Source organism: Peromyscus leucopus, chromosome 2 (genome assembly GCF_004664715.2).
Source record: "Peromyscus leucopus breed LL Stock chromosome 2, UCI_PerLeu_2.1, whole genome shotgun sequence".
In the NCBI taxonomy this organism is placed as follows: domain Eukaryota; kingdom Metazoa; phylum Chordata; class Mammalia; order Rodentia; family Cricetidae; genus Peromyscus; species Peromyscus leucopus.
In genome coordinates this window covers 133990009-134099804 of record NC_051064.1, presented here as the reverse complement: position 1 = coordinate 134099804, position 109796 = coordinate 133990009, and the positions used below count along the sequence as shown (strand labels likewise).

At 49.2% G+C, this 109796-nt stretch overlaps 3 protein-coding genes across 10 annotated transcripts in view; all 3 read left to right on the top strand.

Annotated features, from left to right (window-relative positions):
• The first annotated feature begins 13603 nt into the window (after nt 1-13603).
• Wdtc1 (WD and tetratricopeptide repeats 1) lies at nt 13604-69941 on the top strand. 3 transcript variants are annotated; one of them, XM_028888110.2, is made up of 17 exons: nt 14009-14177; nt 14950-14977; nt 34227-34373; nt 36150-36233; nt 44696-44742; nt 45434-45545; nt 52219-52406; nt 54834-55016; nt 56675-56769; nt 57443-57558; nt 59666-59738; nt 60275-60386; nt 61390-61563; nt 64493-64728; nt 65502-65673; nt 66719-66911; nt 68069-69941. In XM_028888110.2, exons 3-17 carry the CDS (start codon nt 34326-34328, stop codon nt 68264-68266), a joined length of 2031 nt encoding a protein of 676 aa, XP_028743943.1. In that variant the 5' UTR covers nt 14009-14177; nt 14950-14977; nt 34227-34325; the 3' UTR covers nt 68267-69941. The 3 variants fall into 3 exon arrangements, with proteins under 3 accessions (XP_028743944.1, XP_028743942.1, XP_028743943.1); XM_028888111.2 differs by lacking the exons at nt 14009-14177; nt 14950-14977 and adding an exon at nt 13604-13686; XM_028888109.2 differs by lacking the exon at nt 14950-14977 and having other exon boundaries at nt 13849-14177.
• A 15282-nt stretch (nt 69942-85223) lies between these two features.
• Nucleotides 85224-98498, top strand: Tmem222 (transmembrane protein 222). Of its 4 annotated transcripts, XR_005090923.1 has the most exons (8): nt 85224-85650; nt 86006-86077; nt 92314-92398; nt 92537-92684; nt 93893-93924; nt 96418-96514; nt 96620-96750; nt 97611-97702. XR_005090923.1 is itself a non-coding variant. In XM_037203035.1 (7 exons), the coding sequence occupies exons 1-7, from the start codon at nt 85457-85459 to the stop codon at nt 97696-97698; spliced, it is 699 nt and encodes a 232-aa protein (XP_037058930.1). In that variant the 5' UTR covers nt 85234-85456; the 3' UTR covers nt 97699-98498. The 4 variants fall into 4 exon arrangements, 3 of the variants coding, with proteins under 3 accessions (XP_037058930.1, XP_028744033.1, XP_037058931.1); XM_037203035.1 differs by lacking the exon at nt 92537-92684 and having other exon boundaries at nt 85234-85650; nt 97611-98498; XM_028888200.2 differs by lacking the exons at nt 86006-86077; nt 92537-92684 and having other exon boundaries at nt 85236-85650; nt 97611-98498.
• A 2395-nt stretch (nt 98499-100893) lies between these two features.
• Sytl1 (synaptotagmin like 1) overlaps nt 100894-109796 on the top strand; it is a 268723-nt gene continuing 259820 nt past the window's right edge. The window contains exons 1-14 of one of the 3 annotated variants that reach the window (XM_037203025.1): nt 101195-101281; nt 103039-103112; nt 103198-103426; nt 104773-104921; nt 105153-105228; nt 105307-105352; nt 106018-106090; nt 106337-106431; nt 106579-106692; nt 106793-106959; nt 107245-107341; nt 107657-107815; nt 108107-108185; nt 108288-108387. In XM_037203025.1, coding sequence (XP_037058920.1) covers nt 103236-103426; nt 104773-104921; nt 105153-105228; nt 105307-105352; nt 106018-106090; nt 106337-106431; nt 106579-106692; nt 106793-106959; nt 107245-107341; nt 107657-107815; nt 108107-108185; nt 108288-108387 — 1346 coding nt within the window. In that variant the 5' untranslated portion in view covers nt 101195-101281; nt 103039-103112; nt 103198-103235. Of the gene's footprint in view, nt 101282-102480; nt 103113-103197; nt 103427-104772; nt 104922-105152; nt 105229-105306; nt 105353-106017; nt 106091-106336; nt 106432-106578; nt 106693-106792; nt 106960-107244; nt 107342-107656; nt 107816-108106; nt 108186-108287; nt 108388-109796 lie in introns of those variants that run through there. The other 2 variants (XM_028888131.2, XM_037203024.1) reach the window with 2 other exon arrangements.

The following is a 109796-nucleotide window of genomic DNA, read 5'->3' as shown; positions in this document are numbered from 1 at the left end:
TTTTTCTTTTGTTGTTGTCCCGAGATTTGAACCCGCGGTTTCCAGCATGCAAGCAATTCATTTTGCCATTGAGCTTACTCTCTACCTGAGAGACACCCCAGCCCTGGCTGTGTACTTTTTATATAAATCCTTCAATGAGGTTGCACTGCTAGAAGTCTGGGGGACTAGAGCAGTCTGCCTGACTCACATCGAAGGTTGGGTCTCCGGACTTTATCTTGAGGAACCACAGAAGTCTCTGCAGCAAGGGTGTGGACGGAATGCTCAGTGACTCATCCAGTGTCACACAATCCTACTTCCTGATGTCTTCAGCCAGCTCCTCCCCCACCCAATTCCCTTTCTGCTCTGACAGAAATTACATCACAAGCCCCGGTTGGGTGTGGTCCAACCCTCCTGTAAATCTTTGTATCCAGCGGGCCTTAGGGGAGGATCTTAGATTGGAGGTCAGCCTTGGCTACATGGAGAGTTGGAGGCCAGCCTGAGCTACATCCAGACTCTGTCTTGAGAAAGCACATCAACCCAACGTGGTGGTGAACGCCTGACTCATGATCCCAGCACTAAGGAGGCTGAGGCAGGAAGAATCAACGCAAGTTCGAGGCCAGCCTGGGCTACATAGTGAGTTCGAGGCCAGTCTGGGCTACAGAAGTGTAGACTACTCAAAAAACAAAAACTAGAACCACTTCCCCCCCCGCCGCAAAACAAACAAACAAACAAACAAACAAAAACACCAAAAAACAAAACAAAACAAAACAAAACCCTCACCAAACCAAACAAGCAATTGACTTGACTAGAGATGGTCACCTCCAAGGCCGATCCTCCCACCTCTACCTCTCAGCCTGTTAAGCCTTCTTTAGAGGCTCTTAGCCACACCCACTAAAGGGGGGTGGAGCCACCTCTCAACCCTTCCTGGATGGGGCGGAGATAGCTGGAGTGGAGCCTTTTGTAAAACCTTGCGAAGCCTTGCTCTCTCTCCCTTTGCTCACTAGCCCCTCCCACCCCAGTGAGAAGAATCCAATCCATTGGTGGGGAAAAGGGACTCTGGGGCAGAAAAAGAGGGGTCATCAAGACCGAGCCAAGTTTTCGTGACATCAAGAGAATTGTCAGCCTCTCATCGACGGGGCCTTCACGGAGCCACAAATATGTCCAGGTCAGAAGCCCGGTTTGGGGTGGGGGGTGGGGAGTGGTAAGAAAAATGGAGCGGGTTTGTTGTGGGAGATGTGAGAAGAGGTATTATTGGTTTATACTTTCCCTACTAGTAATAGTAGCAGAGTTCATTTCCCGCTGAAAGCAGTTATCTGTATCTGTAACTTTTATCCCTTTGTGGAAAAGTAAATGGTTAGCATTATTGAACAACGCATGCCGGAACCTGCCACCACAGCATCTCTGTATTAGTATTCTTGTTTTGTTTATTCATTTACTTAGGTTGGTTTTGGTTTGGTTTTGGTTTTTCAAGAGACAAAGTTTCTTTTTGTAACGCTGGCTGTCCTGGAACTTACTCTGTAGACCAGGCTGGCTTCGAACTCACCGAGATCTGCTTGCCTCTGCCTCTCAAGTGCTGGGATTAAAGGTGTGTACCACCACTGCCCAGCTGACTGTTGTTTTGAGACCTCGTGTCATGTATCCTGGACCTCTTCTTATGATCCCGGATAACCTTGAACTCCAGATCCTCCTGGCTGCTCCCAAATTCTGGAATTACTGGCATCTGCATAGAGGTCCCTTCCCCTCACCACCCCACACAGGGTTTCTCTGTGTAGTTTTGGTGCCTGTCTTGGAGCTCACTCTGTAGACCAGGCTGGCCTTGAACTCACAGAGATCTGCCTGCCTCTGCCTCCTGAGTGCTGGGATTAAAGGCGTGCACCACCACCACCCTGCAACTCTGGTTCTCTTAACTGATCAAGTTTAAAGCATAAGTGTTCCCTCTCATCATCACCCAGTGAGGTCCCTATTTCTGTGTGTGTGTGTGTGTGTGTGTGTGTGTGTGTGTGTGTGTGTGTGTGTATGAGTGATGCTAGGGATTCAACTCTGGGTTTGTGTTGTAGGAAAGCCATCCATCAACTGAGGACCATCTTTTGCTCTTGGATTTTGTTTTTGTTTGTTTTTTGGTGTGTGTGTTTTGTCTTTGAGACAGAGTGTTCTCTCTCTCTAGTTTTGGTTAGCCTGGAACTCATGGATTCTCCTCTTGCCTCTGCCTCTATCTCCTGATTGCTGGGATTAAAATCGTGCACCACCACATCTGGCCTGTTTTGTTGAGACTGTGTATCACTAAGTAGCCTTAAACACACAGGTTCTACCTGCCTCTACCTCCTGAGTGGGGGGATTAAAGGCATGTGCTACCACTCCTGGCTCCTTAAGATCCTTAATACTCTTGAGTATTTGGATTTTTAAACTGGATATATAGCTGCATGCCTGTAATCCCAGCATTCCAGAGTGGAGTCAGGAAGAAATCAAATTCAAGGTCATCTCTCTCTCAAAACATTTTATACCTGTGGTGGTGGTGCACGCCTTTAATCCCAGTACCTGGGAGGCAAAGCCAGGCAGATCTCTGTGAGTTCGAGGCCAGCCTGGTCTACAAAGCAAGTTCCAGGACAGGCTCCAAAGCTACACAAAGAAACCCTGTCTCGGAGAAGAAAAAAAAAAAGGTTGTCTTAAATCCTAGCAATCCTCCTGCCTCAGCTTTTATAGTGTAGGATTACAGGCATGCGCTAGCATGCCTGGTTTTTTGGACACCTCACTTTCCATGTATGGATCCTGCTTGTTCATTGGGGCCCCGGATGACCAGGCACGGTGATGTCACTTACACTATGCAAAACTCACGTCTCTCCCCACCTTCCCGCGTACAACAGGAAGCGCTCCGAGCTGGCCAAGATTGGCAGCTGCAGTGTAACTGGGACGACTTAGTTCTTTTTTTAGTTCTCCTGGACTGTAACAGGAGTGCCCCTTACTAGGTAGCAAGCGGACACAGGGTGGGCCAAAAGCCATCTGTCACAGTCACTATGAACAACTTTGTGAGACCTTGCCTCACACTAAAATAGAAAAGAGGACCTGGAGAGATGGTTCCCAGCACTTCCATTGGGTAGCTCATAACTCCAGCTCCCAGAGATCTGGTGCCATCTGACCTGGACATCTACACACTCGGTATACATTCACATAGACACATATATGCATGTAATAAAATAAACTTCCAGGGGGGTGGTGGTGGTGGTGGTGGTGGTGGTGGCGGCGGCGGCGGCGGCAGCGGCGGCAGCGGCAGCAGCACACATCTTTAATCCCAGCACTCAGGAGGCAGAGGCAGGCGGATCTCTGTGAGTTTGAGACCAGCCTGGTCTACAGAGTGAGATCCAGGACAGACTCCAAAGCTGTCCAAGACAGACAGGGCTATACAGAGAAACCCTGTCTCAAAGGAAAAGGTAAATAAATAAAATAAATCTTTAAAAAAAAGTAATAATGGGGCCCGATAGATGGCTCAGTGGTTAAGAGCATACACAGGCTGCTTCCAGAGCAATCCGTTTCAATACCCAGCATCCACACGGTGGTTCACAAGCATTTGTAACAACAGTTCTAGGGAATCTGACACCTGCTTCTGGTTTCCTTGGGCACCAGCCACATATGGGGTACCCAGACATACATGCAGGCAAAACACCCAAATGCATAAAATGAAAATAAAATAGGAGAGAAAAGGTTGAGGGTGCAGCTCAGTGGTAGAGCACTTGCCTTGTATGTGCTAAGGTGGGAATTCAATGCACTGGCCCCCCAAAAGACCACTGCTTCCTGAGGAAACTTTGTGGGTACCACCACTAATTTGGACACACAGAGCCCGTTCAGTTGTATTTTTTTTGTTTGTTTTGCTCTTTGTTTTTTGAGACAGGTTTTGTATGTGTAGCCCTGGCTGTCCTGGAACTCACTCTGTAGACCAGGCTGACCTCAAGCTCAGAGATCCACCTGCCTCTGCCTCCTGAGAGCTGGGATTAAAGGTGTGCACCACCACTGCCCCGCCCCCTTTCAATTCTTAAGCCAGAGCTCCAGCAGCGCTTTCGCTTGTCATCCAACCTCATGAATTTCCGGCCGCCAGCAGCCAGGAAAGAGATACTGCTTCATCTTGGTACAACGGATCGCCTCTGAGGCGCCGTGAAAAACACCCTTCCTGTGTCTGTTCCATCAGTCTGCTCTCAGTGTTCAGTCACTCATTCCTCCAGTCTAGCCTGCCTTGTAATTCTCCCAGATCTGCCCACGTCTACCGGTCCTCTGTCCCCTTTACCAGGCGACCTTCCTCTTTCGCCTGGGTCACTGCATTAGTTTCCCTGTCAGCTTTCCTGCCTCCAGTTTGGTCCATGCTGTTTGTTCAGTGTCTCCATTGGGTAATCCAAGTGATTGGTCTGTGGCTCAAATGGCCTGAGACTCAGTCCACAATATGGCTTTATAAGGCCCTTCCTGTCTGGCCACAGCCTCGTTTTCAACCACACTCTGCCCTGCCGGGTTGAACCAGTTCCCCAAATCCGATCATGCTATCTATTTCTTTGCCTGGAAACCTTGCTTCTGCCAATCATTCTGGTTTCAGCCTGGATACCACTTTCTCCAGGAAGCCCTTAGCTCTTCTGCTTGCCCGGCCTGACTGAAGAAGCCTTAGTAAGAGGCTGGAGAGCTGGTTAGACTGGGCACGTTGGTCCACACTTGGAATCCCAGCTTTTGAGATGCTGAAGCAAAGGATCACAGTTACTTCCAGGCCAGCCTGGGACACAGGTCATCACCCGTGTGGTGCTTAGGACCCCAAGGCTGGGGAAGAGAACTCTGACCTTCAAGCCCCGATCACATGTCACTGCTGTTTTACATCTGTATATTAACAATGGAGTGGATGATGATGATGATGATGATGTAATAACCCCCATTTTATTGATGAAACTCCGAGGCTAAGGAGAAAAATGCCATGCTGCAGGTAGTGTCACTCAGAGTGATGGAGGTGGGGCCAGAGCTCCAGACCTCTTGACTCAGAGGCTCGCATGTTTTCACTCCCCAGATTTTCTGGGTGGCTCCAGGTTTGAGATGGGTCTTTAGGAGCAAGAGGCATCCGAGGAAATGACTGTATCAGTGGCACCCACAGGGGAATGGAAGAGATCATTTGAGAGCCTTTCAGGCTGAGGGAACCCTCTGGTTCTATATCTACTAAGGATCTTTTTTTAATTTTAATTTTAATTTTTGTGTTTGGGTATTTTGCCAGCGTGTATGTCTGTGCATCACACGCATGTAGCGCTTACCGAGTCCAGAAGAGGTCATTGGATCCTCCGGTATTGGAATTACAGTCAGTGGTGAGCCGCCATGTGAGTGCTGGAGTTAAACTAGGTCTTCTGGAAGAGCTGGACTCTAACCACTGAGCCACCTCTCCAGCACCAACCCTCTGCTCTGTACTCCCTGTGTTGAAGCTGTCTGGGATCATATCTTTGTCAGCTGTGCTGGCTGGGTTTCTGTTGACTTGACAGGAGCTAGAGTCACTTTGGAAGAGGGAACCTCAACTGAGAAAATGCCCCCACCAGACTGGCCTGTGGGCAAGCCTGGGGCAGGCTTTCTTGATGATGGATATGGGATAGTCCGGCTCACTGTGGGTGCTGCCACCCCTGGGCTGGTGGTCCTGGGTACTATAAAAAAGCAAGTTGAGCAAGCCCGTAAGCAGCACCCTTCAATGGCCTCTGCTTCAGCTCCCGCCTCCAGGTTGCCGCCCTGACTGCCCTCAGTGATGGGAGAGTGACCTGAAAGCTGTAAGGTAAAATCAACCCTTTCCCCTGACAGTTGTTTTTTTTTTTTTTTTTTTTTTTTTTTTGCCTCCCCAAGGAGACAGAGTTTCTTTGTTGTAACAGCCCTGGCTGTTGTGGAACTCTCGCTCTGTAGACCGGGCTGGCCGCCTACCTCTGCCTCCCAAGTGTTGGGATTAAAGGCACTCGCCACCGCCATCCGGCCTAGAGGTGAGTATTTTATCTTCATAGTGCAACCTGAGGCTCATGAAATTAGATAGCTTTCTCCGAACTGTTCGGGACCCTGGAGCCAGGGACTTTGGAGATCTGAGCTGTTCCCAGACTGTTAAGGCAGGGCTCATGACTTTCTACCTTCTGACACTTCCAGAAGGAGATAAATCAAACCAGGAGCCTAGTAGAGGAGGCAGCTGTCAAGCTGCAGGCCAGATTTAAGGACAGGAGACTTTTGAAACAGAAGTTATGGCTCCTCTCAGTGCTACCACAAAGCCCTGGTTTTATGGATGCAGAAGGTGAGAGGTGACTGGTCAGGAAACACAGCATTAAAGTATTGCCCACATCTTGTGTGGGGAAAGTAGAGTAGGGAATCTCATGGCTTTCATCCCCCCTGACCAAAGGTTTGTCTGCAAGGAGAGACAGTGTTCATAGTCAACCACTAGGGGGCATCGTGAAAGAAGGGCGCACCAATTACCCTAGAATCATAAACTGTTTTTTTTTTCTTTTTTCTTTTTTTTGGGGGGGTGGTGGTGGCTTGTTGGTCTTTGTTTATCTGAGATATGGTCTTACTCTGCAGCCTAACCTGGACTTAGATTCACAGCAATCTTTCTGCCTCCATCTCCTAAGTGATAGAATTGCTGACCATCATCCCCAGCTTAAAACTCCTTGTTTTATAGAAGGGATGTGAGGTCCAGAGAAAGTCATCCACATCACTCACTTTTTGTTTTGTTTTGTTTTTTTTTTTCGAGACAGGGTTTCTCTGTGTAGCTTTGCGCCTTTCCTGGAACTCACTTGGTAGCCCAGGCTGGCCTCGAACTCACAGAGATTCGCCTGGCTCTGCCTCCCGAGTGCTGGGATTAAAGGTGTGCGCCACCACCGCCCGGCCACATCACTCACTTTTGTGACTGGACCATTCAGAGAGACCCAGATTGTTCTCATTTGGGTGTATCTACCCATCAGAGCCCATTAAACCACATCTACAATCCCTTCCCATTCACTCTTGGTGCAAGCCTATTGACATCACTGGCATCTTTCAGAGCCTCAGTCTTTTGTTCACAGAATAAAGGATTGGGCTATATATTTGAGTTGTTAAGAAGGCTGACACTGCCGGGCGGTGGTGGCGCACGCCTTTAATCCCAGCACTCGGGAGGCAGAGCCAGGCGGATCTCTGTGAGTTCGAAGCCAGCCTGGGCTACCAAGTGAGTCCCAGGAAAGGCGCAAAGCTACACAGAGAAACCCTGTCTCAACAAACAAACAAACAAACAAAAAAGCTGACACTAGCCACAATTTAAATAAATTAAAACTAATTGAAATTTAAAATTTGGTTCTCAGTCTCAGCACTCCAGAGGCAGAGGCAGGCAGATCTCCGAGTTCAAGGCCAGCCTGGTCTACAGAGTGAGTTCCAGGACAGCCAGAGCTACAGAGACACTCTGTCTTGAAGAAAAAAAAAAAAACACATCAGTTCTCAGCTCTATTCCCATAGCTGGGCAGAAAGCTGTGGGCAGTAACTATTATACTGCACAGCAAAAGTGCAGAACAATTCCAGTATGGAGGGGTTGTATCAGACAGCATTATACTAGTATTTAAGGAGCTTCCAATCTCATCCTGTGTCCTGGGCACCGTTAGAGGGTGAAAGATTAAATGCATAAGGTTTTCCAAGTCTCAACCTAAGTAAGTTCCTTTTTGAGACAGGGTCTCATGTACCAGACTGACCTTGAATACACTATGTAGGCAAGCCTTCCCTAAGCTGCTCGATCCTTAACCTCCCAAGTGGGATTACAGATGTGCACCAGCCTGTCCAGCCTCTCTTTATATGTGCATTCCCACCAGCTTTCTCTACCGGCAAACCTTCCTATCCCTGTATTACTTTACAGCTTAGAGTCTTCACCTGTGACTGTCTGACTTGGTCCTCCTGATAAGTCCCGTGTCCTCACCCCCACCCTCCAGCTGGAGCCCAAGGCTCAGGCTTGTTCAGTACACCACCACTGCACCACGCCGTCCAGGCCACACCCTCTCTGGTTTGTACGGATGTTACAGAGTTGGAGAGATCTGGGTTTGAGGAACATCATAGGAAGCATGGCCTTCGTGTTCAGAGTGGTTCTCAGTGCTGTAGCATCCTTCAATAGTGCCAATCATCAGGCCGTACAGCTGTGTAAGTGGCAGGTTATTGTCCATTAGTGGGTCCCGAAATCAGTTTAGTGAGCCAGTGCCAATACCTCAGAACAGAAGTAGAAAACGTGGTGCCCAGTGAATAGTGAGAACGCGTACTGTCCTGTGAAATGGATTCAGTTACATGCCTGCCTGTATATTCCAATGCCAGGCATGATGTAACATGACTTTCTTCCTCTGTAAGATACTGTCCAAGAAGTAACCTGGGTTGGATCCCCAGAACCCATGTAGAGGTAGGAGGACAGAACTGACTTCACAAAGTTGTTTTATGGTCCCCAAAGGGGTGCACATTGCCATGAGCCCCCATCACCCCCCCCCTCTCTCACACACACACACACACACACACACACACACACACACACACACACACACTTTTTAAAAAGCCCACCAAAGTGAGTCCCGGGAGATGGCTTATTTGTAAAAGCACTTACTGTGTACACCATAACCTAACTTTGATCCCTAGAACCCACATACAAAGCCAGATGTGGTAGTGGTACACACATCTGTCATCCCCACACTCCTACTGTGAGATGGGAGGCAGAGACAGGAGAGTTAGCCCAAAGTTAGTACTCCAGCTTCCCTGGCCCTACCTCACAACAATGTGGAAGGAGAAAACTGACTCTCAAAAGATTGTTCTCGCCGGGCGTTGGTGGCGCACGCCTTTAATCCCAGCACTTGGGAGGCAGAGCCAGGCGGATCTCTGTGAGTTCGAGGCCAGCCTGGGCTACCAAGTGAGCTCCAGGAAAGGCGCAAAGCTACACAGAGAAACCCTGTCTCGAAAAACCAAAAAAAGAAAAAAGAAAAAAAAAAAAAAAAAAAAAAAAAAAAGATTGTTCTCTGACCTCTACATGCTCCCCGCATGAAATAGACACATAATTAATTTTAAAAATTGAGATGGATGGCACTGAAGAATAGCACCTGGGTTTGAGCTCTGACCTCCATGTGTGCACACACATGCATACATATACATATACACACACAAAGGAAAAATAGTTTTTGTAGAGGGAATGGTGGGATACATCTACAATCCCATCACTTGGGAGATCCTGACAGAAGGATCCAGAAATCAAGACCAGACTGGGTCACATGAGACCCTGTCCAGAAAGACAAAGGAAATAGCCAGGCATGGTGGCTGAGGTAGGAAGATTCTCACAAGCTTGAGGGTAGCCTGAGCACCATGTAGTGAGTTCTGGACCAGCCTGGCTTACATGTCTCTCTCTCTCTCTCACCCCACCTCCTAAGAAACAAAACAAAACTCAAATCTGGGGAACAAGATTGGTGAATTCTTTTCACATAGCTAAATAAGGTTTTCAAGAAGGAATGCTGGTCAGTAAGATAATAGAAGACTTCAGTGCAGTCAGTGATTAGGAGTGTGCTTCTGCCCCACACCAGCAGTCTGCGGTTCAGAGTTTGGGCCCCTGGATAACAAAGGGCTTTAAGTGACTCACTTAACTAGACTAGGCCAGTTTTCTGGGTCAAATGAGGGACTAGCATAAAGTGTCTCAAACCTTTACTAATGGTGAGCTAGATTTACTCTTTTTTTTAGACCAGTCTGGCCTCAAACTCACAGAGATCTGGCCTCTGCCTCCCAAGTAGCTGGTATTAAAGGCATGTGCCACCATGCCTGGCTAGATTTACTCTTTTTTGTTTGTTTGTTTGAGACAGGGTTTCTCTGTGTAGCCCTGGCTGTCCTAGATCTCATTCTGTAGACCAGGCTGGCCTGGAACTCACAGAGATCTGCCTGGCTTTGCCTCCCAAGTGCTGGGATTAAAGGCGTGCGCCATTGCTGCCCAACTGATAGTTGGGTTCTTGTGACTTCTTTTTGCTATTATAGTAGAGCTGGAAGGAGCATCCTTGGCTGTTTGTGTCTCCTTGTGCCCATGTAAAACAGTTGTGTGGTGTTAGAATTGCCAGGTTGTTCATGGATGTGGTGGTGCACACCTTTGATCTCAGTGGTCAGGAGGCAGAGGCAGGCAGATCTTGGGAAGTTCAAGGCCAACTGGGTCTACATATTGAATTCCAAGCCAACAGAGCTACACAGACTCAATAGAGAAAGAAAGAAAGGAAGGAAGGAAAGAAAGGGAGACACACACACACACACACACACACACACACACACGAAAGGGAGAGAGAGAAAAAAAGAAAAAGAACTGATGCATTGTAAATAGGAGCATCTTCAAGTTCAGGTTGACTACTGTTGCTTTTGTCCGGGAGTTATCGGATGGGAACGGTGGCACAGTGACTACCTCTGCAGAGGCAGCCATCAGTTGGATCATCCTTTGATCTTCTTGGGAAGAAAAAAAAAAGCAGTTATATATTCATTACCATAAACCGTATTCAAATGCTCTTTGTTCCAAAAAAAAAAAAAAAAAAAAAAAAAAACAAAAACTAAAAAACAAATCAGAGATTATTGGAATTGCTCCTTTAGATATCTCCATAATATAATAATTGGGTCTAGAGTGTCTTGGAGACATAACTGAACTTGAATACTGCCAGTGATGGGAAGCTTAAAGGCCCCCAAAAGTCACCCAGTCTGCTGGCTTAGAAGGCTCTTTCTTCAGCTAATCTACATACACTTATGGCTAGAAGGTATGTATTCTGATTCTGAACTGAACCTTTTTCTCTATGGTGTTGAGGATCAAAGCTCATGTCTTGCACATTGGGCAAGTGCTTTACCACTCAGCTGTGCCCTACCTAGCTGTTCACCTTCTCTGTTTTTTCATATGTAAATGACTTGGGGTTTCTATTGTTGTGCTAAAACACCACACCAAAAGCACTAGGGGAGGAAATTGTACATATCTGGATCACAGAACAGCATGAAGGAAAATCAAGGCAGGAACTCAAGGCAGGAACTGAAGCAGAGACTAGAGGAGTGTTGCTTACTGGCTTGCCCCTCATGGCTTGCTCAGCCTGCATTCCTATACAGCTCAGGACCACCTGCCCAAGGGTATAGGTGGACTTTTCTGTGTCCTGCCAGTCAGCTCTGTCCTGCCAGCCTGCTCCCAAATAACTGCACAAAGGCTTACTATTAATTATAAATGCTCAGCCAATAGCTTAGGCTTGTTATTAATTAGCTTTTACAACTTAAATTGACCCATATTTCTTATCTATGCTCTACCATGTAGTTTTATGCTCTACCATGTAGTGGTACCTTTTTTCAGCACAGCATGTTCATCTCCTGCTTCCTCTGCATCTTTCTGTCGACTCCTTGTGACTTTGCCCTTCTTCCCAGTGTCCTCACACTTTGGCTCGTCCACCTAACCTCTTCCTGACTAGCTATTGGCCAGTCAGCTTTTTATTAAACCAATCAGAAGGCGCCTTGGCAAAGACACATCTTCACAGTGTACAGAATTATTTGTAACACATGGGTGGCACTACCCACCATGAACTGTGTCCTCCTTGGCCCTCTCACATCAATTATTAATCATGAAAATGTCATTTAGGCTTGCCCACAGGCCAGTCTAGTAGGATTATTTTCTCAGTTGAGGTTCCCCTTCCCCAGTGACTCTGGCTTATGTGAAGTTGACAAAATACTAGCCAGCACAGAGTAAGAGTATTATGTATCCTTTCTAACGTAAATTTAATAAACTAGTGTGTGTGACTGTATATGTGTATACATACAAATACATATATGTGAACTATATATGGAGACAGCATGTGACCAAGCATGAGGGCTCCAGTGAATACCAGTCAGAAAATAAGCAGTAGTTACTGTGGTTATTCTTACTTCCAGTCCTCCATTCCTTGTCATCAAACATTCATTCTGACAACAAATATATACTGTCACAGCAATGCCACCCACCCCCTCCCTTGTCATTTCTGCCACCTTGTCACCTAGAACAATCCCCTATTAAAATAATGGGGATTACCAATGGATTAGAATGATTTAGGTTTTGATGCCAAACTCTGCCACTTCTTAGCCTGGTGATTGTGGGAGTGTGGTTTAATCCACTGGAAACACTTAATCTCCCTTGGAAGATGTAGGATAAATATTAGCTACTTTGTAGCTTTCTTAACCCAGTCACCCTAACCAAGGCTGCAGCCTGAAGCTAGAGATGTCAAGGCCTTCTAGTCTCAATGTCTATGGTTTTGTTTTGTTTGAGACAGGTTCTCATTTTGCAGCCCCAGCTGGGCTGGAACTCACTAGCCTCAACTAGTACAGATCTGATTTGCCTCTCTCTCCCAAGTACTGGGATTTAAAGGTAACACCACACCCAACTGAGATCCGATCAATCCATCTATCTATCAATTGAGCTATCGAGCTATGTGGGAAAGATCACAACCTTTTTAGGAGAAAAGCAGTGAAGGCTGAGCTGAATTCACACGGGGTAGGTTCTTCTCCAAATGGAAAGAAATCGTTAGACTAATTCACATGTGATTTGAACAGAAATGGGCAAAAAGACACAGAATGATAAACATGGAACCAACACTCTAAGCGCTAAGTATTTGTATCTAGTCCTTGATGGTAAGCTCTGCCTAGTTTCGTTTTGGGTTTTGTTTTTTTTTTTTTTTTGGTTTTTCGAGACAGGGTTTCTCTGTGTAGCTTTGCGCCTTTCCTGGAACTCACTTGGTAGCCCAGGCTGGCCTCGAACTCACAGAGATCCGCCTGCCTCTGCCTCCCGAGTGCTGGGATTAAAGGCGTGTGCCACCACCGCCCCGGCGCTCTGCCTAGTTTCAATCCCTGTTTTATTATCAGCTATGTGACCTTGGGCTAGAAGCTTTGAAGTTCTTTATGCTTGTTTTCTCTTTTGTAAAACACAGAAACAATTGTACCTATCAAAGGGACCATACTCAATACAATGAAAATGAAAGTGTTATTAATTGGCCGTTGGCCTACCATGTACCACCCTAAGTGATGTTGCCTCTTCTCAGAAGGTAATGACAATGTTTTTGAGTTGAAGTTCCTGGTCTCTCTACCTTAAGTTATCCTTAGTGCCTTCCTTGTCACCTTGGGAGGAACTTCCTTAGAGAGGAGGGTGTCTCCGCTCTGACCTGGGACTCCACAGGCTTCAAAGTCAGAACAGCAGGGACTAGTATTAGGTGGACCCTGTCTGCCATCAATCTGCATTCCTAGAGCATGTGACTGACTACTGCAAGCCACCCAACGCAGGAACGATTTTCTTTTATCCTCTTTCTTCCGGATCCGGAAAATTCCAGCATGGAATGTGCTATTTCAGCAACCCCCTAGAGCGGGAAGGAGTAGGCTGAGGCTCAGGGAGGACTCTGGGTCTTAACCTGAGGTGTTCCCTAATTGACTCGATCAGGGGCAGTTTTGACGAGCCCTTAGAGGGGCTGTGCTGGACTCTGGGCGAGCATATGGCATTGTGTCCCAGGAAAGGTGTGAAGAGAGCATTTTATCCGGCAATGGGATGGGAGGTGCGTCCAGGTAACTAATGGTAACCGGGCGGGGCAAGCTCACGCTGCAGGAGCTCCGCGATGGCGAAAAACTACGACTCCCATGATACTCCAGGGCTGAGTCTGGCTTTCCCGCCCGCCCACAGGCCGCCGTTCCCGCGAGCGGTGCAGCGGATTGGCCCCGGCGGAGCGGGGGCTTCCCCGCTAGCAGGTTAGTGGGCGCCACCGGCAGCAGACGTTGACCGGGCGCGCGATGGGGGGGCAGGGAGGACTGGGGCCCGCGCTCACTATTCTGGAAACTGCCGGGCGCCATCGCCGTAGCGTAGCCGCCGACCGTGTTGCGCGGGGCGGGCGCGGAGACTGCGTGGCGCAGGCGCAGTGCGTGGCTTCTCCTGGGTCCCCAGACAGCTGGAGGAGATAAACAGAGGAGGAGGAGGGAGGGGAGTGCGTGTGTGAGAGCGCGCGAGGGAGTGTGAGTGTGTGTGAGCGCGGGTGTGAGGCGGTGCGCAGGGGCGGGCGGAGGCGCTGTCCGGCCCCGGCCAGGCGCCGGGCGGGGAGCATGGGAAGAGGCTAGAGCTGCCCGGGTCCCCAGCCCCCTTCCCGGGATCCGCGCCCCTGCTCCCGGGAGAGGGGCCGGGCCCCCCGGACCGACATGGGCTCCTGAAGTTGCTCCGCTGCTGGTCCCAGGAAGAGACCTGACAGGTACGGGTCGCCGCCGCCCCGTCCCCGCCGCGGGCGCCGAGTCGGGGACGGGCTCCAGCAGAGCCAGCACCCGGGCCGCCCGCTCTGGGCCGGCTCCCGTGCTGGGGGCCTGAGCTCGACCGTCTCGGGACTTCGGGGTGTCCCGAGAAGGGGGCAGGCCTCGGCGGCGAGGAAGGGCAGAGTGGGCCGGGGCTGGGAGGCTAGCAGAGAGCTGGCTGGGAGCTACAGAGGGCTGTAGGGGTCCCGGAGGCTCCACCGGGGCAGAGGTGGAAGTCGTCCTATCACGGGACTTTTATTATTTATTTTTTTTGCGGAGTTTTTGACATCTGATCTGCCGCTGAAGGCACTCAGGAAGAAAGAGGCAGGTGGAAGTTTCGAGAGGTCAATGACCTGACCTGCTCTTTCCGTGTCTCTGCCTCTCCCTCTAGCTCTCTGTCTCTGTTTCCCCCTTTTCCTCTCCCTCCTTCTCCCTCGTGTGTGTGTGTGTTCAGGCTTCTGGCAGCCGCAGATGCCTTCAGTGGCTCATCCTGGCACCAAACTGAACTTTGCCAAGGTGTTTGCATCATCGACTGTAGCGCCCAGTACAAAAGGTCTCTGTTTGGGAGTGGGCTGTTAGTACCCACTTCAAAGGGTAAATAAGAAGTGTAGAGACAGAGAAACTGCAAATCAGCAGGATCCCTTCCTGAAAAGCTTTAGTGGAGCCCACCCCCTCCCCCAAGTCCTGTGGTTGGATGGAGTTACATGGTGACTTCTGATTTGCTCTCCACTGCAGGTGCATTACCACGACTTCTAGAAAGCAGGTATGAGGGGTTACGGCTTGTCTTAGCAGCTGAATATATTTCTCGGGAAGGTCTCCGATTTTCTTAAATCGCTTGAGGTGTAATGTATTGGTGGTGCAACTTGAAAGTTTTGTTCTCAAGTTTGAGTTTAACAGCCGGGTATGGTGACTGCCGTTTTTTCCATTCCTTCCAAGGATGGGGTGGATGATTGGGATAAGGTGTCAGAAAAGTGTTCTTTTTTGTGTGTGCCTTTTTTAAAACAAGGTCTCATATAGCCCAGGCAGGCCTTGGAATCATCATGTAGTTCATGATAGCTAGCTTTAAACTCTTTTTTCCTGCCTCCCGCCTCCCAAATATTGGGGTTATAATGCTATAATGTCATTACAGTTGGCCCATGTATAACAACATGCCTGGCTGTCCTGGAACTCACTCTGTAGACCAGGGTGGCCTCACAGAGATCCACCTGCCTCTGCCTTCTGAGTGCACCACAAGTGTTCCTTTCTAAACAAAGCCTGCCAGATCTCTGTGAGTTTGAGGCCAGCCAGGGATACATAGACCTAGTCTCAAAAACAAAACAAAACAAAAACCCGAGTATAAATAAACAAACAAATAAAGCCTGAAACCGTTTTGAGAAGAAAATGTTTCTGGAGTATCTTCCGGAGGTAAGGAAAAGCGCAAGGTGTGCTCACTGGGCTCCACTTAAATTGTGAATGACCAGTCTGTACTCGTACAGTGAATGAATGAACCCTTTGGACTATTTCTGGTTTGAGTTCATTTTTTCTTCTGAGTCTTTTATCTTTGAAGAATTGACTTTTTGCTGTTGAGTATAATGCCCAAGTTTATTTTCCTGAAGATTTATTACTTTACCTGTATGAGTCTTTTGCCTCCATGTATGTGTGTGTGTGTGGTGCCCATGGAGTCCAGAAGAGGGTGATAGATTCCCTGGAACTGGAGTTACAGATGGTTGGGAGCTGCCATGTGGATGCTGGGAATTGAACCTCAGTCCTCTGCAAGAGCAGCCAGTGCTTTGAATCATTGAGCCGTCTCTTCTAAAACAGACCAGAGAGTAACTAGCTGGACTGAATCTGAGGCTTAACAGTTGATTTCTTCATTGTTAAATTGTATTTCATTAGCCAGGTGGTGGTGGTGGTGGTGGTGGTGGTGGTGGTGGTGGTGGTGGTGGTGGTGGTGGTGGTGGTGGTGGTGGTGGCGCACACCTTTAATCCCAGAACTCTGGGAGGCAGAGGCAGGCTGATCTCTGAGTTCAAGGCCAGCCTGGACTACTGAGTGAGTTCCAGGACTGGCACCAAAACTACACAGAGAAAGACTGTCTCAGAAACAAACAAACAAAACTCAACATTGTATTTCATTTTTCTCCTCTCTTTTGAGACAGGCTCTTGCTGTGTGTCACAGGCTTGCCTGCTCAAGGCAAATCCTCCTGCCTCCTATCTCCTGAGTGCTGGGACTACAAGTGTGAGGCGTCATGTCTGGGCTGGCTTTCTTCCCTTTTGGTGTTATTAAGGAATGTTTTTAATACAGACTTCAAGCATGAGAGTTAAGAGAAGGAAAGAGGTGCTTGGGAAAGATGCCTCAGAGCATGGATGTAGGCTTCTCTGAGAAAAAGTTGCCTCTTTCCTGTTTGGTTTGGTTTTAGCAGCACCAGGGATTAAAACCAGGGCCTTAAGCGTGCAAGGCAAGCCCTCTGTACCACATGGCTGTATCACCAGTCCTTTTTTTTTTTTTTTTAAACTTTTTAAAAAATTTAGTATTTTTTACAAATTTTAGTTACCCTGAGAGAACGTTGAGTGTGCACACATGCATGTGTCCTGTCATGTTTGAAGTCAAGTGACCAATTCTCTGCTTCACTGTGGGTTCTGGGGTTAAACTCAGCCTGTCAGGCTTGCATAGCAGGTACCTTTGCTCACTCAGCCACATTGCCGGCCCCTGAGAAATGTTTGAGATAGGCTCATGCCCACGATGGATTTAATAGTCCATGCAGGCCTTGAACCTGTCCTGTCCCAGCCTCAGCTTCCCAAGGAACACAGGAGTTACAGGCGTGCTTCATCCTGCCCGGTGAGCTGTATTTCACCGGTGCACTGGAGACAGCAACTGCCTGGAGCTCTGGATCTCTTCCTCTTCTCGTCATGTCGTTGTGTGGACCACTGTGTGGACCGCTGTGTGGACCGCTGTGTAGACCATATAACAACGGCATTTGGGTTAATTTGCAGGATAATTGAGCAACCACCTTTATTTCTGCTTGGGACTCCTTCCCCAGAGAGATTGACACACTGATCACAATGGCGGTGTTTACAGTATTTGGACAGTTTGGGAGCTGTCACAAGTGGCATTTCCCCATTTTAAACAGGAAAGCCTTATTCTGGCTTCTGGTTTCCCGGTGTTCAGTCCATGGCTGCTTGCTCCATGGTGGCACAAGTAAGTGACGAGGTTTTCGCCTCATGGCAAACAGAAAGCAGAGCAAGAGGAGGGAGATGGAGCCGGGCAGTGATGGCGCATGCCTTTAATCCCAGCACTCGGGAGGTAGAGGCAGGCGGATCTCTGTGTGTTCAAGGCCAGCCTGGTCTACAGAGTGAGTTCCAGGAAAGGCGCAAAGCCACACAGAGAAACCCTGTCTTGAAAAACCAAAAAAAAAAAAAAAAAAAAAAGAGGAGGGAGATGGGATGGGGATAGCATTCAGGCTGCCAGCCTCCAGTGACCTCTTCCTCAGTTAACACCCCACCCACTAAAGTTTCATGACCTTCCAAAACAGTGCCACTGGCTGTGGAGAAAGCATTTGACATGTGAACCTGTAGGGGCTTTTTCTTTTTCATAACATTCCACCCCTGACCCCCACAGACTCGTGGTCTTTTTGTAATGCAAAATACATTTAGTCCTAGTCCACCTCGAAGAATTCTCCAAATCTCAACATGGTTCAAAAGTCCAAATTTGTACCAGTGAAGTGGCTTAGCTGGTGAGGGTGCTCATCTGGCAAGCCTGACAGCCTTGAGCTCAGTCACCAGATCTCCAGAAGTGGCCCTCTGGCCTCCACATGTGCTCACACTCACATATCCACACAATAAGAAAAAGAAACTTCTCAAACTTGTTTTGAAGTTCCAAGCGCAGTTCCAAGACACTCGAGTCAGACTCTTAAGTGCGAGCCCTTAATGGGAAGAAGCAAGGCAACTGGCCATTGTTCAGTTGGAAAGAATTCCCTATCGACACATTGAGCATCCTCTGTATGGTGTTTTCATACCCTGGGCTTCAGGACCCAAAGGACATAACTGAAGAGACGTTTTTCAAGACAGAGCCTCACAGAGCCCATGCTGTGCTGGAACTCACTGTAGCTCAGGTACCCTAGAACTCATGGCGAGCTTCCTGCCTTAGTCTCCTTAGTGCCAGAATTATAGGCACACTACCACTCCCAGCAGTGACCCATTTAGTTGTTTTTATTTTTCTCTTTTAAAGTAATTTATTTTTACTTTATGTGCGTTGGTATCTTGCCTACATATGTGAGGGTGTCGGATCCCCTGGAACTGGAGTTACAGACAGTTGTGAGCTGCCATGTGGGTGCTGGGAATTGAACCCGGGTCCTCTGGGAGAACAGTCAGTGCTCTTAACCACTATTTATTTCTTTTTTAAAATAGAAAGCGTGAGCTACATGTACAATTCTGAATTTCAGAGACAGCCCTGGACAGCATGTAATGTGGTGATACTTGGCCTTTTTTTGGGCCAGTGGCTTAATGTCTTACCCTGTTTCTTCTTTCCTTCTTCCCTTTACAGAATCTACGGTACATCTTTGGTCTGCTGTATAGATGGCGAGACCCTTGGTGAACTGGTGAACTGTGCTTTCTTAGCTGACATGTCTTAAGAAACCCAGGTCCTTATGGTCACCACCAGAAACCAGAACCTTGGTGTTAACGTGTAATTCTGATTAGCCTACTTTGACAGATACACACTAACTGGTTATATCTTTAAAAATGACTGACGTATATTGGTGGACTTGGTTCTAGTTAATATTCTTTTTTAGACTAGGCTGGCCTTGAACCTGCCTCTGCCTCCTGAGTGCTGGGATTAAAAGTGTGCACCACCACCCCCAGCAGCTAATTAATATTCTTTTTTATCTATTTTAACCCTCAGGTCTGTCTCCTGAGGGGAGAATTATTTTGTCTTATTATGCACATGAAGTCATAGATTTGGAGACTTAACAAAACTTGGTTTAAGTCGAGTGGTGGTGCCTGCCTTTGAACCCAGCCCTCAAGACAGAGACAGACAAATCTCTGAGTTCAAGGCCAGCCTCGTATACAGAGCGCAGTCCAGGATAGTCAGGGCTACACAGAGAAACCCTGTCTCAAAAAAACAAACAAATAAACAAACAAACAAAATCCAAAACAAAGAAAGAAAGACTTGTTTAATTCACACAGCTAGTTAAGAGGCGAGCCTGGGATGCCTTGTGCTCTGTGGTCCTGGTGTGGGGGGAGAGTTGAGAGTGTGGGAACACGATACTTGTCTTCAGATTGTTACCGGGAGAGGGACTGGACTTCCTCAGCACTCCACAAGGTAGTTTGAAGATTAAAAGACAGATCTCGGGGAGTTGGCTTTGGTTTGATTGGAGAAAATTAGGCTTTTTTTTTTTTTTTTTTTTTGCCAGGAGGGTGAGGGTGAGGGGATGGACAGAGTTCCTATATTCCAGGCTGACCTTGAACTTCTGATCCTCTTACCTCTACCTCTTGAATGCTGGTCTTATAGACAAATGTCACCATAGTTCTATTTGTGCCAGGGATCAAACCTATGGCCTTCTTCAGGATAGGCAAACGCTGTACCGATTAAACGGTGTCTCCAGGCCCCACCCCCCTTCTCTGAGACAGCTGGCCTGGCTAGGTGGACTAGGCTGGCCTTGAACTCATGGACAAGCCTTGCCTCTGCCTCTGCCTCACGGTCCTGGAAGTACAGGCATGTGTTTCCATGCTTGGTAGAAACTTCGCTTTCTAAAACATGCTGCCCTGTAAGCAGGAGTGTTACCACTTTCGCTTTGGTTTTTGAGATGGGTTCAAAGGTGGCTTTCACCATGTAACCCTGGCTGGCCATCAACTCAGGATCTTTTATTTTAGCCTCCAAGTACTCAGAGATCCACCTGCCTCTACTTCCCTAAACTGGGATTAAAGGCAAGGCCCATCACTCCTGGCTTGCCGCTCCAAGTATGTGATAGAGGGTTCAAGCTTAAGTAACTGGACTAAGCAGTCTTTTGGTATTTTAAACTGTTACCCTGCGAAACTGTCCAACTGCTTTCTTTCATTTGGATCTGTAAAAAGCTGACATGTATTGATTTTCTGTTTGATACTGGACACTTGCTAGATACTTTTTCTCAAATACCTCACTTAATCTCATCAGAGCCCTTCCCCCGAAAGGCAGACAGGATCGTTATTCCTACCTGAAGAAACAGGTTCATCGAAGCCAGGATATCCACTAGAGGTTACGCAGCCCGAGCGCTGTTATCTGAACCCACGTTGGCCTCCTATTAGTTATGTGACACAGTCCTCTCTGAGCCACAGATGCATTTCCTGGCCTCCGAAAAGAGCTGAGGAGGTGAAAGTGTTGATGGGGACCAAAAGACAGTGTGTGCTTTGCACTGGACCTCCCTGGTCTGCCTCAGGAGCCAGGCTTGTGCATAAAGGAGTACAACTCTGTTGGCTTCCTCAGGGTGAATGCAGGCCTGTGTGGAGGAACCCTGAAAGCCCTGGGCTAATTCTTTGTAGTCTTAGTAAGAGCTTCAGACTCCAGCTTCATGGCATTAGTGAGCGAGACCTGAAACCTTGAAACCCGAGTAAGGGGAGGATGCAACCAGCAGGTCAGAGGTGAGGGGTGTGTGTGTGTGTGTGGGGGGGCTGGTTTCAAGGAAGTTGTCTGTCAGCCAGGGCTGGTGGTGCAAGCCTCTTGTCCCTGCTGCTGGAGAGGCTCATCTGGGAGGACTGAAAATTTAAGGCCTGCTAGGTTCTAGAGGGAGTTCAAGACCAGCCTGGGCAACCTGGTGCTTTCAAAAGAAAACACTGAAACAGGGCTGGGGATGTAGCCCGGTGGTGGAGCCCCTGAAGTAGGTCCTGGCCAGGCTGTTGCACTGCTAAAGGAAGGAGGGGAAGAATAGAGAATTTCCAGACATTCTTGAGAGTGAGGGTCAAGGGTCACTGTTTGTGTTCTTACATTAAATACCTTCTTTTAGGGTAAACAGGCTCACAACTGCTAGAGCTGTGCCAGAGCTGGATGCCAAGAATAATGACCCTTAATCCTCCCTGTAGCCATCAAGGGAGGGATTAGCCCCATTTTCTTGGAGTGGGGGTAGGGAGCAGGCTAGGACCTTGGCCAGGGAGTTACCCAGTGACTCTTAAGCAGTGTTAGGATCAGAACCTGTAAACTTTTACTTCTATTTACAACCCTACATTCTATTTCCAAGCAGAATAAAACTGCTTGTTGGTGAACCTTTAGGGAATCTTTTTCAGAATGGGAGCCAGGCTGTTTAGGAAGCTTCTTCAGTCCAAGCCTTGGTGCATGGGTGCTGGTGGCTCACCTGGTTCCCTCTTGAGTCCCACATCTGGAAGTAGCACAGCTGTAAAGGGAGTACTTTCCTTAGGCCTTTCTGGAGACTGGAGTTAGAGGGTGGGACCTGAGTAACTTTCCTGCAGGACTAGGAATTGCGGCAGGATTCGGAAAGGCACAGATTAAAGACCAAATCAAGACAAAAACCTTGAGGGAGGGCAGCATCATCAAAACATGACTCCTTTTTCCTCTTTTCTACTGCCTTATGATATGTTGATAGGCCCAACAGAAGGCAGACCGGCTAGTGAAAAGCAAAGTTCTGAAAACTTGGGGAAAATGCCCATTCAGGCAGAGGAAATGTCAAGGTGAGTTTTTGCTAAATGCTTCCCAGACAGGCATTTCTTTGGATGGACCTCTACAGAAAAACCTGCTATCAGTCTCCCATGGGATTCTGTGAGCCAGGAGACTCAGATGTTTCCAGAGATGCTCTTTGCTGATAGGACTAGTCTATAAGCCCCTTTGTACAAAACTGTCCTTGTATTAATTATCCATGACCCTAAAGTGGCATGCTTTCTGATCCTCACCCTTTTGAGACAGGTCCTTCTATATAACCTAATGAGCCCTCAAAACCACAGTCTTCCTGCCTCCACTTCCTAACTGTTGGGTTGGGGCCGTGGGCCTGCACCTCTGTGCCAGCCTTTCCTTTCTGGAGGCAGCATTTCACTGGGTAGCCTAGGATAGCTGCAAACTAATGATCCTCCTGCCTCTGTCCTTCTGAGTGCTGGGCAACAAGCATGTGTTGAAACATCAGGTCTGAAGTAGTACTCTTTAAATTTATGGGGTTTTTTTTGTTTGTTTGTTTGGGGTTTTGTTTGTTTGTTTGTCTGTTTGTTCCTTTGGTTTTTTGAGACAGGGTTTCTCCATGTAGCCCTGACTGTGCTGGAACTCACTTTGAAGCCCGGGGGTAGAGCACCTGAAGTAGGTCCTGGCCTTGAACTCAGAGATCCACTTGCCTCTGCCTCCCAAGTGCTGGGATTAAAGGCACACACCACCACTACCTGGCTAAATTTGTGTTTAAGACTAGCAAAGCCAAAATAATTTTTTTTTTCTGGAAGTGTTGGTACCAGGGATTGAACCAGAGTTCTACGTGTTCTAAACAGGTTCTTTATTGGTAAGCTACACCCCAGCCAAGGTAATTTTGCCTTCTTGGCTAGCTCTAAAGAATGATAAGAGATGAAGTTCATTTTAGGCACCTGTTTGGATGTGGTCTGATTAAAGATCATAGAAATAGTTGTTTTTATGGCCTATGTCTGGTGTGAGGTTAGGTTGATTCCCATTTAATAACTTAGTGACTGGAAAATTAACTTTCCTGTGCTTCAGATCCTGCATCTGGGATAAGAATAACACCTGTCTTGTGGGATTGCTATGAGGGGTCTGAGATAACACTTGTAAGCTGGTTGGAATGCTGAGTGATTATCATTTAGCAGCTCAGTTTCACAACTTTTACATGTGTACTCTCCCATCACTGGTTAACCTGCAGAGGAAACTGAGTCTTAGAAATGTCATACAGGAGCTGGAGAGATGGCTCAGCAGTTAAGGGCACTGGCTGCCCTTCCAGACATCCTGAGTTCAATTCCCAGCAACCACATGATGGCTCACAACCATCAGTAATGAGATCTGGTGCCCTCTTTTGGCCTGCAGGGATACATGCAGACAGAACACTGTATACATAATAAATACATGAATCTTTAAAAAGAAAAAAAAAAAAAGAAAGAAATGCCGTACACATTCCCTCTGTGGGGTTGCTCCAGTAGGGACTCACGGCAAGCAGAAGGAAAGAAGAGTTGCATGTATCTCTTGCACAATTCACAATGTTGAAAGGGGTCAGTTGTCACTTGGGCTGGAGGCACCTCCATATTGTGGAAGAGGGCGTGTCTGGAGGACTGGGAGTACCTGTGGTTGAGGTACCATCTTCCTTCTGCAGCCAGGCTGCAATGCCCCCTGAGAATCAACAGTTGTTGGAAGTGGTTTTGTAGCTCGGTCTCCGAGTCTGCCTCTTACTTATTTTGTGTGTGTGCACACGCATGTGCGTATATACAGCTGTGGAAGTTAGTCCTGTCCTTTCCCCTCGTGGGTACCAGGAATAGAACTCAGGTGGTCATACAAGGTGGCAGGTGCCCTTAACTCATTGACCATCCTGCCTGCCACCCCCTTTTTCTTTACTTCTTTAGAGAGGGTCTTGTTGTGGTTTGAATGAAAATGACCCCCAATAGGCTCATATATATGAATACTTGGTCCCCAGCTGGAATTATTTGGGAAGGATCAGGAGGTCTTGTTAGAAGAAGTGTGTCATGGGGGTGGGCATTAATTAAGCCCATGCCATTTCTAGTTAGTGCTCTCAGCCTTGTACCTGTGGATCAAGATGTAAACTCTTGCTACTGCTCCGGCACTCTGCCTGCCTGCGTGCCTGCCGCCGCTGTGGTGATGATCATGGACTCTAGCCCTGGGGAACCATGACCGCCGGATCACATGCTTTCTTTTATAAGTTGTCTTGGTCATGGTGTCCTGTCATAGCAATAGAAAACTAAGATAAATCTCATGTAGCCCAGGCTAGCTTCCAGCTCACCGTTACTGAGGCTGGCCTGATCTCTGCCTTGGTTTTACAGCTGTGCACCACCTCTCCCAGCTTTACTTCTCATTTAAAGACGGAGGAAGAGTCTGGCAGAGTGCAGTGTCTTCAGTTCTTATCAGTAAGGCCGAGGCTGGCCGAGGGCATAGGACTCCAGACCAGTGGTCCTTCCTCAGCACAGGGTGTGCTTCAGTCTTCCTTAAGTGGGGATGATAATAGCTCTATGGCTTCCTCATGGGATTGTTGTGAAACCAAAGGTGTGTGAAGCTAATTAAAAGCGTGAACAAAGGTACTTTGATAGGCATAACGCATTGTGCACACAGCTAGCACGCTGTTTATTGAGTGGTACTGGCAGCTTCTAAGTTCAGTCCGACTTGGGAACATTACGAGGTGAATCGGTTAAGAGCTGGCCTTGAAGGAAGAGAAGCAGCAAATCCACAGTTCAAGGGAGGAGACAGGAAAAGTTAAGAACCAGCTGTTCTTTTTGAGTTGTGATTTTGAAACAGAAAGAGAGTTTGACAGAGTTTAATAGAGATATTCACATGCCAGAAATGTATTGACAGAAAATTTATAGTTCAACTATTATTATTTTATTAGTTTGTTTTTTGAAGACAGAGTTTCTCTGTAGCCTTGGCAGTCCTGGAACTTCCTCTGTAGACCAAGCTGGCCTCGAACTCACAGAGATCTGCTTGGCTCTGCCTCCCAAGTGCTAGGATTAAAGGCGTGTGCCACCACTACCTGGCTTTAGTTTTTTTTTTTTTTTTTTTTTTTTTTTTTGGTTTTTCGAGACAGGGTTTCTCTGTGTAGCTTTGCGCCTTTCCTAGAACTCACTTGGTAGCCCAGGCTGGCCTCGAACTCACGGAGATCCGCCTGCCTCTGCCTCCCGAGTGCTGGGATTAAAGGCATGCGCCACCACCGCCCGGCTAGTTTTTTGGTTTTTAAAAAATTTTTAATTATATGTACGTGCCTGTGAACATGTGAGGAGCGTAGATGCTCGTTGATTCTCCTAGGACTGGAGTTGTAGGTGGGTGTGAGCCACCCCAGTGTGGGTGCTGGGAACTAAGTCAGGTCCTCTGCAAGAGCAGCCCCTGCGCTTTCCTGCTGTGCTAGCTTTCCAGGCCCACTGTGGTGGTTTATGCCCGCCCTCCAAGACTAGTGTGGCCATGTATGTCTTAGACCTGATTGTTTTAACTGTGGGTTCATACTGGTTTTCCTGTTTCATTAATCATATTCCACGTTTTGAAAATTGCTATAGCTAGAAAGTTTATGTTTTTAATTTTTTTTTTTTTGCTTGTTTGTTCTTTGGGTTTTTGAGACAGGGTTTCTCTGTAGCTTTAGAGCCTTCCCTGGAACTCACTCTGTGGACCAGGCTGGCCTCGAACTCACAGAACTCACAGAGGTCCGCCTGCCTCTGCCTCCCACTGGGATTAAAGGCATGTGCTACCACTGCCCAGCTAGAAAGAGTTTTAAAGGGGCTTTATATGAGGAGCTCCAGCCCTTGTGCATCCCTGGCCAGGGGCTTTTTCACAGATGGTCGGTCACAGCACTGTTCACACCAGCCAATAGATAAATAATGTACTATATCAATGTAGTGGAATACTGTTTATCTGTAAAATGGAAATGAAGTAGTGATAGTACAAAGTGGATCTCAAATAAAATTATGGTAAGTGAAAGAAGCCATATACGAAAGGCCATATATTGCTAATGGAACATCTGGAGTAGGCAGATCCGTCGAGATAGGATGGAGAATGGCATTTGCCAGGTGTTGGGGATGTTGGGGAAATGGGAACTGATTGTTTGCGGGGTATGGAGTAATGCAAGTGTTCTGGAACAAGCCAGGGGTGGTGGTTGCACAACAGTGTCTACTGGGTACCACTGAATTGTGTATTCAGAAATGACGTATCTTATGTTGTGTGAATCTGCTTCACTTGAAAAGCCCACACCCCTTTGCTGTCCTCGGCCCTGCCATCTCTCCTCTCTGTTTTTAGGGTTCTATCCTATGACATCATCTTTCACTGGGATGTTCTCAGAAGTTTATCCTTTTGTTAGGGAGTTGGTGGGTGCACACATGTGTTGTGGGTATGTGTGAACGTGTCTTTTGAGTTATGTGTGGAAGCAAGAGGTCAACCTCAGATGTGGCCCACTTTATTAAAATTTTTGTGAGTATATATGTGATATATGGGAGTAGGGTCACAACCACGCCACCGTGTGAGAGGGTCAGAGGACAACTTCTGAGAGTTGGTTTTCTCCTTCCACTGTGGGTCCCTGGGATATACTCAGGTGGTCAGGCTTGCGTGGCAAGCTCTTCTGCCTGCTGACTCATCTCACCACGTGTGGTGATCCCCAGCCACACACACACATCACTTTTTGAGATGGTCTAGGCTGCTGGCTGGCAAGCTCCAAGAATCTGCCTGTCTCCCATCTCCCAGCATTACAGGAACAGCCGCCACGCCTAGCTTTGTTTACGTGAGTTCTGCGGATGGAACTCACAAGCGCTTTACTTTATTGAGTTATCCCAGCTCCTCTTCCCCTTTTTTTAGAGACAGTCTATGTAGCCCAGGTAACCTAAGCTCATGGTCCTCCTGCCTCAGTACCTCCAGTTTACAGGCATGCACTACCAAGCCTGGAGTTTTTAATTTTTTTTTTTTTTGATTAAATTACTGTCTCTACATTTTACTTTTCTGTTGAAGTATTGAATTGTTTTTCTTTTTTTTAAATAAGATTTATTTATTATGTATACACACACCAGAAGAGGGCACCAGATCCCATTATAGATGGTTGTGAGCCACCATGTGGTTGCTGGGAATTGAACTCAGGACCTCTGGAAGAATACCCAGTGCTCTTAACCTCTGAGCCATCTCTCCAGCCCAGAATTGTTTTTCTTTATGTCCAGCACATCTGTAAACATCTCTGCGTAAGGTTTTTGTGTGAAGTTTCCTCTTTAAATCAAACTTACAATTTTCCTTCTAATCTCCCTACTTAAAGCTATCAGTAAGGACACCATGCTCTGTGATAGGATGCCCAGTGTCAGCTTCCTTCTTATAGAGAATGTGACCTGGGCTACCAGATGTGTATAACAGGACCTGCCGAGTCTGAGTCACATTCGCCTCATTTGTTGAGTGTCTGCTGTGTCCCAGGCACTGTTGAGAACCTTCACACTTATTTCATTATTTGTTCCTCACACTGAGGAAGGTATACCTACCCCGTTCCAATTTTACAGATGTGCAAATTGGACCTCATGTGAAGTATATCCCCCCCCCCCCAGAGCTGAGGACCGAACCCAGGGCCTTGTGCTTGCTAGGAAAGCACTCTACCACTGAACTAAATCCCCAACCCAATGTGAAGTATCTTGTCTTCTTCTTCTTCTTCTTTTTTTTTTTTTACTGTCTGGGCAGTGTGTCACACACCTTTAATCCCTGCTCTCAGGAGGCAGAGGCAGGCGGATCTCTGTGAGTTGAAGCCAACCTGATCTACAGAGCAAGTTTCAGGATGGCCAGGGCTGTTACACAGAGAAACTCTGTCTCAAGAAAAAAAAAAGGAAAGGAAAGGAAAGGAGAGAGAGAGAGAGAGAGAGAGAGAGAGAGAGAGAGAGAGAGAAAGGTATCTTGTCTTCTTGACACATTGAGGGAGTTGGAATTCATGCCCAGGTGCATGATTTATTTATTTTTATTTTATGTGAATTGGTGTTTTTCCAACATATATGTCTCTGTGAGGGTGTTGGATCTCCTGGAGCTGGAGTTACAGACAGTTGTCAGCTGCCATGTGGGTGCTGGGAATTGAACCAGGGTCCTGTGGAAGAACAGCCAGTGCCCTTAACCATTGAGCCATCTCTCCAGCCCCAAGGTGTTACATTGATAAAATCCATTTTGTGTTGTTATTTTTTTCTGCTACATTGTCCAGGCAGACTCTGACCAACATGAAATGGGGTTTTTCTCTTATGTTTGCATGTTAACACTTAGCCTTGGTTCCAGATGGGTAATTTCCGTGGCTTTTCTTTATTCTAAGGCTCGCCAGCCTCACCTCTTACATTGTTGGTACCCTTTGCATTATGAGTAGATTTTTTCCCCCTCTAAAGCCAGCTGTTAATTCTTTTCTTTAGTATTTAGTATGTATATGATTATATGTGTGGGTGTATACATGCCACAGTGTGTATGGAAGTCAGAGAACAACTTTATGAAGTTGGATTTCTTCTTCCATGTTATATGTGGGTTCTAGGAATCGAATTTAAGTTCCAGGTTTGCTTGGCAAGTGCTTTTACCTGCTGAGCCATCTTGCTGTGCTGGTCCTGAATATTAGTTTCTTGTTAGTGCTATCCTCGGCAGGAAGAAAGTTGCAGGCAGGATCGGGTTAAAGGTGCCACGCTAGTGATTTTAGGCCCGTGGGAGAATACCTTCAGAGAGGCGTGACGTCCGTCTGCGCAGCAGCTCAGCTCCTATTTCTGTTAGAACATGAAGTCGTGTTTTCCTCTGCTGGCCTGGGTTAGACAATTCGCTTTCTCCTCCTCTCATGAATGTCTGTTAGGGCTGGCCTATAGCATCCTGATTACAGATCATACCCTGAAAACCTTTGTCCTCTAGCTAGAGAAAGTCTTTCCTGAGCTTTTATTCTCTATAAACAAATTAGTTCTCAATGCTCCTCCAGCTCCAAGTGTGAAAGTCGGGGTGTGGCACTCAGCACCCCGCCTCAGAGTGAGGAGGAGGACATGTTCTCTTTTTCTAGTGGCTCCACGTAGTCATGTTCTTCTGGGCTTTCTTCTAAGATGTATGAATAAATAAGTAAGATTCAGTTCATCTTTCCAAGTCCAGCTCATTAAAATTCTTGTGCTAAAATTCTTGAAATTATTAATTTGGCCATTACATGATTTACATATTGCATCTGAGAGAGAATCCCCGTTGGTGTCATCTCCTCTGTGGTCACGTACGTCGCTGCAGTCTGTCAGTCTCACCCCCATTCCCAAGCTTCTGTATCTGACCTGTTGACTGTCAAGAATGCTCATTGAAGTAGCAGTTAGAAGTTGGCCATGACGTCATCTTCTCATTGTGAAGTAAGTTTTGATTTGTTGATCTAATTCTTTATGGTAGAGAGACTTTGGATGGTAATATGAAACTAGTTGTGCCCCTTGGTAGATTTAAAGGCATTTCTTCCTCTGTAAATCTTTTATCTAGTTAGATACGCCTACAGAACTTTGTGGAAAGGCACTGAGTCTTTGTTTCCTTGAGAAAAGGCAGGCTGGATTCCAGGACAGTTTTCCAGTATGTTACCATTTCTTCTCAGGATGGAGCAGAAATGTTCATTAAAATGCTAAGTAGGTATTAGTTATATTGAATTTAACAGGTTGAAATCTGTATTTTTTAAAAAGATTTATTTATTATGTATACAGTGTTCTGTCTGCACGTATCTCTGCAGGCCAGAAGAGGGCACCAGATCTCATTACAGATGGTTGTGAGCCACCATGTGGTTGCTGGGAATTGAACTCGGGACCTCTGGAAGAGCAAGCAGTACTCTTAACCTCTGAGCCATCTCTCCAGCCCTTAAATCTGTATTTTTATTTTACCTCCTGGCTGACTGGTTTCCTGTGTGTCGGATTTCCTTTCTCCACTTTGATTCTTTCTGTGTTTTGAAGCCAGACGTGAATCTTAACTAAACCACTTGTCTTGGTCCTGGGCTTGGTTATAAGTGCTGTGTCTTTTGTCTCAGCAGTCTCCATGTTAAACACTGGTTAATGCTGCGGAGGAAACTGATGAATAAGTCGTTGTGATTTGGTTGGCTCTTTGGGTTCTCATGGTGGCCATTACACTGGTAAAGACTATGCCATTGTGATTAAGAACATGGGCTTTGAGTCATATAGGCTTGGGCTTGAGTTCCTTCCTAGACTAGCTCTTATTGGCCAGATGACACTGGGAAACTGTTACATGTCCATGAATCTGTTTGCTTATGTTTAAAATGACAACAGGAAGCTGGGTGGTAGAGGTGCACGCCTCTAATCCCAGCACTTGGAAAACAGTAGCAGGCAGATCTCTGTGAGTTCGAGGCCAGCCTGGTCTATAGAGCAAGTTCTGGGACAGCCAGAGCTACACAGAGAAACCCTGTCTTGGAAAAACAAACATACAAACAAAATGACAATAATGTGCTTAGCAGCTTTTTGCCGAGCTGTGGTTGAAGGCAGGGCCTTGGGCATGCTCTAGCACCCCACCCATTTTTCTTTTTTGAAATAGGGTTTCACTAAGTTACTTAGACTGGCCTTGAACTCACTCTGTGGCTTTGGACAGGCATTGACCTCAGAGTCCTTTTCAATATGAGGTTACTCTGAATAGCCCTCACTGTCCTGGAACTCACCCTGTAGACCAGGCTGGCCTCTGCCTGCCTCTGCCTCCTGAGTACTGGGACTTGAGTCTTACAGCAGCCTTCCAGTTAGCTGGAATTCCAGGTCTACATCATCAGTCTGGCTCCTCCTAAGCTGCTGCTGGAACCTTTCTTGCTTTGCTGCCTCAGTAATCTCTCCTCAGAAGGCCCCCCCCCCCAACTCTGGCAGATGACTGAAAAGGTATTAAAGCTGGGCATGGTAGCGTACACCTTTAGAGGCAGAGGCAGAGACAGGCAGATTTCTGTGGATTTGAGGCCAGACTGGTCTACATAGTTCCAGGGCAGCCAGGGCTACATAGTCAAATCATGTCTTGAACTCCCCCCTCCAGAAAAGGCCACTACAAACCATAAACAACTTTTGGGGTTTTATCCCCGCCCCTATTAAAACTAAATGTGCCTTGATGAGTAGAGTCGTGGTTTGGTTGTTAAGTGCTGGCCCATGAAAGCAGAGGGCCGTGAAGTTCATGTCACCAGAACCCCAGGCGTGGTAGTGCCCACCAGGAATCCTAGCACCGGGGAGGGAGAGACCAGAGAGTCACTGGAGTTCTCTGCGCAGCCGGTCTGCCCACGCAGTGAGAGATCCTATGTTCAAAAAGAGAGGTAAAGCGCTAAGAGGAGGCTACTGAATACCGATCTCTGGCCAGCATACGCATGCCTTCCTCCCCTTCTTCCCCTCCCTTCCTTTCCTTCATCCTCCCTCTAGGGCAGTGGTTCTCAACCTTCCTAATGCTGCGACCCTTTAATACAGTTCCTCATGTTGTGGTGACTCCTGACCATCAAATTATTTTGTTGCTACTTCATAACTAATTTTGCTACTGTTATAAATGTAATGCAAATATCTGATATGTAGGATGTCTGATATGCAACCCCCAAGGGGGTCCTGTCCCAGAGGTTGAGAACATTTGAAAAGTAGAGTGAAAAAGTCATAACCTCCAAAGTAGCTGTATTTCATTTTTAATACATAACTGAGGTATAGTGTTTGTTTAGGGCTGTGCATATGTGCATTTTCCTTCACGGTTATTATTTCTTTTTAAAAAACTTTATACTGCCTCCATTTTTATGTGTAGAGTGTATATATGTGTTTGGTTGCACATGTACTGGCTGGAATCATTTCTCGTTCTATCATGTGGCTCCCAGGGATTTAAGGTTGTGAGTCTTGGTGGGAAGTAACCTTTACACATTGAGCTGTTTTGATGACCTGTGATTATCATTTCTGATCTCTCTGTGATGTCATATGGCAATCCAGACTGCCAATACTGAGAACTTGTGTGGGGTTCTTTTCCTGCTACAAAACCTGTGACGAATGTACTTGAGTTTTCTTCTTGCATTTGTGTTCTTTCCTTTTGCCGTATGCTAAAGAATTGCCTTGCTTACCCCTTTAAACAGAGTTAGATGGTATAGGAATAGCTTTCCGAGGTGATGGAGCCAAGGCCAAAGTGTCCAGATACTGAAGAGGAATTTTTCTTTTTTCTTTTAATTTATTTATTCTTATGTTATGTACATTGGTGTTTTGCTTGTATGTATGTCTTTTTTTTTTTTTTTTTTTTCCAAGACAGGGTTTCTCTGTGTAGCTTTGTGTCTTTCCTGGAACTCACTTGGTAGCCCAGGCTGGCCTCGAACTCACAGAGATCCGCCTGCCTCTGCCTCCTGAGTGCTGGGATTAAAGGCGTGCGCCACCACTGCCTGCTTTTTTTGCAGGGGAGTATGTATATCTGTATGAGGGTGTCAGATCTTGGAGTTACAGACAGTTGTGAGCTCCCATGTGGGTGCTGGGATTTGAACCCGGGTCCTCTGGAAGAGCAGTCAGTACTCTTAACTACTGAGCCATCTCTCCAGCCCTGAGGAATTTCTGTTGAATCTTAGGTGGGGTCATCACACATTTACTTACCATTCTTTAAGTGGTGCCAAGGACACCATAAGAAAACCCACAGAATCAACTAACCTGGGCTCACAGGGGCTCACAGAGACTGAACTGCCAACCCGAGAGCTTGCCTGGGACTGGCATATGTGACAGTTGTGTGGCTTGGTCTTCTTGAGGGACTCCTAACAGGGAGCAGGGGCTGTCTCTACTGCCTGCCTGCTCTGGGACCCTGTCCTCATCCAGCCTCAATAGGAGAGGAGGTGCCTAATCTTACTGCAACTTGATATACCGTGGCTGGCTGATATACATGGGATGCCTTCACTTTTCTGAAGAAAAAAAAGGAGTGAATGGAGGGAGGGAAGGAAAACTGTGATCAGGCTGGGGAAAAAATTAATTAAAAAAAATTAGATTTAAAAAAACTAATTAATAAATCTCAAAAAGTGTTTTTACTAGGGGCTGGGGAGATGCTTGTCCAGGGGACCCTGGCTTGATTACCAGCAAGCACCACATGGATGACAACTGTGTGTGACTCCAGCTCCAAGGAGATCTGACTTCTCTGGCCTCTGCTGGCCCCTGCACTTATGTTCACATGCCTACACAGAAACTCTCTCACACATACACACAGAATTTAAATTAGGAAAATGAATTTTTTAAAAAATCACTAGCTAGGCCTGGAGGGATTGCTCAGTGATTAAGAGCTCCTCCAGAGAACCCGGGTTTGATACTGTGCATCCAAATGGCAGCTCACGACCCACTGGAACTCCAGTTTCAGGGGACCCACCATTTTCTGGGCTTCACAGGCATGCACATAATGCACAGACATACATGCAGGCGAAGTACTCCTACACATAACATTTAAAATTTTTTTGTTTGTTTTGTTTTTCGAGACAGGGTTTCCCTGTCTGCATCCTGGAACTTGCTCTGTAGACCAGGCTGGCCTTGAACTCACAGAGATCCACCTGCCTCTACCTCCTGAGTGCTGGGATTAAAGGGATGAGCCATTACCACCGGGCAGATGTTTTTAAATTAAAAATAATTATTGGAGCCGGATGGTGGTGGCAGCACATGTTTTTAATCCCAGCACTCAGGAGGTAGAGGCAGATGGATCTCTCAGTTCGAGGCCAGCCTAGTCTACAGATCTGAGTTCCAGGACAGCCAGGGCCATTCATTACAGAGAAACCCTGTCCCAAAAAACTTAAATAAATAAATACTGGAGCTGGTGAGATGGCTCAAAGGTAAAGCTCCTGCCACCGAAGCCTGACTACCTACCTGTATTGGATCCTTAAACTCAGATAGCTGGAAGGAGAAAGGAGAACCAATCCCACAAAGAGATCTCTGTCTCCACATGCATATGCCCGCTGCTAATAGTAGTAGCTGTAGTAATAAAGCTATTTACTGATTTATTATAAAGGGTTTTACAAAGGATGGAAAGGAGCATGGAGCTTCCTTGTCCACTCCAAGAGCTTCCATGTGTCAGTTCTCTGTCTTTGATTTTGGGAAACTGTCTATGGTACTGATTTGGTTGTGGGAGAGTCCAGCTGAGGGTCTCAGATCTACAGTGTGATAGTTCAGATAGTTGCCACAGGTATCATGGGACAGGTGGACGCTGACATTTGTGCCCTGTTGACTTAGAACATACTTCCATCTTCTACCCTGCGTCCACAGCCATTCCTGGTGAGGCGTTGTGACTCCCCAGGTGCTGGCTCAGTGCTCCCTGTGGTCAAAAGTGGCTCAGTGCTCACCATCTTTACTCACTCGGGCCTTCTTCAGCCCTCCGTGGCACCCATGACTGAGAGGAGGGCTAGTGGGCTGTGTTAGGAGTGGGGTCAGGCTTGTGAAGGTGCCTTACTCCATTTCCCAAGGCTTGATGGTGCTTTTTGTTTGCCTTGCAGGTAATTAAATGCTTGTCTTGTGGACCTGGGCTTGGCTGGAATGTGCAAGGGTCTTGAAGATCCTTCTGTAGCTTCCTTCTGCTGAACCATTAAGAGAAGATGGCAAAAGTCAACATAACTAGAGACCTCATTCGTAGGCAAATCAAGGTGAGCCCAGACCGCTGAACCAGTGCATTAGGCCCTTTGTTCTCCTAGAGCAGTGCTCTCAACCTTCCTAACGCTGTGACTCTTTAACACGGGTCCTCATGCTGTGGTGACCCCAACCATAACATTATTTTCCTTGCTACTTCATGACTGTAATGTTGCTACTGTTGTGAATCGCAATGTAAATATCTGTGTTTTCCCATGGTCTTAAGAAACCCCTGTGAAAGGATCATTCCACCCCCAAAGGGGTTGGGACCCACAGGTTGAGAACCAATGCCCTATAGTCATTTAAAGATACCCTTCCCCCCCAAAAAAAACCACCTCAAAACAGATAAAAATACAGGTCTATAGTGGTGGACTTACCTAAAGTCACATAGCTTGCTAGTAGCAGACTGAGGATAGAATCAAGGTGTCCTGTCTCCTCGAATTGTTTCGAGTAATTCACGGAGGCTCCCTGTCTCCGAGTTTGTGCCACCATTGTTAAGATTCATGTAGGATGGTGAGCCGTCCGTGTAGAGAAGCCGTCAGTGTGGGGTGCACACAAGAGTGAGTAACGGCCTCCTCACTGCTCCAGCTGCTAAGCTGCAGACATGCTAGAAACTAGAGTACAGCGTGAGGGGTTCTCCTTGAGGCTCCCCTGCACTGTAGCCTGTCCTCTGCAGTTCGTATGTAAAAGGCAGCAGCGATGCCTGTGAGATGAGTGAATGACTGGGCACTTGGGTTCAGTTAGTGAGAGCTCCAGGGAGCCTCGGCACGGGAGCCAGAGAAGCTGAGAAGAGTTCAAGCATGGTGTCGTGCCTCTGGTCAGAACCCCAGGCTGGAGCCAGCGGCTTCCTAGTCCATTGCCAGGAGTAGTGGGACCGCCTGAAGACTCGTCCTTGTTTGCCTGTGCTCTACTGTTTCTGTTAAGTGATGGTTCAGTGAAAAGTTCAATGCTAGAACTCTTTTAAACTAAAGAAATTAAATTGCATAGCAGCCAGTGGGAGGTGGTGGTGCATACCTTTAATCTCAGCCCTCAGAGCAGGGGAATCTCAGTGAGTTCAAGGCTAGCTTCAGCTACCTAATGGGTTCCAACTAGGGCTTCATGGTGAGACCCTGTTTTCAAAAATGGTACATAGAATTTCAAATGGATGAACTGGATGAACTGAGTGTAATGGATGCCTTGATAGGAACCAGGTGCTTGGTGTACCTTAGTCTGTGTGTTTGTCTATTTTACCTTGTATCAGTGAATCCTTTTAGGCTTGTTTTTATGAGGTCTTTGGGGATTTTATTGGAGTGGGTGGCCCTTAAAGACAAGGAACTATTTTTTAGAAGCTCAGTATCAAGTAGGTCATTTTTGTATATGTATATGTGTGCCCTTACAATGTATATCCTAAAGGTATGCCCTTCCATCTGAACTATGCAAACATTCCCTGTTTGTTTTCTTTTTCAATTCTTTGTTATCTTTTCTGTTTCTTATTATGCTGGCATAGGGTTGAATATTGAGAAGTTAGATATATTGGAGATTGAGAGGTGGCTCAGTGTGTTTAAGCACTAACTGTTCTTCCAGAGGGCTTGGGCTTGATTCCCAGCATCTGTGTGGTGGTTCACAGCCATCTACATTTCCAGTTCCAGGGGATCTAACACCCTCTTCTGACCTTCAGACACCAGGCATGCACATGGTGCACAGATGTACATGGAGACAAAACATCCATTCACATAAAATAAATTTTAAAAAAGAAAGATAGATATTAAATAATACTGAATCAAAGAAACCACAACTTTGTTTTTGTCCTCCAGGAACGGGGTGCCCTGAGCTTTGAACGGCGATATCATGTCACAGATCCATTTATCCGGCGGCTGGGCCTGGAAGCAGAGCTTCAGGTAAAGATCCAGTTTGCATTGTAGACTCACACAGCCTGTTTCCCATCCTCTGTGTAGTGCTGGGTTAAAGGTGTGCGCCACCACATTTAGCTAGGTTTTTGTTTTTTTAATTAGGTGATGGGTATGTTCATGTGTGTGCAGGTACTCTTGGGTACCAGAGGCATCAGATTCCCCCTAGAGATGGAGTTACAGGCAGTTGTGAACTACCCTATGGGTGCAGGAACTGAACTCGGGTCCTCTGTGTGAGCAGAATGTACTTAAATACTAACTCATCTCTCTAGCCCCTAATTTTTTAAATTTTTTTTTTGTTTGTTTGTTTTTCAAGACAGGGTTTCTTTGTGTTGTTTTGGTGCCTGTCATGGATCTCAATCTGTAGCCCAGTCTGGCCTCAAACTCAGAGAGATCCGCTTGAGTGCTAGGATTAAAAGTGTGCACCACCACCGCCTGGCTATTCTTAAATTACATGCGTTATACAGTCATCCTTGATACACTTGGGGGATTTTTCTGGAACTTCCCACAGGTACAAGTATCTTCAAATGCTCAAGGTTTTTGTATGAAATGATGTGTCATTTGCATATAACCTACAAACATACTCCTGAATACTTCGCAACATCTCTAGATTGTTTTTAATACCTAATACCATGTAAATGCTGTGTAAACAGTTATTATACTGTACTGTTTCAGGATAATGATGAGGAAAAGATGTTTTCCTGTGTTCAGCACAGGTGCGACTGCCTTTAACCTGACTCTTGTTTTCCCTCTGCCTGGCTGAGTCTACCCACAAGGAGCCTGCTGGAGTCAGTTCCATCCATAGCTCCCCTTCTCCGCTCACCTCTGTTGCCCTTCTCTTGTTACTGGTTTTGAAACAGTATTTCTTTGTAGCCTAGATTAGCCTTGAATTTACTTAAAATGTACCCAAGACTGTTCTTGAACTTCTGACCCTTGTGCTTCCAAATCCTGTGTTGGAATTACAGGTATGGTCCACCAGGCCTGGTGTCGATTGCTTTTATTTCCTTTTTATTTCTTAAATTCAAATTAGACTGAGTCAAGGTGGTATGTCAAAGAAGCTCCATAGCCTTTACGTAACTGTAGCATGGAAGTGGCAAAGTGGACCTTAACATTTTAAATATGGGGCTGGGGAGACGGCTCAGAGGTTCAGACCACCAGCAGCTCTTCCGGAGGTCCTGAGTTCAGTTCCCAGCACCCACATGGTGGCTCACAACCATCTGTAATGAGATCTGGTGCCCCCTTCTGGCGGGCAGGAGGAATACATGCAGACAGAACACTGTATACATAATAAATAAATATTTAAAAATATTTATTTAAGTCTGTGCTGCTGTGAACATTCATGCAAACATTTTTGTGTAGAGACAAACTTTTAGATCTCTTTGTGTACCCGAGACTTCCGTGGGAATTCAGTATTATTGTTTTCTTGAGACAGGATTTCATAGTATACCCCACAGCTACCCTTGAATTTCAGACCCTCCTGTCTCAGCCTCCTAGGGCTGGGATTAGACACCACCCCACCCACCCCCGGCACACCAGGGCAGCTGTTTAGTTTCTCTTTGGGGTTTTTACATTTACTTAGATTGTGGGGTGGGTGGGTGGGTGGGGCACACACACCTGTGGGGGTCAGGTGACAACTGAGGGGGTCATTTCTCTGCTTTCCCTATCAGTCCCAGGGGTCAAACTCAGGTCACAGGGTGGGCAGAGGGGCCTCTCTCCACACCCAACTTCTCTCCTGCCTGTTTTTCTCTTTTCTCACTTCTGCTTCCTGTGTTATAGTCAGGTCATCATTGCTGATTCAAGGTCATGAAAATTTAGGGTTGTGCTTTCTTCCAAGAGTTTGATGGTTTTGGAGAGTAGGTGCAGGTCTTTGATCCGTATGTATGTATATGTAAACGAAATTCAGTAAGGAAAGCCATTGAGGTGTACGGATTGCAAGAAGAAGGTCCCTAAGGGGGATCCAGCTTCATTCTTAAGGTTTTGATGGTGAGCCCAGCCTTTACTGCTGAGGCATCTCTCCAGCCTGACACTGTATTCTTTGGTTGTTCATGGCAGTGTCAGGGATTAAACCTAGCACTTGCACTCCTTACGCAGGTGTTGGACCACTGAACTGCATCCCCAGCCCAACTTAGTGATTCCACATGTGGCCATCCAGTTGTCCCAGCACCATTTGTTGCAAAGACAGTTGAATTGTCTTGGCTTTCTTACCAGAAATTGTCCCCATAAGTGTAAAAATTTTTGTTAACTGTTAATCTATATATACCATTGATCAAAATATCTGTCCTTACGCCAATATCACTTTGTAGCAACTTGGGAAATTAGGGCATGTGAATCTTCCAACTTTGTTCTTTTGCAAGACAGTTTAGCTATTCTGAGTCCTTTACATTTCCATATGAGTCTCAAGTGCACTGCCACCTGTTCTTATAAATAAAGTTTTATTGGAGCACAGCCACACTCATTCATTTATGTATTGTCTGTCTGTTTTAGTGATTCAACAGCAGAACTGAATGATTCATACAGAGACCATATGGTATACAAAACCTAAAATATCTATTGTTTGGCCCCTTACAGAAAAAGTTGTTGGTACTTACTTTAGATAATGAAGTAAATTCATGTTGTAATCACCTGAGAAGAAAAGTAGGAAAGCATCTCTAATTCACCTATTCAGGCCAATAGAGTGTGTAGTATATATGCCAGCAGTATATCTAGACCCTGGGCGATAAATACAGCAATGAAGAAGGCCTTTCAGAGGAGAGATGTTTTCTGACCACTAGAGTACATTTGCAGCAATCCCAGCTCCATGTTTTAGAGCCTTCATAGCACTTGGTCACTACCTGACTAACCTGACTGACTTACATAGTGTTTCCCTCTCTGCGGGGGAACTGCCCCCACTTTTCCCAGGGTACTCTTAAGGAGAGAGGGATAAGAGATATTAGGTAGAAGGAGAGACCTTGCTGATGGGAAGAAAGACAGAAACATAGGATAGCTTCGGGAGGGCCTGGGTCAATATCCACCAGCCCAGAACTTTATTCTTATACAAAAGGACTTTGTATAAGAATGCCAAGGGGCAAGGCAAAAGACCTCCTCCCCCTGCTAGATACATCCAAGTGCAGACCCTTCCAAACACCTGGTACCAGTGGTCCAGTCATCCTCTTTTTTTTTTTTTTTTTTTTTGTTTTGTTTTGTTTTTCGAGACAGGGTTTCTCTGTGTAGCTTTGTGCCTTTCCTGGAACTCACTTGGTAGCCCAGGCTGGCCTCGAACTCACAGAGATCCGCCTGGCTCTGCCTCCCGAGTGCTGGGATTAAAGGCGTGAGCCACCAGTCATCCTCTTAAGGAGTCCTGCTGGGTAAAGCAAGCTCAGATCTCACCAGGAAACGTTTGTGGGCTCCACACTTCTCTCACTAGCTTTCCCTGTATTATTTACACAATAGCATTTCCATGTAGAAGAATGCTTATTATATGCTAGGTGCTCAGTAAAAGTAAAATGTAAAAAGAATGCAGGGATATTAGAGGTAGGCCCAGTATAAGGAAAAATTCCTGTTGTGAGTTATGGCTATTGCCTTACCTACTAAATTTGTTTGTTACATCAGAATTGAAGTATGTAGCTATAGATAGATCATTTTTTGTGGTAGTGGTGACTGATTTTTTTTGTTTTGTTTTTTGAGACAAGATTTCTCTTTGTAGCCCTGGCTGTCCTGGAACTCACTCTGTAGACCAGGCTAGCCGGAAACTTAAGAGTCTGCTTGCCTCAGCCTCCTAAGTGCTGGCATTAAAGGTATGTGGTGATTGAACATAGGACCCTGCGTATGCTAGGCAAGTAACTTTTTCCCCCTTTTTATTTAGTCATATACAGCCTTACAAAATAGTCTGCAGTAATATGAACACCTACTTCTACCACAAGGACAGAAGACAAAACATAACAGTAGGCCAGGAAAAGAGAATCTGTAGGGTTATTAAGAAGCTGTTCACCAAGTGTTCTGAGGGTGTTCTCTGCAGGTAGAGCATCAACTCCCTGGGCAGAATTCCCATGGAAGCAAATGTTGCTAAACCCACCCTCCCAGCCATCACCACTACATCCTCCTTCATGTGAAGCCCTCACACAATGTCAGGTGAATTCTAGGAAACACTAAGATCAAGTTGATGAATCTTGGCTAGGCAAGTACTTTACCACAGAAAGGAAGATGGAAATAAAGAGACAGAAAAATAGATACTATTTAGTTGATAAGTATGTACATTTCTTTTTTCTTTTCCACTCCCATCTCTTATAGTGATGCCTATGGGATCATAATAACACAGGAGTTATTTAATGTATCTGAACTTTAGTCTTAAATATAGAAAGGAATAATGAAATCATAACCAAATGGCTATGATTCTACCTAGCATTATCATATTTGGGTGCTAGGAACTGTATTCATGTCCACTTTTTTTTTTTTTTTTGAGAAAGAGTCTCTCTATTAAGTCCAAATTGTTCTAGAACTCATTATGTAGACCAGACTGGCCTCAAACTCACAGAAATCCTCCTGTCTGTGCCTCCCAAATGCTGGGGATTAAAGGCATGTGCCACCAAACCCGGCTTTCCACATGATTTTTTTGAAACAGAGTCTCACTGAACCCGGAGCTCCCTGGTGAAGACTAGACTGTCTGATCAATCAGATCTAGGAATCTGCCTGTCTTTGCCTTTCCCTCTACCCAGGTCTGTAGGTATGTGCCACCATACCTAGCTTTTACATGGACTCTGACTATCTGCCAAGCCTGATCATGTAAGTCCACTTGGTATGAGGAGAAAATCAACTCCCATGAGTTGTCTTCTGACCTGTCCATACCTGTGCTGGGACACACATGTACACACATATCTACATATACAAACACACACAATAAATAAACATATATGTCTGGAGAGATGTCTCAGTGCGTACAGTCTTTTGCTACCAAGTTCAAGGAACTGGTACCCACATGGTGAACAGAAAGAACTGACTTGAGAAAATTGTCCTCTGACCCCTCCATATGCACTGTGGCCCATGTCCCTCCTAAAAAGTAAGTACATAAACATAGTTTTTAAAAAATGAGTAAATTTAAAAAAATGAGTAATTCTACCAATTGGGATAAAGCAGGATTGTGAGTTCAAGGCCAACATGAACTCAATCTCAAAGCCTTGTCTCCAAGCAGGGATGGGCTTGCTGTGGAATAATCCTTCTGTACACTGTGAAAATGTGTTGCTCTCATTGTTAGTAAAAAGCTGATTGGCCCATAGCTAGGCAAGATTTTCAGGGCTGAGAGAATTCTGGGAAGAAGGGCAGAGTCTAAAGAGTTGGGAGCCAGACAAGGAAGAAGCAACATGGGAAGTTCGTAGGTGAGGTAAACAAGCCTCAGGGCAGCACATAGGTTAACAGAAATGGGTTAATTTAAGTTTTAAGAGCTGGCTGGAGACAAGCCTGAGCTATTGGCTGAGCATTTATAACTAATAATAAGTCATTGTGGGAGCAACTGCCAGGTCACAGAGAAACTCCGCCCTCATGGGCTGAATTAGAGGAGGGGACTATTTAGAAGTGCCTACACATGCACATACACACATAGTAAATAAATGAAAAATAAACATACACAAATAGTACTTTAAAAACAAAAACATTTTTTATTTGTTTTTTTGAGACAGAGTTTTCTGTGGTCCTGGCTGTCTTGGAACTCACTCTGTAGACCTGTCTGGCCTTGAACTCAGAGATCCGCCTGCCCCTGCCTCTATAGAGTGCTTGGCTTAAAGGCATGTGCCACCACTGCCTGGCTTTAAAAAGTATTAATTTTATTTTTGTTTATGGGTGTTTTGCTTACTAGCATGTCTGCACCATGTGTGTGCAGTGCCCACTGCAGCCAGAAGAGGGCATTGGATCCCATAGAACAGGAACTACAGACAGTTGTTAGTCAACATGTGGGTGCTGGGAATTGAACCTGAGTCCTAGAAGAACAGCTGGTGCTCTGAACCACTGAGCCACCTCTCCAACCCCCGTCGTTTCTTAGTGTTTTGAAGCAGTGTAGCTCAGGCTGGCCTGATACTCTCATCTAGCTCAGGTTGGCCTCAAATTCTCTCAGAGATCAACCTGCCTCAGCCTTCCGAGTGCTAACATACAGATATTCCAGTGCCGCTGGCTTGTGACAGTTGTGTACATTAGAAGTCTGACACACTTTTCACTAGGCTAGAAGAAGGTATTGTGGCTGTGCTCCTCCAGGAGACTGTAGAACAGAGGAGAATTTTCTTGCTATTCCCAGTTAAGGCAGCTGCAGGTCTTGGCTCCTGGCCCTTTCTTTTGCCTCATAGCCAACAGTAGCTGGTACAGTCCTTTGACACCTCCGTCTGTCTGCTTCTCTGTAGCCAGCGCAGGGCCTCTGAATTTAAGGATTCATGGGATTGATTGAACCCACCTAGACAGTCCAGGATCACCTTCCCATCTTAATCACATTTGCAGAGTCCTTGCAAAGTCCTTTTTGCAGGTTTCAGAATTATGGTAGGACATTGGTAGGAGGCCATTATTCTGCCTACCACAAATACTCAGCTTTGCCCTCATTGAGTGGCAGTCATTCAGATTCAAGGCCCTGGGTGTTCTGGGAGCCTCCATGGTGAAGCTGTGACCTCTCAGGCACAAGGATAGAAATGATTGTGACCCAGATACACGTGTGGGGTTGCAACCAAGTGTATGAGAAGGCGAGAAGCCTTAGGTCAGCAGGTGACCTGGCAGGCTTGAGCAGAGAGTGGTTTTGTGTATTCAAGGGATGAGTTCCTGAATGAGTTCCATGAAAGGAATGAGTTCCGAGCCAGAGAAGAAAGACGGAGAATAGATGTTTCTGACTGGACAGCTGGGGATTAGATGTGTCTGTACCTCTCGGTTCTCTCTAGCCCCACTGGACTCACTTGGTCGTTTAAGCAACAAATACCTGCTAGGTACTGTGGCTGGACTTGGAGATGCAGAGTAACCCACAAAGCCTGCTTTTGTAGAAGAAAACAGTCCCAGAGCTGCAGGGCCGTAATGTAGGGTACAGTAGGAGCCTGCAGGAAAGGTAGTCCTCCCTCCCACGTTTAGGCAGGGCGTCTGGAAGGAAGGCCCTGCTCAGTGATTCCTGAAGAACAGGTTGGAATCACTGGTTTGGATGCTTTGGATCACAGGTAACAGCTCAGATTTAACTGTTTTTAATAAAAATGAACTGAGGGGCAGAGGAAGTAGGTGTCAGGGTTTGTTACTGTAGTAAGTCTGGCTCCAGTTTAGACTATGGGCTAAGCTCGCTTCTGGTGGCAAAATGTGTGCAATAGTTTCAGGAGTCAGTCACATCCACATCCCTGGCCTGCAGGAGAGCAAGACACCTGTGTACTCCAGCTCTCCTGAGAGTGGGAGACTCTTTCTCTAGAAGCACCCATCACCTGTTTCCATCTTGACATCTGATTCTGGGTCCATGTTCATCTCTCAGCTGACCACTGTGGCCAGATAAATGTTACTATTTTCTACATACTGTGTTAAGGTTCAGGCCCATTTCCGGAACCCTTCACTGTGTGGAGAAAGTGGATGTGTGCTTCCCAGGACACGTGGTCTGATTTCACGCAGGAAGCTGATAGTTGAGTGGCAGTCTTGGTGTTCTTAGGGAAGAGGGAGGGTGAAGGGACAGAAAGATGACCTAATCATTTCATCGCCTCTGCTGTAAAACTCTGGGTCTGCCCCTTCGTAGCGTGAGTTGACTGTAGGTTCATAGGCTTTCAAATTCATTATCTGCTGCTCACTGCCTCACTTTCTCTGTTTCTTTAAGATTTATTGTTTTATTTCATGTGTATGAGTCTTTTGCCTTCATGTGCCTGGTACTCACAGAGATCAGAAGAAGGCACCAGATCCCTGGAATGGAGTTAGAGATGGTAGTGAGCCACCATGTGGGTGCTGGGAATTGAACCTGGGTTCTCTGCAAGAACAGTAAGTGCTGTTAGCCACTGATCCATTTCTCCAGCCCCACTTTCTGTTTCTTAACTAAAACCCTCAAGATAAATACTCTAGCCCGTTTACCTTTCTGCACTCATCTCTAGGGTCTAACTAGGGAGTGATCATGGAGGAGTAAAGAATAAAACATGGGCCTGCAGAGACGCTGCAAACGTTCTATCCCTGAACTGGTCTCTAGAAGGAACTGTTCCTATGCCTTCCAGGAGTAGGGGCAGAAATTGGTTTGCTTTGTGTTTCTACTTCCTCATGTATGAGTTTCTTGCAAAGGGGGACGATGCCACCTGCCCGCTGTAGCTCAGCTGCCCGGTGTTAACTGAGGTGGAAGAACTTTACGTGCTGTGCGATGCAGGGCGGTGGAGTTCTGACCTCCACGTGTCCCTCACAAATGCCCAAGAGAGCTGGTGTGCGTGCTTAATCCGGCTTCTTGGCGTTGAGCTTCCCAGGAGACTGTCCAATCAGCTCTCTTCTTAACCCTCTATTTCCTCCTCCAGGGTCACTCAGGATGTGTCAACTGTCTGGAGTGGAATGAAAAAGGAGAGTAAGTATAAGCTAGAGGGGGCCAGAGAATGGGTCAAGGAGGTTGGGAGAAGAAGGTTCCTCATTTTGGTACATCTAAGGAGATAGATTACTGCTCTCTGAGTTTTTGTTCGTTTTGATTTTGGTCTTCCTTCCTTCCTTCCTTCCTTCCTTCCTTCCTTCCTTCCTTCCTTCCTTCCTTCCTTCCTTCCTTCCTTTCTTTCTTTCTTTCTTTCTTTCTCCCTTTCTCTCCTTCCTTCCTTCCTTCTTTCTTTCTTATTTATTTATTATGTATACAGTGTTCTGTCTGCACATATCCCTGCAGGCCAGAAGATGGCACCAGATCTCATTACAAATGGTTGTGAGCCACCATGTAGTTGCTGGGAATTAAATTCAGGGCCTTTGGAAAAGCAAGCAGTGCTCTTAACCTCTGAGCCTTCTCTCCAGCCCCCTGATTTTGGTTTTTCAAGACAGAGTTTCATTGTGTAGCTCTGGTTGTCCTGGAACTCATTTTGTAGACCAGGCTGGCCTCGAACTCAGAGATACCCTCCTGCATCTGCCTCCAGAGTGCTGGGATTAAAGGTGTGCACCACCACCACAAGCTGCTAACCTTAAATTCTACAACATCTACTGTCCTTTGGGTTCTGGGAATGGGGATAGGGAAGAGGCAACCTGGGAACTTGAGAAGTCAGAACTCCTAACTCTGCCCACAGCTTGCTGGCTTCTGGTTCCGATGACCAGCACACCATTGTGTGGGACCCACTGCATCACAAGAAGCTACTCTCCATGCACACGGGACACACAGCAAATATCTTCTCTGTCAAGGTGAGTAAGACAAGCCGTGGGGTGGAACTGTGCTGCGGGCATGGTTGTATGGCATAGTGTGTCCCATGTATCCTAGGCTTGCAGAGATCCCTGTGGTCGAGTGTTAGAGAGTGAGGCTTGAACCCTGTCTCTTTTATGTGCTTCTCAGAACCAACTGGCCAACTCAAGATTTATATTTGTTACATTTTTATTTATTTCTTTGTGTGGGGGTACATGTGTGTTGTGGTGTACATGTGTATCCTGGTACATGGGGAGGTCATAAGAAATCTGGTAGGAGTCAGTTCTTGCCTTTCACCCTGTGAGTCTTGGGGCTCATTCAGATCATCAGGCTTGGTGGCAAGCACCTTTACTCACTGAACCATCTTGCTGTCTCTCAATCCATTTGAATTTATGTGAGCATGCCTCCTGGAAGTTGTATGAGTAGACAAATCCCTTGTCCTTTCTAAGCCTGTTTCCTCTAATAAAAAAGAGAGCAGCTAAGGAGTATCTTCTAAATTCATGAACAGATGACAGACAGATGAGCAGGGAGGGCTGAGAGATGGCACTTGTTGCTCTTTCCGAAGACCTGGGAAAACAGTTCCCAGCACCCTAAATAGAGCAGTTCACAGTCTCTTGTAACTCTAGATCCAGCATCTCTGACACCCTCTTTTGGCTTTTGTAGACACACACACACACACACACACACACACACACACACTGAAATTTTTTGAAGAGATTTTAATTTCTATTTGTATGGGTGTTTTGTCTGCATGTATTTTTGTGCACCACATGTGTGCAGTGCCCAAAGAGGCAGGCAGAGGGCAACAGATCCCACTAGAGATGGTTGTGAACCACCATGTGGGTGCTGGGAATTGAACCTGGGTCCTCTGGAAGAGCAGCCAGTGCACTTAACAGCTGAGCCATCTCTCGAAGCCAATAGTCTTAAAACCTCAAAATGTTTTTTTAAGCTTTGCATGGTGGCACACTCCTTTAATCCAGCACTTGGAAGGCAGAGGCAGGCAGCAGGCAGAGCTCTGAGTTCAAGGCCAGCCTGGTCTACAGAGGGAGTTCCATATTTTTTGTTTTTGTTTTTGTTTTCCAAGACGGTTTCTCTGTGTAGCCCTGGCTGTCGGGGAACTTGCTCTGTAGCCCAGGCTGGCCTCAAACTCACAGAGATCCAACTACCTCTGCCTCTCCAGTGCTGGGATTAAAGGCGTGCGCCACCACTGCCTGGCTAAGATTTTGTTGTTGTTTTTAATATAGAGACTAGAGCCTGGAGAGAGAGCTCAGTGGTTGAGAGTGACTTGCTGCTCATGTGGAAGTAGATTCCTTTCCCAGTACTCTATGGAGGCTAACTATTGGCTGTAACTCCAGATCATTGGATCTGCTCCAAAGGCAGATATGCAGTTTAAAAAAAATGCATATATATAAATTAAAACTGAAACTCCTAGCATAGATTGTAGCTTTTTTACCTTGTCATAGGAAATTAATCTTTGCCCTTGAAAGGGAGTTCAGCTGAGAAGAGGTGGGAAGGAGCCTAGTGAAGGAACCTTTGAAGCCCTGATACATGAAAACATGAGACTGGATGAAATTTGTCTTTTTTTTTCCTTTGAGACTAGTCTCATGTAATTCTACCTGGCCTGGAACTCCAGCTGTGTAGCTGAGGATGACTTTGAACTTTTGATCCTCCACTTCCACCTCCTTGAGTGCTCTATCGTAAATAGTTTGTGTGGTGCTGGGGGTGGAACCCAGCACTTCACAGATGCCAGGCAAGCGCTCTACCACTGGGCTGTGTCATGAGTCTGTGTCCTTTCCATCCCTAAGTACAAAACTGTAGTGTCTTGATCCTAGAGAACAAATCTACAAGTACTCATGAGGCCTTAGAATCCCATGTGACTTCCTGGAGAAGGAAAGAGCTGTCTGCTTGGAACTCTTTGAAGGAAGTTGTTTGTATTTGTTTTTTGAAACAGTCTCACTTTTAGACCAGACTGCCCTCAAACTCAGTGACCCATCTGCCTCTGCCTCCAACATTCTGGCATTAGAGCCATTTGCCACCATGCCTGGCTAAAGGTTGAAGAGCCTTCTGGATGTGTATCAGGGTGAGGGACCTCTGGAGGGGTCAGGCAGGGAAATGAACCACAAAGAGCATAGAACGAGAACTTGGTTTAGATTGACTTCGTCAGCCTGGAGCAAGACTTTGAGAGTCTGAGGCCGGGCGGTGGTGGCGCATGCCGTTAATCCCAGCACTCGGGAGGCAGAGGCAGGCAGATCTCTGTGAGTTCGAGACCAGCCTGGACTACAGAGTGAGTTCCAGGAAAGGCGCAAAGCTACACAGAGAAACCCTGTCTTGAAAAAACATTTAAAAAAAAAAAAAGACTTTGAGAGTCTGATGCCAGGTGATTTATTCCCAACACAGTATTTAAATACAGTATAATTTGGGGGGAAGAAAAATTTCCTGGTGTAAAACAATTCCTGATGCACAAGGAAGCATAATTATATCAAAGCTCAACTCAGGATACATGCTATTTCTTCTAAGAAGAGTTCTAGAGTAGGCTACCTATACTAACTAGCTTAAGGGCCTAAGGAATAGTCCGGCCTGGTCTTAGTCATACAGATAGCATAGAGGTCATTTGTACTATTAGTCACCTCTGGTCCTGGTTGTGGGAGCTTGGGAGGCCCTGGTGTAAGGGTCATTTAGATTACTAGCCACTTCTGGTCTTGGTTGTAGGAACTTGATATGGCCTGGGCCAACAGATAACACAGAACCACTAGGCTATTAATCTTTCCAATTCCCAGCTTTCTAGATGGAAAAACAGATTTACATCTTTCCCATTGGAAGGACAATCCTGCGTGCTTAACATTCCTGATTTCTCTGGCACTGGGGACTGCAAATTGCTCCTGAAAAAATACAAGGAAGAAATTCTATTAATTACTTAGGATATAAGATAGAGCTACAAAAAATTAGACCCCCAAAAGGTACAACTAAGGAGAGATCGATTGAAGACTCTTAATGATTTTGAAAAGTTGTTAGGAAGCATTTCCAACTTGCTGGGTATCATGAGAATACCTAAAGATGGACTACAAAATTTGGCTAATACTCTAGAAGGGGACAAAGAATTAAATAGTCCAAGAGAATTATCAGCCGAAGCTGAGAAGGAATTGGCTCTAGTAGAAAAGACAATTCGAGAAGCACATGTGGATCGTGTGGATCCAGAACTTAAATGCATTCTTGTCATATTCCCCTCCAGACATTCCCCCACAGGTATTTTGATGCAGAGAGAAGATATTATATTGGAATGGATATTCCTACCACGTAAACCATATAAGAAGTTAAAGACTTATATAGAAAAGATCTCTGATTTGATACAAAAAGGTAAATTAAGACTTTGCCAGTTGACAGGAATGGACCCAGCAGAAATTGTAGTGCCTTTAACTAATGAGGAAATTTCATCACTATGGAAAGATAATGAATACTGGCAGAGAGCCTGCAATAACTTTTTGGGAGAGATTAATAACCATTATATCAAAAGTAAGAGAATAGAATTTATAAAGAAGACTGAATGGGTCCTTCCTCACATTGTACAACAAAAGCCAGTTTCTGGAGTCCTCACATTCTATACTGATGCAAATAAATCAGGGAAAGCAGGATACAAATCAGGAGACAAAGTCCATACAACTCTGTACAAAAGGCAGAACTGTATGCCATTCTTATGGTACTGATGGACTTCACAGAACCCCTCAATATAGTCACTGACTCTCAAAATGCAGAGAGTTGTTTTACTTGAAACTGCTGAATTTATTCCTGATAATACAGAATTAACTCGTTATTCGTACAATTGCAGGAAATCATCAGAAAAAGGGAACATTCTATATATATAGCACACATCGGATCCCATACAGGTCTGCCAGGACCTCTAGCACAAGATAATAAGGAGATTGATCAGTTACTAATAGGTAACATCCAGTAGCCTCAGAATTTCATAAGAAACACCATGTAAATAGCAAAGGTTTGAAGAAGGATTTCTCCATCACTTGGCAACAAGCTAAGAATATTGTGAAAAAATGTCCTACTTGTTCCTTCTGTAACCAAACCCCGTTACCTTGTGCAAGCACAAGGACCTTCGTGCTGTGCTCCAACGTCAGTGTCAGCACCGAGGCTGGCAGTCACTAGTCCTTTGGCTGCCAGGTTTAAGGATCTGAAATAACCTAAGAGGAAAGGGTCTTTTCAGCCCTGAAATTCTGTTTGGATATTATTCATGGGCATACACAAGGGTGTGACTGACGGTTGAAAAGCCCCATTGATCTCATTTCCCCAGTTAATATCAGGACCAGTGACAGGCCCCCCAAAGCATAGCTAGAGTAGAGTTCTAAACCCTACTACCCTAAACTTGGCGCTTTCCTGTTTACTCTCCCCTCCTGTGCATGGATCCCTGTGACTTTTCTAGAAGAACAGCTGCAGCTTGGTTTGTGGTTCTGACCAGCACGTACTATATATGTCGACAATAGTCTTGCTGTTCCCCAGCGAGACACTGCTCGTTAGCCTCCTCTTCTGCGGTTTTTGTTGTTTTTGGTCTGATTTGGTTTGGTTTTGGGTATTTTAAAAATAGATTTTCAGAAGTGTATTATTGTTTATTTATTTATGTGATATGGGAGAGGGGTGTGGGTGCTACAGTAGCGTGTGGAAGTCAGAGGACAGCTTTGTGGACTTGGTTCTCTCCTTCCTTCTTGTGGGTCCCTGGGATTAATCCCAAGTCACCAGGATTATTAAAATGCCTTTACCCACTGAGCAATCTTGCCAGCCCTAGGTTTTTGTTTTTTAAGAAAAGCAGAGAAATGGCTCGTTTTTGATTGAGGTAGTCAAAATACTGACCATTCGCATTTACAGTATTTTACCCATGCGCTCCCCCCGGTGGCAACTCTGGTACATTACAGATGTGGCCGCAGTGAGGGCTCTCCTGTTTATTTGTGCTGTGGCTGGGATCTGTGCTATTTCCAGACAGAATTAAAGATTGCTGCTTGTCCCTGAAAATAAGTTTATACATCCATTTTCCTAATGAGCAAGTAGCAAAGCAGAAAAAGTGTAATTATATTTCTCTTTCAAATAAAAACTGAAAAAGAGAGCTGGGATATAGCTCTGTGGTAGAGCACTTGCCCAACATTCTCCATGCCTGTCCCCATTACAGGGAAGGAGGAAGAGGCGACAGACAGACAGACAGACAGACAGAGAAAAACATACTCAACTAACATCAACACCAAACACTTTCTTCCTCGGGGTTTGATGATAAAGCTGTGTCCTGTGTGTCCCCGAGGCTGTGTTTGTAACTGGTTTTTGCATGTCATCTGGAGTGCTGTGTTCTCCACTTCATGGGGGCGATGGTGGTCATCTTCACCGTGGTCAGCCCTTCCCATTGTCCAGCATCTGAACTCTTACTGTTGCTGTTATAAGGGGTGCTGTGCTGAGCATTTTCAACCCTTTGTTTTATTTCTTCGAAGTGAGAGCTTTAGGTCAGAAGACAGATGGTTTTGTTGTTGCTGTTGTTTTGTGTTTTGTTTGTTTCTTTGGGTTTTTGTTTGTTTTTCTGTGCAGCCCTGACTAGATCCTGGAACTCACAGAGATCCGCCTGGCTCTGCCTCCCGAGTGCTGGGATTAAAGGCATGCGCCGCCACTGTCTGGCAAGACAGGAATAGTTTTTAATCTTTGTTGCCTGATTCCCCAATTTTTCCACAGAAAGAGTTGGACATTTTAAACACCTAGTCCCTTGAAAACTCCTGGCTCATTCTTTTCAATTCTTAACTATTTCAGTTTTGTTTCTTAATCCCTGGCTGTGGACTGGGTAGCAGTCATGGGGCTCAGGGTAGATAGCGAATCTATCTTAGCATGCTCCGGTTCAGTCTCCAGCACCAAATCTGGATGGATAGACCTGTGGATGGACAGACATGTGGGTGCAAGAATGGCTGGGCGTGTGGATGGATGGATGTACAGATGTATGGGTGTGTGGATGGATGGATGTACAGATGTATGGGTGTGTGGATGGATGAATGTACAGATGTATGGGTGTGTGGGTGGATGGATGTACAGATGTATGTATATACATACTCAGTGGTTTCTGTTTATTTGCTTGCTTTACTTTTTTTTTTGATGCTGGAATTGAACCCAGGACTTCACACGTTTCACATGTTGTCTGTCAGTAAGCTACACTCTTAGCCCATGACCCTTCAAGGTATTTTTCTTTGTCTGTACTAGGGATTGGACTTAGGTTCTTACGTATACTAGGTGGGTGCTCACCACTGAGATTCACCCCTAGCCTCCAGTTTAGAATGAGACTATTTTCAGTATCAGCGAGATGAAGTGGCTGCCCTGTTGTCTGGTATTTGAAAATTCTTAGTGACAGTGAGGATTATCATCCACTCAGCATCTGCTTGGAGAAGCAGCAGAGGAAAGGGACCCTTAGGTAATACAGCTTGGTGTAAGTCATGACTACCCTGACTACATGAGGTATGTATAATAAAATATCTTTGTGTTAACCTTTAAGGCTGATAGGCTGCTGCTTGCCATTCAAAGTTACTTTGGTGAGCTTTATAGATAAACTTACTTTCTTAAGTGACAGGAGAGGGAATGGTCATGCTGACATCGAGGCCAGTCTCCTTCAGACAGCCACTCTCTCCTGCCAATCATGCAATTTCTTCTGAGCAGTTCCTGCCTCATGCTGGAGACCGAATCTTGATCACGGGGGCAGCTGACTCCAAGGTGCATGTCCATGACCTGACGGTCAAGGAGACGATCCACATGTTTGGAGACCACACAAACCGGGTGAAGCGCATCGCCACAGCACCCATGTGGCCTAACACATTCTGGAGCGCCGCTGAGGATGGCCTTATCCGGTAAGGGTCTCTGTGTGAAGTGGCCTCTCCCTCCAGCGGGGAGGAAGCGGGTCTCCCCTGGTCCAGGGTCCTGTGCGGTTGCATATTTGCCCCGGCTCTTTTCAGACAAAGATGGTGCCATTGTCCTTTTTTTTTCTGTTTAGGGTGCTGGGCGTCAAACCCAGGGCCCCTTGCATACCAGATAAATTTTCTACCACTGAGCTAAAGCACCCCCCACCCCCCTTTTCATGGGGAGAGTTAGGTGTTGAGACAACTAGGTGTTGTAGCCGGGTTACACTTGGGCTGGAGATCTTTCCTCAGACCCTCAGGTATCGACAAGCACGTTCATTCTCAGTCTGCCCCACTGTTGTTTGGAGAGAGGGTCTTTCTGTCTTTCAGGCTGGTTTCAAACTCCTGGGCTCAGTGGCTCCCTCTCTGTGCTTCCTGCGCAGAGAGATTTACAAGCACACACCACCATGCTCTGCTGTCATGGCCTTGCTTGAACTGGCCATCTTTTCCATTCCCTTGTCTTCTCTTTGTGGCTATAGAGAACCTTCTAAGTAATGTGTCAACTCATAACAGTGTAGTTACAAGCAGGCCTTTGAAGCCAGACAGAGCAGGTCAAATCCCAGTTTTCTCGGTGTTAAGTCCGAAAAGGCCACTTTACCTCTGATCTTTAGTTTCTTCATCTATAAAATAGGAATAGTCATAATATCTCCTTTGTTGATCTGAGTATGACAGTTGAGAACATGCATGTAAAACACACAGTACTTGAAAGACAGCCTTGGTCAATGGCATGTTGAGGAAGCACTTGCTGGCCTGCTGTCAGGACCAAGCGGGAGACCACGCAGGAACCTGGGCATAGTCACAGGCAGTGGAGGCATCCTAGCAGTACATGATCGTAAGCTGTGCCTTCAACAACAGGCAAGATTTGGATGAGCAAGAGGAGGCAGAGTGGATTCGCCACACGAGGAGGTTTGTGATAGGCAGGGATGAAAGCCGCGTACAAGATAAAGAATGCTGTACTGTAGACTGGGGACATAACTCAGTAGTAGAGGCTCACTTAACATACTTGAAGCCGTAGCCCAGGGAGAGTGGAGAGGAAGGCTGTAGTTATAATTGGCCCACATAAAAAGCTGAGGAATACGAGATATGTGAAATTGGGTCTTAAAAATCAGACTGTGGAGTTCCATAAACGTAGCACTCAGGCTGCAGGTATCAAGTGGCAGGAGAATGATGTCAGACTATTTTAGGAAGAGCATTCCAGTCAGGATGGCCTAGAGGACAAGTTAACTGTGCGAGGCGTTAGAGATATCCGGCCAGGCAAACCGTGGGTGATGCCATGCCCCACTCTGGAGGTTCCTGTGTAGTGGCAGCCAAAAACTCCCTTTGGAGCAGCAGGGGTGTGTGGCCACTGTTGCCACTGGGGCTTTTCCTGGGCCGTGCAGCTGGGGCTGGTCCTGGCTTTGGCAGCTCTCGGGTGAGCTCATTCTCTCTTCTCTTACTGCCGTGTGAGCCCTTGTTTCCTGGAAGGAAGTAGGAAGACCGTAACAAAGGAGGTCTTTGGGGGCTTGGAGGGGTTTGTTGGTTTAGTTGATTGCTTTTTAAAACAAGATCTTCCTATGCACTCCAGGCTGTCCTTAAACTCAGGACTTGAACGCACGATCCTCCTGCCTCAGCCTCCTGAATGCTAGGATTACAAGCATGTGCCCTGACACCCAGCTAACGGAATAGTTTATGTGCCATAATCTTAGAAGGTTGTTCCTGCTCTGTACTTCATAGTTTATTTCATCTCTGGGAACCTCGGTGTCCTAGTGGTACAGGGCTGGTGGCCTTTGATTAAATAGTGCACATGAAACACTCTGGGACACTATTGGATGAATAGCACAAGACCCACCCCTCAGTATTTTTAGCAATCAGTGGTAGGATAACAGTCGCTGTAATGCTGACATTTATAAGATTTGAACTGTAGTATATACCTAAGGCGTTGATTTAGGATAAATCAAAATGTGTTAAGAAGCCTACTATAAAGCCAGGTGTAGTGATGGACCCTTTAATCCCAGCGTTTTGGGAGTCAGAGGCAGACACATTTCTGAATTGGAGGCCAGCCTGGTCTACACAGTGAGTTCCAGGATAGCCAGAGCTACATAGTGAGACCCTGTCTCAAAAAAGACGAAGCCTACTGTAGGCAAGTGGCTTGCAGTAGACACCATCTCCTCTTGCATTACAAGGACTTTGTTTTTCTCCTGCTTTCTACTTAAGCAGTGGTGGCGCACACCTTTAATCCCAGCACTTGGGAGGCAGAGGCAGGCGGGTCTGTGAGTTCAAGGCCAGCCTGGGCTACAGAGTGAGTTCCCGGACAGCTAAGACTATTACACAGAGAAACTCTGTCTCAAAAAGGGAAAAAAAAAAAAGAACCCTAGCCACTAATTTCGTCCTCTCTCACAGCCAGTATGACCTTCGTGAGAACAGCAAACACTCAGAGGTGCTGATTGACCTGACGGAGTACTGTGGTCCAATGGTGGAGGCCAAGTGCCTCACAGTCAATCCCCAGGACAACAACTGCCTGGCAGTAGGAGCCAGTGGGCCCTTCGTAAGACTCTATGACATTCGGATGATCCATAACCACAGGTAGGACCAGCAGTCAGCGACACTGGGGGCACTCCAGCCTTTCTCTTATAGTAATTTGCCTGTCATCCCTTCCCAGGAATCACTGTGTGTCTCCTGATAGGTATCTCCCGTTAGTATTTGTACAGCATCGTCGTCCTTTTAATTACATTTGCTTCTCTGGGGGTGGGGGAGGAGATAGCTTCACAAGGGCCCCGCCTGGTGCGTGTGGAGAGGTCAGAAGACCTTTAGGGAGTTAATTCTCTGATTCTACTGTGGGTCCTGGTGGTCACGCTTGGGTCATCAGACTTGGCAGGCGGAGCCATTTCTGCAGCCCCAGAATTTGTCTTTTGTTTCCCCTCTTTCTTGTTGTTTGTTTTTTGAGTTAAGATCTTAAACCTTGACTGGCCTTGAACTCACTGTGTAGACCAGACTGACCTTGAACTCATAAAGACGTGCTTGCACTGTGCCTCCCATGTGCTGGGATTAAAGGTGCATGCCACCATACCTGACCACAGAGTTAGTCTTACATGTATGATATTTTGTATGTATAATTTTATTTATTTATTGTGGTACCTGGATTAACATGGGACCTTGCACATGCTAAGCAAGGTCTCTACCACTGAACTACATACTGGTCCATATTTTGTTTTTAAAAAAATTGAAAGATTTGGGCTGGAGCGAGGACTCAGTGGTTAAGAGCTGCTCTTACTAAGAACCAATATTGGTCTCCAGCACCCACAATAGCTCATCACTCTAGCTATAGGAGATCTGACATCCTCTTCTGGCCTTTTGAGATACCTGCACAAACATGCTCTATCCTCCTACAGACATAGTCACATCATTTTTTAAAGATTTATTTATTTATTGTTCTGTCTGCATGCATGCCTGCACACCAGAAGAGGGAGTCAGATCTCATTACAGATGGTTGTGAGCCACCATGTGGTTGCTGGGAATTGAACTCATTGTGGTGCTGGAAGAGCAGCCAGTGCTCCTAACTTCTGAGCCATCTCTCCAGCCCCAATTAAAATTTTTTTTTCTTCTTTTTTTTTCTTTTTTTTTTTCGCCAATTAAAATATTTTTAAACCAGAAAAGCCGGGTGGTGGTAGCACACACCTTTAATTCCAGCACTTGGGAGGCAGAGGCAGGCGGATCTCTGTGAGTTCGAGGCCAGCCTGGTCTACAGAGTGAGCTCCAGGACAGGCGCAAAGCTACGCAGGGAAACCCTGTCTCGAAAAACCAAAAAAAAAAGAAAGAAAGAAAAAGAAAAGAAAAAGTAAAATCAAGAATGGTGGCACACTGCTGTAATCCTAGCACTAGGAGGTAGAGGGAAAAGTATCAGAGGTTCAAGGTCATCTTTTTCTACAGAGCTGAGTCTGAAGCTAGCCTCGGCTAATGTGACCCCGTCTCAGAAAAGACAGAAGAAAGAGAGGGCGGTCTGAGACCTGAGTGGTCTCCACAGCCTTGGCTTTTCCTGATCCTAGGACAGGTCTGGCCTGCTGTGCATTCACTGGTGAAGATGTCCACAGCCATCTAAAGAGCAAACCTTGGAGTTGCTGATGGCAGGAAGAGAGATCCGTTCTGTAGTTCTGGGGACAGAACCCTGGGTGTCCTTTGTGGAGTGTCATCAGCTGACTAGGGCCAAAGCTGGAGTTTTAACCTGTCTGCTTGTCCTCCCTCAGAAAGAGCATGAAGCAGAGCCCTTCTGCGGGAGTGCACACCTTCTGTGACCGGCAGAAGCCCCTGCCCGATGGTGCGGCGCAGTACTACGTGGCAGGTAGGCCATCCTGGCTCTCAGCTATACCTCGGCTCTTTCCAGATGATACCCAGCAGGGGGGGCGGGGCACAAACAAATTCAAAAACCGGCTTTAGACTTAGACAGATCTGGACTTTACTGATGACTTGCCATTGGCCGGCTGTGTGACTGTCAACCAGTCATTTAACCCTGGTCAGTTTCTTCTCTGTAAAATGGGATTATAACCCCAGAATTTGCCAGGCAGTGGTGGCGCACGCCTTTAATCCCAGCACTGGGAGGCAGAGGCAGGCAGATCTCTGAGTTTGAGGCCAGCCTGGTTTACAGAGTGAGTTCTAGGACAGCCAGAGCTACACAGAGAAACCCTGTCTCAAAAAAACAATCATCATCATCAACATCATCAAACTCTAGAGGCTAAGGCAGGAGGTTCAAAGTCACAACACTAATCTGGAATAACTAGTAACTGTGAAGCCAGGCTGGACTACATAGCGAGACCCTGGCACACACAGAATGACTAAGTGAGGGAACGTGGGTAAACTGCCGGCCCATCGCCTGTACCGAGCGCTCAACACTCGTCTCCGCGTCCGTGATGAGGTTGATTGCTAGCATTTTCAGTTTGGCTGTCTTTACCCTGTCCCCTGCCTCTTTAAGCAGGACTGGAAGCCTCGTCCTAGGGTTGTTGTGTTCTTCTTGACAGGTCACCTGCCGGTGAAGCTGCCCGACTATAACAGCCGTCTGAGAGTGCTGGTGGCCACTTACGTGACCTTCAGCCCCAACGGCACAGAGCTGCTAGTCAACATGGGAGGGGAGCAGGTAGGCTCAATGCTTTTTGTTAATGAACCGGGGAGACGTGATACTTTGGTTAAGAATGTAGGCTTTGGTCTGCCATGAGGAAGGTGGCTCCTCAGGTTAAGGTGCTTATTGTTCAGTGCTAGAGAGAGATGACTCAGGTTAAGAGCACTGGCTGCCCTTCCAGAAGACCCACGTTCAACTCCCAGCATCCACATGGCGCTCACTGCTGTCTCTAACTCCAGTTCTTGGGGATCTGGCACCCTCACACCGATGCATATAACGTAAAAATAAAATAAAAAGTTCTTGCTGTGCAAGCCTGACAACCTGCGTTCAGTCCCCAGATCTCAAGGTGGAAGGAGAGAACCAACTCCCAAGTCATCTTCTGGGACCGGAGGTGGTGGGACACAGACCTTTAATCCCAGCAGTTGGGAGACAGAGCAGGCAGATCTCTGAATTTAAGACGAGCCTGATCTACGTCTTGAGTTCCAGGCTAACCAGAACTATAGAAAACAAACAGGGACTAAATAAAACATAATGATAACCAAAAAAAAAAAAAAAAAAAAGCAAACAGGGAAAAAGTTGGCCTCTGACCTCCACACGGGCGCTGCAGCCTGTGCACACCGGCATTCACGTGGACACTGTGCACTCACAGTTTAATAAAAAGAAGATGGAAGAGAACATACACTTTGAAGTTGACAGACCATGGGTGGGTTAGGTGTATTAGCCACTTGATAGAGTGCTTGCCTAGTGTGCTCAAAACCCTGAGTTTGATCCCTAGCACCACATAAACTTGGTAAACTAGGCATGGTGATATATGCCTGCAAATCCTAGTATACAAGAGGTAGACACTGGAGGATCAGAAGTTAACAAGTTCTAGGCCAGCCTAGGATACACGAAACCCTGTCTGACAGAGGGGGTAGAGGGGGTGGGAGGAGAGGAGAGGGGGGAAGGAGAGAGAAAGTGACAGATGACGCTGGGTGAGGTGTGGTGGCAGCCGTGGTCTCAGCACTCACTCAGGAGGCTGATGCAGGAGGTAGAGAATTCAAGGCCAGCTTCAGTTTCCTAGTAAAGACCTGTCTCCTGTTGATGGACCCATTCTCAAATGCTGACCTGCTGCTTGCTAGCTGCATACAGTGACTTCCAGCAGTTGTCTGTTTTTTCCTGAGCCTCAGTTTCCTCTCCTGCTGTTTTCTGGAAGGAAATCCTTGAGGCTCAGAGCTCAGCCAGGCTGTGATCTAGGGCCAGCTTTCCAAAGTGTCACTTGATAAAGCCCGGGTGCGAACCCCTGCTTATGTGCTCTCAACTCAAGATATGTACCGTGCCTTGTAGAAATTCATCTCCAGTCACCAAGCTCGCTCTCACTGTGGCATTAGCATTATCATAAACAGGATGGGGACAAAGGCAAATACAGACCCCCGAGGCTGACAGCAGACATGGAGTGAGGCAGTGGCCCATGGTCACTACAAAGCATGGTGTAAATAGACAAGGGAGAGGGCTGGAGAGTGGGTGAGCCCTGGCCTGAAGGCGCAGGAGGATGACTTGGAGGCCCAGCAGAGGCGTCAGGGACAGCAGATCTGCCCGAGTCCTGGCCCTGCTGCCTCCTGCCTTTTCCACCCTGGTAAAGTATGAAATTCTGAGTCTACATTTCTTCATCTGCAGAAAGGATGATATTAATAGGCTCTTCATGTTAACTTTCTGGAGCAAGTCCATATAGAACATTTAGCAGAATCCTGGAACAAAATAAGCATTGGATAACACTCAGTAAGTATTAGCAACAGATAATGTTTACTTACTGAGAGAAGTGATTGGCAGTGCCACTTTTAGTAGCTTTTTCTGAGGCCTCAGTTTTCCCATCTCTGACCTTTGAGGAGCATCCTAATTTAAATATGTGCTCCCAGTAAATGGCTAGATTCCATCCAGGGCTTTGAGTACATCACCCAGCTATCCCAAGAGTCAAGCTAGAAGTTTCCTGCTTATGGTTCACTGCAGGGAAACCCCTGGCTAGTTCCATGGTTCCATGCTTAGTGCTCTCTGTGAGTTAAGGACCCTGGTCTTGAAGGCTGCCAAGATCTTGCCAGTGCTTCAGCCATGCCCTTACCTCGTGGCTTCCATTTCTCCTCCACTCCAGGTATATTTGTTTGACCTGACTTACAAGCAACGGCCATACACCTTCCTCCTGCCTAGAAAATGCCACCCAGTGGGTAAGCTCTCCCTTGAGCCTATGCTGCGGTGGGTGGGGTCTTGAGTCCTGTCACGTGTGGAGAAGCCTACCCATTGCTCTGGCCTGCGTGCATGCACTCTAAAAGGAGCAGGTCTCCACAGTGACCTTGTCAGAAAGATCACAAGAGGTCAGAGAGATCTGCCCAAGGCTTTGCAGCCCTCCTCTAAGGAAGATGGCTTGGTGCTTAAGAATTTGAAGTAGTTCCCCTTTTCATCCTGGTTCATAGATTTCTTTCTGTTGGGTTACAGCTAATGCACCCCATCCTCACCCCTCATTCCCTTCCCAACCTCAGCTGTGGGAAGTGTCGGATAGAAGCTATGTCCTCTTTAGCCAGCAGAGGGCGCACGGGTTTTTTTTTTTCTACCATTGCCTGTCCTGATTTGTTTTCTGGGGCTGGGTTTGACCTGGGAGAATAGTCTCACAATGGAGCCATCAGATCTTATGATGGAAGCCAAGGGCATGCAGAGAAATGAAGCCTCTTCGAGTTGTCACTGTGCTTTCTTTTCGTCCTGCCAGAAGTCCAGAATGGCAAGATGTCTACTACTAACGGTGTGTCCAATGGCGTGTCCAATGGCCTACACCTTCACAGCAATGGCTTCCGGCTGCCAGAAAGCAAGGGGTGTATCAGGTGAGGCCAGCTGACCTCTGTGGCCTTCTGTGTCTTAGTTACAGCTTATGGATGGGAGGGAGAAACGTGGCCTGTGAACATCTCTTCTAGGGGCTGGAGAGATGGCTGTTCTTCCACAGGACCCAGATTCCGTTCCCAGAGCTACATAGCAGCTTACGACTGTCTGAGCTTCATTTTCAGGAGATCCCATGCCTCTACTGGCCTCCTCAGGCACTGCACACACATGGCACACAGACATTGATGTAGGCTAAATGCCCATAACAAAAAAAATAAATCTCAACAAAAATTTAAAACATGCACATGCACACACGCACACACATGCGCGCACGCATACACACACACACACACACACACACACACCCCTACACACCTATCTTTCTCCTGACTTGAACCCAGATATGAATCCCAGATGGTGGAGATTGGGCCAGAGAGGCTTCTTAGAGAGTGGTTAGTGTTCCTAAGGCAGCTTCTACCTGGGAGGCTACAGATCATCCCCAGACTGAAGCTGTCCTTCTCTGCCAGTCTGGGGTGCGGGTCTGGAGGCTAGCTGCCTCCTCTTAACATTGAGCCTTCTCTCCCACCCAGATGGCCCTCCCTGTCACATAGCATATTCCTGCCTCACCCTTTCCCACCTCTGTTGGGCTTAGATACATAGATGTGGGAATTTTCTCGTCCCTGAGAAGATCTGCACTCTCCATAGAGGGTCACAGGAGGAAATAGGATGGTCTAAGGTTAATTCAGTGTGGAGGCAGATAACATCAGTGGCTGGCCCCTGAGCCAAGCATTTGATTAGGAATTGCCGTATATCTGTCCAGATGGCCTTACTCCTGCCTCCCTTTTACTGGCCCACAGTATTTGGAATTATATACATACTAACCCAAGCTCAAGGTGAAGGTGGCTTCTTCTGGATGCCAGTGAGATCCTAGGCTCCACAAAACCATGCATATGCCCTTGGGTAGCGCTGCTAACCTTGAACTGGTCTGACTGACTCTTCTTTCCTTAGCCCCCAGGTGGAGCTGCCCCCATACCTGGAACGTGTGAAGCAGCAAGCCAATGAGGCCTTTGCCTGCCAGCAGTGGACCCAGGCCATCCAGCTTTACAGCAAGGCCGTGCAGAAGGCTCCTCACAACGCCATGCTCTATGGAAACCGAGCTGCTGCCTACATGAAGCGCAAGTGGTGAGTGGGTGGGCACTGTGGAGGGACCAGGGTGGTCAGGACAAGGCCTGAGGCAGGTGGACCATGGAACCAAATTGCTAAGGCATCCAGAGAAGGTGGCGTCGGCAGCCTGCTACCTCTTGGGGCTTCTTGAACGTAGGCCACTCCTTTCCACCTCTAAGACTGAAGGTAGTTGGGTCCTTCTTTCAAGCACCCAGAGATTTAGAGGTGCGTGTTCACAAGAAATGCACACAGTGCTTTGTTACAAAGTGTGGCTGAGGTGGGGTTTGAGAAATTAATTGTTGATACTAATTACTAGAGAACTGGGCCCCGAAAGAACAATGGAATCTTGGTAGATGCAGCTGAGAAGCTTGGTGAACTCAGTTTGTATCTTCATGAAATGATTCTGCAGCTCAGTGGCCCTGCATTTGTTTTCTGGGTTCTTACACCCCCTCACTGGACCAAGTACAGAGCAGACCTCAGACATCTGAAGTCAAGTGTAGATTGTGTTGGGATGCACTGACGGTGGTGAGAGGACAGGTCCAGATCCCGAGAAACCCCTCCGAGACCACCAGGGTCTCAGTGCTGCCCGTGGTGCCATCAGACAAGCAGGCGGGCGGACCCCCATCCCCCAGCCAGGGCCAAGACTAGAGATGGAGAGAGCTGGGCCCACAGCCATTTCTGCTCCGTCTGGCATCCGTCGGCTCTGCCCAGACAGACAGGCCAGCTGGTGTGCCATCGTCTGGCTGAAACTAGGCAGGCCTGGGGGAAGCTTCAGAAACCCACCCAAGTCAGCAGGGTGGGGGCAGGGAAGACGCCACACACACAGAAGTCAGCTTAAGCATCAGGAGTTTCCCCAGGGATCAGGTAGCACCCAAATTCAGAAGAGGACTGTCTGGGGGCCATCTGAGGTGTGTCACCTCTCTGTTCAGTGGTTGGATAGGATGTGGCAGCTCTCATCTCAACTTGACTGGGAGCTCTGCTTCGTGTCAGTATTTTTGCTGAGAAAAGTTGGTGATGTCCTCATTCACAGCTTGCTTTCTGAGCTCCTACTATGTGCTAGGTACTGGGGAAACAGAGTTCTGTCCCTCTGAGTCCCTGTGCCCCGGAGTGCCCAGCTGCTGGACAAGGATAAAGTCTGAGCCGTAGTTCAGCATGAGGGCTGTGACAGACGCAGGAGGCAGCAGGTCTGGTCTGTGGGCATCAGCAAGAGTTGAGTCACCTCAGCTCAGGACCAGGGAAGGCTCAGAAAGCCGTGGTGTCTGAGTGGCTGGAAGTGTGGGCAGCTCACACGAGGAGATGAGGGGGAGGCAGGCGAGGACTGTGGGGAAGGACATCGCAGGGAGATGAAATGGTGGGAACAAAGGCGTGGGGGCGGGGGACTGACTGAAGAGCCTGCTTCAGAGCAGCAAATCCATTTGGCTGGAGCACAGGGTTCTGGAAAGGACTGGCAGGGGATGAGTCTGTGAGGTAGCCTGGGGCTTGCCTGGAAAGGGCTTGGAATGCAGAGGGTGGCGTTTGGCCTTGATTCAGTGTGTGATGGGCAGCTACTGGCGAGATTGGAGCAGCGATGTGAAGAGGGCTGTCTTTTCAGGGAGACTGATCTGCCAGTGCATTGAGGATGGGTGAGCCCTGGGGCCAGCCTGCTCTTTTTTTTCCATCCCCACATGCCTGCCAGTGACCCCAAGAATGTCACATTCTGTCCCAGGCCAGTCTCCCCAGGGCTACCATCTGCTCCTGGAAACAGACCACCCTCTGGCTCCTGGCTGGTCTCTGGTCTGGCTCTTGCTAGGAGCTCAGAAGGGACACCTTGCAGGCAGTAATTGGGTTTCCAAACAGCGCCTGCCTGCCCTTCGTCATCCCCACTCATTCTGACGCAGCACACACCATCAGAGCAGCTCCATTTCCTGCCTGCCCCACATTGCTTAGCTCTTGGTTCCTAGGCCAGTGGCTGCTCCAAGGGCTGGCTGTTCCTTCTGACGACCTGGCCAGAGGAGGGTCAGGAGGCATCTTCTGTGACAGGCTGACTTTGGCCATACAGGAACATTGTGACCTGTACCCTTCCTTTATTGGAGGCCCCATTGGCTTTATGAAAGGCCCACCCCAGCCTAGCAGGAAGGGGTGGGGAGGTTTCAGTCCCTCACACAGAGCAAACGGACAAATACACGTTTCTAAAGGGGAAAACGGCCCTCGTTGCTGCTTGGCTCTACAGATGAGAGGCAAAGATCTGGCGGCAGGGAAGGCTCCATACAGGAAAATGAGGGCCTCTCCCTTTCCCCTCCAGTAAAGAGCGTCTCCACTTCCTTTCTCCATACTTTCCCACTGGAGAAATGAGTGGAGAGGATTTGGAGCTCCTGGCATGCACAGCCCCTCACCGTCAGCTTCCAGAGAGCTGACTTTGCCAGACAGGCCCCATCCTGCAGCCCCAGGAGGTGGAGGCCACAGCTGCTGCAGATCAGTCAGCCAGGACAGAGGGGGGTCTGGCTGAGGGCACACTGCCTGCTGGTCAGACCCTGAGCCCCCGGCCTAGCACTTCTGGCTTCTCCAGACCACAGAACTGTCCTTGAGGGCCCCCTGCCTTGGACATAGCTTTGAAGGCCAGCAGGGGATTTGAGGAGGTGGATGAAGGAAGAGAAGGAGGGCTCGGGGAGTCTGAGGTGGGCAAGATGCCAGGCCTTCTGCTGCAGAGCTGCGGGTGCCTGAGGTGAGCCACGCACAGTTCCGTCTGTGGCCGACAGAGGGCAGCCGGGCACTGCTTTTTCCTGTCTCAAACCTCAGCGTGCCTGGCTGCTCTTTAGCTTGCTCCATCTCCCAGGGAGGAGGGAGTACTGGGCTAAGCCAAGGCTTCATTCCATGTCTCCTTACCCTGAAGTCTGTTAGAGGAGACTGAGTGGAACCTTGGGTTTGCGCCGTGGCCCCACCTCTAAGCTGTATTCCTCTACCTTCCCAGGGATGGCGACCACTATGATGCTCTCCGCGACTGCCTCAAGGCCATCTCCTTGAACCCTTGCCACCTGAAGGCACACTTCCGTCTGGCCCGATGTCTCTTTGAACTGAAGTATGTGGCTGAGGCTCTGGAGTGCCTGGACGACTTCAAAGGGAAGTTCCCAGAACAGGCCCACAGCAGTGCTTGTGATGCGTTGGGTCGGGACATCACAGCTGCCCTTTTCTCCAAAAATGATGGTGGTGAGTGAGTGCCGAGGGGAGGTTGCTGTGGATTACCTACCTAGGCTACATGGTCTGGGAAGGGCACGGTTCTGTGATGGCAAAGCCCTGGCTTCGGTTGCAGAAACTTCAGTTTCAGATTCAGAAACCCCGGGGCCTAAGACAGTCTGTTGACCCCTGAAACTGAGTTTCCACACCTGAAGAGGGGGGGTGGCCAGCACCTCCCATTGAACACCTCTGTTAGGGTAGTGAGAGCATTCAGGACGCCAGTACAGGAGTCGTCGGAGCCCAGGCAGGCTGAGTGGGCTCCAGCTGGCCCTTCCCACCTGTTCCCGACGGGGCCTGGGCAGCTCTCTGGGCCGAGAGAGAGAGCAGTGCTGTTTGCGCCTTTGTTCCAGTCTGTGCGAGTGGCAGACGTGGCGGCCCGGGCGGTGGAGACGCGCTGTTCCCGCTCAGCTCCACCAGGCCTCCAGACCAGGGGCCTCTGCAGAGGGCACCCAGAGCTGCCCACTTCCTCTTGTTAGAGTTGCGGGGGAGCTGCGTCTTGGTAACGTGGGCTGCGAACATGGAAAATGGGCTCCCTGCGGGCAGATAACCAGCACGGGTTTGTTCGTCCGGGGAACGCTGCTCAGGCTTAAACAGATCCCTGCAGCCTCATGTCCAGAGGGAGAGTGGAGGTGGACAGCCGCGCACTGCTAGTCCTGGGCTGCGGGCGGCGGCGGCGGCACAGCTAGAGGAAACAGCGAGGGCTGGAGGGAAGCCTCTCACCTCTCCTCCTCCGTCTCTGCCCCCAGAGGAGAAGAAGGCGGCTGGCGGGGGTCCAGTTCGCCTTCGAAGCACCAGTCGCAAGGACTCCATCTCCGAAGATGAAATGGTGCTGCGGGAACGGAGCTACGACTACCAGTTCCGCTACTGCGGCCACTGTAACACCACGACAGACATCAAGGAGGCCAACTTCTTCGGCAGGTCTGAGGCCCTGACCAGGAGGAGGGTGCTGTCACGGTGGTCAGGGACAGTTGGTGGGGTGTGGCCACTCTGCCTGGCTCTGCTTCTGTCCCCTTAGGTACCTCTGCTAGTGTTTGTCTAGTCAGTGAAGCCAGCCGTGGCACTCGGAGTCATCATAGACTGGCCTGAGTGCAGCATCCAGCGCTGGGCCGGAAACGGTCTCCTCTGCCCCCTCCCCACTCCGTCTAGTGTCCTAGAGCTTGCTTGCTTTATCTGGACACTGAGAGCTTTTCTCTGCTGCTGAAAGGGGAGGCAAGAACTGTCAGAGAGAGGCTGGTCAGACCATTGTGCTCAGGACCGGGCCCTAGGTAGTCTCAGACACTCCCACCCTAAGCCCCATCCTTTCTGTTTATACCCTTTGGGTAGGTAAGACACATGGACACAAAGCAAGAGAGTCTCCGCCAAGATCTCCTCTAAATGTCAACAGTGTGTGAGGGCTGTGTTGTGGATGTGCTGTAGGATTTGATAGCAGGACCCAAAAAGTCTAGGATTGCTGTGGGAAGACTTAGCTAGATGAGAGTGTTCTTAGAGAACTAAGAGAGATACAAGAGTTGGTCCTTCACCAGGGAGGTAACAGTGTACCTTGGGGATACTGTGGTACTATCTTGGAGGGACCCAGAGAGTCATAGCTGTTGGGTTATTTTTTTGTTTTGGTTTGGTTTTTTGTTTGTTTTTCGAGACAGAGTGTCTCTGTGTAGCCCTGGCTGTCCTAGAACTCTCTTTGTAGACCAGGCTGGCCTCAGACTCACAGAGATCGGCCTCCTGGGCGCTGGGATTAAAGGTGTGCACCACCACTGCCTGACTGATGTTGGGTTTTAACACAGTAATGACTGGTTCCTGCAGTGTGGGAGGAGCAAGCCAGTTCGCATAGTAGAGTTCTGAGTCAAGGGCAGCTCCGTGAGTGTGGGGGACTGAGTGGTCCCTGGCTTGGCCTTTTCCCTCAAGCCTTTACTTGAGACTTTAGGGCATCTCCCCTCTGACCTCCCTGCCCTTTGTCCCCTGCCAGCAATGCTCAGTACATCGTCAGTGGCTCTGACGATGGCTCCTTCTTCGTCTGGGAAAAGGAGACCACCAACCTAGTCCGAGTGCTCCAGGGCGATGAGTCCATCGTCAACTGCTTGCAGCCGCACCCCAGCTACTGCTTCCTGGCCACCAGTGGCATCGACCCAGTTGTGCGACTGTGGAACCCACGGCCAGAGGTGAGGACACAGGCCAGGTAGCCAAAGCCAGACAACAAGGGCCAGGGACTGTGTTCAGGGCCTCAGGCTGAGCTTCAGTGCTGGGCAAGTGAGTAAGCCATACAGGCTAAAAGCTACTGGGAAGCGGGGAGCCCCGGGCACTTCTGGGGTGAGATTGGCATTTGCATTCTTGGAGCGTATCCCTGATAGCTAGCCATGAAGGTGAGATGCCCGTCCACCAAGAGCAGGTGTACAAGGAGAAAGACAGCGCGAGATCAGCCTCTCATGGGAGTGCCTCACGCTCCCCAGAGGCCTTTCCCTTCCTAGGCTTCTGAGATTTATCTGCCCAGAAGCTGTTTTAAGGCTGACTCCTCGAGTCCCAGCAATGTCCACAGACTTTGGAATCTGACTACCTTAAGTCTGAGTCTACCCTTTCGCTCAACCATGGGGGGATACAACTCCAGAGGATGCTGTGAGGTCTGTGCAGTCTTGCCCACAGAACACTTAGGTCAGTGTGGCCACCTCTGCTCTCAGTGCCAGTAGGCAGGTGAGCCTTCCAGAGGCAGCTGGCAGACTGAAGTTCACAAAGTAGATCTGAATCCAGAACTGACTTGTGACTTTTATAGAAGGGACCCCATAGGAGCCTTCCTTGACCAAGAAAAGATAAAGGAAGGACTGTTAGGGGTAGGGGGCTGCATCTGGTCCCCGACCCACCCATGTGCTCTCCATATACACATAATATCCTGATGGGAAGCATCTCCCCCCAACATGTATTCCTGTGTACATATCCCCTCCCAATGTGTTTTACCTTGTGTGCCCCATAGATACACTAGTGCGATCTCTTTTACATATTCTTTTTTAAAAGTACTTATTCTTATTTTATGTATATTGATATTGTGCCTGTGTGAGGGTATCAGATATTGGAGTTACAGACAGTTGTGAGCTGCCATGTGGGTGCTGGGAATTGAACCTGGGTCCTCTGGAAGGGCAGCCAGTGCTCTTAACCGCTGAGCCATCTCTCCAGCTCCTCTTTTACATATTTGGAAGTGGGTATTTCTTCTTATATATCCCAGTGTGTGTGTTTCCCTCCCCAGCCCTGTGCATGCATACGCCGCAGTCCACGCTCCTCCCTCGTGTCCTGCCGGCCCTCCGCCTGAGTCACTGTCTTTCCTTGACAGAGTGAAGACCTCACAGGCCGAGTGGTGGAGGATATGGAGGGTGCCTCTCAGGCCAACCAGCGGCGCATGAATGCCAATCCCTTGGAGGCGATGCTGCTGGACATGGGCTACCGGATCACAGGCCTGAGCAGTGGGGGTGCTGGGGCCTCTGATGACGAGGACAGCTCAGAGGGCCAGGTGCAGTGCCGGCCCAGCTAGATGCTCCTAGGCCAGCCCCAGCCGTGAGGAGAGGAGGGGCCGGCTTCTGTTTGCTTTGTCTTCCCCCCATTTCTCATTTCCCTGTTTTGTTTGTTAGTTTGGCATTGTGGGTGGGGATCGCTGCAACTTGCTGGCTTTCAGACTCTTGGGCTGATTGTCCCTTGACTGTCCCCAGCCCTGAGCAGAAAAGCAGGAGGGGAAGCCCCTCCGTATGCCCTCACCTCCTGCTTCTGTGTCTCTGGAAGGCTCTGGCCCTTCACAAAACTCTCTCCGCCTCCAGTGGGGAGGCCAGAGCTGAAGCTGTCTTCAAGGACTGCCCTGCCCTTCAGTTGGCAGCAGGAAGGGAGTGGCCGGGGGCCGGCAGAGGCTTGCCTTGGCCCTCTGCCGCTCCTGCTCCCCGCCTACAGGGCTAGCTCCCCTGTGGTCTTTCTGGAAGGTCCCTTCACAGCCACCAGTGCTAGGGTGGAAGCATAGGAAAGATGGAGCCCTGGAGTGGCCAGGTCAGGCCACCTGCCCTGGCGGCAGAGGAGCTTCCTGGGCCCCTCCTGGGCCTGTTCTCCTAGGCTGTTCCTGGGGGCTTTGCCTTTTCCTATGATGTGACAGGAGGTGGGGCACCCCATCCCCACCCAGCTGCCCCTGCAAGGACTTCTGCGCCATGGCCACTCTCCTGGGGCGCTCCTTGGCCTCACTGTGACCTTTCTGCCAGAGCTCCCAGCCAGGCCTACTCTGCTGAGGTGGCGCTTCCTGAGGACCCGTGTCGCCCTCTCTGCCCTCCTTTCCACCATGTGCTGAGCCGCCACAAAGACCAAAGAAGTGATGGCTTTTCTCTGTCCCCTGCTGCTCTGGGGGGAGGGGGGGGAAGGTCCCTCCTCAGCAGCCCCCAAGCTTTACACTGGACACCGCGGCCACCCCACCACCAAGTCCCCCTCTCCCTCTGCCCCCTTGGCTCCTGCTCTGGAGGTGGGAGTTGGTTCATCCCAGCCAACCCCGGCCCTGCGGCCCTGCGTGCTGCTTCTGGGCTACAGCCCTCCAGCTGCAGCCTCTGAGGAGAAGCAGCCTCCCTTCTCTCCCTCCCCCTCCCTCCCTCCTCCCTCAGCCCTGTCTCTGCCAGGTGCCTCCTCTCAGTCAAGCTGAGCAGCCTGGAGACAGGAGGGCCATGTTAAAAGCTTTTTCACAGTTTTCAGAAGACTAGGGGGTGAGGCTAGTGGTGGGGGTCTGGCACCATCTCATTGCTTTAATCTCAGCGACACAGGTGGCAGCTTCTCCCCCTTCCTGCCCACCCCAGGCCCTCTGCCCACCCCTCTCTTGTAGCTTGGTAATGAAGTGTATTTATTGGTGAAGGGAACAGCTGCTGCTGCTGCTCCTGCTGCTGGGACTCGCTCCCCTGTCTCTTCCTCATGACCTTTCTCAAGCCAGGGAGGGGGAGAGGGAGTGCTGGGCTAGGCCTTGGGCCACAAGAACTGGCCAGGGTCCCTTTGCTTTCCTGTGTTCAGGCCACCTGCCATCTCTTCCCTCCATCCTCCTGTCTCCCGCCAGCTGCCTAGCCTGGGCCCTGCAGCGTGGAGAGACACACAAGCCTTACTGTCCTCTGGGGGCAGGAGCCGAGTCTTTTTGTTGCTCTGCTCCCAGGAGAGTGAGGGTGACGGACGCAATTGATTAAAACCATTTTGTTCTAGTTGTGACTGGTGGCATTTGTTGGGTTACAAATGGGTCTTGAGTCCCTGGCCTCCAGAGCTCTCCGACCTGGAGCAGCCACACCTCTGCAGAGTGAAACCTGCCTTGTGAGAGTCATCATGAACAGCGGCCACTCAGCCCAGCAGGCCGAGCACAAAGCCCAGAGCTGATGGCTGTGATTTGGCAATAATCAGCTTTTCCTCACTGGCTTTCTCCCTGTGAAATGAGGGATTTCAAATCTTAGTAGTTTTTCAGATTCCTTCAACTAGAACCCCAGTCAGAAATGCAGATTCCACTCTAGGGTCCAGAAGGCACGTGTTTCTTGTGTGTGTTACAACCCAGTAGTGTTGCCCTTGACACACGCTGTGTGTTCTGTGTCCCTTTCTGTCTTACTGCAGAAAAGAATTCTAATTGTAGCCTACTGCATGGATTCTAGAATCCACAGGTTCATTTTGTTTTTGTTTTTTTTTCCTGTGTCCTAGATTTAGTGATTTCTTAAACCAGAAGATTCCAGAATTTCTCACCTTACAGCATCATCATCACAGTAATTTTTCATGGAGCCCCCTCAAAGCAAAAAATGGCTGAGTCCATGTATTAAGTATGTAAGTCAAATCACATAGGAGTTTTTATGTCATAGCAAATTAGTTATATTTTTAAAAATAATACACAGAAATTAGGAGACACTTTTGAGACAGGATCTCTAGCCCAGGCTGGCCTTGAAATTCACTGTGTAGGCCAGGATGACCTTAAACTTCTGATCCTCCTGCCTCCAAACCCCTGAGCGCTGGGATCCCAGGTGTACACCACCACACCCAGCTAATGTGATGCAGTTTTTTGCATGCTAGGGATGGACCGGGGCATCGGGCATGCTGGGCAAGCACTGTCCACTGACTGAGCTCCACCCACAGCCCCAGTTCTTCCTTAAATAGCCAGTTACGGGTGGGATCCCAGTACTTGGGTGCTGCACAGCTTCGCAAACTTTTATTCTAAGCAAACCCCACCACTCACTTCCACTTCCACATTGATTTGCTTTTTATCACAGTGACTGCTAAAACACCAACTTTTTTTTTTTTTTAAACAGGGTTGATCTGCTATGTAGCCCTGGCTACCTCTCCTGGTAGGTAGAGATCTGCCTGCCTCCCTAGTGCCAGGAGTAAAGGTGTATCTTGCTACACCCAGCTATAACCCAACTTCTCGAAATGACGTAGTCAAAAGTGGTACGGTGCAGTCTCCTAATGAGGCTGAAGACTACCTCAAGCTGGTCCCTTCCTCTCTGGTGCGTAGATGTTGGCAGCTCTCAAATTGAAAATGCTCCTGTTTGCTGCCGACACCCCGCCATGACCCCAAAAGGTCCCCTGATACAGTTTAGGAGCTCTAGTGCCAGGGAAACAGTTCCACTGGGAAACTTGAGAATCTTCTCTTTGTAGCTGCAGGAAGAACCAAGCTGGGCTAGCTGGCTGTATCTCATCAGGTCAGGAGACAGACCAGACAAAGACCCTGTGTTCCCAAATTAAGTCTCCAGAAGCCTCAAGATATGTCCAGACCATTTGAGAGAGGTACAGTGTCCCAGGGCAAGGAAATAATGCAGTGGTGTGTTTCTCTGGGGACCCAGATTGTAGATGGTGAACAGGAGGTGTTAACCGGAGCATTCCATGTCCTCAGAGAGAGACTACAGGCTTGGTCTCTATAGACAAGGAGGAGCCACTAGAATTTACCAAGATGGTGGGAGAAGTGTTCATTGGTTATATAAGCACTTGATCCCGCAGAAGACCTGGGCTCTGTACTCAGCACACACACACACATCAACCGTCTCTAACTCCAGTTCCAGGAGACCCAACATTCTCTTCTGGCCTCATGGGCACTGCACACACGGGGTGCACCTGCATACACGAAATAGAAATAAGTAACCAAACAGTAAGTGAGACACATTGTGGGTTTTTGATACAAGGTCTCACTGTAGCCCTGGCTGTCCTAGGACTCACAATATAGGCCAAACTGATCTCAAACACCCCAGATCCACCTGCTTCTGCCTCCCGAGTGCTGGGATTAAGGCCACCATGCTCAGTGAGGAAGGAATTTTAAGGATTTTACCAGGAGCTCCTTTTATTTGGCATTGGTACCCTTTCTCCCACTAGATTAGTTTTAGGCTTGCAGAAAATTGAGGGGCCTGAGGGATGACTTAGTTGGTAAAACTCATGCCACACAGGTATAAGGACCCAAATGTGGCATGCAGCTGTAGTCCTTGTTCTGGGGTGACAGAGACGGGAAGATCCAGAGAGTTTGCTGATTGGATAGTCAAGTTAACAAGCTTCAGGTTTAATACAAAGATCCTGTCTCAAAAAATAGAGCACTAGAGGAAGACAGCCAACACCAACCTCTGATCTACACACGTGCATGTCTACACCACAGAGAAAAGGGAACTGAGCAGTGTGTCCCCATCACTGAGCCCCTTCCACTAGTCTATATATTGGTCACGTTAGTTGCTGTGACAAAATGCCCGAGAAAAACAAACAGCAGGAAAGGTTTCTTTTGCTTCGTGGTTTCATAGGCTTTGGGTCATGGACAGCTGGTCCCATTACCTTTCAGCCTGTGGCAAAGCAAAAACACAGGATAAGGAGCAGAGGGAAGTCGCCCACCTCAAAGTAACCAGGATGCAGAGAGAGAAAAAGGAAAACACCCAGTGACCTCTCTCCTCCAATCAGGCTTCATCCCTTAATACCCCACAATTGATGGATTAACCATTGATGAATTTTGCACCCTCAAGACCCAGCCACTTATCAGTAGTGCCACCTAGCTGGGCATTTTTTTTTTTTTTAAAGATTTATTTGTTATGCATACAGTGTTCTGTCTGCATGTATCCCTGCAGGTCAGAAGAGGGCGCCAGATCTCATTACAGATGGTTGTGAGCCACCATGTGGGTGCTGGGAACTGAACTCAGGACCTCTGGAAGAGCAGTCGGTGCTCTTAACCTCTGAGCCAGCTCTCCAGCCCCTAGCTGGGCATTTCTTACCCAAGCCATAGCACTGTGACACACTTGTTACCATGGATGAACTGGTGTTGATTACACTTTGATTATTGCACTGTACAGATTACAGAAGCAGACTTCAGATACACACCATTACACTGCCATACAGGGTAGCTTCACTACTCCCAAAGCACCTCTTCAACCCCCCAAAAAGATTGTTTGTTTTTGAAACAGGGTTTCTCTGTGTAGCCCCAGCTATCCTGGAACTCCCTCTGTAGACCAGGCTGACCTTGGAACTCAGAGTTCCACCTGCCTCTGCTGGGATTAAAGGTATGTGCCACCACTGCCTGGCTACTAAAGTTTTTTTTTTTTTTTTTTTTTTTTTTTTTTTTAATCTTTAGGAATGGGGCTGCAGAGGTGACTCAGCAGTTAAGAGTCCTTCCTGCTCTTCTAGAAGAACAGAGTCTGGTTCCCAGCACTCTTACTGGGCCGCTCAGAGCTTTCCGACTCTAGCTCTGGGGAATCTGATGCCCTCTTCCGGTTTTCACTGGCACGCACGTGCACATACACTTACACGTTAATAAATTAAAATTCTTAAAATCTAACAAAATGTACAGAGTGACAACACACACACATATGAAACACATTATTTGTGTTTTTGAGACAGGCCTCACTGTGTAGCCTCAGCTGACCTGGAACTCAACTCTGTAGACCAGGCTGGCCTCCAGTCATAAAGATCTACTGCTTCTGCCTCCCGAGTGCTGGGACTACAGGTGTGTGCCACCATGCCCAGCAGTACAAGAGCTATATTATAAAAATTCAAAATTGGTAATATAAAATTAAACGGATTGTTCTTGCTTATAGTTAGGAAGTTTTAACATTAATGTGTCAGCCATTTCTGACTTGATCTATAACTTCAACAAATAATTTCCAAAAGTGCTGGCAAGTTATTTTATGAATATCAGCAGAATGCTTCTAAGGTGTATATGGAGAAGTAAAAGATTCACAATAGCCAAGACAATACTGAAGAACCAAGTTGAAGGAGCAATAAAACCCAACTGCAAGGTATACTAAAGTAATAAAGACAGGACAACACTGGCAAGAAATGATCAACAGACCAAGGAAATTAACAGACCCACATAAATAGAGCCAACTTGTCTTTGGTGAAGGAACGGTCGGTTCAATGGGGAAAGTATACTCTTTCTAAAATCCACTTGATAAGAACAACTGGACACTCACATGTCAAGAAAAATCTAGGCCGGGCAGTGGTGGCACATGCCTTTAATCCCAGCACTCGGGAGGCAGAGCCAGGCAGATCTCTGTGAGTTCGAGGCCAGCCTGGGCTACCAAGTGAGTTCAAGGAAAGGCGCAAAGCTACACAGAGAAACCCTGTCTCGAAAAACAAAACAAAAGAAATAAAAATCTAAAGGCTATTGTATTTTGTGTATGTGTGCACACCTGCACACATTTGTGTGCACCACATGAGTTCAGGTGACCCCAGAGGCCAGAAGAGGGCATTGGATTTCTTGGAACAGGAGTTAAAGGTGGTTATAAGTTGCCATGTGAGTGCTGGGACCTCTTCTGCAAGAGCAGAAAGCACTCTTAACCTCTGACCTACCTCTCCAGTCCACCTTTAATCCCAGCATTCCAGAGGCAGAAACAGAGTGATCTCTGAGTCCTAGGCTAACCTGGTCTACAAAGCAAGTTTCAGGACAGCCAAGGCTGTTACACAGAGAAACACTATCTCAAAATATATATATGCAAAACACTATCTCAAAATATATATATATATGCATAGAATCTAGGCATGGTGGTTTATTCCTGTAATGCCAAGTACATGAGGTTGAGGCAAAAGGATCTCGTTTGAGATCAGCCCGAGCTACACAGACCGTGTCAAAAACAGTAAAACTTCACAGAAAATAACAAGAAAATCTATGTGACCTTGAGTTTTGTAATGAGTTTTTAGATACAACATCAAAAATAAGTGGGGAAAAATCGGTAGGTAAGACTTCATCCAAATTAAAAACTTTGGCTCAGCAAAGGACACTATAAAAGAATGAAAAACCAAACCAAAGATTATGAGGTAACAGTGCCAGAACATGGGGCAAAGGACTTGGGTGTGAAATGCGCAGAGAGCTCCCTTAGGCCAGTTCCTGTATTTTGAGACGGAGTCTCTTGGAGCCTAGGCTGGCTGTGAACTCCCTGACCTTTGCCTTCAGCTCCCAAGCACTAGGATTACAGGCATAGGTCACCACGTCCAGCTTGCTGGTTTTGTCTTCTTTTTTCAAGTGGCTCCACACTGTGCAGCCTGGGCTGGCCGGTAGGAACTCCCAGCAGCTTGAAGCGCTGACGCAGCAGGTACGAGCCGGCACACCCACCTCCAAAGGACTCTAATTTTGAGCCAGGTGTGGTGGGGCGCTCACACCTGTAATTCAGCAGTTGAAAGTAAAAGCAAGGAGGTCAGGAAGTTGAGGCCAGCCTGGGCTGATCTTGCCTCAGAAGGGTGGGGTGGGGAGGGAGGAGAGGGAAAGATCTAAGCAGGAGCTGGAGAGAAGGCTCAGTGGTTAAGAGCACTGCCTGTTCTTCCACTGGACCTGGGATCAGTTTCCAGCAACTACATGGTGGGCCTCAACTCTAATGACTGGGCATCTGACACCTTCCGGCCTGTTTGGGCACTGCATGGACGTAGTGTGCACACATGCACACAAGCTGACACTCACACACATAAATACTTTTAAAAAGCCAAGCGTGGTGGCACACACTCAACACTCAGGAGGCAGAGGCAGGCAGATCTCTGTGAGTTTGAAGGCAGCCTGGTCTACATAGTTCCAGGACACCCAGAGCTATGTATTAGAGAGACCCTGTCTCAAACTCCACCTCACCCCCCCAAAAAGATCTAAAGTGATTCTTCACCGAGCATGTTTTATAAGCATTGTGAAAAGATAGTTAATATGACAGGCGTAGTGGCATATGTCTTTAATCCCAATATTCAAAAGGCAGCGGCAGGAGGATCTCTGAGTTTGAGGGCAACCTGGTCTACATAAGGAGTTCCAGGCCAGCCAGTGCTATAGAATGAGACCGTGTCTTTTAGAAAAAAATCATTACGACATGTCATTACAGAATAGCAAAGTAACAGAAAACTCTACACACCTATCGGGATGGTTTAAACAACGACAGTACTAAATGTTGACAAGGATGTGGAGCAATTGGAGCTTTATTTATTGCTGGAAAAATGCAAAACTATATTCAGATAATCCAAAACAGGGCCTTTCTACAGAGCCTAGGCTGGCTTGGAACTCTGAGTGGCCCAGGTTTATGAGCCTTCTGTTAATACACACCCCCCACTCCCCACCCCCGTGCTGGAATTAGAAGATCCCACAACACCTAGCTAATGTACCCATGTCTGAGGACAGTTCACAGTTCTTTTGTTTGTTTGTTTGTTTGTTTGTTTGTTGAGACAGGCTTTCTCTGTGTAGCTCTGGATATCCTAGAACTCACTCTGTAGACCAGGCTGGCTTCAAACTCACAGAGATCTGCCTGCCTCTGCCTCCTGAGTGTTGGAATTAAAGGTGTGAGTCACTTTCACCCGGCTACTACCCAATAGTATACTACACAATCGAATCATACTCCTTGGTATTTACCGAAATGAGACAAAATCTATGTAAAAACATATATTTGTGTATTTATAAGTGTTTTGTTCACTATTGTCCAAACAAATCAACCAATATGTATTTCAAAAGGTCAGATGATAAACTAACTACAACCATACAATGGAATGTTCCTGAAAAAAAAGGGGGGCATTTTTTTTCATATACATACAAATACATATTAAGAAAAAAAAGCCAGGCATGGTAGCCTTTTATCCCAGTACTCAGGAGACAGAGGCAGGCAGATCTCTGCGAGCCACAAAAATAAATAAAATAAATAAGTGGGATCTACCTGTGTGCTATGGCTTGTTCCTGTGGTCCCAGCTACTGAGGAGACTGAAGCAGGGTGGGTGGCCTGAGCTCAGAGTTCAAGGCCAACATGAACAGTACCTATCCTACCTCAGGAAAAAAAACAATTGGGACTGGAGAGATGGCTTATCGGTTAAGAGCACTGGCTGCTCTTCCAGGAGACTGGCCAGGTTCAACTCCCGGCACCTACAGGGCAGCTTTCACAGTCTGTACCTCCAGTCCCAGGGGATCCCATGCTCTCTTCTGGCCTCAGGCATTTCCAGGCTCACATATGGTACACAGACCCGAGCAGAGAAAACACCCATACGTATTGGCTTAGGCGTCTTTATTGCCTAAGAAATTGCATGAAGAAACACCATGATCATGGCAACTCTTAGAAAGAAAACATTTCATTGAGGGGGCTCACTTACAGTTTCAGAGGTTCAGTCCATTATCATCATAATGGGGAGCATGGCAGCGTGCAGGCAGGGGTGGTGCTGGAGCTGAGAGTCCCACAGCTCAATGGGCAGGCAACAGGAAGTCAACTGACTCACTGGGCAGTATCCTGAGCATAGGAAACCTCACATCCCACCTCCACAGTGACACACCTCTTCCAACAAGGTCAAACCAACTCCAACAAAGCCACACCTCATAGTGCCACTCCCTATGAGCTTATAGGGGTCAAGTACATTCAAACTACCACACATATAAAATATTTTAATGTGCATAGAATAAATGCATAGTGACATCAGTAAAGGCAAAATGTTTTATGATTCCATCTATGTGGCTCTGGCCACATATGTATGGGAAAGGCAAAAGTATAAAGAGGATCAGCAGTGTTCCATTTGTAAAGAGTTCTGCTCCTGTGACTCATCCAAAGCTCTTGCTGGCCCTGCTGACGAGAGCCTGGAGCTCAGATAAGCACACAGTGAAAATGCACAGCAAGGCAGACATGACAAACAGAGGTGTCTGTGTTCATGGTGGGCAGGTGTAGCCCCAGAGCCTGCCATGGCCTCCCTCTTTATAGGTTATGTCCAAATGTGGATGCAGAACCTCAGAGACAAGTTAGCTGTTCAGTGACTCTCAGGCCTGGCTGTAATCTAGACCACCTGGGATCTTTTAAATACTTTCCTCGTCCCCTCCCCAGAGCATGAACAATGAATTCCAAAGAGAAAGGGAAAGGATGGCTTGTCTCAGGCCCCACAGTGGACGAAGCAATTCCGGGATTAAATCCTGATCTCTGGTTCCTAGACCAGTTTTTTGAGTCATTTTCTTGGGACTGGAGAGATGGCTCAGCAGTTGGTAAATTACTCTTGCAGGGAGCTCCCAGCACCCACGTGGTGCTCAGAACCATCTGCAACTCAAGTTCCAGGGGATCCAACATCCTCTTCTGGCCTCTAAGGGCACCAGGCATGCACATGGTGCCCAGATATACACATAGGCAAAACACTCATGAGAATAAAATATATCTTTAAAAATAAATCAAAAAATTTTAAATCGTTTTCTTAGCATGCCCAAGGACCTGGTTATTATCTTCACTAAAACACAACAGACATTTTTAAAATTTATTTTTATTTCATTTGCATTGGTGTTTTGCCTGCCTGTATGTTTGTGTGAGGGGGGTCAGATCTTGGAGTTATAGACAGTTGTTAGCTGCCATGTGGGTGCTGGGAATTGAACCCAGGTCCTCTGGAAGAACAGTCAGTGTTCTTAACCAATGAGCCATCTATCTCTCCAGCCCCAACAGACATTTTCTTATTTTAATATTTCTAATACAGGTTTCAGCTTTTTACTGTGTGCCTGTCACTGGGCTGGCCGCTGGCTCAATGAGAATGCATACAATAGACCTGGTTCCTGCCAGTTCCTGCCAGCCCAGAGATTCCAGATTATCTGGAAGTTGTAGAATAGCAAGTGGATTGTGTGTGGCCCTGAACATTGGCCTTCAGTGGGAAACAGGATCCTTTCCAGTACTGTCCCATCAGTGAGTGCCCTACCATGTGCCAGGCTCAGGCCTAACGATATCAGCAGGGAAGGCGCTCAGATGAAGGCATCCTGCACTGCGGTAGGAATGTGCCACTCATGGTCCTGCCCTCTATTGCCACCGTAGTTTACTGTTTCAGGCCGACTCTCCCTATTCTTTTCATTCTCTCTTTCCACCAGAGACAGGCAGATGTGGGTTGGACTCTAATATGTGCCTCCACCTCAGCCAATCCCTCCTGTACACCCCCTGTCTCCCCAACCCCCACTCCAACAACCTCTTTGGATGTATTCTTTCAGTAAAATGGATACTGTTACCCTGTCTGGTTAGCAAGTCACAGGCCAGCCAGAGAAGGGTGGCACAGGATGTACACAACCTCTTGAGATACAAAGCACACATGCTTAAAAAGAATGTATTTACTGGTTGGAGAGATGGCTCAGTGGTTAAGAGCACTTGTTGCTCCTGCAGAGGGCCAGGATTTGATTCCCAGCGCCCACATGATGGCTCACAACCATCTGTTACTCTAGTCCCAAGAAAGCCAACACCCTCTTCTGGCCTTCATAGGCACCAGGCATGAATGTAGTGCACAGTCATGTGCAAGCAAAACACTCATAGGTAAATCTAAAAGATAAAAGATCTGTCAGGCATGGTGGTGCACGGCTTTAATCCCAGCACTCAGGAGGCAGAGGCAGACAGATCTCTGTGAGTTCAAGGTCAGCCTGGTCTACAAAAGTGAGTTCCAGACAGAGTTGTTACATAGAGAAACCTTGTCTGGAAAAATACCAAAATAAATAAATAAACAAACAAATAAATAAAAGGTTCCAGTGTTTTGTTTTGTTTTATAAGATTTTTTTTTCTTTTTAGAATCAAGGTCTTTTTCCAAGAGTCAAGATTACAGGTTTGTGCCACTATGGCCAGTACTCTTTGTTGTTTTTTTTAATTTTTGGTTTTATTTTTTGAGACAGAGTTCCTCTGTGTCAGCAGTTCTCAACCTATGGGTCTCAACTTCTTTGGGGGTTGCATATCAGATATTTACATTATGATTCATAACAATAGCAAAGTTACATTTATGAAGTAGCAACCAAATAATTTTATGGGGAGCTGGGAATCTCAGTGGTTACGACAAACACTGGTTGCTTTTCCAGAGGATCTGGGTTCAATTCCCAGCACTCAGATGGCAGTTTACAACTGTCTGCAACTCCAGCTCCAGGGGATCCAACACCCTCATATGGACATATATGCAGACAAAAACACCAATGCACCCGAAATAAATAATTAAAAAAATAATGTATGGTTGGGGTGGTCACCACAACATGAGGTACTGAATTAAAGGGTCACAGGTTGAGAGCCACTGCTCTATGTAATCCTTGTTATCTGGAACTCACTCTGTAGACCAGGCTATCCTCAAACTCACAGAGATCCTCCTGTCTCTGCCTCCAGAGTACTGGAATTAGAGCCCTGCGCCACCCACCCACCCCCAGCTCCATGCCCAGTTTTATGGAGTGCCAGGGATTGAACCGATAACCTTGTATATGCTCCCAGAGCACTGTGCCAAATGAACTATATACCCAGCTGTTTCCTACTTCAGGTATGAGGAAACTGATGTCCTATTTCAGCTACTTCAGTAGCCCCTGACAGCTAGGCTTCAGACCGTAAACAGGCTGGCCATGTCTCAAGCCCACGTTTTACCTCATGCTTTACTGTCTGTCCCAAAGTGGGAGACTTAGGTTGTGACCCTAGCTGTACGGTTTGTAACCTTGCTTGGGTAAATTCACCCATAAAAGGAGGCGATAGGAAGCTGTGCTGTGATATCTAAAGAGTCAGGGCTGGGACTGGAGAGATGGCTCAGAGGTTAAGAGCACTGACTGCTGCTCTTCCAGAGGTCCTGAGTTCAATCCCCAGCAACCACATGGTGGCTCACAACCATCTGTAATGAGATCTGGCACCCTCCTCTGTATACATAATAAAAAAAAAAAAAGAGTCAGGGCTTAGTTGTCAATGGTTTTTTGCATTAAATGATTGGCCCCTCAGTCCCCTCTGAGTTGTGGAAAGATTCACAGTCCTAATGGGGACAGAAAGATTGAAAAAAGGAGGGAGAGGAGAGGGGAAGAGATGGGGAGGGGAAGAGGGGGAGAGGGGGCGAGGGAGAGAAACCTATCCAGTCTCTAGTAGGCAGAGTGTAGTGATGGAGCTGAGCCAAAGACTGCAAATCCACAGAGACACTACCCCTGGGGTGCCACACCCAGCATCCAGCCTCGGGCTCCTCCAACTGGCAGCCACGCAGCCCCTGGCTGGGGCGGGCGCTCCTTCACCTTTGCAGGTCTACTGATTGAGAGGCATCTTCCCCAGAAAGGAGACCATATATGGTCAACAAATAGCTCCTAGGGCACTCCCTGGGAAACCCCTCTCTGCCGACTGACTATAGGGCCCATTAGATCCAGTCAGTCCCTTTCTCAAGGAGTCTCCAGTCTCCAGGGGGAGACAGACGTGTAAACAGCTAATGCTAATGCAAGCACACATGAATATTCAAGAGGTGGAAACAGCCTTCATCTCTGGAAGCACAGGAAAGCATTAGCCTGAAACCTTGAACGTGGTGCTGAGGAGGAGGGAAAGGGCATTCCTGATTAAGCACAGAGTGAGCAAAGACAGGAGGCATGAGGTACAGTGAGGCCAGCATCACGACATCACAAGGACACAGATGAGCCTGGAAAGGAACTGTGGGACCAGCCCAGGGAGAGCCTTGGATGCCAGGATGAGTGAGATGCCCTGAGAGAGGAGGTGTGTGAGCCCTGGGGAGTCCTACATGGAGTCGGTTGAGGAAGTGTCCTGACTCCCTCAAAACAGGGAGCACCCTCAGCTCACTCTCCAAGGGGCGGCATCTTACCGCCAAAGGTTCACCAGCGTGACAGATTCCACTCTGCCATCCTCCCCTCCCCCAGGCAGCCCCATAAATGGATCCAGATGGTCATTCCTATTTTGGGTAGTGTATGTGTTGGGGGAGGGGTGGCTCTGAACCCCATCAATCCTCAAACAAACTCTGTGTAAGAGGAGCCTCTTCCAGGCCCTGCTGTGATCCTCTGAGCCTGGAAGGCAGCGATAGTCTTTGATGGAGATTATCCATCTGGCTGGGGGAAAAGGGAAACAGGCAGGCCAGGCAAGGACACAGGCCAGGGAACTGAGTGCTCTGGGTGAGAACCAAGGTGATGGTGTGAGAGAAGGGGCCCTGGGAAGCCGAGCCCGGGAGAGGCGCCCCCCGACAGGAGTCAGAGCTGGCTTCGCTATCCAGCCACACGACCTTTGCGTCCTGACTTCTGTAGCTACCCAGGGCAAAGGGAGGGTAATGTAGGCTGTAAGAAGAACTCGAGGGCTCTCTCAGAGCATAGGACTAAAACGCTGTGCCCACCAGCCTCCAGGAACCTGTCTTCAAAGGGCTCAGAGCACAAGAAGTAGCAGACGATAAGCTAGGTCCCTTTGCTCAAACAGTCTGTTACCAAAATATTATGCCAAGCCTATAAGGATTTGTCACAGATCTGGCTTAGTGAATATTGGTTAAAAAAAACCACTAAGCACTCTACTAGGCACTGGGTTTAGAAGTGAAGACAACCATTCCTCCACAGTGGAGGAAGCAAACAATACATGGGCGTGCATGTGCTGTGGAAAAGCGTGTTCCAGAGGAGAGCGACAGGGACTTTCTAATTCAGACTGGAAGCCAAAAGTTGGCTGGCTGAGAAAATGACATTGCCTCTAAGTCTGGAAGGATGAACGGAAGTTAGTGTAAGTGGGTAGAGGGGTATATTAAAGGCAGGGGTGGGGTGTGGGCCATGTTCCTCATGAAGGGATGATGGAAGGAAGGGATCAAAGGCTAGGGTATCAATAGTGAAGAAGTAAGAGATAAGACACGGTCTGGAAGGTGCAGAGCCTTGTAAATTAAACATGATAGATATAGCAGGGCTGTGGTGGCACACACCTTTAACCCCAGTACTCAAGAGGCAGAGGCAGGTGGACCTCTGTAAGTTCAAGGCCAGCCTGGTCTACAGAGCTAATTCTAGGACAGGCTCCAAAGCTACACAGAGAAACCCTGGCTCGGAAACAACAGCAACAACAAAAACCACGGTAGATATTTGTGTCTTATACTAAGTGCCACGGGAAGCTATCGAAGCTTGTCAGATTATATGTGGCATTTTGTTAGTACCACCAGCTCTGCGGCAGAACCCCGAGACTTGCTTTGGTTGTTTACTCATTCAAACATACACTCAGTGCTGGTAAAGGACTATCAGAGACACACATTTTCCTCGAAAACCTGGGGCACAGAAGAAGTTAGACAACTGCTGTGACTGAGTCCAGAACTACTGGGACAACTCATCCAACCACTGTTGACTGGGCGCTTAATCCCTTCGAAACCCTGCGGGCGGGGTGGCTTCCCTCCAGGGTTCACACCGCCCAGGGTTCACACCACACAGAGTTCACACCGCCCAGGGTTCACACCGCCCAGGGTTCACACCACACAGTTCACACCACACAGGGTTCACACTGCCCAGGGTTCACACTGCCCAGGGTTCACACTGCCCAGGGTTCACACCACACAGGGTTCACACTGCCCAGGGTTCACACCACACACTTCACACCACACAGGGTTTACACTGCCCAAGGTTCACACCGCCCAGGGTTCACACCACACAGTTCACACCACACAGGGTTCACACTGCCCAGGGTTCACACTGCCCAGGGTTCACACCGCCCAGGGTTCACACCACACAGTTCACACCACACAGGGTTCACACTGCCCAGGGTTCACACAGCCCAGGGTCATTCATGAAGAGGTACAGGTGCTCAAAGGAATCTGAGCAGATTAGAATTAGTTTCAGCTATGATACCAGTGAGATTTTTTTTTTCTTTGTGTAGCCTTGACTGAACTAGCTCTGTAGACCAGGCTGGCCTCCAACTAGCAGAGATCTGCCTGCCTCTGCTCCCAGAGTACTGGGATTAAAGGATTAAACCCTCACCTGGCCCAGTGAGAGCTTTAAAAGATATCTAAATCGAGGAACATTTAGTGTGCATTCAACAGGTATGTGCACAGTTCTGGGAACTGTGCTAGCTAGTGTAGTCAAAGACATTTAGATTTTTCCACAGCACAGATAATTTTTTAAAAAAATGTAAGTATCAGGAGAGCAGGCTTTTCCGTAGGTCTCCATTAAAGAAGGGTACTTTAATGGAAGATCATCTCAAAGGCACAACTTCTCTTTCCTTAGTGTGTTTGCCCATACCTTCTGTTGGCTAATAGCCTTACCTTAGGTCATGAGGAAATGAGTCTGGCTGTACTGGGCCATAGCCCCTAGACAGAAAGAACTGCTTACCCCTAACCTGTCAGGTCTGCTCCACCTGCAGAAGCAATATGCCTGGGTATGGAAAACAAGTCACTCTGGTCCCAGACAAACCGCAGAAAAGAGTTGTAACTTCCTGGTAGCTACCTGTGTATATATACCTGTCCTCCAGCCCCACTGTTCCAATAAGACAGTCTCAGCCTGTTGAGACTATCTGTCTGCTTCTCTGCATCATTTTCTTACACCTTCCTGTAGCCTGGTTCCCTTCATGTTCCAACCCCCACTTCATCACATTCCACTTCCCTGTCTCTCTGGGCATCCCTCTCAAAGCCAAAAGATTCCAAGACTGGAGCCTGGCCGCTCTGTGTTCTCAGGTGTGATCTTAGGCAATTGATAACTGCCGAGGGCCTCGGTTTTCCCATTAAACAAAAAAGGATCTGGCGTAGTGGCACACCCCTTTAATCCCAGCACTCGGGAGGCCAAGTCAGGCGGATCTCAGTGAGTTTGAGGACAGCCTGGTCTACAGAGTAAATTCCAAGACAGCTAGAGCTACTTAGTGAGACCCAGTTTCGAAACAAAACCAAACACCATCCCAAAACAATAATAAGGAGGTTCTATCTATCTACCTAAGTCCTGTGACTTACTCGAGAGCCAGGATGATATCCTCTGGCCCGCACACAGTGACCCTCACGGCTTTCCTGTCCTTGCATCTCTGCATCCGTGTCCTCCCCAGGCCCGAGGCAAACATCAGTATCATCTTGCCCCCCTTGCTCACTGCGCTGCGTGTGTGTCTCTCACGAACACACACCAAGATTTTAGTCTGACCTTCCTTGACACTATCTGTAACTCATGCCACAGAATAAAAAGGACAAAGGAAATCTAAAAACCTGTGTTTGAACCTCGACCCCTCACCTCATCAAGCCTCAGTCCCTCATTTGTAACCCGAGGAAAACAACTAAACTTGTATTTAGGTCTAATCAGCTTATGGAAAGTAGTAACAATGGATGTCAAGTGCTTGAAGGCACCTAAGAAGTGCTCAATAAATACTGCCTGCACCACGTGCCGGCGAACCGAACCGCGATTGGCTGTGGGTCTCCCCAGGGCTAGACTGAGAGCTGCCGGAGGACGGTGTAGACGCCCCGCTACAGGCGTGGGGAAGAGGTTAGGCTGGCCGGGCACAAAAGGACGAGACTTCAATTCCCGGAGGGAAGACCAACCGGGTGGACCCCTAACCTCCCGGAAGTGACGATCCAGGGGTGAGCGGCGCCGCAGCCAGGCCTTCCCGAGCTGGGCCTGTCCGAGAGGGCCGCGCGCAGCATGGCGGAAGCGGAAGGGAGTTCTCCGCTCCTGTCGCCGCCGCCGCCGCCCCCTCCTCGGATGGCGGAAGTAGAAGCGCCGACGGCGGCCGAGACGGACATGAAGCCGTACCACGGGTCCGGTGGCGTCGCCATGGACGTGGAGCGGAGCCGCTTCCCCTACTGCGTGGTATGGACTCCCATCCCGGTGCTCACGTGAGTCTCTTCCGGTGTCGCCGTGAGGACGGGGAGGGCACGAGCGTCCTCCGGTGTGCCGTTCTAGCTTTTTTCTCAGACTCAGGGCAACCTTTACCCCGGGCCAGGCCAGCGCCCCGTCCCTAGAACCCCGCCACCTGTGCGGTGCGCGTTCCAGCTGCATGCATGCTACCGATCATGGTTACCCCTAATCTAATTGGGGAGGAGGACAAGTGTAGATCAGCGGGAAAGGCCAGGTGACTAGCGAGCCCTTAAGCTTCAGGTGCACAGAAAAGTCCTTTAACCTTGTCTGAAGAGGTGTGTTCATTCATTCATTTATGTATTTATTCATTCATTCATTTATTTATTTATTTAGTTCACTCATTGAGCAAATGAATGCTTCCTGGTCATCTGCTATATGCAAGACGTTTTGCCTTTGGAAGCAAAAGTGAGTGTGATTGAGGCCATACTGGTTCATGGGATGTCAGCACTGGGAGGTCCATACCAACATTTTGCCCCCTACATCTTCTGAGTGGCAAAACAGAATCAGGTACATAGTTGCAGCTTACTGCCCTCCTTCTTTAGTCTTAACAGCCCAGACAGTTTGCAAGCTCGTTCATTCCCATTTCTTCCCATTTCTAAAGTAGGAATTGCTTCCCCCCCATGGTGAAGCTGAGTTCCTTATCACATTGTCTTGGTCAGTTCACTGTCCCAGCAAGAAGACATTCAGAAGTCAAGTTTACTGTGTCCTTGTCTTTCAGCCATGTCCTAGCACCCCTCACCTGAGGGGATACATACTTTCTCCTCTATCAAAACTAACCACCAGGCATGGTGATCCACACCTTTAATCCCAGCACCCAGAGTTAGAGGCAGCCAGATGTCTGAGTTGGAGGCCAGCCTGAACAAGACAGGCATTCCATGCCAGCCAGGCCTGCCTAGTGAGACCCAATCTGAAACAAAACCAGCCAAATTGTGTGGAGAAGGAATAATTTTTAGCTTCAAATGTTGCTGATCTTAAAATCACTTTAATCTTTTGTTTTGTATTAATTTTATTGGTTTTAAGACAAGATCTCAATACGTATCCCAGGCTAGCCTAGTATTTATTGTGTAGCCCATGTTGACTTTGAACTCCTAATCCCCCTGCCTTGGGCTTCTGAGTTCTGGGACTACAGGTCTGTATCACCCCGTCCAGCTAATGACCCTAATTTTTGTGTTATGTTAAACTTCTTGGGTCTGGGTAGGGACTCAATCAGTAAAGTGCTTGCTGTGATTCCTGTCGCCCATGTGAAAAACTAACGAAGCTGTGCGTTGTCTGTAGTCCCAGAGCTGAGGAAGTGGAAATAAGAGGATCTCTGAGGCTTGCTGGCCAGCTAGATACTGTCTCCAAAAGTAAGGTTCCCCACCTGGCATGGTGATAGATACCTGTAATCCCAGCGCTCAGGAGGCAGAGCCAAACCGAGGTGGGAGTGGGGCTGAATCAATGGCTCGTTGGTTAAGAGCACTTGTTGCTCTTGCAAGCCAGGGTTCAATTCCCAGCACCTTCATGGTCGTACTCGGGCACCTGTAACTCCAGTTCCAGGGGATCTGATGGGTACCAGGCAGACATGTGGTGCACATGCATACATGCAGGCAAAACGTTTATGTAAATAAACCGTAAAAGAAAAAGTCTGAGTCCAGGCGAAGTGGCTCACGAGCGCTCCAAGAGATTAAGGTAGGAAGGTCCCTGAGAGTATTGAAGCCACCCTAGGCTACAGAGCAAGGTCTGGGCCAACCTAGGGTTCCAGAGTGAGACCCTGGATCCAAAAGTCAAAACTAAAAAGAAAAAACAGAACAATAACAAAACAATTTACAATATGCGCTTGTTAATTCATTAGATGTACCTCCAACACATTTGCTAAATGCCTTGGACCTTGTTGTTGTAGGTATTAAGGCCTAGATGTATGGTATATAGCCAATAGCCATACTCTGTCAAGTAAGGCAGGGGAGCTGCTTGCCCTTGAGTTGATGGGAGGGGTAGAGAATAAACAAGTAACTACGAGAGCGAGCTGCAGATATGAGTAGAGCTGTGAAGAGAGCGGACTGTTACTGTAGGGTGGCTGGGTACTCAGGCGATGGGTTATTTGTGTGAAAACTCGGCATGCTAGCCATGTTGGCCTTTTTCTCATTTCTTCATTTTAAAAAATTATTTCTGCTGGGTGGTGGCACGAACCCTACATCCCAGCACTCGTGAGACAGAGGCAGGCAGATCACTGTGAGTTCAAGGCCAGCCTGGTCTACAGGGTGAGTTCCAGGACAGCCAAGGCTACACAGAGAAATCCTGTGTCGAAAAACAAAATTGTCTATGTGTGTATGAGTACCTATGGAGGCCAGAGGACAGCTTACAGAGTTAGTTCTGTCCTGCCGTGTGAGTCCTGGGATCAAACACAGGTGCCTTCACACACCAAAACCATCTGGTCAGCTCCTCATTTTTAGAACTGTTTGTGGCCTGGTCCTCTGCAGAGAAATGGTAGCAACTTGAGGTGGAGACGCACAGTTCCCCACTGTCTGGGCTAGAAGCAGCTTACATCTCAGTTCTCTTTGGATGTGTTTGCAGGTGTTTCTAAGACTCGAAGGTGCTCCCATGGGAGGACTGGCCCTTCAGCAGAAGGGACAGACACTGATGACTTTGTAGTGGCTATGTGAGATTGCTGAATGCAGGGGTAGACGTGGCATGGGGACTTCCATGTCTGTGAGAGGAAGATCAGAGGAAGACACTGAGTCCAAGACCTGTCCATCTCTTCTGAGATGTTAGCAGTGGGTGCTGCCAGTCATCAGAGCATTTCATGTTCGGTGTCACCCAGTCCTTATCAGCTGGGAAGGCAGGCATTGTTGCTCGTCTGTAGATGAGGGATAAAGAAACGGAAGTCCAGGATGAGCAGCTAACTCCTTCACTAACCTTTCTGAGGACCGTTTTGTCCTAGCTCAGACGACACAGCAGTTGGCTGAGCTCTGGAGCTTGTCCTCGGGGCGCTGACAAGCTTGCGCTGGGAGCTGCTTCCCTGGGGCTTTGCCGGGCACAGAGCTTTAGTGGTGTCTCTCCAACCTCCGTCCCCAGTGCCGTCCCCATCAGCACGGTCATGACAGGGAGCCCTGCTCAGAGCCAGGTCCCCTGCCACTGGAAAGGAATCTGGGGTTGGGTACTGAGAGCCAGGGGAACTGTTTCCCAGAGCTCTTGGTTACCGTCCTGTGTTCACCATGGATCCTCAGCTGCTTACCCTTTCCGTCAGGTAGCAGGTGTTTGCTGACCAACTCAGCGCACCATTCAGCACCCCACATGTGAGCAGCGTTTTACACCAATTGCGAGCGGTGGCCCCTCATCCAAATACTTGTTATTAGCAGGAAGATGGGAATGAATAGCCTGCTCAAAAGTTCAATCAGTCCTGACTTCACTCTCTTTTTTTTATTTTTTATTTTTGGCTTTTGACACAGGGTGTCTCTGTGTAGTCCTGGCTGTCCTGGAACTCAGTCTGTAGACCAGGCTGGCCTTGAATTCACAGAGATCCACCTGCCTCTGCTTCCCGAATGCTGACTTCATTTTTTTTTTCTAATTGTCACATAGAGTAATCTTATGTACTTATAGGGTACAGTATGGCGTTCCAGTATGTATTTTTGTTTGTTTGTTTTTCGAGACAGGGTTTCTCTGTGTATCCCTGGCTGTACTGGAACTCAGTCTGACCAGGCTGCCCTTGAACAGAGATCCGCCTCCCTCTACTTCCTGAGTGCGGGAATTAAAGTCATACCCCATCACCACCTGGCTTCAATATGTATTTTTAAAATGGGTGGGCAAAGTGCTTGCCTCACAAACATGAGGACCTGAGTTCAAATCCCCAGAACCCTCCAGAGGGAGGCATAGGAAACAGGAGCCTGCAATCCCAGGGCTCCCATGGTGAGATGGCAGAGACAGGGAATCCCCAGACGTTCACTGGAAGCAACGAGGTCCTGTCCTGGGGCAGAGGACAAAGCAACATGCATGGTTGTCCTCTGACCTCCACACACACACCAGGGCACATGCACATACACCACACACCGCACAGTTAGGACGATCAGATCAGGGGTAAATGGTGCATCCCTTACCTCAGCTATCACCTCTCTGTGTTGGGAAGATTCGGAAAACTCTCTCCTGACTCTTGAAGTCTGCAGTTAGTTGTCAGTCATAGTGACCGTACTGTCTACAGAACACTGAAATTACTCCTCCTCTCCAGCCGCATCCCTCTACTCTTAAATGCGAGTCATTTGGTCAGTGTTCCCCTGACAACACATGGGGGGTTGGAGCTGTGTGCCGTGCCAGGCACGCCGCCTATGAACCCTGAGTCTAGGGGAGAGCTGGAGAGCGGGCTCAGTGGTCAAGAGCCAGGACTGCTCTTGTAGAGGACCAGGATTCAGTTTCCAGTACCCACATCTGTGGCTCACAACGGCTGGTAACTCCAGCTCCCGGGCATCGCCCTCTTCTGGCCTCCAAGGGCACCTGCCTGCTCTCATGTCCCATACCACCACACACAGATACACATAGTTAAATTAATGGTGGAACAAAAGAAAGCCCTCTTCCTTTTCCAGTTTGAATCCATCACCTGCGATTATCTAGTCAGGACTGTCGTCTGGGGCTGCGACTTCAGCAGTCGCCTCTACACCGTCTCCCTTCCGCTTTCTCAGCTCTCCACTCCCTCTTCAGTTATGCATCAAGCACCTTACCACTGAGCCATCTTACCAGCCCTGAAGACCCCTCCCCATTTGAAACCTCCTCATTGAAGTATTATTTACATATTATAAGGTGCACAATTCTTTTTTTTTTTTTTTTTGGTTTTTCGAGACAGGGTTTCTCTGTGTAGCTTTGCGCCTTTCCTGGGACTCACTTGGTAGTCCAGGCTGGCCTCGAACTCACAGAGATCCACCTGGCTCTGCCTCCCGAGTGCTGGGATTAAAGGCGTGCGCCACCATCGCCCGGCAAGGTGCACAATTCTTAAGCTTACAACCAACTAAGTTTTTTAAGCTTGCCTCCCTCCCTCCCTCCCTCCCTCCCTCCCTCCCTCCCTCCCTCCTTCCCTCCCTTCCTTCCTGTTTATGGGCTGGAGAGACAGTTCAGCAGTTAAGGCCATGTACTGTTACAGAGAACCCAAGTATACTTCCCAGCCCCTGTGTCCATTGGCTGACAAGCCCTGTAAGTCCGGCTCTGGTGGGATCCTATACTTGTGGGTGCCCATGCATACCTACATGCAGACACATGCACATACACATAATTTAAAATAACACTGGAAAACTTTCGTTTTATTATTAATGTGTGTATATACAGGAGGGAGTTGGTCACAGTACACGGGGGGAGGTCAGAGGCAGCTTTATGGAGTCCCAGGAATCAAACTCGGGTCATGGAGCTTGGTGGCAGGCACCCACACAGCTGAGCCACATCTTGCCAGTCCCAGTGCGATAGTCATAGATTTGTCCTGTCTTCTCTGGAACACTAAACAGTACTGTATTTCATACACTTGGCTCAGGCATACACTCTTGAGAGTATGTTGTATGTAGCGGAAATGTGTCTTTCATTTTTACATGGAACCATGGCCAGGCTATGCTGATTTTACTTATTTCTGGGTGTGTGGAGGGGGGCGTTAGTTTGGTTTGGTTTTAAAGAGCTTCATTTTGTTTTCTCTGCATGTATGTATGTGCACTGCATGCATGCATGCATGCCTGGTGCCCTTGGAGGTCAGAAGAGGATGTCACATCCTGTGGAATTGGAATTATGGAGGTGTGAGCTACCATGTGGGTGCTGGGAACTGAACCCAGGTCTTCTGCAAGAACAGCAAGTATTCTTAATGGCTAAGGCATCTCTCCAGTCCCATTGATTTTTGAGACAAGCTCTCACTATGTAGACAAGGCTAGTCTCGAACTCACAGAGATCTGCCTGCCTCTGCCTCCCAAGTGCTGGGATTACAGGCGTGTGCCAGCCATGTTCAGCTCAATTGGGTTTTGTTACCTTATTTTAAAAAATTAACTTTAAGATAATTTACATTTAAGAAAAGATACACTTTATTTTATGTGTATGAATGTTTTGTTTGCATCTATGTCTGTGCTGCACATCTGTGCTGCACATCTGCCTGGTGCTCACAAAGGCCAGACGGTTGTGAGCTGCCGTGTGTGGGTTGGGAATTGAACCGGGGTCCTCCAGAAGAGCATCCAGTGCTCTTCACCACTGAGCCATTTTTTTCAGCCCCAATAAGAGGTACACATTTTTATGAGTGCAGTTCATTGAGGATTTTTATTTTTCACAGTTCTAGGGTTCAAACCCAAGGCCTTGTTTATACTGTACACAGTTTGGGGGCACGAGGCCTTGTTTCTGTCTGTACATCCTCAGAGCTGCTGAGGTGTAGCTTACAGAGCGGACAGTTTCCCACGAGGGAGGTGTTTTTATCTCCCCAGTCCACGGGCTGCTGCTCTGCGTCTCTGCTGTGCTTGGTGTTCGTGTCCTGTGTCAGTGATAGCTCTTCTGGCAGTGGTGCAGGCTACCCCACTGTGCTTCCAGGTCACAGCTGCCTTTCTTTGGTGCTTTCCCCAGTCCTGTGGACCTCCCTAAGGTGACTCACCATGAAACAGTGTGACCTGCTCCCTGGCATCTGCCTAACCCCGCTCTGTCCTTTCTCTGCTGTTTTCTTACAGGTGGTTTTTCCCCATCATCGGCCACATGGGCATCTGCACATCCACGGGGGTCATTCGGGACTTCGCCGGCCCCTATTTTGTTTCGGTGAGTCCCCATTTTGCCCTGCCCTGGAGCGTCTCCAGGCTCACGTAGGCTGGCCTGGGCCCAGGACATCGCAGCTAATTCTGGGCTTAGGCTCTGCCCCTCACCAGTGTTTGACCCCTTCCCTTCTCTTGCCTCCAGGACAGGCCAGCAGGGCAGTGTGGCAGAGGAATCTTAAGTAACTGGCCCAGCCCTTTGCCCCCATCCCTGGGTACCAAGACATGGGTAGGGGTTAGAGGCAAGAGTGGAGTCAGACCATCCAGGAACCACATCTCTGGACCTTCAGAAGGTGGGAGCCATGGTTGGGGGACAGGGGAGGCTGACATGATTTCCAGGGTGGGCTTTCAGACTGAACCAGTGTGTTCTCAACTCTGCTTCCTGGGGATGGACCAGCACTATCCAGTGGGCTCTTTCCAGATGAGCACAGGGCATTTGCCTATTTTCAGGTAGCTAAGGCGGAACAGGGGTGTGATAACATAGCCTGTTTCCGTTAGTGGTTGTTCCAACCATCCACACAGGACAAGGTCTATTGCTGTGAATGGAATACTTTTACTAGCTAGGCGTAGTGGATACTTCTCTAATCCCAGCATTGGGAAACCGAGGCAGGAGGATTCCTCAGAGTTTAAGGCCAGGCTGGGCTACATAGTGAGTCCAGGGTATAGAGTTGGACCCTGCTTCAAAAAAACAAAACAAAGCCAGGCATAGTAGCACTTGCCTTTAATTCCAGGACTCAGGAGACAGAGATAGTGAGTTCAAGGACACCCGGTCTCTGTGGAGAGGTCTCTCTACATTGAGAGACCCTGTCTCAGCATATATAATTAGATTTCTAGGGTGGGCGTGTGTCCGCATACGGAGTCTAGGGCTCTCCATAGTCTCCCTCATAAGAGAGTTCTGGGTCCAGCAGCCTCTGTCCTGCTCTGAGGTGTCCCGCTCTGAGGTGTCCTGCTCTGAGGTGTCCTGCTCTGAGGTGTCCCGCTCTGAGGTGTCCTGCTCTGAGGTGTCCTGCTCTGAGGTGTCCCGCTCTGAGGTGTCCCGCTCTGAGGTGTCCTGCTCTGAGGTGTCCCGCTCTGAGGTGTCCCCGCTCTGAGGTGTCCCGCTCTGAGGTGTCCTGCTCTGAGGTGTCCTGCTCTGAGGTGTCCCGCTCTGAGGTGTCCCCGCTCTGAGGTGTCCCCGCTCTGAGGTGTCCCGCTCCAGGTCCCGTGTGAGGCGTCACTGCTGCATTGAGAGGTCAGGGGGCTGAGGTTCCGGGCATGAAGGAAAGCTCCGGCCCACGGTGAAAGATCCAAGACTGCCCCGAGCACATCGGGAGAGCGCCAGAGGAGCCCCTGGCTGTCGCGCGGCCTCCTCCCCACGGAGCAGTGGCTCTGGCACTACGATGCCATGCCATGCCATGTCCCGGCCCTGCTGCCCCTCTGAGTCACTGCCCTGAGCCTCTGGCCCGGGTTGTCATTAGACTGGCTGTAGTCTGCACTGACTTCTGCTCTTGTCTCTCAACAGGAAGACAACATGGCCTTTGGAAAGCCTGCCAAGTAAGTGAATGGTCTTGTGTCGAGATTTAGGGCCAGGTTCCTCCTGCTCCAAGGAACAGGCCAGGCCCTGTGAGACGCAGCAGGAGCCAGCACCCTGAGGACAGTCAGAGCCCGTTAGCACACGGCGCCCTGTACGAGCACCCCGTGTGTCAGTGCCTGTCTGGACCTCATCTTGTAGACCGTCCAGGTCTTGCCTCGGTTCAGGGAGGTCGTGTTTTCAACTCTGTGGCGCGGGAGTACGGAAAAGGACGGGACTCAGGCAAGGTCACACAGTTAGGAAGCATCAAAGCCGCCTCTATGCAGCCAAGTCTGCCTTTTTGTTTGTTTGTTTTTGTTTTTGTTTTTGTTTTTGTTTTTTGAGACAGCGTTTCTCTGTGTAGTTTTGGTGCCTGTCCTGGATCTCACTCTGTAGCCCAGGCTGGCCTCGAACTCACAGAGATCTGCCTGCCTCTGCCCCCGAGTGCTGGGATCAAAGGCCTGCGCCACCACCGCCCGGTAAGTCTGTCTTTCTGTGTAGCCTGGAGTCCTAGCCTGGGGAACAAGCAGCCATTCAGGTAGAGGAGGCTGCTTGGGATTCTACCGCAGCTCTGCTTGGAGGGCGTGAAAGCCGCTCAGGCCCTTTGCGAGCAAAGTTCACCCAGGCTTGTCTTTCTTTTCTTCCTTGTTTATTTATTTATTTTATGTGCATTGGTGTGCCCTTGGAACCGAGTTGTGACAGTTGTGAGCTGCCATGTGGGTGCTGGGAATTGAACTCAGGACCTCTGGAAGAGCAGCCAGTGCTCCTAACCGCTAAGCCATCGCTCCAGGCCTGTCTTTATTACTTCAGCCCTGGGTGGTCCCTGTAACTGGGCCTGGTGACAGTGCGTCAGAACTACAGCAGGTGACCTGTGGCCCAAGCCAGCCAGGAAGCTGCTGGACGAAGTGGCTTCCTCAGGCAGGTGGAGATGTGGTTCTGGGGCTTCTTTGGGCTGTTTTTCAGAGTGTTTTAGTTGTTTAATATTCGCATTTCCAAAGGCAGTTTTAAGGACAACCTGCTCCAAGCAGGAGCCCCGAGTCCCTGAGCCTCATAGTCCGGGCCCCGGTGGTTTCTCACTGCCACGACCGCTGGTGATCCCCTGTCATTGTCCCGTCCTCCCCCCCCACACACACACACTTCTGCCTGAGGCCCCCGGGACGCTCTGCTGCTTCCAGCAGCCACTCGGACCTGCCTGGTGCTCAGGGCTTCGCTCTGCCAGCTGAGTTGGGGAGACGCTGCTGCTGGGTAAACCACCTCAGTGCGACATCCGCTTCTCCTGCCTCAGCTGCCCGTTCACTCCCCACACCTTGTTTTCTCCTGAGTCCTCCAGGACTGCTCAGTCGCTTATTTCTGGGACACACCGTACAGTTTATGCTTCCCACCTCTATCAAGCTGTTCCCACAGCCCCCAGTGCTGACCGAACCCCTCTTCCATCAGCCTAGACTCAGGTGTTCCCTCTGTCTTCATCCATTCAGGTTGCCATGACAAAATGGCATTGAGTGGGTGGCTCCTCCACAACAAAAATGTCTCAGCTCTGGAGAGTAGGAAGGTCGAGAGCAGGGTGTGGGTACACTCAGTGCCTCACGGGGCCACAGTGCCTCCTTGTACCCACACGTGATGAAAGGAGTGGAGGGGGCCTGTCTTTTAAGGTCACTGACCCCACTCCGAAGGGAGTTCCTCAGGTTAGGATTTCAACACAAGAATAGGGGGACAGCCTGTGGCGGTGGCAGCGCACGCCTTTAATCCCAGCACTCGGGAGGCAGAGGCAGGCGGATCTCTGTGAGTTCGAGGCCAGCCTGGGCTACAGAGTGAGATCCAGGTCAGCCAGGGCTACACAGAGAAACCCTATCTTGAAAAACTTAAAAAAAAAAAGGAGATAAACATTCAGACCACACAGCACTCTAGACCAGTCGGAGTCTTCCCAGGAGCCATTGTGGCACTGTGGGTCTTGCCGGGTCACAATTGTCTCACTTTTTGGAGAGTTGTGAACAGACTTGTTCACCCCAAATTGGACACTGATTGTACCCAAATGGAGCTTCATGAGCCTGCATTTACTGGGGTCACTTACAGGAGTGCAAGTGTCCCAAAGTCTGTCCACTGACACCCAGAAAAGTTCACATGGTGGGCGCAGCCCATGAGACGTGCGTATTCCTACCCCTGCATTTCCTGCATGTCACGCTGGCACCCGGGCATTCAGAGTCTCTTCTCCCCAGCAGCTGCTCCCCCTTGTAGACCCTGGGGAGGAAGGGAGGGCCTTGAGAGTTCTGTTGCAGGAGTTTCCTGAGCCACGCGAGGCTTCTTTATTATCTCCCGGCTTCCCTCCAGAAGAGAAGGTTTCTACTGGGAGGAAAGAGCCACACCACAGTAGACCTGGACCTGGTTCACCCCACAGCCTTGGCACCCCACAGAGAGCATTCATAAATCTGGAAGGCCCCAAAGGGGCGGGGCCGGTCCCAGAACATTCCCTTTTCCCTCAGGTTCTGGAAATTGGACCCCGCCCAGGTATACGCCAGTGGCCCCAACGCGTGGGACGCGGCTGTGCACGATGCCTCTGAGGAGTACAAGCACCGGATGGTAGGTGGGAGCGAACGGGTGGGGCCCCTCCCCACCCCTCCTCCCCTCCTCTCCTCCCCTCCCCTCCCCCAGCGCGGTCTCACCTGGCTGCTCTTGTGTCTGCAGCACAATCTCTGCTGTGACAACTGCCACTCACACGTGGCCTTGGCCCTGAACCTGATGCGTTACAACAACAGTACCAACTGGAACATGGTGACGCTCTGCTTCTTCTGCCTCATCTATGGGAAGTACGTCAGGTGAGCCGTCCTCACACCTGCAGGCTCCCCAGGCCGCTCTCCCAAAGATCCTGGAAAGGCAGTCACTGGAGTCCTTCAGTCTCCAGGGACAATTGGAACAGACTCTGGGTTCTACTCTAGAGCGACCGAGTTCCTGGTGGGGAGCAAGGTGGCCTCTACCAAAGTCCTACTTCACACGCGTTCCAGGTCACCTGTCACTCGATCCTGCGAGGTTCTGGGTAGCTGCTTCTGGGCTACAGCTGTCCCTGATAAGGGCGGTGGTGGTTCTGGCTCCTGGAGAAGCTATGAGTGTCCGGGTGTTGAGATGAACACATCTCACGGATAGTGTTTCCCCCTCCACAGCCCCCGCCCCATGGCCTCTGTCAGAGGCAGGCTTCTGGACAGTTGAGCTCCTCGTCTAGGCAGGCCTTTGAAGCCACAGCCTCGTGACCTGTGAGATTTAAGACATTTATCCCAGTTCACACTGAGAGAACTCAGGGTGGGTGAGTTCTCTGTGTCCCACAGCAGAGCCCAGACTTAGGAACCATCTCACATTTGAGCTGATCCCCTGCCTCCCAACTTTGTCCTTCATTGTGCTCATCATTAAGAGCTTCTGGAAGGGAAATTCTCAGGGGGCTTCTTTGCCCCTAGAAAAGAACATAACTGGGCACAGGATCGAGGCAGAGCCAGGCTTGAGACTCTGTACGTTTGCTTCCTTCCTTGGCCTCCATAGTAGGCATCAGACCCTGTCCCTCGGCTGACCAAACTGAGGAGTAAGTTCCAGGAGCCTCCTAGGAACCTAAGCCCTGTCAGGGTTGGGGCAGGAGGCATTCTGGGCCACCGGCCTGCTCACTGACCGTGTCCCTGTGCTCTCCCGGCAGTGTTGGCGCCTTCGTGAAGACCTGGCTGCCCTTTGTCCTTCTCCTGGGCATCATCCTGACCGTCAGCCTCATCTTCAACCTGCGGTGATGGCCCCGGGAGGCCCCGCCACCACCACCCCGGTCCCAGTTCTGCGGTGATGGCCCCGGGAGGCCCCGTCACCACCCCGGTCCCATTTCTCTTATTGCCACCCTCAGACAGTTAGCTTCCTGGGTTGAAGTAGGGTCAGGGCTTGGGATGGAAGTGCTGAGGTAGAGTGTGAGATGAGGCCACTTAGAGCCTCCTTGTCCTCTCTCCCTGGGCTTGTGACCTCACCCTTGTGGTATCCCCATTGCTGTCCTGGGAAGGCCTTCCCTTAGAGCGCCTCCCGCCACAGTCACTGGGCTGTTTCTGCCATGCCCAGGACACGGCGAGGACACGGTGGGCAGAGCTGGATTTGAAGCTGCTTCTGGCCGGTTGTCAGGTCCAGAAGTGGGGTGTGGTGTTCTGAGAAGCGCTATGAGCCAAGAGACTTGGAACCTTCTTCCTTCTCTGCTGGCCTAGAACGGACTCGAAGGGCTGGCTAGGCTCTTCCCATGTCTCTAGAGCTGTGCCATAGTGTGCACCCCATCGCCCTAATCTGGGCCCTGGCTAGCAAGGTGGACGGTCTTACGTGCAGAGTGGGTCCCCTGTAAATCAGGTAAGGTGAATCCCACTTGTTTCCAGCCCAGGGATAGAACCCCTTATGTCCAAAGTGTGAGTAACTCCAGAGCAGCTGGAGCGCCGTGGATCGGCTGGCCCTACTTCCGGTTCCTGGCTCTACTTCCGGTTGCTGCTGTGGGCCCTGTGCACCTGCCTCACCCCGCTCCTTTATAAGGGGCTCCCTGGCAGGAAATAAAGTTTCAAGTCCAGGTGGTGTCTGTCATTTTCTTCTGCCCCTCCCCACCCCGGATTCCTTAAGCCCATATACCCCTGGGTCCTGGGGCAGAGGGGTCTGCTTACTAACAACATGTCGGAGCCTTTCCAACTGGAACTTAGAGGCACATCAACATTTTGCAAATTCTGCCACTGCACATGCTGTGGGAAGTCCCTGCCACTCCTGGTCTGGGTTCAAGTTTCCTTCTAGAAGGAAATCTTCCATCTTCCCTATTGGGAAGAACTTGGCAATAGGATTGGAGTTGGCAGTGACCTGCATCCTCAGCCAGGAGTGCACAGCTGGAATAAACAAGAGGAATGGCAGCCCTTGGCCATGTGTGTGTGGTGGCCATGTTGAGCTCCCCATGTTTACCCCACAATCATGTCACTGACTAGCTTGCTTCTTGGTTCCTTTTTCTATGGTTGCCAGGGTTCTCCATGTTCCTCACCACATACCAGTGTGTACTCAACTCTGACCCTTTGCTTCCCACCAAAGCCCAGCTTAAAGGCTGTTTCCAGGACAGCCTGTGACTGACAGCCCTTGTCGAGCATGGCCTTGGGTTCCACCCCCAGCACTCAAACGCTGGCCCTTGTTACAGAGCTGCAGGCATGGAGCCTCCCGACAGCCTTGCAAGGCGGGCACTATCAGGCCCACGTGGCAGATGAAGAAATGGGCACCCACGTGACTTGTCCAAGTTCAGGGGAAGCAAGAGACCCAAAAGCCAGCAGAGCCCACCTAGAAAAGACACTTGGGCCTGAAAACAGGCAAGACTGGATACCTTCCAGGGGTGCTGGGAAGTGAGAGGAGGGTGCAGGTGGCCACAGGATGACCACTCCCACAAGGGACACAGTGGAAAGCACATGTATACATGCATGCTTTCCCTGAGCTGCCTCCATCCTACACATGTGTTATCTGAGAATCTGGGGTTCGCTCAATAGTGGTGAAAACCAAAAATGATTACCAGCCGACTTAGAGAAGGAAAAAGAAACTGAAAAGAAGGCTGGCGGAAACAAGTCAGGGTGAGCAGTAGCTCAGAAGTCAGGAGCCCTGGCTGTTTTTCCAGAGGATGGTGGCTCACAACCGTCAGAACCAGAGTGAAAATGAATACCTAGAAAGTGGGGCTGGAGGAGTGGGTGCAATTGGCAAAGACTGCTCCTCCGGAGGACCAGATTCCAGCTCCACATGGCACCTCACATCTGTGACTCCAGTACAGGGGGTCCAGTGCCCGCTTCTGGCCTCCACAGGCACCAGGCACACCCCTAATGCACAAACATACATGCAGGCAGAACGAACACCCATACACAAAAACATTTAAAAGCAAGCAAGCTTGAAGACCACCAAAGCTCAGAGGGTTACTTAACAGCCAAGGCTGACAGCCTGAGTTCGATCCCTAGAACCCACATAAAGGGGGGAGAGAAGAGTCCTGTGAGGTCTTCTGACCTCCACATGCACACAGATAAAATGTAAAACAAAAACAAAACAAAAAAAAACTTTTAAAGGGGGCTAAAGGTCAGGTGGTGGCACACACTTTTAATCCCAGCACTTGGGAGGCAGAGGCAGGTGATCTCTCTGAGTTTGAGGCCAGCCTGGGCTACAGAGTGAGTTCCAGAATAGCCAGAGCTATACAGAGAGACTCTGTCTCAAAAAAAAAAAAAAAAAAAAAAAAAAAAAAAAAAAAAAAAAAAAAGGTGGGGCGGGGTGGGGGCGGGGGGAGGAAGAAGAGGTAGCTCAGCACTTCAAAGCACCTGTTGCTCTTGCAGGAGGCGGCTCACAACCATCTATAACTCTAGTTCCAGAGTCTGACACCCTCTTGTGGCTCCCTTGGGCACCAGGCACTCGTGTGTTTTACATGTATGTAGTCAAAGCATTTATACACACAAAAGGACAGAGGTGGCCTCCAGTACCTAAGACCAGAATGTGAAGAGCTACAGAACATCATGATCCCAAAAGCCATGTACTCTAAGACCCAAAATAGATTCTCCTGAGCAGGATGTGGAACTCGACGGTGAGAATTTGGGCTCCTCCACTGCTGGCACTGGAATCCGGAGCCCTTCAAACACCCTGGGGGTGAGAGGAGACATGGATGGTTCTGTGAACATGGATGCTCAGAGGTGCTAAAATGGCCATGGGCATTGGTCTGTTGGCGAGAGGATACCTGGCATCTACGACATGCCATCTGTACCAGGCACCTGTGTGCCATCTGTACGTCTCTGGGTTCCACTCTCCAGTTGGCATAGAAGGAAACGCTTGCTCAGAGGGGTTAAGACACCTGCGCAAAGCCTCACGGTGCTGGAGCCAGGCCTCCGGCCTAGGTGGCCCAGTGGCAGCTCTACAATCTTCCCGTTACTGTAGTTCTTAGAAAAGTTTCTAACTTCGCTTCCAAAGAGTTTCCTGTTGGCCCTCTGTGGCAGAAGGGCTCTGCTACCCAGTCCACAGATGGGCCAGCCAAGGCCCCGAGCCAGCCCTGCAGGTGAGGCATGCTTCAGTTACGGGACAAATCTCCAGGACAGCTGGGCCCAGCCCCAGGGGCGGCACACCTGGCCCTGGGTTCCCGGACAGCGGCTGCGGGTGCACCAGCACACCTGGGGAGCTGGAGTCCAGGCCCGGTTTTGCGCCAGGCCCAGCCGAGGTGTCTCCTCCTCCTCCACCTCCTCAGGGCTGGGGCAGCTGCGGCTGGGCGAGTCAGCCTTAGTCCTCACCGCTCTTCTGGGCTCCGAAACTCCTTCCTGGAGAGCTGGAGTTGCTCTGGAAGTTGTCCTCCCTTCCGGACCCCTACAGGTAACACACCCCTGCCAGTGGTCTAGGGGACGGGCACTGCCACCTGGTGTCCTGAGCATACTCTGGCACCTTGGGGGCTCGGGGGTGGGGGAAGTTCGAGCAGGTTTATGACTCTGGCCGGCCCAGGCAGATTGACATACTTTTTTTTTGGTATCACCAAAGGGTCTGTCCCATGATGTCAGTACAGGGTGGGGGCACCAGGCGCTTGACCTGCTTCTGAAAGAGAGGGAAATTGAGGTAGAGAGAACCCCGGGCTTGGAGGCTCCCAGCCCGGACCAAGCAGACCTGTAAGACAAGGCCAGGCCCAGAGCTGCCAAATGTCCCTCCAGCTTCACGCTCAGACACATCTGGTGGTCCCCGGGGCTCTAGTGTACACACCACCACATTGCCTGAGCTGGCCAACCACACAGGAAGACATGCATACACCCACACGTCGCCCCCCACCCCACCCTGCAAGGCGTAGTTACACAACAACACAGCACTTAGGCTCAGATGCTGTGCGGTTCCCTGTCAGATGCAGACATGTCTACCCTGTTAACTCAGCAGTTAACACAACACAGCAATGCTCGTCCACAGAAGAGTCCCAAGCTGGCTTCGTAGCTGGCGCCTGGAGCACAGCCATGCAGGGAAATAGTCACTGTAGGTATTAGCGGCATCTGCCCAGGGCTATGTAGATGCAGATGTACAGAAACCCCCGGAGGGAAAGCAGGCTAGGAGAGGAGGCTGGCTTGCTGTGCTTGGACACTGACTCAGCCTGGAGTCTGCAGGGGCAGGAGGAGACAGGCACAAGCCAGGACCCGCCCCTGAGCTGTTCTAGTCCCCCTTCAGCCCCACCTGGAGGCCTGGCATGGAAGGGGTGGGAAGGAGAAGAGAGAGTGCCCAGGGGGCCCAGGCCAGCGCCAGTTCTGAGTGCTGGGCCCTTGCCACGTCCACACGCCCCTCTCAGCTGGCAATGTTTTCCTTCCGGAGTGGCTGTGGTGCCTAGGCATGAGTTGTTTGGCCCGCTGAGGCCTCCAGCCAAGTTTGGGGGTTGGGGAGAGGCCCTGTAATCAGAGGGGCTCAGAATCTCCTCCAAGCAAGAGGGCAGGGCTGTTGGGCTGTTGGCGGGGGAATCCCAGGGCGGGTGGCCTCAGTGGAATTGGGTGCTGCGGTTACCTTGCGGGGGGAGGAAGTTGGGGGTGAGGGTTGGGGAGGAGGTTGCCTCAGACAGGAAGGCCAAACGGGCCAGGGCGGGGTGGAGGGAGGCGAAGGCAGAGGCAGGCTGCGTTGGGAGGCTCCCTGGGTAGGGGTATAAACATGAGTGGTGGAGAAGGCTGGGTGTGTGCACTTACATGTTTGTGCAGGTGTGTTTTCGCATTTCATTAAGAATCAGGTTAGGCTGTGTGCAAAGTACTGACTGTGGGGAATGAGTGGTCCTTGGCTTCAAGGAGTTCCCAGCTGGCTTAAATGGGCAGTGTGTGTGTGAGGAAAGCCAGAGAGATCTGTGGATATGCGGGGACTTACTCTTGTACCTGAGTGGGCCCTTGGTGTGCACACACTGTGTGCAGGTTTAAGAATTACTGTGCACAGCTCTTGGGCTGGGGTCTCTTGTGCATGTGTGCACAATCCTGTCATGGAGATGTGTGTCCATTACCTGTCTTTGTCCAGGTATCCGTGTACCCGTATGACTGTGTGTAGAATAGTGGGTACATGTATCAGTGTGTACTGGCTTGCAGTTCTCCGTGTGTCCTAGGGGTATGTACATGGGTGTTCTGTAGGCTTCTTACAGTGTTTCCCCCACACCGCACCTCACCTTGACCTGGCCTCCCTTCGATTGCTCCTTATTACTCAGGTATGTGCTTGGGAGAAAACAGGCCGTTGGTTCCAGGATGTACTGTATATCTGAGAAGACACTGACCCTTGGTCTATCCCCCCAGGAAGCCGCATATGCCCAGCTGGGGCACAACCCCAGCTGATGCCCCAGAGAGGCCACACATCTCAGGAGAGGCTTTGGGCCCTGCCCTTCCTCCCCATGGCACATGGGCCAGAACCTGAAGCTGAGGGATTGCTGGACCTCAGCTTCCTGACAGAGGAAGAGCAGGAGGCCATCGCTAATGTCCTCAAACGAGATGCCCGCCTGCGCCAACTGGAGGAGGGGCGGGTCAGGTGAGACAGGACAGCCACCAGCCAGAAGGAAGGGATCCTGGGTCCTTGGAGGCTGCCTGTTGGGTCTGGGTGGTCCTTGCCTCTACCCTTTGGTCTCCACTGACCTTGGCCAACTCAGAGCTCATCACTTCTCCCAAACCTGTACCAAGTCCTCCTCAAGCCTCCCTGTCTCTGGGCTTTCCCACTCTGGTCACTACCTGGGGACAGGACACTTTGGTGGACAGACACCACCTGTCCTTAATACTCTGCTGGACCCTCCCCGGAGCCTGTGTGTCCACGGGTCACCCATTTTCCTCTAAGCCCCACCCAGATATACATGAACGTGCTCTAGCCATGCAGTGCTTCCCAATCCTGGAATGCTCTTCCAAGCCTAAGATGTCCCTTCTCCCCACAAGAGCAGCCGAGGCAAAGGACCTCAAGAGTGACGAGCACTGTCTGGGACCGCTGTGTAAACCTGGGCGGCTGCCTTTATCTTGAACTTCACCTTTCTCAGCTAAAACAGAGCTAAGGGGCCAGGGAGATGGCTCCGTGGCTGACGCCATGGCATAGGCTTCAGGAAGGGTTCAGCTCTCCGGCACCCACATAAATGCCAGGGCGCTATGGTGGGGCGCCTGTAATCCCAGCACTCGGGTAAATCGTGATGGAGAATTCCTGGAGCAAGCTGTCTAGCTGGGCTCACCAAATCAGTGAGCTCTGGATTCAAGTGAGAGGCCTTGCTTCAATATGTAGGGCGGAGAGAGCTGAGCTAGAGAAGGACTGGCCAACCAGCTCTGACCTCCACATACATGGGAACATGCACACATGCATGCAGACCACACATACATTACATGTACATGTGCAACAAATAAACTATCAGGGATGGCCCACGATAACTGCTTCATGAATGATGATTATGCTTCTCAACCTGGAGAATTCCAGTTTATCCTTTAAGAAGTGATTTGTGCCAGGTGGCGGTGGCGCACGCCTTTAATCCCAAAACTCTAGGAGGCAGAGGCAGGCTGATCTCTGTGAGTTTGAGGCCAGCCTGGTCTACAGATCTAGATCCAGGGCAGGCACCAAAACTACACAGAGAAACCCGTCTCAGGAAAAAGAGAGAGAGAGAGAGAGAGAGAGAGAGAGAGAGAGAGAGAGAGAGAGAGAGAGAGAGAGATGATTCCCACAAAAGGCCCCCTTACCTCCATCACCGTCCTTGTCTATTCTGGATTCTGTCTCCTTAGTAGCCTGAGTGACCCCAGGACAAGGATCAAGTGTGATTTGCTGTTGAGCCCCCGGGCCCTAGTCCAGAGTGGGGGTCAGGGATGTTGGTTGGGTGAGTAGTGACAGCTGTGTCCTCCACTGTCCTCCAGCAAGCTCCGAGCCTCGCTGGCAGACCCCGGGCAGCTGAAGATCCTGACGGGAGACTGGTTCCAAGAAGCACGTTCCCAGCGGCATCGCCATGCCCATTTTGGGTCTGACCTTGTCAGGGCTTCTATCCGCAGGAAGAAGAGCGCCAGAGGTGAGGGGAGACCTCAAGGCAGGGACGGGGGAGCTTCTGGAAGCCAAGGGTGCAGACTGTAATGTGGCAGGACCAGGCTCTGGGTTCTAGTGCTGGCTGCCCCCATACCAAGTGTCTGAGTAGCGCTGCCCCTCGGTGGGCTTTAGGGGTGGATGGGCATCTCCTGTGGGCCATGGCCAGTATGGGGCTTCCGGATAATGAAGACTCACAGAATTTTTCACCTGAGCCCAGGGGACCAGGCTCTGGGAAGTGATGGTGAGGCAGAGGCTGCTGGGAAAGACACCACTGAGGAAGAGCCAGAGTCCAGGTGAGGAGGCAGAATGGAGAGGAGAGGGGAGTGCCAGTTGATCGCCCAGCCCTGAAAACCCCGGCTCTCTCCTTCTAGGGTCTCCATAGAGATGGCTGCTCCAGAGAGGCACAGTGAGACCCAAGTGAGTACCCAGTGACTGGGTGAGCTAATAGCAAGCACATTGTGGTTCCAAATGGGGTAAACACCAGGGAAGGAACCCCCATTCCTGGGAACTTGGACAAGTCTCTTCTTGCTCAGAGCTTCACCAACTGGATCAACCTGTGGCCTGGACCAAGTCTCTAAGGCACTTGTAAATGCAGCTATTAAGAATAAGGCTGTCGCTCAGTTGGCTCAGTGCTTGCCTAGCCTGCCGGAAGCCCTGGGTTTGACCCCCAGCACCTCATAAACCAGGCAAAGTGGCGAACACCTGTGATCGTGGAGCTCAGGAGGTAGAAACAGGAGGATCAGGAGTTCAGGGTCACCCTCAACTACACAGGAGACGTGAAGCCAGCCCACTACTGAAACTCTGGGGTTGGGCTGAGGTGGGCGAGGCTGAGGCCAGGGACTCAGCTGTCATGGCCCCCCCCACCTGAACTCAGGCTGGCAAGTCAGGAGGGACCGGCCTTGGGATGCCAGGGTGTGAAGTACAGGCCGGACTGGTCCTGCAGCTGGTAGCCAGCCCTGCCCTGAGGGCAGCCCTACTCCAACACTGAGGTGTGCAGGCTGGCGTCTCTGACCTCTGACCTCTGACCCTTGACCCCTTCCTCATTAACCCCTATCATGACCTCTACCCTTTGCTTTCTTCAGGGACCAGATTGCCCCTCACCATATGTAGCCTCAAAAGCTTCAGATCATGAGGAGGAGCCCCAGGACCAGGAAGGTGAGTGGGAGGTTGTGCTGGGGAGCAAAAGATGTGGGGCAATCGGAGGCAATTTTTAATGACCCCAACCACCATGTTCACCTTCCTCTTCTCCCCTCACCCACCCCTCACCCCCAATGGGCAACCCCAGGTCACCACTGGGGCCTGAAGCTGACAGGTGACTAGAATTGTGAACAAGTCCCTCCAGGTTTGCTTAGGGACACACACAAGAGAGGGGCTGTGTCAGCAGCTTGTGCCCCACTCCAGCCTCCGGCCAAGGGGGTGTGCAGGTGGCAGAGACGGACCCAGCGCTGGATCCTGAGCAGAGGGCGGAGCAGGAGTCCTGGCCGTCGCCAGCCCAGGTAGGCGGGAGTGGCCAGTGGCTGTTCTCAAGACCGGGAGCGGATTCCAGACCGAGAGTGTGCCTGCCCCGGGAATGGCAACCATCGGCGACACCTGCATGGTCCAGGGAAACAGAGAGTACCCTGTCACTTTTCTCCCCTCTCCAGATCAGGGTGACCCCCGAGATCCAGGAGAATGGGGAAGAGGCCCCAGGGCTTCGCCCTTCCCTCGACCGCATGCTCAGCAGCAACTCCTCTGTGTCCAGCCTCAATTCCTCCACGGTGAAGGACTAGGGAGGGGCTGGGCGGGGTGCCCTGGCAAGTCCCGCCCTGGGAAGCCTGCCTGGGACCCTGACCTCCCACCCCTCCCCGCCCCCCGCAGCTGAGCGGCAGCCTGATGAGCCTGTCGGGGGAAGCGGAGGCTGGCACGGTACAGGTGCGGGGCTCCGTGCACTTCGCGCTGCGCTACGAGCCTGGCGCTGCCGAGCTGCGTGTACAGGTGATCCAGTGCCAGGGGCTGGCCGCCGCCCGGCGTCGCCGCTCCGATCCGTGAGTGCCTACCCTACAGGTGGGCTGCGGGGGGGTTGGGGGCTCCAGGGCACTCCAAGACCCAGCCCACCACTCAACTTGCCTTGGCCTCAGTTTCCTCCTCTTCAAAATGGGCAAGACGATGTTATTGGGAGGCGTGCTGAGTTGGATGCCTGTTAATTGATTAGCACCAGGCCTCCGCGCGGGGCGCTGTGTTCTGGATGGTGGCTGGGGATGTCCCCAGAGCTGGACGAAGGCTCTGGAAGAGTCCCCTCCTTACCTCCAGCCTTCACCTCCCTCGCCCAGCTACGTGAAAACCTACCTCCTCCCGGATAAGCAGAACAAGCGCAAGACGTCCGTGAAGAAACGGAATCTGAACCCGATCTTCAACGAGACTCTGCGGGTGAGGCGATGAGGGTGTTGTCTCCCCGCAAATGAACAGGGTGCCCTTTGCCGCGGGGTGAGTGGCAGGGTCCGCCTGGTTAATCTTGGGAGGCTCTGGGCCTTGTTCTGTGAGGGGAATGACGGGCCGCTGCTGGTTCGGGCAATCGAAAGGCTGACAATTTGTACTGGGCTGTGATAGAGAGACCCTAGCTAACCCAGAATCAGGATCCCATCCTGGAAGGGAGTGTAGTGAGACCAGCTCCAGTCAACAGGTGTGCCACAGCCCTGCCAGGGCCTCCAGCACACTCCACTGAAACTTACATCCTGTCCCCAGCACCCCGTCCAGCAAGCTGACCTCCCAGGCCGCATACTGAGCCTGTCTGTGTGGCACCGTGAAAGTCTGGGTCGCAACATCTTTCTGGGAGAGGTCGAAGTGCCCCTAGACACGTGGAACTGGGACTCTAAGGCTACCTGGCTCCCCTTGCAGCCTCGGGTAAGGGCTGGTGTGTGGTCATGAACATCCCTCCTTTATCCCACAGGCCACCAGGCACCTGCAGACCGTTCCACAGAGCCTCGCTGGGCCTCATACTGGCTGTTATCATTAATTAGGCAAAGCTTGCCAGCCAGGGTGCCCCTTCCCTGGGAGCGTTGCCCATCAGGATCCTCAGTGGAGACCCTGTTGCCAATACCTTTCTGCTCCTAACCTCCATATCCTAACTGCCTCTTGAGACACTACCCCGTGGCCTGTTTCACCGCTGACAGGCCCACTCCCGGCTTTTTTCAGGTTCCTCCATCTCCCGATGAGCTCCCCAGTCGTGGACTGCTTTCTCTGTCCCTCAAGTACGTCCCTGCCGGCTCAGAGGGTAAGTGACTGCCCTGGGAGAAGCCAAGCTGGACAGGCAGGCCCCTGGGAGGTGGGAGATCTGTTCCATGAGGTGGTGGTCTGAACTGGAGTGTCCCCACAGGAGGAGGACAGCCTCTGAGTGGAGAGCTCCACTTCTGGGTGAAGGAAGCTCAGGGCCTCGTTCCACTGCGGCCAGGATCCCTGGACACTTACATACAATGGTGAGAGGCAGTGTGACATGTCACTCAGTACCTTCCTTCTGCTCCCAACCTCCGACCAACCTGTCCCTCCCATCAAGATCAGTCAACTTGAGCAGGGGTGGAAGTGATCAGCTGGGCAAAGGATTGGAGTTAGGGGCTGGGCTGGGCATCGGTTGGTGGGGTGCTTGCTTGGCATGCATGAGGTCCTGGGTTGGATCCCCACAAAGTACAGAAACTGGGAGTAGAGGCAGAGGGATCAATTCAAGGTCATACATTATACATGGCTACACAGGGTATATAAGACCCTGTCTTAAAATAAGAGTTTATTAGGCTAGACATGGTGGCATGTGTTTTTGATCCCAGCACTTGGGAGCCAGAGGCAGGAGCATCTCTATGGGTTCCAGGCTGCCCTGGTCTACAGAGCCAGTTCCAGGTCAGCTAAGACCAGAGTAAGACCCTGTCTTACAAAAAAAGGTGGAATCAGGGGAATTGAGGAGCTGTGTCTTAGGGTTTCTATTGCTGTGATGAGACATCATGACCAAAAAGCAAGTTGGGGAGCAAAGAGTTTGTCTTACACCTCCACATTGTAGCCCATCATTGAAGCAAGCCCGGGACAGGAACGCAAACAGGGCGGGAATCTGGAGGCAGGTGCTAATGCAGAGGCCATGGAGGAGTGCTGCTTGCTGGCTTGCTTCTCATGGCCTGCTCAGCCTGCTTTCTTAGAGAATCCAGGACAACCAGCTCAGGGGTGGCCCAACCCACAATGAGATGGACCCTCCCCCATCAACCAGTAATTAAGGAAATGCTCTGCAGGTTTGCCCATAGCCTGATCTTATGGAGGCATTTTTTGTTTTTGTTTTTTTTTTTTTTTTTTTGAGACAGGGTTTCTCCGTATAACAGCTCTGGCTATCCTGGAACTCAATTTGTAGATCATGCTGGCCTCGAACTCACAGAGATCTACCTGCCTCTCCTCCCCAGTGCTGGGGTTAAAGATGTGTGCCACCACTGCCTGGTAGCTCGGAGGCACTTTCTTAGTTGGGGTTCCCTCCTCTCAGATGATTCTAGCCTAGCAGTTCTCAACCTGGTCCACAACTGCTTTGAGGATCACGATATCAGATATTTACATTACGATCAATAACAGTAGCAAAATTACAGTTATGAAGAAATAATTTTATGGTTGGGAGGTCACCACAGGAGGAGGAACTGTATTACGGGGTCACCGCGTTAGGAAGATTGAGAGCCATGCTCCAGTCTGTGTCAAGCTGACATAAAACTAGCCACTGCAGGCTGCATTCTGAGGCTGTGCACCATAGTTCTTCCCACGATGGAAAGGCCACAAGGGCCCCTTCTCGGAACTCTTGGAAGGACGAGCTATGGAGCTGGGCCCTGAACTTGTAATTCACAGCGGTTGGTTGTAGTTGTCTCTCAAC

What these genes read in the sequence shown, in the direction of transcription:
- Wdtc1 (XM_028888111.2), top strand. Translation starts at nt 34,326, where the DNA reads ATGGCAAAAGTCAACATAACTAGAGACCTCATTCGTAGGCAAATCAAG. An exon ending in TCATTCGTAGGCAAATCAAG is followed by an intron (nt 34,374 to 36,149) that starts GTGAGCCCAGAC and finishes TTTGTCCTCCAG; the next exon opens with GAACGGGGTGCCCTGAGCTT. An exon ending in GCCTGGAAGCAGAGCTTCAG is followed by an intron (nt 36,234 to 44,695) that starts GTAAAGATCCAG and finishes TTCCTCCTCCAG; the next exon opens with GGTCACTCAGGATGTGTCAA.
- Tmem222 (XM_037203035.1), top strand. Translation starts at nt 85,457, where the DNA reads ATGGCGGAAGCGGAAGGGAGTTCTCCGCTCCTGTCGCCGCCGCCGCCG. An exon ending in GCCTTTGGAAAGCCTGCCAA is followed by an intron (nt 93,925 to 96,417) that starts GTAAGTGAATGG and finishes CTTTTCCCTCAG; the next exon opens with GTTCTGGAAATTGGACCCCG. An exon ending in AGGAGTACAAGCACCGGATG is followed by an intron (nt 96,515 to 96,619) that starts GTAGGTGGGAGC and finishes TTGTGTCTGCAG; the next exon opens with CACAATCTCTGCTGTGACAA.